This window comes from Paroedura picta, chromosome 1 (assembly GCF_049243985.1).
Source record: "Paroedura picta isolate Pp20150507F chromosome 1, Ppicta_v3.0, whole genome shotgun sequence".
Classification (NCBI taxonomy): domain Eukaryota; kingdom Metazoa; phylum Chordata; class Lepidosauria; order Squamata; family Gekkonidae; genus Paroedura; species Paroedura picta.
In genome coordinates, this window is record NC_135369.1 from 61,248,917 (window position 1) to 61,373,833 (window position 124,917).

Below are 124,917 nucleotides of genomic sequence, written 5' to 3' on the forward strand. Positions count from 1 at the left end.
AGCCTGTTTACCTTTCTACCTACCTGGAATTATCTAACACCATCTCAAGCATAGTGTCTGCAAATCACCAAATACCGGTAATAATTAGTATTTTATTTTTATAGTCCACCCTTCTGAGTAGGCTCGGGACGAAATAATTAATAGAAATAACATTACAACAACAGTTGATGAACAGTTTTTATTGTTTAAATCAAATTAAATTATGTTAATTACTAGATTTAAAGCCCATTTTACCCGGAGATAAAATGGGCGCTAGCGGGGGGAAAGTTAGGGGCGCGGGGAATTGTTGCCGGGCGTGGACGGTGTTGCCGCAGCCTCCGGTGCGTGCCGGGTAGACATACCTGGCAGAGGCTCTCCGGGATCGGCGGCGGCCATTGTCGGGCGTCTCTAGTGGGCTGGCCAGTCTAGGAGGCCAGCTGGGCGTCAGGGCGATGGCGGCGACGGAGAGTGGATGTCGGAGGTGAGCGGAGCTGTGGCGCAGGCGCGGCACGCCAAGCGCTGCAGGGCCATCGGGCCAGGCGCTGCAGGGCCGGTGGCGCGGGCCAGTGGCGGCGGCCCAGCAGCGGCAGGGCAGGCTCGGGGTTCGTGGTGGTGCGGCTCAGCGTTGTAGGGGCGGCCGCCTGGTGTTGGTCGGTGGTTCGCGGCGGCGGCGGCCTTGAAGGCCGGGGCTGGTGGCATTGGCGAGGTGTAAGTCGCGGGCGTGGGGGGAAGGATGGGGATGGGCGTTCGGGCGCAGGGTGGAAAGGGTGTGGTGTGGCCCAGCCAGGGACGTTGGTTGGGGGCGGGGGTGCAAAGGAGGCAGGCGGTGTTGGCCGTGGGGGGGGGGGTTCGCGGCGATGGCGGTAAGGGCAGTGGCTGGGCGGAGGGAAAGCATGTTTCCCGAAGTCCAGCCTTGTGGGGCGAGTCTCCTCCCCGGCAGCCATCTGGCAAGGATGGCAGCTCGGGAGGACTGCAGAGTCTGCGGCGAGGCCTCCGGGAGATGGGCCAAGTGGCCAATTGGCCCTGGATTGACACTCTGAGGAGCGAATCAGGAGCCGCTTCGCTCCTCAGAGTTTTTATCCTGGACAGGTCCCGCCCGAACTCCTCCCCAACAGCCCTTACTCCTTTATTTAATCCACTCCACAGGAGTGGATTAACGATATTGAATTGAATTCATAAACCACCTTGTAGGAGAAGTTCATTTTTTGTGGTTGGTCTGATGGTGTTTTTTTCTTTTCTGTTTTGTGCTTCCTTGATGTTAATTTTCATCAGTGCTTCCTTGATGTTAATTTTCTGGCCTCAGATGTAGGCCGGGTGGAACAGCTCTGCTTTGCAGGCCCTCCGGAACTCTTGAAGGTCTTGGAGGGCCCTGATCTCCTCAGGGAGAGTGTTCCACCAGGTTGGAGTGAGGACTGAGAAGGCCCTGACCCTGGACAAGGCCAGCTTTACTTCTTTTCAGTTTGGGATCCTGAGAAGTTGTTCCCAGGATCTCAGCATCCTTGGGGGGGGGGGGGGCGTACAGCGGAAGAAGCAGTACTGCAAATACAGGGGTTGCAGATTGTTTAGGGGCTTAAAGGTTAATATCAGAATCTTGATCCTGTCCTGCATATTCATATGTATAAGTATACAATAAGCAAATGGCCTAAGTATTTCAGTGTGAATGATGGCAGAGAGCTGATTTTTAATCATCTGAGTCCAAACTACCAAAGCTCACTCTTGGCTCAGTTTGTTGTACAGTGTGAAAACAGTCTTTAATGCAATAATGCTTTTGCTAATATCACAATGAATGGGATTCTAACATTACATGACTCTAAGAATAGGTTTACAAACCAAAATATATATTTAAAATAACCTTATATAGGCTTAAATTTAAAATGCAGAACATTTTCCACTGCTACTTGAAACAGCAATTTTGCAGTTGTGTTGGGGACATCACTATGAAACACACATAGAAAATTTGCCATCATTACTTTTATCTTGAAGTGGTTTCTGTGCAGTCACCTACAGTAGATTTAATACACAGGCAAACTATACTGAACTCCTCAGGAGTCCTTCAGTGCCTATAACTGAAGTGTCTACGCCCTTCTCTATTCCGTTTCAGGAAGAGAATGTCAGATTCCTACTGCCATGTCTTCATGGCAGTTTGGTATGCCCTAGCGCTCATACTGGATCGAGTCAGATTACCTGGTTCTGACACACAAACCATCAGGCTTAGATTTGTTTTCATGCTATTGTCAGGCACAGATAAAAAGCATGAATATGGAACAGTGGTCAAGCAGATACTCCAGCAGCATTGCAGGCAAGTGCCTTTCCCATTTGCCCTCAGTATCTGAAGTCAAAGGTATATTGCCAATGAACATGGAATGCATTTTATGCAACTAATGAGCCACAGCTACAAATCCTTACACACAGCAACTGTTAGGCACACTGCTGTATATGACAGTCTTTGTTACAATGTAGCTACAAGGCTATCAGCACAGGTGGACAAACCACAGAGTTTTTGCGAGCTCAACTGGAGATCTAGTCCTTGGATTACTTCATCTCTTTTTATCCTGTGGAAGCTCCCATCACTTTTGAAACCTTCAGGTTTTACTTTCCTAAAGTAAAAATAATTACACTAAAAATAATCCTGTTTAGAGAATGTCAGAATGATTCTGCGCCAAAAAATTCTACTCCAGAAAAAATACTGGTAATTCTGAACAACTTTATGCCTCTGCATAAAATCATAATGTAAAAAACAACATAATTAATGGGATTGCACATTACATGGCTTTACAGCTTTCTTTAAATAAGGTTCCCCACAAAGACAACAAGCTGTTGTTCATTCAAAATATGCCACTACTTCTAGTCTCCTTGTAGCCTAGTTTCTAAACAGCAAATGAGTCTTACAGTATGATTTCATATTGCAGAAGAGGGTTCCCATGACAGAATGATTTCCTCTAACAGTCCTCAATTCCTGTACACAGATAATAGCACATCAGGGAGAAGGGCTACTCAGCTATATCCCTTGTTCCAGAATCTGTTGTTTACATGCAGGAAATTGTTTTCCCCAAGAAGTAATATTGAATCATGTGTGTTAAATAGGTGCAATTTTGCACATCAATGTGTATGAGAACTATGTCTTATGACAGCAATTATGGGTGCTGCTATATTACAAAATACATGATAAAATGTGTGCAACTAAAGCATCTCAACAGACCACGATAAGTTACTGGCATGGAACAGGATGAATAAGGGATGACAGAACAATGGCTGACTAAAGATTAGTATGCAGGTGAAGTCCATCCACAGAAAGGCTGCAGAACGCACATCAATGGATACAATTGCACAGTGAGAACAATCACAGAATTCCTGGAAAATCCAGTTGTGAATTACAGCACAACAATAGGTTGCATCCAAAAATCACTAGGCATGGTGCTAATGATGAACAATCAAACCAAAGTTAAGCATTTCTATGTCCCAATGATCACAACACGCCAAAACAATTTGATAATTCGAGTCTCTCTTTCGACTACAACACACCTTCCGCTGGGATACTCCAGCTATACACAGCTGCCAGGTCTTCCTGCCCACTTTTCTGGAAGGAAATGGCAAGGTTGCTGTTCTCACAATACTATTTCCACTGCTTGACTTCTTGTTTCCCTCTTTATGTTGTAGAAGGTTAGGAGAGAGCCTTAAGTCAAATATATCTCTTCATGATTTGAGATACTCCTTTCTGCTCATTTCATAAGCAGAGCACTGATGGGATTTCTTAATATCTCACAAGATCAAAAGTCAAATGGTAAAACTGCCTGTAGTCAGATCATTTTGGAACAAGTGTAAAGAGGGGGGGGATCAAGTGGAACTGGGTCCAAGTACTTTACAAACAGGCTTCTAGGAAACTGCCAGGAGAGGTCTTTGTGGTAAGCAAAAGGAGTCACCCAGCTGTCACCTACTTAGTGAGTGACGCAGCTCTTCATACATCATTTGATCCTAATGGGAATGAAAAGGGGAGGGGGGAAAAACAGTTAACAATTTTTAGAATGAGATTTTGTACCACAGCAAAACTGCTAGAAGGCAAACCCTATGGCAGATATCTGGTTACAGTACTTACGAAAAGAGAAATCAAGGTAGAAGAAGCAAAGTACCTCATTTATTAGTTGAAGGCCTCAAGTCTCTAGGGCTATTTAATTATTAAGCAGGAAGTTGCACTGAGAGTCTTTATTCTCCCAGTAACAGCAACAGTTTCCTTTGAAGCACACAGGGTCGTGATGTTGTTGAGATACAATCTTGCCAGATCAGACAGAGCTGGATGGGACAGGTGAAACAGTACATACCTTTAAAAAGGTATGCTAAAAATTTTTATAATTCAACTTTTGAGAATCAAAGCTCCCTTTGTAGGATATCTGACAAAGGGAATTTTGACTGTCGAAAGCTCATATCCTGAAAATCTCGTTGGTCTCCAAGGTGCTGCTGGACAGGAATCTAGCTCTCCTACTCAAGACCATCGTGGCAGCTTAATTAAATATTCTGTTGTGTACAGATTCATAAAGCATTTCCAAGCACCAGTAATCTGCACAAAATTCAGTTTAAAAATGTCATTGTAACTTAAATTCTGTTACAGGCTATTTGTGTACAGAATTATATTGTCATTCCTATCAAAGAAGACAATGCAGTCTTGGATCCCACAGAAGATTATGAATGAGACAAGTTAATTTTGACTAGTATTTAAGACAGATTACAGGACAGTGCTCACTGTGGCTGAACACAATTTTACCAGACCAAATGTGCTTGCAGAAGAATACCAGGCATCTTCCCAGTTATATTTTCAGAGACCTGATCTAGCTTATAGTATTGCCTACTATGTCTAGCAGCAGCTCTCCAGACAGATGCTTTAAAGGACTGGAGAGGCCAGGAACTGAACTGAAATCTTCCACTGCTGACTGGTAACTCCCCTTCCTGCCAGACAATTTAAAGGGCTAGCATGCAAATAAAGCCTTCCAGAAGCTTTGGGTGGAAGACTTGAATGCAGTCATCATTTTGGGACAGTTTGAAGTAGGCTTGGCACATGCTCCATACAGAGGCATGGAAATGACAACCTTGTTTGGCCATCTACAGCATGTCCATTACAAGATAAGCACTTGGACACATTTATGCACAATGTATGTTTTGGTAATAAGACAACCAACTGCTTATAGACAAATTGGTGCCCAACATGGCTTCCATCTGATGTGTGATCATTTTGTGCAATCAACTTCCTCCATCAGAAGAAGTTAGTTCTCACTGTGGTGGTGAATTAATGTAGCGTACACATGAACAATTTTGCTTTGTTTGCGGTCTCGAACATACTAAAGACAAAATCTAAACCTGACAAAAGCAGTTTCCTTATTAATTGCTTAAAAAACCTGTCTCCTCCTCAGCTCAAGTCAACCAGCTGAAAAAACAGAGCATTCCATACCTTCCTTGAAATAGAAGATTTCACTTTCTTAAAAGCTTCTTCAAAGTGTTTTTTGTTAATTTTGATTTCACCTGTGGAGAAATAGCATAACAGAAGTAAAAAAATCATAAGATCTTCCTGTATCACATTAAGGAACTACTTGCACTTGTTAACAAAAGAATTCAAGGGAGGGATTTAATGCAAAATAATTTGCCACAGATTTGTTTTCACACTATGAATTTCTACCCATCTCTGAGGTGATTTATACTGAACCCAGTCACATGTTGCCATCCTGACAAACTGACATACTTGCCCAATCCTTATCCATGGTTCCTCTATATATTTGTGAAACAGCCTGGGCGGGGGGTGAAACGTGTCCAGCAGTTCAAGTTGGAATAGGACCAATCAGGGTGTTTGGCCCTGCCCCTGCCCGATTGGCCCTGCCCCTGCAGCTCCCGCCCTCTGTCCCTGGACTGTAGCCTCTTTGCTCTCAGATGCCCTCAGTGCCTGGAGCCAGTGGCAGGTAAGGGGAAAGGGCTCTGGTCAAAGCGTCATGGTGCCTGCTAACAAGGGCCTCTTTGCCTGCTAGGCTGGGCCTGCTAATTAGGGCCTCTTGGCCTGCTAGGCTGGCCCTGCTAACGTGGGCCTCCCCGGCCTGCTAAGCAGGGCCTGCTAAGGAGCTCTGTCCCGGGCCTGCTAATGAGCCCTGCCCCACTTGATCCGGCTGCGAGCAGCAGCCCAAAGCCACCTTAAGCTGCCAGGCCAGGGGAGGGGACCCTTTCAAGGCCAGTTCTTAGGAACGGGCTTTGAAGCTAGTGCTAATATAAGGTGACAACAACATACCATTTATGCATGCCTCACAAAGACCTTGTGACAAGGCAGTTATTGATGAAGATTTGGATTTCAAAATTAGCAAGGTTATGGCCAGAAGTCATACTCTCTGCTCTTTTTATTTCTTATCTAGGAAGGGTGGGATACAGAAATAAAGTTTATTATTATTATTACCGTGTTGGTCTGAAGTAGCACAATAAAATCAGAGTCCAGTAGCACCTTGAGTAAATCTTTGTTGGCCTTAAAGGTGCTATTGGACTCTGATTTTATTATTAAAGAAGAAGAAGAAGAAGAAGAAAAGAAGAAGAAGAAAAGAAGAAGAAGAAAAAGAAGAAGAAGAAGAAGAAGAAGAAGAAGAAGAAGAAGAGTTGGGTCTTATATGCTGCTTTTGTCTACCCGAAGGAGGCTCAAATCAGCTTACAGTCGCCTTCCCTTTCCTCTCCCCACAACAGACACCCTGTGAGGTGGGTGAGGCTGAGAGAGCTCTGACATCACTGCTCGGTCAGAACAGCTTTATCAGCGCTGTGGCAAGCCCAAGGTCACCCAGCTGGCTGCATGTGGGGGAGAGCAGAATCAAGCCCAGCTATCCAGATTAGAAGTCCACATTCCTATCCACTACACAAAACTGGCTCACTGGACAGTTTAGCATTTCAAATTGAACCCACTTAACTGGTATAAAATGAGTTCAAATCCTGAACTGTTCCCAGTTTGCTCTAGAACCAGTTAATTCCCTTGTTGAGGCCAGGTGGATTTCCCTAGGGCCAGGAACCACCAAAAGATTAGTACCTGCACAGTGAAGAGCTCTGCTGGGAGCATAAGGAGATAAGCAGTCCCTCAGATAAGTTGGGCCCAAGCCATAGATGGCCTTAAAGGTCTGGGCCAAAACTGGCAACCAATGCAGCTGCCTCAGCACAGGCTGGATATAGGTCCTCCATGGTGACCTGGTGAGGACCCAGACAGCTGCATTTTTGTACCAGCTGGAGTTTCAGGGCCAAGGAAAAGGGCAGACCTGTGTAGTCCAATCTAGAGATGACTGTTGCATGGATCACTATGGCCAAGCAGTGTGGGAACAAGTAGGGCTCTAGTAGATTTGCCTGGTGCAGATGAAAAAATGCCTTATGAGCTACCCCTGCGACCTGGCTCTCCATAGATAAGGAGGCATCCAGAATCACACCCGAGTTCCACGCTGAGGCCGAGATATTAAGCTGAGCCCCAGCTAAGGTGGGTAGGCGCACTTCCTGTCCTGCCACCTTCCTGCCCAGCCACAGGATCACCGTCTAGGAGGGGTTGAGTTTCAGGCAACTCTGCTCTAACCATCCAGCCACTACTTCCAAACATCTGGCAAATGTATCTGGGGAGGAATCTGGGCGTTAGAGCTGGGTGTCAGCTGTATACCGGTGACAACCCAGCCCATAGTTCTGGACCAGCTGTGCCAGAGGGTGCATAAAGATATTGAATAATGTGGGGGAGAGGACCTCTCCCTGTGGGACCCTGCAAGGCAGTCTATAGGGATGTGACAATTCCTCTCCCACCACTACCCTCTGTGCCTGGTTCCGGAAGAAGGAGCACAGCCATTGAAGGGCTGTTCCTCTTATTCTGGCAACGTGGTGGACCAACAACTCGTGCTCGACCACGTCAAATGTGGCTAACAGTTCAAGCATCATGAGGATGGCCGAACCACGCAGATCTAGCTGACACTGGAGATCATCCACCAAGACACTGGAGATCATCCACCAGCACCATCTCCACCCCATGGCCAGGACGGAAGCCAAACCGGTATGGGTTGAATGCTGAAGTTTTCTCCAAGAATGCCAGGAGCTAGTCTGCTGCTGCCCTTTCAACTACCTTACCTAAGAACGCAGGATGCAAAACCGGGCAATAGCTGGCCAGATCCCATGGGTCTAGTGATGGCTTCCTTCAGCACTTCTGGAACTCCCCAATAAATAGGGAGATATTGACAATCTCCCCTAGAGGAACCCCTGTCTGCTGGTCCCTTGATTTGAGCAACCAAGGTGGACAGGGACCAAAGGGGTGGATGGTTGCCCTCATTGATCCCAGCAACTTGTCCACTTCAGTTTCTGAGAGCCGCCTGTAGCTATCAAATGTACACTCCGCCCCCTGTGCTGGCCAATTATGTATTAAGGGTGGCAGAAAGGTCGTGGCAGAGCTACAAGACCTTATCTGTGAAAAAACTTGCTAATGCCTCACAGCCAAGTGTCAGTTGATTACTATTTTGGTGGTCAAAGATCAAACTACTCTAAATAATTGGACCGGGCAAGAGCTTGCAGACGTGATAGAGGAAGCATAAAACTCTCATTTTGCCACCCTAACCACCATCTCATACACCCTCATAAGCATGCAATAAGATGTTCTAGCTACTCGGTTATGAGTCTTTCTGCACACCCTCTCTAGCCGTCTCACTTCCCTCTTCCTCTCCCTTAGCTTCCTGGTATACGAAGGGACCAGTTTGAGGTGAGGGCGGAGAGGGCACCTGGGAGCGATCTCATCAATAGCGGCAGATATGCGGGACTGTCAGTCCTCCACTAGTACCACTAGTGAGTCACTAGGAGGCACTGGGTCCCACAGAACATTCAGGAAACCAGACGGATCCTTGAGTCTTCGCAGGCGGGTTAAAATACACCCGCTGCCCACACGGAGAGGGGTTGGTGTCTTCAGCCGGGCCTTCAGGATATAGTGGTCTGACCATGGGATGGGATCAACCGCCACCAGATCCACCTCTATCCCAACACCGAAGATCACATTGAGTGTGTGGCTGGGTATTGTAACAAATTGGGAGTACCCCAATGCTGCCATGGTCGACACCAGATCCGAACCAGACTCAGAGGCTGGTGAGTCAGCATGGACATTGAGGTCCCCAAGGATTACAAGCCTGGGGTCCAAGCCATCACCGCCTCCAAGAGGTTCAACAGGCTAGCTGGGGGAGCGTTGAGTGCTTGGTAAACCACCCAGATAGCCAAGTTCTCCACTAACCTCCACTCTGCTCTGACACACTCCACCCCAACGATCAACAGCACCCCACCACTACGATGTGCCAAGACTGGTGAACGACTGCAAACCCGGGCGGGGCTAGGTCTTTAAGGGCTACTGTCTTGCGCAGGTCTTGGTCACAAAATAATCTTGCAGAATGAAGGACTACTTGTTAATTGACCTGGAGTTACCACAACATTAGTGTTGGCTTCCCCCTAGCCTAAGGTGACCAGATTTTAACATTGGTAAAGCAGGACACCATTGACCGGGGGGGGGTTCTTGATTTAAAATTTGGTCTACATAGAGCAATAAAAAGTTTCATAGAATGCACAGAACGCAAAAATAGTATTGTAATATATATTTCAACATAAGTACAATTTGCCAGGTACCCCCAGATGTCCCTCCAAAAGTGGGACAATCTGGTCACCTTACCCTAGCCTCCACTATCTCCGAGATAATGTGTTAAACACTATGAACTAGAGTTTGCACCATATACACGCTAAAATGTAGAGTTTATTTCCTGTGTTTCATTTATATTGATATGATATATTAGGGGCCTCTTGTGGCGCAGGGTGGTAAGGCAGCTGACATGCTGTTTGAAGCTCTGATCATGAGGCTGGGAGTTCGATCCCAGTAGCTGGCTCAAGGTTGACTCAGCCTTCCGTCCTTCCGAGATCGGTAAAATGAGTACCTAGCTTGCTAGCTGGGGGGTAAAATGGTAACGACTGGGGAAGGGAATGGCAAACCACCCTGTACTGAGTCTGCCAAGAAAACGCTAGACGGCGTCACTCCAAGGGTCAGACATGACTTGGTGCTTGCACAGGGAACACCTTTACCTTTACCTTTATGATATATTACTTTCAATAACTGGATTTCAGAGGTATACACTCTGAAATGACTTATTTCTAAATAGCTGGACAACATTACTAAAAAGCATTCAAGCTAAAACATATACTAAGCAGCATCCAGAAATATCACATAACTACAAGTCACTGCATCATATTTTAAGGAAAGGAGAATCCCATTATCATTAATTCCCAATTCTGCAGGCTGAATTCTTTAAAGACAATGCAGGGGGAGAAAAAGCCCTATTGTAAGCAAAGCATCTGAATGAGAGTAATCCAGTTTCCATTCACTCTTGGATTTTCCACAAAGTCTCCAAACAAAGGAGGTAATTATATTACTGTGATATACATCTCAGGCTCATTTCACAACAACTCCAACACCAAGTAATTCTGTCATAGCTGTAATCATTATTGACAGTAGGGGGGAAACTGTAGGGGGGAAACTGCCCAGGTCACAGTAAGGAACTGGTTTCTTTCACACCCTTCTTGAGACCTTTGTGTCCATTATCTCAGTACTGCCTTTTAACTAGCTTTAATCAGTGCTAGGTAAGAAAGTGAGTACTTTCTTCCTCCATTAGATATTAGTGCTACTGTTCAGGAGTCTCTCCTCACATATGGCTGTTTTTTTGTGCAGTGGGTCTTTAGCGAGGTTCAGTGGCTCATATCATACCTTTTGCTCCTTCTCATAAGTTGAAGAATTATGCTGAATTAGACTAATTTACAATAGTTGTAGAACACTGGGCGATTCCTGCATATGTACCTGCACTTCAATGCATGTTGACTCCTGGAACTACAATGGAAATGTAATTTACTAGTATCAAAAGCCATTTTAAAACTTCATTAATCAGTGTGGAATTCACTGACATAGTGATGTCCACAAGTATGTGTGGTGAAACTGCCCCAGAAAAAAGTAGTGCTCTTGCCTATGTGATATTGGCACATACTCCTAAGTTAAATGTAATAACTATGATATTTTATTCAGATATTGTCTGGCAATCACTGAAGAAGATATAGAAAGTGGGATAAGAATACCTGGAACCCATTTTGGTTGCTGGAAATTATTGTATATTGATAAGGTGAAAAGTAGAAATATATTTATTTAAAAAGAAAAAAGACTAATATATTTGTGTCATTTTGATTTCAATTTTTGACTTCTTATAAGACAAACAATAAACATTTAAAAATATATCCAGAGCAAGAAACCAGTTGGAGAATCTGTGAGGCCTTTGGATGACAAAGGAATAAAAGAATTGCTAAAGGAAGATGGGAAGATGGAAGAGAAGCTCAATGTTCACTGTGGAAAGTGTGGAGCATGCACTCATGCCACAGCACCTATTTCAGGGTGGAACTGGGCAAAATTGAAGTGATTAGTGCTCATGTTCTAGACCAGGGATAGTCAAACTGCTGCCCTCCAGATGTCCATGGACTACAATTCCCACAAGCCCCTGCCAGCGAATGCTGGCAGGGGCTTCTGGGAATTGTAGTCCATGGACATCTGGAGGGCCGCAGTTTGACTACCCCTGGTCTAGACCTACAGGGGGAAATTAAAAACCAATGTATCTGGGACAAGAACAAGGCACTGCTTCTTTGAAAGATTCAGGTGGGTAGTTGTGTTGGTCTGAAGTAGCACAACAAAATTTGAGTCCAATAGCACTTTTAAGACATAAAGGTTTCTTCAAGGTGTGATCCTTATTCCATTGTCTGAGAAAGAGGGAATGCACTCGAAAGCTCACGCCTTGAACAAATCTTCGTTGACCTTAAAGGTGCTACTGGACTCAAATTTTGTTCTGCTTCTTTGAGAGTTCAATTTTTCACTCATAATTTAAAAAATATTTTATAACTAACCCCTCTTCAGTTCTTATTTGACCAATCCTTAAACAATATTTAAGGAAATCCTTTCCTTACCTGTTCTGCTCATGGTGTTCAGCCTCATTTCCTGCCTCAGGGCACAAACAGAAGCTTCTCGCACTAGAGCTGAAAGGTCTGCTCCCCTGTAAATATTGAAAAATGACAAGGCAATGAGAAATTTCAAGGTGCCGTTCCTCATTAAGATAAGGAGTTTCTAGTAGGCCCATATAAATAATTTACTTCCTTATTTTTTATTTACTTTCCATATATTTTTGGAGATATTCCTATTTATTCCTAGCTAAACTCTTTTTATTGTTGTGACTGAGAGATAGATATAGATATTTTACTACTTTCTATGGTGTGGATTTCTAGTAAAATTATACCCAACCAAATTTCTTCTAAACTAGGATATTAATCAAGGGTTGCATCCTCTTATCACCTTTTAAGATCTATATGGCCTTGACAGCTTATATAAAGTAACTGGATATGAAATTTAAATTAGAAAAGGAAGGGATTGTATTTAGAAACGATTGTGGTTGTAATCATTGCAGGCTGTCTTTCATGGTGTGGGTTGTGATTTAGTTATTGTGTTGATCAACCTGTTAGAACTAAAGGTTTTTACAAGAAGCTGATCAATCACTTCTCCAAGAAGACTCCTCTTTGTGCTAGAAGTCCTGCTGGTGGGTCAGGAGAACTTCACAAATAAAATGCACAACTGTAAAGGATGCTGCAAAGAGGATAAGGAATCAGGTAAAAATCAACTCTTTCTCCAGCTTCCCCTTGAGAGAAAAGGAAGCAATTGTACCTTATTTCCTTTATGCTGGTGCAGCGCCACATAGCGCTAAGCATTTTGTTCATAATGGTTTCCCATACAACCCTCCCCACATTGAGGATTTCCAGAACAAACAGCAGAAAACCTATTGGTGTTCTGGCTGGACCTTACTGCTGTGGCCCAGAGGCACCTCTCGTGCCCTCTGATGAGTGTGCAGTGAGCAAGTTCTCTCCCAGATGAATGACACTATCAGGGGGCATCAGCTCATGTCTGTTCTCCTGGACAGTTGAGCAGCTGGTCTTCCTGAAGGTCAACTTGCCACTGTTCAACTACTCAGTTCTGGACTTTGAGAGTAACTGAAGTGAGCATATGCTTGTGCCTGTCCCCTTTGTCAGTTAGTGTTGGGAAACTGGGGTGAAATGGTCTTCACAAAATTAAAGAAGTAGCACGGCAGTTACCCAATTTGATTGGCACAGAAACTCCACACCGATCCCCACTGCCATTTGTCATCCATCTGCACGCAATGCCTCAATAAAACCTTGGCAACAGTGCAGCACAGGGGGACATTGGAGGTGGTGCTCACAAGGCCACTCACTCAGCCACCAGTAACCGAAACTGCATGCTGGCAGTAAAACAAGAGCACATTGTTCTTCATCTTTATGGAGATCAAAGGGATAGAGTAAGATTGAGAGAGACATATGTGCCAAACAGAACCCAGCAGAACTCAGAGGAGCACCATAAATAAAGAAGTTTATTGTTTAAATAATGCAACATATTTGTATACCCCTAGTCTCTGATAAAGAAGATGCAAAATTATAAACTAAACATGAATAACTGCTATGGGAAGAAGAGGTTAAAAATAAAGACTCACGTGTAACAATTACAGCGAGGATCATGAGCTATTTCTCCAAGGTCCACATCAACATCAAATGGGGGGCGTGTTCCATCCTACAGAAGACGAGAAGCTGTTTAGATATAAGGAGCATCAAATGCTATTATTCGCTGAGGGCTTGCCTTTATTCCTTCTTCTAGAGGTGTTTCCTTCTTCTGCTCTCTGCTCTTCCTTTGAGACAGAGGCTTCAGAGCTTCCTGCAACACGTGCTAGCCTCGTGCTAGTCTCATTAAGGCAGGGAGGTGGGGAAGGTGGAGACTGCTCTTTCCCTCCCAGGCTTGTCTTTGCTGTTCCTGCCTCTGCTTGTTCAGGCAAGTATACTTGTCTCCCACCCCCACCCTCCAGTCTTGCCTGGAAGCTGTTTTTTTAAATATCCGCATATAAGCCGAGGGGACTTTTTCAGGCTTTAAAAAAGGGCTGAAAGACTTGGCTTATATGCGAGTATATATGGTATGTCAAATTGGATTCCATATACGTAGATCATGCTATGATTTTGTACTTTTTGTTTAAAACTATACATGCACGGGAAGAGGAGCTGTACAGACAAATACTAGTGACAGTGGATTTACAGGAGGAACATGCATGTGGTCATTCTCTCCTCCCTGATCCTGCAGCTTTGACAGACACAAAGCTCTCAGCAATTCCAAATGAAGATACACTGCAAATTGCCTAGTAGTTTGAAATGTTAGCTTGTTATGACTTCCTGAAAAACTCAATAGATTAAGTCATCATATTAGGGGGAAATATTTTTTCTCCAAATACCAAAATACAGTACTTACTTTAGTGATAGTCTTTAAAATGGCAAGGCGATCTAAAGGTGGTGGCAACCCTACATAGAGTGTTTTATCCAACCTTCCTGGGCGTAAAATAGCTGGGTCTATAATATCTGAAGGAGAAACAAAAATAAAATATCAGGCATTGAAAGAACTCCCATGCAGCATATTAGTGGAAGTTTTGGAGAGCAGAGCTTTGCATTTTCAGAAGAAAACACCTGACCTCTGGTAAGTAATAGGGACACTGCAGCTTATTAGGACTGCTTATTTACCTGTAAGCCTTCCTGATCCACTCTGATGGACCCTTCTCTGTGCCCTTTTGTCTCTGGAGCTTAACTGGAGGAGCACTCAAGCCTGTCCCATTGAGGTATCTAGACTGTGCAATCTGTTCCCCACGGATATTATTCTCCCAGGTGGGTGGGTTGTTAAAAATGACACATATGCTACAGTTTTCATTTACATTCTACGTACGTGTGGTGAAAAACAGGCACTCTTTCATGTGTAATCACTAAGATTAGCCAGGATGAGCTACTATTAATAAATTATTCTCACCTGGCCTGTTAGTGGCTGCCATAATGAAAACCTGACGACGGGATTCCAGGCCATCCATCTCTGTTAGCAACTGATTTACCACACGGACACTGGCTCCTGACTGTAAGAGAAAATATGCACATTCAGCAAAATAATAATGAGAGGAGGCAGGGAAGGAAATGGGAGAGAATCCATTGATGAAGTTCTCCTTTGTCTCGTTTTCATGAACAGTGAGTGCCCCATGGTCCTCCTGAGTTAGCAAGGAGAAAAGGAAGAGGTGTGGCTCCATTCTGGCCCCCTGGACCAAAACAGCAAGACAGCCACCTGGCTGATTCTGCTTTGAAAGAGCAGTATCATTCTTAGTAAGAATACTTGGGTTTAATTTCATTCTTAAGAGTACATCTATTAGGTTGGTTTAAAGACATTAATGTAGTTCTTCAGTAATTACAAAAAATGTAGTTCTTCAGTGTTAACAAATCATTAAGTTAAACTTTAAAGTAAGTGGTTTAATAAAAACAAAAGTGGAGGGAATGCTAAAGGAGGAAAAATGAAGTCTGCGTGAAGAACAAATTTTTACAAAAATAGAAAGTTAATAACAAAGTGAAAAAGAACTGAAGAAATTTTGAAAGTACTGACCAAAAGAGGTAAAGGGGAAAACTGATGAACTAGGAAAGAAAATTGAGTTATTAGAGACAAAAAACTATAACAAGCCATTGCAAAAAAAAAGGCTGAGAAATTAAATAAAAATAGAGGATTTCAATAACTAAAATAGGAAAAATGCATTAAAATTAGGTGTCTGCAAGAAAAATGTGAAGGGGACAATATAATGTGATTCTTAGAGTTTTTTTACTGGTATTTTAGAATCTGATTTCATCTTGACTGTGAAAACAGAAAAAGCCGTTAGAGTATGCAAGTGATAACAGGACTGGGGATCTCCTAAAATCACAACAGATCATCCAACTACAGAGATCAATTCCCCTTACAGGTGCCATTGGAGGATCAAAGAGACTGGTAAATGGGGATGGGTGCTTTGGTTTGGATAAGCCAAAAAGTACCTGAATCAATACTGATTTGGGTACTTCTCGGCTCTATATGAGCTGAATCAAAAACCCCATCAATTTTAATCAGCTGATTCAGAGTTGCCCAAATAGTTTGGGGCTTGATTCAGCTGATTTGCATTGAAAAGGAGCCTACCGAAGATAGATTGTTGGGGTCTTTAAATGCCTCTTGGGCAGGCCCTCCCATGCTGCAGAGAAAGTGTGTCTAGGGGAGCAGTTAAAGGGCATGTGAGGGGGACGGGACACAGAGCTCTCCACTGCCTTGAAGGTGGGGGGAGGAAAGACACACACAAAAAATTCAGACTGATTTGGTTTAGGCTGAATCAACCTGGCTGAATCTGTGCCATTGAGGGGCAAATTCAGAACATTTGTCCAATTTTTTTTTCTGTGCACATACTTACTGGTAAGTACCTGAGTTTCTGGTTCCATTCACCCTTCACACTTTTCTTGCTTTTATCCCCTAACCTTCTTCTTCCTGCCCCTTTAGGCTTTCCAGCATTTCTTTTTATTATTATTAAATTTTTTTTGTGACATAAGCAGTTAGGAATTTTTTACAGGAAAAAGTTCTAAAAACAGCAGGATCCCCCTAAAATAAAAGGCTTACTAGTACAGAAAGCCAGAGAGAAATGACCGGATTATCACTAATAGAGTATCACCAAACATTTGGTCATCCAGAGTAGAGCCCATTCTGACTTTGATAGGCCAGTTGTTTAAAGTTGCTTGATGTATAGAATCACAGAGTTGGAAGGGGCCATCTAGTCCAAACCCCTGCTCAATGCAGGATCAGCCTAAAGCATAAAGGATAAGTATCTATACAGCCGCTGCTTGAAGACTGTCAGTGAGCAGGAGTTCACCATCTCCTTAGGCAGTCGATTCCACTGCTGAACTACTCTGTGAATTCCCCACCCCCAAGCCCGGGATCTAGCTGGTACTGTTTTACATGTAGTTTAAACCCATTACTGTAGATCCTACCCTCTGCTGCAAACAAGAACCGCTCCCTGCCTGCCTGAAGAGACAACTATTCAAATACTTAAAGAGAGAGATCATGACCCCTCTCAACCTCCTCTTCTCCAGGCTGAACATTCCCAAGTCCCTCAGCCTTTCCTCATAGGGCTTGGTCATCCTCATCATTCTGCTTTGAACCCTCTCAATTTTGTTCGTTTCCTTTTTGAAGTAAGGCCTCTAGAACTGCGCACAGTACTCCAGGTGGGGAACTCACAGTTTTGACTCCAACAGGTCATGCCAGAGCAACCTGACTTCCTTCTTTGACCGAGTGATGGCTTATTAGATCATGGAAACTCAGGGGGTGGACAACGACAGCATGGAATTTGAGCCCTGATCCATGGTCCCCACTAACTGCTTTTGCAAAGTAGAGAGGAAACTGGGCTGTTGCATGAAGGGAGATAAGTGTTCAAGGATATAAGCTTATCCGCTCCTTCTGTAGGCTTGCTTGTCTTCACAGTAGCAAGACCATGTTTCCATCCAAAGTAGAGATGTTGACAGGCCAATTACCAGAGCCTGAATAAGCTCTGCCTCCTCTTGGAGCCAAATCTCCAGATTTTTGCATGCTCAAAAAGATTTGATACCCCTGGGCTAGAAGGATAGGTCTCAAAAGGCAGTGGCTTTTCTGCCCTTAAAATCTAGGCCAGGCTGGATTCTGGAGATTTTTGGTGGGGGGATCACTTGGGCATGAAACTGGAGTCACTGTGAATGGGCAGGTAGTTGTGAGTTCTTGCATTGTGTATGGGGGTTGGACTAGATGACCCTGGAGGTCACTTCCAACTCTATGATTCTATAGAAAAGTAAATTTCATCTATTTCAACTAAGATGTAAAAAACCTTGCTTGATTCATAGAATGAAGAAGGTTCTTCATGTTAGTTGAATAGCATGAGAACTTGCCTTATGTCCTTACAAAGGATTCCTAGACCCTCTTGAGTACTTTGGCAGACCCCTGAGGGATCACCAGATCCCAGTTTGAGAAATGCTGGACATATATCTTTTAGGAGGAGGCGACATGGAATAGTGTGTCATAGGAAAGTTTCTTAGGAATATGTTTTTAGGCTCACCTCACGGTCCGATCTCCGAGGACACAAAGCATCAAGTTCATCAAAGAATATAACACAAGGAGCAGAATTCCTTGCACGCTGGAAAACCTGACGTACAGCACGCTCACTTTCCCCCACATACTGAAACAAAGAAGAAAAAGTCAACAATAAAAGTCCATGAAACTGTGCTATTTCAACAGAACTTTAAGTCAGGAGCTACTATTGCTTCACTGACTTCCATGGCAGAAAGTTAAGCATTTGTTGTCCTTCTCATTGAAACTAATGGGACAAAGGGGTTTAAACTTTGGCTGAATTCTTCCCAAAGAAATAATTAATGGGCGAAAGGAGTTCCTTCCAGTAAATCCCAACATAACTGCTCTTGTTTTCAACATTAGTAAACAAATGGGAATAACCAATTCTTTTATTTCTTTTTGAATGAATGAAAGGTGTTGATACTCAGCATAGGAGCCTTCAGAGAAAGCAACATAGCAGCTTATTTTTCCCCAGCTAGGGTTGTCTGTGTTGTTACCTTTTCCTCAGTCCCACCTATTCCTTCTCTACTGGCCTCTTTGCATAGAGGCCAGCTAGCCAGAGGTGATCGCATGTTGTGTAAAGGCACCAACCCCCCCCCGCCCCCCTAGAAATCACTCTGTCAGCAGTAGATACATCTCTCAGAATTGTCTAGTTTCTTTTTTATACAGAACTGGGCTGGAACTGAATTATCAAATTCCCTTTCATGCAAACCAGGTCTAATGATGTTTGTCAGAAGGTATCTATAAGAAATGTAAATTTAATTGGGCGTTACCCATTTTGAATTAACCCCTAACACTTTTATTTTCCCCCAAACCCAATCACTGGCAAACCAGTGCCATAGGCAAAACTCACCATATTCAGCAGTTCAGGACCTTTCACAGAAATGAAATTCAGCCCAGACTCATTTGCAACAGCCTACGAAAAAGACAAAAACCTGTCTCATTCATATACTAATCATCACCTCCAACTTCCAAGCTGATACCCAGTCATTAATGTTACCCTGAAAATCTATTTAATTCACACAAATTCCTGAACACAAATTAACAGAAGAGATCAACAGTTGCGTTTCCCTGTAACTGTGGTTCACCAATGTCTTCTGTGCAGACACATGTTGGGACTGTGACTACACAGGCCAGCCCTTTTGGAGCTGGTGCATGTGCGGAATTCCCACCTAACATGTCATGTGCTCTGATGGAGGGTGCCCTCTTTCCTCAGCTTCTGCCAAGTTACTGCACACCTTCTTTATGGCACAATAGGTCCCGTGAAAGCTTACGGAAGAGCAGGAAGGAGGGAATGTGCATCTACATAACAAATGGTGATAAACAACAGTTACAGGTAAGTGCAAGAGTCTGCTATGGGGAGAGAAGGGGAAGACGATTGGAAAATGCTTTGAGACACCTGAGGCCTGCTGGGTCACTGTGGCCCATTCCCAGTTCTCTCAGATCTCTCACAACCCTACATACCTCACAGGTTGACTATTGTGGAGAGACAAATGGAAAAGGTGTTTGTAAACCGCTTTGAGACTCCTTTGGGTAGTAAGCAATAGGGTACAAAAATCCGTTCTTCTAAGGAGCAACCATGAAAGAAGCATGTGGGCACATAACATTTTACCAACAGTGAAAATATGGGAGACAGAAGGAACATGGTGGACACCTGTGTACTGTGACTACCTTATGTGTATTAGGGCAGAGGGGCATTTCGGTGAATGTGGCCTAATTCACACAAGAAGGGAAATGACGCAGAACTGGGGGGAATTGGTTGCCATGTAATCTTCCCCTAAGAAGAGTCTCCAGTCTGATTTTCCCTTCACATATCTGAGGACATGGCTCTAGAAAGCTCATCTGTAACCACTATGCCACAATTCCCAAAGGTCAGTCCTCTCCCACAATCAACGGACATTCCACACCACAGGTTCTTGACACCCATATCTCCACACCCATGGCCTCATTTGCCACCACAACCTCCCACACAACACACATGACAACCCCATGCCCTTACAGACTGGACAACTACTCCCCTTCCTCTTCCCACTGCCAAGCTCTAGCGCCCGTTGTATTCTTGGAGACAACGGGCTTTGCCCCTAGTTTAGAATATTTCTTGAACAGTGTCTTAGACACCACCGTGAGAGACCACAAACACGATAGACAGGAAAAGTCCATTTTACAATGGAACTTCCCTTCCATGAGACAGCTTCCCAAAAATATTAGAGACAATTCTTTGAAGGAGAAGGTGTCTTAATTCATCCATAATGACAAATATCAATGGAATGTGCTAGAAAGCTTCCTGCCCTTGCAGTGGCAAAAACCAAACTGAGGGAAGGGGGATGCCTGCTGTCAGAGAACGTGATCCCTTAGGTGGGAATCTCGCATGTGTGCAGGCTCCAAAAGGGGTGGGATGCCACCTCTTTGAAGTTTTTAAGCTAGAAAGAAAATGCCTGTGGCTGGCCTGTACATGTACAATTCCAATGTGGGGCTGGAAGAGAAGATGGAAGACGAACTTGGATTTTCCAGTTGGGTTGTTACTTATAAGCAGTAGCCTGTTTATAAATAAGGATGATGGCTTAGTAGAATACATGTTTTACTCTACTAGGTTGTATGAAGCTGCCTTATACTGAATCAGATTCTTGGTTCATTTGAAGTTGGTACTGTCTACTCCGACGAGCATCAGCTCTCCATGGTCTCAGTATGAAGCCTTTCCCGTCATCTCCTGCCTAGTCCTTTTAAAAGACTTTTCAAGAGAGCTAGCTTGGTGTAGTGGTTAGGAGTGTGGATTTATAATCTGGCGAGCCAGGTTTGATTCCCCAGTTCCCCACATGCAGCGAGCTGGGTGACCTTAGGTTCACCACAGCACTGCTAAAGCTGTTCTGACCGAGTAGTGATATCAGGGCTCTCTCAGCCTCAACCACCTCACAGGGTGTCTGTTGTGGGGAGAGGAAAGGGAAGGCGACTGTAAACTGCTTTGAGACTCCTTCTGGTAGAGAAAAGTGTCATATAAGCGTCATATAGGAACCAACTCTTCTTTTTAACTAAAGATGCTGGGAACCAAACCTAGAACTGTCAGCATGCCAAACAGATGTTCTACCAATGGTCATGGCACCTCTCCTAAGAAAATAGCAAGTGTGGTGTAGTTGTTAAGAGCAGCAGCTTCTAATCTGCTGAGCGGGGTTTGATTCCCCGGTCCTCCACATGTAGCCAGTTAGGTGACCTTGGGCTAGACACAATCCTGTTAGAGTTTTTCTCACACAGCAATTCTGGCAGAGCTGTCTCAGACTCACCTACCACACAGGGTGTCTGGTGTGGGGAGGGGAAGAAAAGGCACTTTGAAATTCCTTTGGGCAGTGAAGAGTGGTATATAAAAAGCAACTCTTCTTCGAAGAAAGTTCCAATCTATGGCTTTATCAATTTAAAAAATCTCAGCAGGGAAGATTCTGGAAAGCTACTGCCAGTCAGAGTAGGTATAACTCAGCTAGATTTGTCTGACACATTACAAGGCAGTTTAGCTTCTCTAAATGCAGTATCTTATATTTCAAGCTACATGACAAAAAAAAAGATTATTTCAGGATCAGCACATGCTTCCATTTTATGGCCATGCAGACACAGCTGGCTAAAAACTGTCAGGTATCACAACTGGTTTTTTTTAACTCCTTCCTTTCCCTCCTGCTCTCCCAATATTTCGCACAAAGCTAAATCCTTTTCGGCTCACTAGTTTGCATCTTGCAATTTTATTAGTCACAGAGAACAAGAAACAAAATGAAAAATGAGGTCCTCTTTAACTGAAAATAATCTACAGATTAGCAACACTGCCACCCCAGCTGCTTTATGTTAACAGTACAGCTGATGTTGGAGAGATGAGACGCATGCTCAAAATCAATACTCAAATAGTGCACCCGAGTCACAACTCAACAGTCACTGGTTTCTTTTTCTTTCTACATCCCGAACCCAGCACATACAGAGATCCTGTGCAGTGGATTACCTTTGCAAGTAGAGTTTTGCCACAACCAGGAGGCCCAGCAAGTAGGACACCGGCTGGTGCTGTCAGGCCCAAGGCTTTGAATTGCTCAGGATTCCGCACAGGCGCCTGTAACAGAATCAGTTGCCAGATAAAAGTTTTGTATGTAAAATTTTGGTAAAGATGAATAATTCTGAAATGAGCACAGCAGGATGCTGTTAACTCACTCTATGCAGGCCTGCCCTTATCCTTGATCTGGAAAATACAATTGGTCCAAAACGCAGCAGTCAGGATTCTCACCAATACACCGTGGAGATCTCACATCCGACCTGTACTTCAACAACTCAACTGGCTTCCAATTGAATTCCAGATCAGGCTTAAGGTTTTGGTTCTTACCTTCAAGGCCATATGCGTTCTGGGCCCAGTGTACCTAGCAGACTGTGTCTCTGCCTATACCCCCAAAAGAGCATTACGCTCTGCTCATGCCAACTGGCTAGTGATCCCTGGCCCCAAAGAAGCACATTGGTCTTCAACGAGGGCCAGAACTTTTTCTGTCCTGGCTGCCACCTGGTGGAACGAGCTCCCTGAAAAGATCAGGGCCCTGTCTGAACTCCCCAAATCCCACAGGGCCTGCAAAAGGGAGCTCCTCCACCAGGCATTTGCCTGAGACCGTCAACAGGTCCCCCCCTCAGACATCCCTCCATGGCCTGAACCAGTCTGTCCTCTCTGGGGACCTTGGCTGGGTTCCGTTCCTGTTGTATTGTTTATGATCACTGAAAATGTGTTATTGGATTGTTGTTGTTGTTGTATTTGTTTATGTAAGGTGAAAGATTTATGTGATCTGAAGAGAAACCAGAGTATGTTGTTATTTATGTTATGTATTAATTCGTTCCATGTATCCCCCATGTTGTATGTAAACTGCCCTGAGCCATATGGAAGGGCGGCATAGAAATCAAACAAACAAACAAACAAACAAACTAAAGGAAGACAAGATCCTGATTCAGCTGTTAAATGAAAATCAAACATAATTCTGGTGGGATCCTTCACTGCACTCAGGTATATGATGACTGCTCAAAGAAAAGGAAAGCCTCAAGACTCACAGAGGAGGTCATAATGACACACTCAAGGGAAAGATCACATGGGAATAAGAAAACTGAAGAAATCTACCCCTGCCATTCCCCCACTGGGACTCAACATACTCAACCAACATGAGAAGAACAGTCAGCATATGCAGCTGCATGTGAGGCAGCATATGACTGGCTACGAGGCCAGAATAATGTGACTACTAGAGATAGCAGAAAAGGAGAAGGCTAGGAACCCTGAAGGCTTGAGGGGTCTCCTGATTTCATGATGGCAAGAACATCTGTAGCATGCCATTTGTCAAGGGAGCCAAGGAAAGAGGGGACCTTCAGAGGAAAACACCTGGAATCTGCAGCTTTTCTGAGAGACTGACGTGAATATGTCTTCTTCTTCCACTGAATTGTTGGCTTTTGGAAGTCACTCTTGAAGCTAAAGGGGTCTTCAATCTCTCCCAGTGAAGTGGGAGAGAGAAAAGGCTATTCCTAGGGTTCTGTAGGAATATTTATACTAAACAAGGAGAAGGAAAATGCATGAAAAGCAAGAAGACATCTAGTAGTCCTCCGGTTGACAGAGAAGGCCATGCTATATGTGGTGCAAGTGTGCTAGTGGAATGAATTTGCTAGGGAATCGCTCTCTTTCTGGTCCATGCAAAAACAGACAGAAAAACTGGCTCATGAGACTAGTAGGCACCCTACCAGAACCTGCCTTGTTGTGAATGGCAGCTGCATAAACTGTTAAAAGATACAGGGCCCCAAACTGGTCAACAGTTGCAAAGACAAATCTCATTTCAGAGGGTAGCTGTTTTGGGAGTCAGGTTGCTCCTTAAAGACCAACAACAGTTTAAAGATCCCTTCATCAGATAGTAGAGCAGATAGTGTGGCCCTCAAGTACTGTGGCTCAAATCTCAATAAATATAAAGAGACTTTAGACAGATCTTCTAGTTTGTGAGTTTTTAAAAAATAAAACCCTTCCAAAAACTAAGCAACTAGTCATCAGAGCATGAGAAACAGTACGAAGATAACATCACACGTGCATTTAAGGACATTGACCATAATGGAATCTAATTAACAGGCTAATTTGTAAAGAATCCTGTATACGCCCTTCTGCTTTTCATGCATACAGTTAATAATAGCTTTGGCTATTGCTGTTACACTGAAACAACTTTAGACACTTTTAATATGCAATGGGTTGTCCATAACAAAATTGCAAAATATAATCTGTAACACATGTGGCAGTATCTCAGTCCCAATTCCAGAGTAGTTTGGTCTTTCCCATGGGGGCAGAAGTTAAATTAAAAATATTCACATTTATCATAAATCATGGGTAACTATGCTATAGAAGTAATGTGCCTACCATCTGTGATTTGTAAATCAGAGACAACCTTAGAACCCATCTCCTCCCTTGTTCTGATGTAAATTAATTGTGATTTAGAATCAGGTATATCCCAATACCCACTAACTGCCACTAGCCAGATTCCGTTATAAACATGGTTTACAAACCACTTCAAATTCTGGTTCAGAAGGGAATTGCTCTTAGTACTGCAATTCTGAACAAGGGTTAACACTGGCAGAAGGGAATGGAGCATTCACTCTGAATTGGAGGAGGGGGAAACCACAGAGCATGCAACCATGAGGCTGGCTCACAATCTACAAATTGTGGGTTAATGTTATTTTCAGCATCAGATCTATTGTGATAGGGAATCAATTTGTGTATTAAATCAGAACTCAAGACAAAAGAATCTTGGAGAAACTTTCTTCGTGTACTGCTTTGCTCCCAGTGTGTTTGCATCAAACTCCGCCTTGAAGTATTATATTTCCCAGAGGCACCTTTGTTCCCACCACCACTTGTAATTGCTCCTGGTGGCACAGATTTTCTGAGAACTTTCTAATTATCACACTGAACCAGTTAGTTGGAAATACCTCTTTTTATATGCTACTCCCCCCCCTTTTTTTAATTAAGCCCTGGTATTTCTCAAGTTACTTGCAGGTCTGACCAAAGCAAGGCCTTTGGCTAATTCACTATATTTCAGTTGATAAATCTCCACTTCAAAGGGGAAACAACTGAAACATTTCAATTTGCTGCACATTTCATAGACTAAATTACTAAGGAGTGCAGCCTTTTTCTTCATAAAATGTCACGCAAACAGTGCATAATGCCTTGTGTATACATTTCCCTTGCTGCTGAGATGACAAAAGATATCCAAGCTTTGTGTACCTTGGCAGGATTTGTAAAAAATGTCCAGCCCTACCAGTATTGCCATGGTGAGCTCTTCCCGAATGTCCTCCAGGGCTCCAATATCTGCCCACGTCACATCAGGGACTGTGACAAAGCCTTCTCTCTTGGCAGAGGGTTGCACAGAAGACAGCGCAACAATGAAATCATTCATCTCAATGCAGAATTTTTGTAGCTGAGCCTCCCCCAGGGGGTCTGAATTCTTTAGTAACCAAAGCAGTCTTTTCAATTCATCCTAAAGACAACAAACGAGAAATGGGAGGAAGACAACAGAGGAAATGGTCATGTAAAAAAAAAAAAAAGGAGGGGGGGGGGTAAAATTTACATATGGATCAACAGTCCTGGAAGATGGGTGTTCCAAGGTAATGCCCCAGATATGCTTCCCAGCAACTTGAAAATGTTTTTGGATGATGGAGAATTGTACTGTGTCAAATATGTCTCTTGAACTGCTCTCCTATTCAGTTTTTGGCTTTATCTGCTGATACTCCCAGTGTGCCTTTTGAAAGGCAGAAAGATGCAATATTTAAAGAAGCCATTCATCCCCTTGCATTTGATTCTGTCTTTCAGCAAGGGTAGTTCATACATTTGTTTCATATTCAGTCTGGCCCTTTCAAAACAGTTTTCTTTCTTTTTCTAAAAAGCGATTTTCTTGTAGCAGCACTGCTCCAACTTTTATTCTACTAGATCTTGCTATGAAATGCAATATGCATCATGATTTATTATCACTACCAATGATCTCCCTTACTCCCAAGAAGCAGGAAACGCAAGCAGGAACTTAAAATAATAGAAATGCATGACAGAAAAGGCCTTGAACTTTCCTCATAAATACATCCATCCACATGAACAAGGCCTTGTTTTGCCTATTTACTTCAGCAGTCATGAGTTAGGATTACTTCAAACACTCCTATTTAAGTACTATTTCAGCACTTAGAAACCATAAGGGCAGAATTATTACTCCGGGCGATCACTATGGGTTGTGTACTCTGTGGACCATCACAGTATTTCTGAGAAAACATAACTTCTGTTGGAGATCAGATAAATATCTAGAAGTGCTAAACCCATTTGATTCCTCTGCACTTGCCCAGGGTGTTTCATCACAGCTAAACCTGTCTGAAAGGCACCAACAATTTACACTTTAAACACAGGATTCAGAAACAGGCTAGGCAAGACCTCTAGAAAGAAGTGGGAAAAATCTCTAGATGGAATCTCATTCAGAAAATAATCTACTCTCAAACAGAAGATGTTTATTACAAGGTCCATTTGTGTTGGTTTGGGATAAATCTGGAAATTCGAAGAAAAATTGTCTCTAAAAGAGATTTGGGGCTGGCAATTCTCAGCATGCTCTAAAGACAGAAACTATGTGGCTGGCCAACTCTGCAGGAGTAAAACAATTAGGAGTTGCACAAGGAAATATTATTTCCTTAATTTGATTGAAGTATTGTTTGCTAATTAAGAGCTTTTGTGCGCTTACAGTCTCTGAAAAGACACCATGGCTCTTTAACTAAGCAATCCTGCAGATTGGGAGGTAGCACTGAAATTAATTACCCCTCGAGCAAACAGCCGCTAGGCACAATGCCACTACTACTCAGTGGAACAGCCCGCCAAACCCTGGATGTTGCACCATGAGAGTGAAAGAATTAGGAGATCTCTAGCTCAGCAGCCTACAGATAGAATTGAACTAAAATGCCAACAGTAAATAGTCACCTCAAACTGATCATTAATAAGAGCACTAGGTGAACTTATATTATAGGTATTAGCATTAAAACTTTAGCAGGACAATTCCACTTGAAATTCTCAGCAGGGCATTGCTTACTATGACTGGGGGGAAAAAAACTGGAATCTTTGAACATAGTAGCAAATGAAGCCTTGACTACAGGAAATTTAAAAATTCACTATTGAAGTTAAAATTGAAATGGAAACAAACACAATTACCCCCTCCCCCGCCCGAATTCCTCCATTTTCCCTCCAGCATCAGGATGGTATGCCACTACCAATATTTATGTTTTCAACACATCCTGGCTATAATTAGAAGGCCCGGAACAGTAATGCCATACAAATTAATGATGCCAACTGTCTCCCATAAACAAAGAATAATTATACACAAATAAAGTGACAGAGTCCTGCTTCCGTTTGAGCAACTGGCTATGACGGGTGGAGAGAAACTGTCTGAGCTCAAATACCAACATTGCTGCCATGAGATCATATCTAGATGATTGTCTGCTCAACTCAGCCCTCCTATTTTGGAAACAGAAAAATCTGCAGATAAAATCTGCTAAAGACTTTGAATTGGCATATGGATAATGTGTTGCCATAATTCTGCAAATTAAACATTGTAAACATTTCTTGCTCTGGAGACCAAGTCATCTAAAACAAGTCTCAAGATCTGGGGCACAGCCCATGAGAAATGCTCCTGTACAAACTCTGCTGAAATGAATGGGAGCTTGGTAACAGTGGTACTCTTGCATAGCCTCTTTAATTTCAGAGTGATTTACACAACTGGTCTTCTTGGTGGCTTTATTTCAGCGGGGCTTTTGCCATCTTAATACAGTCTGTGCTGTCTTAACATGACAACCACATGTATGCTGCACAAAGGTGTGTGTGTGGTAGAATGCTTAATGCAGCAGAAGAAGTGTTAGACTGCTGGACTAGGAGAAGGGAGGTCCAGGATCAAATCCTGTTTGCCATGAAAATTATTGGGTGGCTTAATCTGCCTCATGGGGTTGTGAAGATTACTCAGAACAGGGGTGGCCGGACTGTGTCTCTCCAGATGTTCATGGGCTACAGTTACCATGAGTCCCTGCCAGCACCAAAAAAAAAATTCATGCCCAATACCATGAGTTTCTAGGAGGAACAGTAGGAACATACATCAAACAAACAGACACAACATGCATACTGAAACCAACGAGGTAGGTAGCATAAATCAAGAACTATAATACCAGTGACATAAAATTACTCTATGGAAGTAACAAAAAAAATAATATGCACACAAAAACCAAACATGCCTCTTATTCAATTTTCCCAGTGCTAGAGAAGGTCCCAGGCTTGACCCAGTTAAAGGATTTCAAGTAGCAGGTGTTGGGACAATTCATTGTTAGGAAACACTTTGCTTTCCCTGTGACCCTCCAAGAAGTGTTACCAATCCAAACAGATAGCACTGAGATAGAAGAGTTGTTTTTATATCCTGTGTTTCACTACCCGAAGGAGTCTCAAGGCAGCTTACAATCACCTTCTCTTCCTCTCCCCACAACAGACACCCTGTAAGTTAGGTGGGACTGAGAACGCTCTGACAGCTCTGTGAGAACAGCTCTAACAGGCCTGTGACTAACCAAGGTCACCAAGCTGGCTGTATGTGGAGAACTGGAGAATCAAACCCAGCTCGCCAGATTACAGGCCACTGCTCTTAACCATTAAACCACTCTGGATCCCCTACGATAGATGGGCCAATGGCCTGACTTAGTATAAGGCAAAATGATTAGACTTCGATTTGAACGTAAACATTTCCCTTTACACATTGTAAAATATGGTGACTTACAGTATACAAGAGAGCCTCTTGTGGCGCAGAGTGGTAAGGCAGCAGACATGCTGTCTGAAGCTGTCTGCCCATGAGGCTGGGAGTTCAATCCCAGCTGCCGGCTCAAGGTTGACTCAGCCTTCCATCCTTCCGAGGTCGGTAAAATGAGTACCCAGCTCGCTGGGGGGTAAACGGTAATGACTGGGGAAGGCACTGGCAAACCACCCCGTATTGAGTCTGCCATGAAAACGCTAGAGGGCATCACCCCAAGGGTCAGACATGACCTGGTGCTTGCACAGGGGATACCTTTACCTTCACAGTATACAAGACTCAAAGAACTACTTACTTTAGTGGGAAGCTCTGTCACTTCCGTTTCCTTCCTTACGAGTCCATCTGGTTTTTTGTCTATGGCTTGTCCAGGTGCTTTTTCTTCACTACTCTGGGCTTCAGATTTTTCCTCTTCCAATATAACAAGAACCCTGGTTACAGTGGACATAGCTGCTTCACGGCAAAGCGCCATGAGATCAGCACCAACATAGCCTGGAGTCATACGAGCCAAGTGATGGAAGTCAAACAATTCTGGTAGTCTAAGCCTCCGACACAATGTCTTCAAAATTCTGTTGAAGAGAAAATTATTTTATTTATTTAGATTTTTATACTGTCCTTCCATATGGCTCTGGGCCATTTACATAAAACATTGTAGAATAGTTACATAGAACATGATAACAATATGATGGTAGAAGTAGCAGCTGTAACTTTTAAGGGATCAGACTATGTTTATGTACCAATATGAGATGCTGATTTTAAAAGTCCTGAACGCTCTGTGGTCCAGAATACTCTAAAACCTTTACTAGCAAGTGAATCTATTAAGATCTTCGCATGCCCTCTTTATGAACTTTTACATCACACTGGTGCTGAGACCACGGAATCCCAAAGGATGTCAACCTGGCTGCTAGGGCTTAGGTGCAAAGTGAATATGAACATATTCTTTAGGATGCCTTTTGTGGCCTTCAGATTTATTTATTGCCACCTTCTATTTCGATATTTCTGGTTCTCCAGCTAATCAGATTAGTTTCTTATCAGGGTTGCACAGTTACTTCTGCCCTTTGTGATTTATTTGCATGCTGTTCTGGAAATATCTTATCTTGTAGACATCCAGTACAGTTGGGTAACATGATTCCTAAACACAAAGGGTTGGATTCTAAGTCTCATGGTCATTAATTTTCTATTGATTCCTCAGTCTCCTGCAGGAACCCTTGGGAGCCTTATTTGGGTGGAATGGCAGCACATAAATGTTTTTCAAATAAGACCATACACTCTTTTTAGGAGCAGGACTTTAGGAAGCACAGCCTGCAGCAGGAAAAAAGAAGCAGGAAAGGTCCATTACATAATTACTGCTTAGAACGAGATCTTTAGGGTCCATAACACAGGTGTCATATTACCCTTATGCTCAGCAGAGTTGGGATGTAAAGAGGAACTTACATGTGAATATGTATACTTATGTCATTGCCAGCAAATTTGGAAAACTCAACAATGGCCACAGGATTGGAAAAGGTCAGTTTGCATTCCAATCCCAAAGAAGGGCAATGCCAAAGAATGTTCAAACTACCGCACCATTGCACTCATTTCTCATGCTAGCAAAGTTATGCGCAAAATCCTACAAGCTAGGCTCCAGCAATATGTGGACCGAGAACTTCCAGAAGTACAGGCAGGATTTCGAAGAGGCAGAGGAACTAGAGATCAAATTGCCAACATATGCTGGATCACGGAGAAAGCTAGGGAGTTCCAGAAGAACATCTACTTCTGCTTCATTTACTATGCTAAAGCCTTTGATTGTGTGGAGCACAACAAATTGTGGCAAGTTCTTAAGGAGATGGGAATACCAGCGCATCTTATCTGTATCTTGAGAAACCTATATGCAGGTCAAGAAGCAACAGCTCATAAAAGCAGTGACTCTGCCTGTCATATTTCCCATTAAATGCCACAGAGAAGGACCATTCAGAAGCTGCTAAAAGAAACCGTTAAAGCAAAATTTCAAACAAGGCTGTTTGAAATTTCAAATACTTTTCTCTGGCTGTTTCATCTGGAATGCCCAAGCAAATTTCACGATCAAATCTTCCTGCACGTCTCAGGGCTGGGTCCAGTGAGTCTGGTCTGTTGGTTGCTCCAATGACTAGAACCTGAGCTGTGGAAGCCAGAGTATTCAAGTCTGCAGAAGGGCAGGAAGAAGCAGAAGACAGTTATACAGATAAAGGAAGGAGACTGTGCTTTGCTATCAGGACATCATTGTTTTCTAAACTTCACTCTCAGAGGTCAAGCTTGAGCAACATTTAATCTTACACTATACACAGCCCTCTTTTAACCAAGTTACAGTCAACACCAACAATATTGGGTTAGGCCAGATAGTCACAATAAATTTTGTGATACTAAATCTCCTTAAACCAATGTATCCCATGTCCACTCCAAATGCAGCCAACAGAAAAGGATTACTACCACCAATCTAGTAAACGTTTACCATTATTATTCACAAGTCAGAACCTGCAAACTGTTGTGGGAGGCATAATTTTCCTCTTCCCATTATTTCCTCTTTTCTTTCTCTGAAAGTCCCCTTTCCTACTTCCTTCTTTGCAATTCAGCAGCCAGCCTACTTTTATCTGCCCTCCCTCTAGCCCCCGCCCAGTAGCCTATACCTAGAAAAATATTGGTATCTGAACATGACCCTTGAAGATCATATTGAACACATATTAGAGCATGTGTCCAAAATTTGGCACCAAGTTCTTGCTGCTTCTTTAAAACAGTATTTTTCGGAACAACAGTACTCAGTTGAATAACTAAAATTTTACTGAAACCTTTCTGAATTGGGTCTTCGTAAAAGGAACACGGAGTCCTTTACACTGTGAGGCTCAATTGATTTTTATCTTGGGACACCCTGGCAACTTGGGGTTTGAATAACAGTATAGATTAGTCCTATTTCCTGTAATTATGACATACTATAACCATACCCCTAGATTTTTGTTACTATTTTGTTGTTTCCATCACTGTCTTGTAGATTTCAATTTGGGTTTAAGTACCTTTGGCAGTTAGGGTTGTCACATTTTCCCATTTAACAAGCTTTGGCTAGCCAGGCATTAGAACAGTAGGTGAAGTTACCAAATTATTTACAAATACGAACACTGAGATGTTTGAACCATTTTGGCCTTCAGGATATTTGTAAGTAAGCATTAAGACATGGAGTTGTTTATTTTGCTAATATTGGTCTCTATTTCCTTTGATGGACTGATTCTTTTGTAAAATATGCTTTGATTTTCCATAAGAGGTGATATCATATTATGTACATTGGCATAAAATAGAATCTCAGAGATGGGTACTGTGGATTTGGATTATAGTATGTTTCGAGTACAAGCAACTAGGTCAAATGAAGTCATGCAAATCAGGTTGTATCATATCACACAGTGGTTGGTGCCAGGCCTAGGATGTCAATCTCCAGATGCAGCCTGGAGATTCTGGAACTACAACTGAAGTCCAGATGACAGAGAAGAAAATGGCTTCCTGAAAAAAAATTACTTTTGAGGATAAACTCTATGGTATTATATCTGGCTGAGGCCCTTCCCATCCCCAAACTATCTCCTCCCCAGACTCAATTCCAAAATCTCCAGGAATTTCCAAACTTGGAACTGGCAACCCTAGTCAGGCATGGCCCCAGCATGTTCTCCCACAAAGGCCAAAACAGCTCCCTCCCTCTGACTTTTTATTTACAGAAACTCATCCTGGAAAGCTGTTGTCACCTAGCAACAGCCACTGAGGCTCTCTGTTTCTTACAGCTACAGGTGTTCCTTCTATCATTTGGGCTGTAAAAATCCTCCAATATATACTTTCTAACATTTTAGATTTTACTGCAACCCTAGGGCATTGTTTTAGGTTTGCAGAAATATCAATCTTGTCCATTTACTGCTCCCATAATGGAATTTAATTATCTTCAGATTTGGCTGACTTCTGTTAGCACGCAGATGTGTAGGAGGCTCTATAGTGGATTTTTTTCTTCTTATCTTTATCCTATCTGTCATGTTAAACCTATGTTAAACCTATTAGTGCTTTTATTAAGCGTGTTGTTTCTTTAACTAGGTTCACCCAGTACAGTCATGAGGCAGCAATAAGGGAGTCACATGATTCCTTTCATAAGACACGTGATAACACTCTTCCAGTCAGTGACTGCCTATCCCAAGTCACAAGTTTTTGAATCTTCTAGCAGAGGGAAAAGTCAGCTTGGAAGCCAGGCTCCCACCAGAAAGGTTGGACATGTCTGAGGAAAAGCAGAGAAGAAAAAAAGGATTCCTTTCTCTGTGAGACAGAGCAGTTAATGAGTTATTACCAAAATTAGTCTTCCTGTAATTAGATTTTTTTCCCTCTGTGATATTTGTTGAAATGCTTACTCTTGTTGGAAACAGCTCTCTGTGCAATGTCTTCTGACTTGTGAGGCTGTAAAAAACTCTCTTCACCACAGAGTTAGTGAGATAGACAGGGACACTGACCGCTCACCTTTGATCTCACTGACCAGTTCCTAGAGGGTAATTTCCTGTTTCCCCAGTCTCTTCCCTCTTCTACTCCATCTCTCAAGCCCGCAACATGATGGAAGGGAGATACCTCAAGCATCTCTCTCCATCCAGCTACTTAGATTAGAATAGGAACTTTATCTTTACCTCTAAGTATGCGGTATTATGTTCTTTATTAAATAGTTCTTATATTAATTAAGTACTACATTTGTGAACGTGTCTTTCTTTGTGTGTTGTTTTCTGACCACATGCACTCTGCCTCACGCTGCATTACTTGACATACTAAGGCACTCTGCTAACTTTCTGGATATTAATACTTTACCAATGCTTAATATCCTTCAGGTTACGGGCCCAGGCTCATGCTTTGATTTTGATTTTTTTTTTTGCTAAAAGGCAAATGTGCTTGTTTGGAGTGGCAGAGAAATTTTTTGAGTAACTTGTGAACTCCATCCATCCAGCAACCCAGAAGCTTGGTTGTCAGGTTAGCACAAGGCAAAGAGAAAGATAGGTGTGCTTTCTAGTTCCTTTAAGAGCACAGCCTGATCTCTATTGTTATTTTAAAGATGGGTCTGGGAAATCTGAAATGAAAACGCTTAAGAAATTACCATGACTGGCAGGGATGCCTGATGATCGTTCTTAGAGGAGAAGGGACCTCCCCCCCCCCCCCGTTCTAGCTGCTGAACCCACAAAGCAGTGAAAAAGGAATATGTATAAAGGGAACAAAACAATGGGAAAGCTTTGATGCTACGGATCTCATCAGTAAGTATGATAGAATTTCCAGAATTACTAAATCTAAACTCAGCCCATGAAATGTTAATGTTTCTGGAATCACATCTATGCAAAAAGGGCTGGACATATTCCTCTGGGCTCATTAAGCTGTTTTCTGACCACATGCACTCCGCCTCATGCTGCATTACTTGCCATACTAAGGCACTCTGCTAACTTTCTGGATATTAATACTTTACTAATTGTCAGGATCACAGACTTGTAAACAAGAATTCTTCTGTTTAAAGTAAGAAAACTTTATTCAAGCTGTTTTCACACTGATACCCAAAAATAGTTCTGAATAGGCCAGGGCAAATGATACATTATAAGATCCAGAAAGGCCCTCCCACAATGGTACAGTTGGTAGCAATGGATTCAAAGCAAAGACAAAACAAGAAACAACCCCAGGTGCAGAGTCCGGGAACTCCACCAAGATAGATTTATTTATTTATTTATCATACTTATATACCGCCCTCCCCGGAGGCTCAGGGCGGTTTAGATAGAGGCCAACCTGAGAAACTGACCTTGTATGGACAGGCACCAATATAACTCTGGACAATTACAGAAGATAGAAGACAGGCAAAATGGCTGCAGTCAGGCTAATAAGTATAAAACATAAAAGGTCAAGCATGGCAGAACCAACAGGATTCTGACACCAATGCTTAATATCCTTCAACTCTGACCATTGCTTTAAAAAGTTAACTGTTCTGCTCAAGTTGTTGATTGCTCTTAATAAATCTTTCCAACTCTTTTTGTATATTTTTCCTTTTTTCCTATTGAAGTAGTCAGGGTGGTTTTGGTCAGTTACCTGATATAAGCCATCCCATAATTGACTGTGTTGCTAGGCTAAAGGAATTACAAGTACTTAATCCTTATCCATGGTTCCTCTATATCAGGGGTAGTCAAACTGCGGCCCTCCAGATGTCCATGGACTACAATTCCCATGAGCCCCTGCAAGCAAATGCTGGCAGGGGCTCATGGGAATTGTAGTCCACGGACACCTGGAGGGCCGCAGTTTGACTACCCCTGCTCTTTATATTTGTGAAACAGCCTGGGGGGTGGAACGTGTCCGACTGTCCAAGTTGGAATAGGGCCATCCTGATTGGCTCTGCCCCTACAGCTCCCACCTTCCCTCCCTGGACGCTAGCCACGCTCCTCTCAGCATTGTCAGAGACAGAGAGAGAGACACACACAGAGCCCTGCCAGGCCAAACATGAGCCTTCATTCTCTCCTATCGCTCCTGCTGCAAGGGAGGCAGAGAGAGACCGACCGAAAGAGCTGCCCCAAACTGCACACCAGTCCTCCTTCACTCCTACAAACCAGCCCTTATTACCTGCTCTGCCTCCTGCTGCGAGGCACACTGACAGACACGCAGGGAGAGGGAGGGAGGGACACAGAGAGAGCTGCACCTCATGGTGTCCTCTGGGTCCTAGCACCCATTGCATTCCTGTTTGCAATGGGCTTTCTTGCTAGTGTTCAAAATCTAAAGGGTTCAATTTCCCAGGAGTTGGTATAACTCTACCTGATTAAAAAAGAGGATCTTATTGGTGGCAGCAAAAATGTAATCACTGGAGTATGTGGAGTTGTGAATGATTGTTTAAGTATGGCAATCAGTTTGAAATAGTTTAAGGTCCTCCAATAACAGACTGCAAATACACCCCAGTTCACCATAAGCCAGCAAACTCACAGAGGAGAGGAAGAATCCCATCCCTCTTTCCGCCCCCTGCCCCTCTGCTGCTCAATATGACTCACCTTGAAGCCCGACCACAGTGGCAGCAATGTCTGGGATTTGCTCCCAGTGTCCATTATGGTTAGACCCAGAGCACCACCTAGTGTCTACTGCAGCTGGCATCTGCTGGCAAGCTCCAGGGCTCTGCCACCTGTTGTTAGGTGCGAAGTTGTGTCCGACCCACTGCGACCCCATGGACAATGATCCTCCAGGCCTTCCTGTCCTCTACCATTCCCCGGACTAGCCGTCTGCTCATCCCCAGTAGCATATTGGACACCTTCCGACTTGAGGGGCTCATCTTCCCGCATCATATCGTTTTGCCTTTTGGAACTGTCCATAGAGTTTTCATGGCAAAGATACTGGAGTGGTTTGCCATTTCCTTCTCGCCCCTCTCTAATTTTCCAACTGTAAGCTCATTGAATTTGAAGGGAATTTAAAACTCTCAATGATTTTTTTTTTTAGCTTTTCATATTTTTCTGCAAACCTAGGAGTCCCCCAACTTTGCTGAAAAATCTGTTTGGGGTAAGTGTTCTCTAAATTTGTGGATTTAGATATCTGCAGATGGGAGACACACTTGGGAAACATATACAGGTATGTATTTTCTATATAATTCTTATATTTTAAATTCAGTTTACACAAAGAGAGGGCTGAGAGTTCCTTGCTCAAGGCCAATTACTGGAATTATAGTGAAATTGTAGGCATAGTTACTAAATACATAGAAATCAATGGGCTTAGAATAACTATGTTCTATTAATATTGATGGCTCATTTTGGTGTCAACTGCACAAAAATGACATAAAATGGTGTAATGGCATGAAAAATCAACAACAATCAGAAATTTTGCAAAGAAAATTGGTGGTATAAAAATGACCTCCCCAGTCATACAAGGGAACTAAAACAGAAAAACACAGAAATATTCCTGTATCTCTAATCAAGTTTTAGAAAATACTTGATCATGTCTCAGTTTCAAGGGTTCTCATTTCCATCAAGCTCCTATTTTTCCAAATTGACATAGCACTCTGTATACTAACTATATTGATTTAGTTACAATAATAATACACACTCTGATGGGAAAGTCCTGGACTTTGATTTAATAAAAATTTTATAAGTTTTGATATATTTTGTTTATAATCTCTGTCGGGTGTACCATAAAATGTGGTGTAATTGTGTTCAAAACAGGCTCCAGTTTAGGTCAAGCCAGTCACTTAGTGACTCCCTGGTATCTGCTGATTTAGATCCTTAATACTGCTCAAAGATATTAGATAACTTCAATCCATTATTAACACTTGATTTACAGAATATAAACTTTTACCACCCTTGGAAATTTCTCAATCCACACAAACTTTCAGTGAAATTTTTGCTAGGTAGGGAACTGAATTCAACTTAGAATAAAGAGATAAGCCTTAGAACATTTTAAAAATAATTTCTGAAAACCCATTGTTATCATAGCCATCACAGCAAAATGAACTAGTGCTGAATGTCTGCAGTTACATTGCTTATCCACTTCTAATAATTTGACTACACACCAAAATAATTAAGAGATTTTTGTGATACTTAAAGACATATTTATACTGCAATCCTAAGCCGACTTACACCCTTCTAAGCCTGCAGATATCAGTGCACTCAGGAGAGGTCTGCCAGGTGTTCGGCTGAGGCCAGTGAGCTGACGGAACACCATCAAAAGGGCCCATCTCCATAATTCTCTCCCATCCTTGACTAAGAAGGGAGCAATTTAATCAATAACCTGGCAACTACAGTGACCTGATACATTTTAAAGGGTTTTAATGTTAAATGGTTTTGTCAACTATTGTATATGTACATTATATTTTGTAGTAAACCACCCTGAGGCCGCTGTGCTGACAATTAAAAAAATAAATAAATAGAAGAGTGTAACAATGCAATCTCATTATTGCAGCGTAAGCTTGTGCGGGCAGGGTCTACTTTGTTTACTGTGTGGTCATCAAATCTGCCGCTAACATAAAGGTAAAAGGTATCCCCTGTGCAAGCATTGGGTCATGTCTGACCCTTGGGGTGACGCCCTCTAACGTTTTCATGGCAAACTCAATACGGGGTGGTTTGTCAGTGCCTTCCCCAGTCATTACCATTTACCCCCCAGCAAGCTGGGTGCTCATTTTACTGACCTCAGAAGGATGGAAGGCTGAGTTAACCTTGAGCCGGCTGCTGGGATTGAACTCCCAGCCTCATGGGCAGAGCTTTCAGACTGCATGTCTGCTGCCTTACCACTCTGTGCCACAAGAGGCCAATGACATAAAGAGTTACAATTGTTTTCTGCAGCTACTCTCAAGAGTGCTACTATATGACCTATCCTGGGAACCACTAGCTTCCTATAGCTGTAGTAATAGCTGATCCTATTTCCTCCATCTAAAAAGGGGGCATCGGGATGGCGGTTAAATATTCTGTATTCATGAAAGTAAGATAATTAAAAAGTTTATAAACATATTGAGCTTACTATTATTCTTCAGTGACAGAACCCATACAAAACTTTAGGTAGATGCAGGCCAGAAGAACTCAGCTAGGGGGAAAGGGTTTTTAACCATATCTTTAATTTCTTTCTTAAAGTAGCTCCTAAAAGGAAATTCTAAAATAGAATATCTTCCCTGGTTACTGGGCCCTGCAAATAAATTAACAGTTTAAAGTCCTGGCCTTCGCTCTTTCTCTCTCTCTGGAAACCAGAAGAACTGAGGGGGTGGGGCTCATGCAGCTGCAAGTTTACCAACAGCCCATGCGCTATGACTTTTGCACCCTAGGCCCAAATTCTAATTCTTTAATAGAAATCAAACATGGGTTATATTAGCGTACAGGTTGTATTAGCATACAGGCAAAACAAGTATATACCTTTTATTAAAATGGGGACAAAATTGAAATTTGAGTTAAAAGTGGGGGGGATGGCAGCCAGGAAAAGTGAAAAAAGAGTACTGTGCCCTTCAAAATGGTCAACCTATATAGCAATTATTCTGCAGTTGCTGTTAACACTACTCATCTTGCGGTGCATACATCACACCAGAGGCTACTAGGCTGGATCACATCCTTTATTAGATCTTGAATTTACTTTACACATTATGTTGTCAGCATATGCTATGACACACCTGTTCTTTCATACACTGCTTGGACTTCTGGAATCATTCTGTTTAAAAGCTTTTTGCCCCTTCTTCACTCTGCATTTAGGATATATATATATCCTATAAACACACACACACACACACTTTTCTGACTACATCGTGCTTTGACAAACTGGGTTCTAGCTCATGGAATTTTCTGTCATGAAACTTGCATCTTTCAGGACCCACAAAATTCTCCATTGTTTATCCTGCAGCATATTCTTCTGAAATTTGCTGCTATCCATTTATTGCATGATTTAGATACTGCCCCTCTCAGTTGTCCTTCTCAGGGCAGTTTACATAGTCCAAAACTCAGTTCAGGCAGGGCTTGGGAGCTTGTTCCACCAGGCAGGAGCCAAAAAGGACTTGGCTCTGGTTGAGGCAGCCATATTTCTCCTTGGGGCCAGGGTCCTCAGCTGGTTGGTACTGCTCGATTGGAGAGCTCTCTGGGGAAAATGTCCAGAGAGGTGGTCCCTCAGATACGGAAGACCCACACTGCATAAAGCCTTGAAGGTAAAAACCAAAACTTTGAAACTGATCTGAAATTCAATTGGAAGCCAATGCAGCTGCTACAACACAGGTCTTACATGGGTTCTCCACAGCGTTCGAGTGAAAAGCCGGGCAGCTGAATTTTGCACCAAATATAGTTTCTGGAGCAGGTTCAAGAGTAGGCATGGATCACAGTGGCTAGGTGCTCCGAGGCCAGGTAGGGCACTAGTACTCTAGCTTGGTGAAGATGGGAAAATATTTACTGAACTAATATTGTGACTTGAGCCATCATTGTCAAGGAGGCATCAAAGATCACCCCCAGGTTTCTGGATAAATGTGCATTTGCAAGCTGCACTCAATCCACCTTGGGGAGGCATGCTTCCTTCCTACCCAGCCAGAGGACCTCCACCTTTGAAACGTTTAGTTTGAGACGGCTTGCTTTAAGCCATTCAATCACCACCCCCAAGAGCTGGACCAATGCAGTCAGAGGGGCATCAGGAGACAGAGCTGGGTGTCTTTTGCATACTGATGACCCACCCCATGCTCCAAACTAGCTGGGCAACAGGACACACAAAGTTGTTAAATAATGCTGAGGAGAGAACTGCACCCTGCAGAACACTTGCAGGGAAGTTGGTAATAGTATGACTGATCCTCTCTGACTGTAACCCTTTGACCTTGACCAGAGACAGGAAGTAACCCACTGAAGGGCCACCCCTGGGATTCCTGCACTGACAAGGTGGCAAGCAGCAAAGAGAACTGCTACTCAAAAATCTGTCGTTTGCACCCTGCCACAGTAATCCAGTTGAAATATTACTTGGAAGCAAATATATTAACATTAAAATTAGAGTTGACAATGTAATTTCACAAAGTTTTTGTTGAGAACTGACCATCCATGCAAGTCAGAAGCTGGGCTACAATCCTCCGTTCCATGTCCTTGGATGCAACTTCTCTCTTTGGTGTGATGGCATCTATTTCATCTATGAAGAGAATACATGGTGCACTGGTCTAGAAATTAAACAGAAATCCACATAAAACCAGAAACTAAGAAAAACTCCACATATTATGCTTTCATGGTACAACTGTCCAATTTCAAATAAATATTAAATATGGGACTGGTAGAAATTGAAACAATGCTTGTGTCCTCTCACATACCCCTTTGTAAATCCAGCCTCAAAGTATTCTGCCCAATGAGAGAGACACTCACAAAGGGAAACAGTCTTTACCAGTGATAGAAAAAGGACAGGAAGAATGCAGATGGCAGGGCAACAGAGAGTGGGAGTGGTTATGGGCCAGTGGGAGAATTCTGTACACAGGCTCCCTTTGAACTTCTGCCAAGTCTTTTCAATCCACCATGTACAAGCATGTATAGTGTCTATTCAGATTTTCACTTTAATATTCAACAATTAAGTTTAGAAACACTGGACAAATTCAATATTTCTCCCCCCCAAAAAAAGAAAAGAGGAAAACATCACCTAATGTTGTCATAATGGATATGGACTGTACCTGTTTATATACTAAGACATGCTTCTCCATTTCATAATCCTGACAAAGATTTTACTTCTGGTTTATAAGGAAAGTACAGAGATACACGTTTACCAAATGTAAGAATATAGAAATGGCTCCCATTCACACACAAAGAAAGAATAAAGAGCTGTGATAACATGATTAACCAGTCTATGTGATTGTAAGAGTGATCACCTGATGGTGAAAAAGTAAATGAAAGAATCAAGTTGCCAAAGTATTAATTTTTAGACACCTCAGAATTGGGAGGGGGGTGCATCTTCTTTCATTCCTCTTGTAAATGCTGGAGCTACATGAACAGCACTACTAATTCTACTGTAGCTGAGTAAGTGAAATATGCTCTGATGTGAACCCAAGGAGACAAGAGAGGAGTATGTCTTCCTATGAAAAGCTATTCCAGTTTAACATTTATAGACTTTGATTAGAGTAATACTGTGCAGGTCTAGTCAAATGACAACAGGCAGCACAGGAACCTTATCTGCAAGGAGGCAATTCCAGAGCTGTGGTATCACTACAGAAAAGGCCACATCCTCCATCACCACACTGGTCAGATCTCCTGATGATCTGCCTGTAGTTTCAAGTGTGCCATTGTTACCATCTAACTGGCCCAACTGGCATGCCATCGTAGCCAATCTTTGATCAGCTGAACTCTTCCAGTTACTTCAAAAGGAGACTTATTGTAGTATATTTCTTTTATCATTTTCATTACTTATTCCATGGGATCCCATAGACTCTGTATATCTAAGAACTGAGTGTAATGTTTGCCTTCTAATCCACACTGCTGATTCTCTGCTATAACAAACTATTCTATCTTTAATCATTAGCTACATAAATAAAAGGGAAATAGCCTCCAGAGTGCAGCCTATCCAGGTTTGTTCTGGGTCTGTCCAGGCCTCTCCAGGCCCTGGAATGCAGGCCAAAGCTGGGTGACGCCAGATTGGGCCAGCCCCCACCAGACAGCCACGCGTGGCTTGCCCACCCTCGCGGCCACACACACACACTGCCCACAGAGGGTGAAAGAACTACACCCGTCTGCCTGGTCCACTGCAGGATGGCTGAGGTGGCGAGGCAGTGGTGCTGGAGGTGGTGGCCCCATGATGGGGGTGGTGCCACCAGAGACAAAGGCCATGATGGGGGCCAGGCTGCCGCCTCCTGTGAGGCTCGGCGGCGCTGCCGAGGCGCCAGTGCTGGAGGCGGCGCAGACAGGGGCAGCATGCAGGGCCAGGCTGTTGCCTCCAGTGGGGAGGGCAGCAGAAAGGCCGATAGCTGTGCTGAGCCCCCGTTCCCCCAAGAGACCAGCTTGACACAGACAGAAGCAGGTGGGCCGGCGGGGCTAGGAAGCATGCATGCAGCGAGCTTCATGGCTAGTAAAAGAATAATGTAGAAAATACAGTAATTTTATTGGTATTCAGAGGGCCCATGTTGAGGCCCTAAACTGTAGTTTTTTATTATTATTATTATTATTATTATTATTATTATTATTATTATTATTATTATTATTATTATTATTATTATTATTATTAAATTTTTAGACCGCCCTTCTCCAAATAGGTCTCAGGGTGGTTTACAACATAAACTGTTAAAACACAATAAAATCCCCATAAAAACCCCAATTTATGTCAAACAACATGTCACATATAACATATAAGCGGCGGTGGTCACAATTCTAATCATATTTATCCAACTTTACTGGTGCATACTTCCAATCTCTGTCTGCAATGCAGAGCGGGAGTAGGGAACAGTGCCAATCAAGACTTTGGGGCTGCTTGGTATACAGCACTGCTTAAGAGACAGGGATGGAGTCCCAGACTGAGGCTCTAGGACCTTCTAGGGAGGCAGAATATATGATGAAGCATGTAACAAGTAGCTTAGCATAACCAACACCATGTTTAATGGCTTTGCAACTTGCAAGTGAGCCCCTGCTGTCAAACGCACAAAGATGGAATACGCTTGTACTGAGACCAGAGGCAATTTTATCTAGGGAAGTCAGCTAAAACCATCTGGCTACACAAATTCAGGAGACTGTAGCAGACACCAAGGACACAAATTTGCACACAGGCTCTATTAGAATGTATGGGGGTCTGGAATGGAAATTTACTCAGCCATTTTAAGTTTTGATTCTTCAGCTTTTGAGTATGAGCAATGCTAAGTAACCTGAGAGTATAACTGAAACTAACATTAATGGAAGGATATGATTTCTCCTTGCAGACTCATTTCTGTGACCACCACTTGCCTGGAAAATAAATCTTTAGGCTTGTTACCCAGTCATCTGCCTGTTTTGGAACCTATGTGCAAAAGAGGGCTGGTCGAATGGAAGTATCCAAAATGAAGATAATATCTATTGAATATTTATTATTGAAGTTATATATTTTTTCAATAAATCGGAACAGTTATAAACAAAAATAGAGTATTTTTTGATAGCCAACGGACCTAGTAAATTCTATCACAGTGGCTGGATATTCCTTAAATATATCAGGAGCAGTAAATTGCACATGAAAGTAGCTGGGCCTCTGAATGGTAAAGGCATGAAAAGATTGCTTAAGGAAGACAAGAAAACAATATTAAAATGGAATACTTTGTGTCTGTTTTCATTGTGGAAAAATATGGGGCATTCAGACCTGTTGGCACTGTAGTTTTCAGAAGAACAGAATCAAATGGAAGTGACACTAGGTACTCATCAATCTAGAAATTAAGAAGTCTCCAGACCCTGATGGCATATACCTAAAGATTGTTAAGGAACTCAAATATGAAACTGCTGATCTGATCAGCATACGTAAATTGTCACTAAAATCCATTTTTAGATGTGCTAAGAGATTCTCAGAATCTAGAGCATTAAAGATGGGGAGGAGGAATCAAAAGACAGGAATATGGTGGGGATGAGACGACTCTTTTTGCATATTCTCACTTAAAGTGAAATTTTAGTTAAGAATGAAACATTCACATTCATGTTAACTCAATTTCCTCAAATCTTTTTGGAAAAAAAATCACAAAATGCTCTTTCTGCTCTACTTACCACAGCCTGTTCAAAAAGCTCTCTTAACTTTTGTTCTGATTCACCAGATACTCCTGACACCATTTCAGTTGCTGCTACTTTGAGTATTGGTAGTTCAAGTTCCTACAGCAAAAAGAAAAGCAAGAATAATTCTGTTGTTATAAAGAAAACTTCATACTGAGATTCATAAATTGACAGAAGTCTCTCTCATCACGGCCAGATTAAGACATGCCGAGGGACTAAAGTAGGTCAAATTGAAGCCCCATTTTATTTTTTGTACAGAAGTCTAAAGGGGATCGAGGAAATTACAGGCCAGTTAGCCTAGCATCTGTGCAAGTTAAATCAGTAGAAGCTGTTACTAAAGTTGGACACGATGGAATGGCTGAAATCATCATCAAGCATAGAGGAGCAAAGCCCACTGAGGAAAAATCAGCATGGCGTCTGCAAAGGGAAGTCTTGCTTCACCATCCTTTTAGAGATCTCTGAGAAAGTTAACAAGTAGGAGGTTAAGGTTGACCTAATAGAACAATAAACATCAATGTCAGATTGGCCTCCCTCTTATATCACATCCTCACCCATGGTCTAGGTTTTATACCCATGGGTGGAACTTTTTAGAATTGTTTTTAGAATAGCTTTAACTGAGACTTTAAGTTGTACTGATGAGTTATGTTAGTCATCGCCCTGAGTCCGCTCTGGCAGAGAGGGTAGCTGATAAATTCAAAGAAATAAAAATAAGTATACTTGGACTTCCACAAGACTTCTGACAATCACAAAGATTATGGATTATAGTTCGGCAGGCACAGTTTGGCAGGCATGGGATAAGAGAATAGGTCCTCTTATGCATTATTAAATGGCAGGAAGCAGAGAAAAGGAATAATTTGAAATTTCTTGCAATGGATTGAAGTGAGCAGTGGGACCTCACAAGGATCAGTACTACTAATCTGTTCATAAATGATCTGGTAATGAGGATGAGCAGTAGAGTGGCCAAGTCTGTAGATGATCAAGGCGGACTATGCTCCAGCAGGATTCCTTTAAACTGGAATGAGAGGGCAACAACATGGAAAATTAAATTCCATATAATTTGTGTACACAGTTCCATATAAACTGTGTAAAGCACAGTTGGACAAAAGAAATCTAATGTCAAATATGGAGTCTGAACTCTGTGAAACTAAGAGGGAAAAAGACTGGTTACTCAATGAAAATGGCCAAGAGGAGACACGATCATCAAGATTATAAGGAGATAAACAGATCTCTTTGCATGTTTAAAATACTTCTCATGATAACTCCATTAGAGCTGGCACTCAAAATGTTATACAACATAGTGCATAGTGGTTTTAGATGTAGGCCTTCTCCTTATCCCGCAACTACTGGACCATTTATTCTATAATATCCAGAGTTTCAGATGGGAATCATTTTCAAAACACAAAGATGTCTGTGGGTTCAGATACTAACCTGCATATATGATTTAACATAATGAAAGCAAAGTACATGTCAATAGACTAACCCCAGCAACAGCCTGTGCTAACAAGGTCTTTCCACATCCTGGTGGACCATGCAAGAGAAATCCTCGAGGTGGAACAGCTCCTAAATGGTGGTAAACCTCAGGATGACGTATATGTACCAGCATCTTGCATACTTCCTGCAGTAAAAATTACAGGGTGGAAAAGGTAGACATTTTTCTAACAGTGACAATTTGCATATGAAAATAAGAGAAATAAATTAAACAGAACCTTTTTTAACCAGTATTAACAAGGCTGTGTGCCTTCAACACAAATGCAAGGAAAGCACTGGACTCTGAATACGGTTTTCATTTTAAAATAACTTCTTCAGGCTTTTGGAAAGGTTACTATAAGGGTTTTGAAAACGATAATAAAGTTTCTTGCCCATATATTTGAAGAACATCTGTGGCAACCCTGGAAACCACATCCCTGTCACTATCAGATTATGGATCACAAGAAGCAGGCCTTCAACACCCCTAACTAGCATTTGAAGGATGTAGTGGTAGTACCACTGGCTGGGGGTTGTGGCTCAGCGGAAGAACATCTGCTTGGCATGCAGAAAAGTCCAAGATCAATTCCCGGCATCTAACGGTAAAAGGATCAAGCAGTAGGTGATGTGGAAGACCTCAGCCTGAAACCTTGGGGAGCCAACTGCTGCCAGTCTCAGTACACAATATTGACCTGGATGGACCAAGGGACTGATTCAGTATACCAGAATGTATCTTCCTGATTCCCTGACTGATGTAGGGATGATAAACCCAATAGCTGAGTTAATGGGAGCAGAGAAAAATGTATGACGTGTGCCAGAACAATAGTCATGAAACTCTGGCAATAAGAGGGAGGGGCATGTTGGCTACATGAGATGAAGGGTAAAGATGGCTTTCTTAGTGAATGTATTGGTTCAAATGCCAGTCATTTCGATTGAATATGAATTTGCACACTTAGGTGTATATGTGAGCAATTTCCCCACCTCTCTCCCTCACCCTGAGTCCACAATATGACAGAATCCAGGACCACTTGGCTGCTGAGCCTGTGCTTTTCTACTGAGTTATAGCTCCATGCAGGGTGTTTTTAATACCACTATACAGCTAAATATCCTCAGCACAGATTTTAGATTTATTTTTAAGCACAGAGCATATACCACTACTTGTTTAAAAAAACCAAGGACTGCTTTAAAAATATCATGCCCACATAATTCCATAAGCAAGACAATAACACACATGAAGCTCCATTGGACAGTCCATTGGTCTGTCAAGGTCAATATTATCTATTGTGACTGGCAGCAGGTCTCCAGGGTATGATCCTTTTAACTGGAGATATCAGATATTAGTCTGGGCCTCAACAGCCCAGGCTAGTCCAATCTTGTCATGCCTTGGAAACTAAGCAGGGTAGGCTCTGCTTAGTCCTTGAATGGGAGATCACCAAGGAAATATAGGGTCGCTACAACTGTTGCCTTGAAAAGCCTAGGAGGGTTGCCATAAAATGCTGTGACCTGATGGCACTTTCCACCATCACTAAGGATTAAATTTGTAACAGGTGCTCTTCCAATGAGCCATGGCCCCTCTCCCATGGAAACTCTTAGGTGAGCCCTTTAGGTTAGTGATCCCCAACCTGTGGGCCGCGGACCACATGTGGTCCTTGGACTAATTGGAGGTGGGCCCCAAAGGACGCCTTCTCCAACCCCCCCCCCGGCCCTTTACTTCATCCCCCCCAGCCCTTTACAACACACTTCATTGTTGTGGCATGTCTGTATCTTATTTTGAAGGGATGTTTAAACATTACCATAGCGATCAGAGAGCGTTAGGGCAGTGGTTGAGAGTAGAGGAGTAAACTACTCCCCCCCACCGGGCCTCAGTAAAAGGCGTTGAGTGGTCCCCGGAGAGTGGTCCCCGGAGAGTGGTCCCCAGTGTTGAGTGGTCCCCGGTGATAAAAAGGTTGGGGACCACTGCTTTAGGTGATGGCCTCTTTCAGTGAACTCATGTTAACTTTTCTGCTCGAAGATCTTTATCCCATTAAGAGTATTTAGTTGCTATCTAACCTTCAAAGCCTCGTCATTGCCTCCTATGTCCTCAAATTTTACCGAAGAGGTCTGTAGCTCTATTCCTTTTGGTTTACCTGCCAGAAAAGAAGACGTCAGAGCACAGCTGCTGCATTGCCTTATTACAATTGAAAAGCACCGGCAAACTTATTATATTTACAGAACAGATACAGATACAGGAGTCGGTAATGTTGTTTTGCAGTTTAAGGGACATGTCTTTGTAGTGCACAGAAGGCTTCTCAGAGAACTGCTCTTACCTTTCTGATTCCACAAAATGGATTCTATTTCTTCATCTACATCTTGAGAGTCTTCTTTTCTCCTTTTAAATCTTTTGCTCTTGGGCTTCTTCCTTTCAATCTTCACAAAGGAAAGGTCTTTTGAATTCTAGAGTGCAAATGAGTCAAATGAAATATCTTGCTGGATCTGCCAAGACATTTTATACAGTAAACAATACCCAGAAAAGTAAAGTAAGTCAAAACTTAGGGTGTTTTATATGTTATTTGAATTTCCTGCTCGAAGGCAAAGTCACTCTATCTCTTGGAATACATTCAATACTATTAGACCCATCTCAGTTTTTCAAACTCAAGTATAACCCTGTGTAAATGCAAGAAAGTAAAGAAACTGCACTAACACGCAAGTTACAATAACAGTTTCTAGGTGCACTGATAGCAGCACTTTGCTTGCATCAACTTTCTTGCTGATCATGAATGTTTTCTAAGGCCTGTAGGTTCATGCACTCTTCAACTGTCAGTGAACTATGGTTGCTTAAGGCTACTTCATTTCTTTTATTTATAAAATTGTAATAAATCATATAGAAATTTAGATATAATAATAAACATACACATAAAGGACAGCATCAACCCTTTTCCTCTTACAATCTGAACTATAATCATAGCATGTCATATATTAGCATGGTGGACTGATACTACTTTTATAGACTAGACCTAATTATATGGTTAGTATCACACTTGACACGACCTGGTCAACTTCTGATAGATCTCTACTTTTCTGACAGGCTTTTATATATCTCTTTATCATGATCACATGATAAAGACAGAAGAGAATCAGAGTAAGATAAGACTGATATTTTTCTATAAAACTGCGCTGCTGTGATAAGCAAAGCAGATTTCTCTGAATGGAAGTCTCAGAAGATTCGGTGAGAATTCGGGCGGGGGGGGGGGAGGGACTCAGTTTTATTTGATAATCCATAGAAGCAGTGAGACAATAACCTGAAACATGGTTTGCTTTTAAAGTGTAACTTCCTATAAAGAAAAGTTTGGAACTCAATAATTTCCCCATGCCTGTATTCGCTAATGTTTTGTTTAATAAACATAATTATCCCCCCACTCCCTGAATGATTATCCCCCCACTCCCTGAACTTTGAAAGTTTTCAATCCGCTTTGCTGGTTTTAGTTCAAATAATTGAATAGATTAATTCCCTCCAGGCCAGGCTGAATTTTGGAGATTTTTGGTGTAGGGATCACTTGGGCATGATATTGGGGTCACTATGGGTAGGCAGGTAGTTGTGAGTTCTTGCACTGTGCAGGGGGTTGGACCCTGGAGATACCTTCCAACTCTATGATTTTATGACTAGAACTCACATCTAACATATTTGTATTATCAGATTTAAAGGTTGATAAACCATCTTTAATAGTAAATCCTGGATAAAACAGCTTCTAAATGATTTGAATACAGGGAGTCCCGTTAGAACTATTAATCTAGATTCTCTAAATGGATGGGGAAGTAAAACATCCTATTGCACACTGTTAGTCCTGTATAAAGAGGAGGATCAGTGAAATTCTCCACCAAAACATCTCCCCAAGCAGTGCTTGCATGGAGACTCCACAGCCCCTGAAATCAGCATTCTTGGAACGCCTTCATTTGGGCTTCAGAAGCCACTACATGTATTCATGCTAAGCCATGAAGCAGCCTGTCTAAATCAGCACTTAACATGGTAGAGATTCTACGACTACAAAAGAGATGCTTGTCCCGCTGAGGGCTTTAAAATAAAAGCAAATGAAGATTATCTTATTACCCTGGATGTTTCTGTCAAAAAATGTTACTGTAATTTAAAAGTTAACATTTCTGTTTGTGGGCTGGGGGGTGAGTTGCTATGTCAGATCCTGAATTATCAGAGTGAGTTGGCCTGCCTTGCTATGATAGAGGGCTTTCTGAAAACCCTTTTTAAAAGGACTAATGAACACTTCTGATTGTACATATTTTAAGCTAAAAATTGACCGACGTTCCCTTTCTGAGAAAAATAGTAATGATGTTTTTTTCCTGTTTGCAACAGAGGTTTGAAGGCATTTCAACTACTAAACCCATCTTTTGATTTGGACTGGCTTCTCATTACTGAAATCATGCAAGTTTAGGAGCTAAGTTTACATTTCTGTGACAGCTTAGTTAGACCACTGCTAAGGGCCAACCTGGCATTTCATGGGAGGATGACTTCTTGTGGGAAGAAGAAGAGGACAACTTGTCCAAAGCCCAGCCTTAGAAGACTCTTCCTGTGAGGCTGCGGTATCAGGATGTTCCTAGGGACCCGGAGCCAGCACCGATACCATCCCAAGCCAGCAGGCTCTCAAGCCTGGAGGCCCCAGCATGAACCCACACACAGCTAGACCCGCCAGTTTCCCAAAGCACCCCAGCCGGGTGTAGAGTGAGTTGCAGTAATCCAATACTAAATAGAATTACACTCTTCTAAGTCCAATGAGTTCAGTTAAACTCTGAGGAAGATTATAACTCTATTTAGGAATGTATTGCTAAGATACTTTATACTCCGTTTTCAGTATGTATTTTATAAATTACTATTTGCCTTGAGCTTTTGGAATGGGACAGACAAGAAATACCAGATAGGTCATATGAAAGAAGAATAAAGTGCACTACTGAAACCACGGTCACTAACCAAATAACAGTTAAGTAACTAGTTATAAAAATGATACCTCAGCTATCTGTTTACTACTGTCACTCTCTTCTTCTGCACATAAATCAATAAAAAAGTTATCCTCTTTTCTGGTTGGGGTTTTATCAATAAACCATCCACCTTCTGAAATTCTGGTGTCAGATATTACTTGAGGAGGAGTGCTGGATTTCGTTAGCACATCCATAGCAGTCTCAGGAAGGGAATCTGGATTTTCTTTCCGGTATAAGGTCAATAACGAAGTGTTCATGTAATTGGAGGACTGCAAAAATAAAGTCAACAGAAGGCACTGATGCAGTTTTGATCACTCCCATTAACATGACTCATTAAGTTATAACCATTTTCTAGGATATGCGCCAGATAATAAGTTATAAACAATATACAGAAAATACTTAACAGTACTGCTTTGATACCTTGAAAGCCACAGGGACTGCAAATCAGAACTATGACATTTTTTTCAAATCAATGACATTTTAAAAACTAAGGCTAAGAGATCTCCTTGCTCACAAAAAAGTATGAAATGGGGACTAAATTGACAACTAGCACCAAAATCCTCTTCATTTTCTCTGTCAACTTATCTGTTTCTCCAAAAGCTCATTTAATAATTCATTTGGAGAATAAAACTGCTCTGCTTCTCTACTGCTCCACATCTCCCCTAATGATTCTTCCCACCTTGTCATTTCTCATGCTGTGTCCCTTGTCCCCTACCATGGCAGTCTTTTGGTTCAAAACACTGCTACCCCTTTCTAAATGGAAGAGAGAGGGAGGACTGAATCCCTATACCACTCCACTATCTAAGTGCGTGACAAGGAACACCTGCCATTGGATGAAGGTGAGCAGGGAAGGGGCATGTTATTAAGCTGGCAGAAATCACATGAAAACTGACCGCATGGGTGGCCAACCTGCAGCACAACAACCAAAACTAACACAAGGAGCAGGAAGTGGAGGCAACTCTTGATGGGATCAGGAAAGTTATGATAGAATCAGGCCTACTCTCAAGTCTGCTTGCTGTCCTGGCTTGGTAGAGTAGAGCTCAAAACGGTCCAGAGTACTGAGTTATAGGATGTAACCAAAATGATATGCTCTATCTAGACTGGCACCATTCTTTGGACTTAATTTGAGGAATGCTTGCCAGGAAGATGGACAGTGACTGATTTAAAGCTATTTAGCCATACTTTCCCATAAATCCAACTTCAGAACTATTAGAGACTTCTGTATACATAGATAACACCAAATTTATTCTACTGTAATCATCATGTGCCAATACTTACTGGTTGCTCAGTATCAGTGTCCGAGGTATCCATGCAGCTTTCTGAATCTCTTTAGGATAGCAAGACAGGAAGTTTAGCAGAAATAAAAGTCCAATCATTTGTATAACTAGTAAAATATCTTACCTTAGATCACCCCCCCCCTGTGAACACAGTTTAAAGTTCCCCTGCTTCTTCCCTCCCCCAGCATCCCCCTCCCCCACACAAACACATACCATCAACTTTGGAATTAGACAATCCCTAAAGTCTAGCCAGACTTTTGCAACAGACTGCAAGAGGAGGGAGAAACTATAGCTCATGATATAGAGAAACTTACCCTACGAAACTGAATAACAGCAGATTCAAGGCAGAACAAAAGGAAGTCCTATACTACACAGCTAGGTTGACCTGATCTCCTCATATCTCAGAAGACAAGCAAGGTCAGCCTACATGTGAGACCTCCAAAGAATACCAGTGACACAGAGGCAGGCAATGGCAAACTACCTCTGAACATCTCTTGCTTTGAGAATCCTACTGGGATCAACATAAGTCAGCTGTGACTGATAGCTGACATGAGGAACTTACAGCAACAAGTTGTTGTAATGGACACTGAGCTAGATAAGTCTAAGACAAGGCTGGACAAATTTATGAAGGACAGTTTTTGCGTATGAGTCATGAGAGTTGACTGGGAATTCCAGATTCAGAGGCAGATGCCAAGGAGAAGACAGCAGGTGAAGGCTGCTGTTTGAGGGCCCTGCCAGTGGGTTGCATGAAGGTACATCTCTGGACTAGCACTGGTGTGATACAGCATGGCCACTCTTTTGTTCTCAACATAGGCTACCTGAGATAGCAAGTTTGTAGTTTAGATCCTTTCGGTCTTTACTTTGCTGCTGGATTTTAAGGTGTGGAATGTGTTTTACCAGTTTTAGCTACTATGTCAGTTGGAAGATAGACCACCTGGAAGATAGACCATTATCATGAATGTTTTAGATAAGACTGCCATAAAGGAGCTGCAGCTCTCCCACATTCATGTTTTTTTCCCTGCTGTATTTTTGTACTGTAAGCCACTTTGGATCCCCATTGAGAATAAAAGGGGGATATAAATAAACAAACAGGCAAAATGCCATTGTTTAATTAATGATGGTCACAAGATGGAATAGTCACAGTCAACTGGAATTGAACAACTGCAGTAATTAGCAGTATGCTTTTGGACCCAAAATGAAGTGCCAAGATGACCAATTAAGTCCCAAATGGTCTTGTGATCTGCTTCATATGAACCAGCCCAAAGTTCAAGTTCAGTAAGAGAACCTGTTCCGAATTACAATTTATTCAGAGGCCAGATCTGCAGGCTATTCACTCACAGTTCTGAGTTACAGTGTTTTCCAGAAAGCTGTAACTCTTGAAATAAAGTAATTTCAACTTACTCTTTGCCTCCTCTGTGCCTTGCTTTCTTTGCCAAGTGTTCATGTTCTGTAATCTCTAAATCCTCAGACTTCAGCTCTTTACTAATTATCCCAAAAACTGTAATAGAAAATAAAAATGTAGTTATCAGTCTCTGAGATACACAGCATGAACTCTACATTCCTCCTTTACAGCAAGCTGCAGAGGTTAGAGTATTGGGCTAGAATCTGGGAGACCCGTGTCTAAATCCATGCCTGAATTTACCCATGGAAACTTACTGCATGCCCTGACAACATATAGATTAATTACTACAATACACTCTTTGTGCTGCGATGAAAATGCTGGCTAGGGTGGGTTGCAGGGACTATTCTTCCAGCATTGTTCCATCTACACTGGCTCCCAATTTGCTTCTGGGAGGAGCCAATGGAGAGGAGTGCAGCAGATATATATATATATATATATAGTTATAGTCCCAGTTATGGTTATATATCCCCCCCCAACAAACTGGAATAACCCTTTCAGGCCCCTGGAGTAACTCTGGACTTACTAGTAACCCTGGTTGAGAATGATTGCTTTAGGGTAACGCCATCACATTAAAATGCAACATTCTTACCTTTTTCTACCTGTATTCTAAAGGCATTTCTTTTTCTTCTTCCATAATCTGCACTGAAAATCAATTTTATAAATTAGAATCTCACTGGAAGCTTTTCTTTGCGCATTCTGTGTGATCAAAAGGAATGTCAATATCATAATAAGCCTAATTCATAATGATCCAATTCTTTAACTTGAGCCCAAATGATATTTTTATAAATACATTTTATAAATACATAAGAGTAGTCCACAGTTGGATAGACATATGAAGGCCCGGGGGAAAACAACAACAGAACACTATGATTAAAAATATTCTCCTGCTCTTTCCTTTTAAACTGCAGTCCCAAAGGTTGCACTGAATATAATTCTTTTAAGTAAATGTAACTGTGTAGTATCACATAGACCGTTTATGCACTGAGAACTTCACTGCCCCATCTCACGTGCAGGAGCACAGATCGGGAGCGGATGAGATGCACCAGGCCAAATGCTCCCCCATGTGGGTGCAGGAAGAGGTGGGGCAACCTGCCACGACTAAAACTCCAGCCTGCAGCCTGGCATGAAACCTCCAGTGCATAAACGATCATAATTTAGTTCTGTTACACAACACTGTGAGATTAGGGATAATCAAATTAGTTTTCATTAAACCATCTTTTTTTCCCCTTCTTAACTTCTGAAAATGCTCATGGTCTGCATCGGACAATTCCTTGAATATAACAATGGTGTCATTATTTTCTGATATTTATGGTGTCTATCTCCAAGATAAATATTTGATTAAACCCTTTACTCACCTGTATGTTTTCTGTAGATCAGCTGCTAAAATTCCAATATCAACGTACTGGCCACATTTATTACTGCTCAAGTACTGTAAAATGAACACATTAAACATTAGTTATAAAGTGTTTGGCTTCTACAGGAGTGATATGTATGTAAAAGTTATTCATCAAAGGATAAACTGATATCCTTATTCCTGCAGGTTCTTGCACCAGTGTTTGAGCAGGTATAGGAAAATAAGTGGATCAGTTCCTCAGGAACAGCCAGGTAGGACACCCTGTAGATGCAATTAACAAAAAAATGTAACATTTATTTCAAATGTTCAAAGTGTCTCAATTTATGATAATCCATACATTACTGTAAATTAGTCCAGAATTATAGATTATAGATTAAAGGTTAAAACAAAATTTTAATTTAAAGTTTCTACACTCAAAACTTACACAGACAGTATATTATGCCGTTATTATTTATGGAAGCAATTTTTTTTTGCAATTCAGGTAATTCAGCAAATAGCAAAACAGCAAAGCACCTTCTTTTTTAGTTAGATCTATTTTAAAGTAGCAGAACATCACAGGAGTAACTACAATCCAATTTTACTGCAAAGATGCAAATTTCTTTGACCTGTGGATTTCTGTACACATCTATTTCACTTGAAATATCTGTATTCACCACTCCAAGACATCTAAGCCAACTTCAAATGTTGCATTTTGTACTGTAAGTAGGTTCCAACAACAAAAACAGAGAAATAAACATGCTTGTATGTAGAACAGATTCACATGCCCCCATATTCTCTCCTCTTCTTTAAAAAAGCACCATTTGTCAAAATCAGTTAGGTACATCCTAACCCATTAATTTCATATGATTTGCTTGTGAGATTTCCTGTGTACTTAAGTGGTACCTGAATTCATAAGTAATACTTAGCATTCATATAGTGCTTTTGGAACTCAATGCCATTTGTATGTATTATCAAGTAAATCCTTACAACACCTCTGTTACAGGCCAGTATTATCATTCCTATTTTACAGATGGGAGACTAAGGCCAAAAATAAGGGCTTGCTCAAACCTAGCTACTGATGAGATGAGCTTTATTGTGGCTGGATGAGATTTACAGTGCCATCCTAAACAGTGTTCCATATTTGTAAATCTTTTAGGACAGCACCATTAGCCTTCTTTGTAAGCCTGCAACGGTTGGACAGCTTGTGCCTGACTCCAAAGACATGAGTAGGGATGTATTTCTCAGCTAGAGAGCCAGCTCAGAGCAGTGGCTAAGAGAGCCTTGGAGGCCTAGGTCCCATCGCCTCTCGTGCCAGGGAAGCTCATGGGACCAGCCACACTCTCTCAGATTAATCCACCTCACAGGATTCTCGTGAGGATAAAATGGAGGCGAGGAGAACGATGCAAACTGCCGAGTCCCCACTGGGGACCAAAGCAGGGTACAAATGAATTAATGAAACAAACAAATCTCCAAGCCAACCTGGCGAAGACCAGGCCCTGAAAGTTATCCCACCCGCTCAGCCCAATGATGCAGCGGCTTTCCTGCAGGTTAGGCTACCTCTACCCCACCTCATACCAGACACCCGACTTGGAAGGGGGACCCCCACACGCAACCCCCGCCCCCGGCTCGGCTCTCGGCTCTCGGCTCGGCTCGGCTCCCGCGACCAGGACCCCCGCGGCTCTTTCAGGAGGCGGCACCTGCTTAACCCGCTGCTTCAGCCTCGGATCTCCCGCCGGCTGGCTTCCTCCCCGATTCCGCATGGCAGCTCCCCACGCTCCGGATTCCGCCCCTCAACCAAAAGGGAGGCTCCGCCTTCCTGCGCGGAAGCGGCCGGACCCGGGGCTGCCTGCGCAGCGCCTCGACACGCCGCGCGCTGTTGTGAATCCAGGGAGCCTCGAGACTTTTGAGTCTCCTCAGAAGGCAGCTTGGAACTCGCCCCTTCCGAGGAAACGGAAAAGCAGCAAAAAGAGAGCGGATTTGCCACTCCCGTGCAGGCATTTCTTTAGACACCTCACGAACGACCCAAGCCCGAGACGTCCCCCTGGGGCCTGTTTCTGAAGTCCTCTCTCCCGGCGCTGCCCTCTCCCCCCAATTTACTCTTCTTTATAGACCTGAGCAGAAGCGCTGGGTGCCCTCGATCCCTTTCAGCTTTTGCTGTAAGAGACGAACATCACGTATCTCGCTAAACTGAATGATTACAGACGGCATTTAGAAGACTACAAGTCCCAGCATGCAATGCAATTTAATGGTCTGCGGCACGGTGTGCGTGGATTCAAAACAGGAACCAAAACTAGAGGAGGGCGGTAGCGGTACGGTGGCCGTGAAGGAACGAGTAGGTGTGGTGGTGTACGGTGGCCGAGTAGGACGGCGGAGGCAGGATGGAGTCGGTGGTGTTCATTTTCTCGCTCATAGACTGCTGTGCTCTGATTTTCCTTTCCGTTTATTTCGTATCCTTCAGGTTGTTTCGTGGGAGGGGAGGGCTGGGCTGGGCTGGGCTGGGCTGGGCTGGGGTGGCGGGCGGGCGGGCAAATGGGAGAGGGGAAGAAGAAGAAGGGACGCTGGGGGAGCGAAATAGCCAGGGGCCCTTCGGGTGGACAAGTGTGATAGCATGGTTGCCCGGCCTCATTTGGGACTGCTGCGTACGCTTCCAGTCGCCGAGTCCCACAAAGGATGTTGGAGAGTTCGAAAAGGTGCAAAAGAGAGCAACCAAGAGGATCCGAAGGGTAGGAGCGCCTTTCCTATGATCCTGGGACAATTCAGCCTAGGGGGGGAAAGTTGGTAAACAGGGAACGTTGGCCCAGTACCTGGTCGGCCTCTGTGTGAAACAGGTTACTGTAGTGGTCCCCAACCTTTTTATCACCAGGGACCAGTCAACGCTTGTCAATTTTACTGAGGCCCGGGGGGGGGGTAGTCTTTTGCCGAGGGATGCCTCCGCCTGAGCCCCTGTTCCACTTGCTTTCCCACCGGTGCCCCTGACTTCCTGCCGCCCGATGGGGGGCACTGCCAGCAGCAGTTGCAGAGTGCCAAGCCGAGGGGGAGCCCCAGCCTTGGCGGCAGCTGGAGAACACCAAAGGTGAGCCGGCGGCAAAGTGGCAGGGCAGCCCCCGAGGCAGCAGCTGGGGAGGAGGACGAGGAGGAGCTGTGGCCCGGTACCGACTGATCCATGGACCGGTACTGGTCACCAGACCGGGGGTTGGAGACCACTGGGTTACTGGACTACATGTCTGCTGATTTGATCAAGCAGTATACTATGTTGACAAAACCAATATGAGCTTTGCTGTAGTTTTTCCTACATAACTTATAATTTTACCCACAATCCAAAATTATGTCAAAATTGTATTTAGGCATAGCTGTATATTGTAAATTCCAGAGTGGAACTTTTGTTTGGTCTGTTGTATAGTAAAAAATTAAAAAGGGTTGTTGTGGTATGTTAGAATAACAATGCAGCTCTGTGCTCCAATCTAAGATCACTGATTTCTGAAGGATTAGAATGGAGTAACTATGTTTAGGATTGTATTGTTTTCGCATTAGTCTGTTCCACGAAAGCTCTGTTGTCTTCAGGTGCTACGAGGCTCCTACTAGTTAAGCATTGTGTGTTAATTTTGGTATGAGGTTAGGGAAAAGCTCCCTGTTGTACAACACTGAGATTTTGTTTACTGTGAGGTTCACAGGGTTTTTTAAAGGTAGTGATAACTTTTTCATTTTAAATGTGAGATATGAGTGCTCTTACTTTCTATGGATCCGCTGATTCCTGAATTACAGTCTAAATATAGTGAGTATCTAACCATCTATTTGTGCATGAAAGTTTTTCCACTTTCCTTTCCATTCTGCCACTTTCTGAATCTCAGGAAGATTATTCCTGGGGTTATGGGATCTGTGCTGAGGAACAGCTGGGTAGATCGGTGAGCTGCTGCAGTTGTGGAACAGAAGGAGGAATAGTTTTTCCTTCTTGCCTTCCTTCCTTCCTCAGCTCCCTTCCATTTCTTATTCCTTTGTGTAGGCTTTGGAAATCACCTTTCTGGGTGCTGCAGGAGAGACATGGAGGGAAACTCTGCCCCGCACAAAGTGGTAGGCTATGAGACATTAGAACTGCCTATTGGAATTAAATCTCTAAACCTTACTTCCAAGTAAGCATACCAAGGGTTACAGCCTTAATCATGTACTTATTGTTCCTCCCTTTTACTGTTTGTATAGTGACTCAAGGCTGTTTTATGATTTAATAGGATACAAAGGGCACTTGTTAAAACATGGACTTTTAAGAGTAAAGTATTTCAAGTTTACCAACTGCTGAGATTCCTGTCTGGTTTTGTTTTATCATGCTTCTGTGAAGAGCTGAGGTCTAATTAGTCTAATATGTCCAGTCATTTTTGAAAAAAAATGTTGTACAAGTGTAAAGTAATGAAGCTGGCTATAATGCATAGTAAGCATACAAGTCAGTCTCATGGATTTCTATGGGATAACTCTGAAATAGTTTGTTATGAGTACTGATCTCCAGTGGTTGGTTGCATGAAAGGGTTGAATTGATACGTCTTCATACTGCTGCAGTGAAGTCTAAGACTGGATGTATCTGTTGTTGGCTCTGTTCAGTAAAACTAGCAAGCTTAAGAAGATATGTGGAACTGAAGATATGCTATTCTTCTGTTATGATGCAGTTATTCCCCAGGATTGACAACTAAGCTTTACCTTAGGGATCCCCACTGTTCATTCAATGACTGCTGATTGGAGCCTGTACAATAATGGTTCTCAAGTACTTGTGAGTTCCTACATTATGCAGGGGGTTGGATTAGATGGCCCTGGAGGGCCCAATTCTATGAATCTATTACTTGCACTCAGGGGCCTTTCAGGTTTGGAGCTTCTGCCCAGCATCCGGTGTGATTGCTCTTACTAGCCTCAGCAGGTTTAGTCAATTGTTGACATGCTGTGTAATGGAGTATTCAAGATTCTGTCATGAGCCTCCTGAGGCTTGGGTGCCTTCATTAGTTTCTTGGGTTTTTTTTTTTTGCTCAAACCAGTGTGTCCTCTGAAATGGGCTTCTGCTTGTGGAAGTCTTATTTTGTTTTTAGTCCACCTATCTCACTGAGACTGCAAATGATGTAATAGCCCTTAATAGAACACTGAATATTTTGTACAGTGCCATCTACTTCACCTCTCCTCAGTTCTGTGGAACAAAAATTGTTCTCATGAGTTTTAGTGGGTTTCTGTTTTTTATGTAAAATGCTCATATGGGTAGAGCAGTCAAGAGACAAGGCTTGGTAATTCCTTATCTTGATCATCAGATAATTACATTATCAGATTTGGAATGTGACTATATTAATGCTAGATCATGCTGCTCAAAATTAAACAAAGTAAGTTTTTTTCTTTATAAAACTGATAAAAGTTAATACTAGAGTGAGAAATGATAGATGTGATGTAGAAGTACAGAATGCTAGAATTGAGTCCTTTTCCTAGAGCTCTGCATGACTGTTTTGTGCACTTAATGGTGTGCATTTAGTATATCCTGGCTTGTTTCCCAGTTTTATGTGCCTGGATCCTATAGCCATGTTGGCCATGGTTAGTCCTGTTTAAATTCTCTCAGATGCCCTACTGTTTATTCTCGCAGAATGTAGCTACTGTGCTTCACTCATGCAGAATGCTCGAAGAAGCAAAACCACTAACGTTACTGATTCCCTTTTGGAGGCCAGTCTCAGAATTTGGGTTTTTTGTGTAGGGCTAAGGTTTAATCCTCATAATCAGCCCTGCCCTCATTCCTCCTTCTCACTACTGTATCTTTTTCTTGGAATGTCTCATAATTCATCAGATATGTCTTTGTTCTTCTTACTTCATGTCCCTTGCAGACTATTTCTTATTTATTCCCCCACCTATATAATTTCAAACTTTTACTTTGTTCTGTACAGCAAGCTTGTTCTTCAGTTTATTTCAATGATATGTTCACCCTCCCTTTGCATATTTTTAAATATCCTGATTATCCCCTCCAACTTCTGCCTATCTTGGCACACACCCCTTTCTGTACCTAGGGTTCTTTTTGTTCTCCTGAGCAAACTTTTAGTCAACTATTTTCCATTTGCCTAGGTCAGTAGTGTCAGAAATCTCTTTACTTGGAAGCATCTTCAGGATTAGCAAATTGGCTAATTAGAATTAACTCCAAGTAAGCGGCAAAATGTTGCAGTTTGGATTATCTTGGCTGAGAGTATTTTTGTTTTTGTAAAAAGCATTCATGCTGTTTTGTGAAGACATCTCCATTTTTGGAGCCCCACTGGAATCTAAGAACTGGACTGTAAGATTAAGGGCAAGCAGTTACCTTTTTCCTCAATAGGGGACACCTGCTGGCCATTCAAAAAGAGGATATAGTACAAATTATTGGTGTTTGAACTAAGTGTGAGATATATCTTGCCATCCTATTCACTCCCAGAAAGGATAAAATACCTTTATAAAAAGATTCAGAATGTTCAGTGACTATACTTTCAAATAATGCACACAACCATCGGCGTATAGAGGTTCCCAGATATCTTCTGCAAGCAGAGAGCCAGTTTGGTGTATTAGTTAGGAGTGCGGACTTCTAATCTGGTGAGCCGGGTTCGATTCTGCATTCCCCCACATGCAGCCAGCTGGGTGACCTTGGGCTCGCCACAGCACTGATAAAACTGTTCTGACCGGGCAGTGATATCAGGGCTCTCTCAGCCTCACCAACTTCACAGTGTCTGTTGTGGGGAGAGGAAAAGGAAGGTGACTGTAAGCCGCTTTGAGACTCCTTTGGGTAGAGAAAAGCGGCATATAAGAACTAACTGTTCTTCAACTGCATAAGTTCAAGACACCAATGCAGGACTTAATCTTGCAGAGTAGTCCAAGTAGTCCGGTACCTTGAAAGAGCAATCTCGCAAGCTTTCAGCAAGACAAATCTGAAATGTATAAGGATGATTCACAACTGGGGCATTTTGATGCCAGTTGCAGCATCAGTTGACATAGGTTATGAAGAACTGCTTATTCACAATTGACAATGTTGTTGTGCACCTTTTTCGTTGTGTTTTCAGGTAAAATGGAATCTCAGAATGCAATATAAAATGGTTTACTTTTCAAAAATGTTCTCTCTTCTAGTGGGTGATCCCTGAATTGATTGGCCATACCATTGTCACTGTATTAATGCTTATTTCACTGCACTGGTTCATCTTCCTTCTCAATTTACCTGTAGCAACCTGGAATATATATAGGTAAGGGGCACTGGGGACATGGGTTACTAAATCATTGCTAACTTTTTAAAGCATTTCAGAAGATGTTTGGTGTGGAGTGACTTGAAACTTTGCTTTTTTCCTGCTTATAGTTATAGAGCATCTGCCTTTTTAGAATGCTGTTCACTATCACTTAACGGTTGCTTGCCCTCATGCAGATAAAAGGATCCCTTTCTCTGTCTCTAGCTCAACTGTTCCTTTTTCATTCTCCTACTTGCTCTTTGTAGCATCAGCCATAATACTTTGTAAGAAGAGCTCCCAGCCATCAGACTGGTGCTGCAAGCCCATTAGATAACCTTCTCCCCTTCCCCCGCTCCTGGCCCCAATTGCCCATGCTCTTCTTTCAAGCCCTTTTGTTTTGTATCTTTTGTATGGTTTCATGGTCAAATGGCTAGCATGCTGAGTTTGAATTGTTGATTCTATATTTAAACTCACAACTAGGATCAAAATACTTTCTTGTCAATCTCTTAGGTACATTATGGTTCCCAGTGGAAATATGGGGGTATTTGACCCCACGGAGATTCATAATCGAGGACAGTTGAAATCTCATATGAAGGAGGCTATGATTAAGCTTGGATTCCATCTCCTTTGCTTCTTCATGTACCTTTACAGGTAAGTCTCATATCTTAGAACTTGGGAAGGTGATCAGAAAACTCATTAAAATGATTAGTGTCCTGACTCTTGTCTTCTGTGCTTTGCAGTTGGCATTAGTGGATAGTGGATTCTGTATGCTTCTTTAAAAAAAAAGTATTTTGCTTTTCTTCCTAAATTAAGTCATCTTTCAATTTCATTGTGTGTTCCTTCACTCATGCTTTGTGAATGAAAGGTTATAGATCTAGATTATTATGGAATGGTTCAGGAAAGTACCTTAGAGAACAGGAATGTAAATTATGCCAATGTGCGTAATATGTAGTATTATCTAATTATTTAAACTATTACTAAAACAACTTTACTGCTGATGCTAGTTTATTAAAGATGCAAGTTCAAGAAGATAGTTCTGTTTAAAATAATATTTGTGTAAGTCATGTGCTACTTTCATCCTATTTCTTGCAGTATGATCCTTGCTTTGATAAATGATTGAAGTTAAATTGGAGGTATTGTGGTTGCCGAATTCTTAATTCTCACTCCATCGAAACATTGTGGAACCAGGTGCAGCTTTCAAGTAAATCTCAACCAGTGTTGTCATGCAGTATATTTTTTCCTCTTTGAACAAAAATATTTTTGCTGTATTTTTTAACATATTAAAATATTTAAAAAATCATATTGTTTTTTGGACCAATTGATTTATCTGTAGTTCATTTTTCCTATTTACTGATTTCAAATCTGTAACTTATAAAAAGCACCAGTTCTGGGGGAACTTGCCTGCCCAATAAAGTTATGGACAATCAGCAGTTTTATTTCCTGAACAAGCTTGCTTTTACATCTGGAAGAATTTTTGTGTTTAACTGTTGGTGTTATTATTGCCATCGTCATGAACAGAGCCTCTTATGTTCACAGGAGAAATGTTCAGGTGACAATTCAGCTCTTTGTGCACCTCATTTGTGTAGTTCTGGTGCTAATGGAGCACCCACTTTCTCTCTGAAAAGTTCCACTTTATCTTTCACTGTCTTCAGCTGAAATCACATCAAGAACAGAAAGAGGCTTCAAATAGCCTTTGCCATATGAATGATACAGATTAGTGTTTTGAGTTGGTATAAGCTTTCATTCTGAATGTGCACACTTTGTTTTGTGCCTCAGCAAGGACAGGTTAGCAAATGTAAATGTGATTAGTGAGGTGTGCTTGGTAGCTGATAAACTAGTCAGAGAAGAATATGGAGCTGGACAGCATCTTGGGAAAAAGTAGCAATGAAATGGTAGAATGAGTCTTTATCTGTAACCGCTCCGCGGTATAAAATAAAAGGGTAAGGGGTAAGTGGGATGACAGTGGGCGGGCGCTGTCCGGAATAGAAACTCGGAGGAGCGAATCAGGAGCCGCTTCGCTTGGCCCGTCTCCCAAACAGCGCCCCGCAGACTCTCCAGTCCTCTGAAGCCACCATCCCCGCCGCTGCAGCCGCCAGACAGTGAATTGCGCGCCGACTTAGGCCGAGCTCCGGGATGGCCGCCAGGGAGGAGGGACGCCCCACGCCGCTGGACTGAGTGAAATCTGCTTTCCCTCTGCCCAGCGGCACCCCTTGCCCACCCAGGGACCTGGCCGCTACCTCCCTTGCGCCTCCCCACCCGCCTCCCCGCCTGCCGCCGCCCACCCCCTTCCCACCCCAGCCCCGCACGAACCTTTGGCTGCCCCCGAACCCTTCTCCCCACCAGGACTTACTGGGTGCCCATTTGGACGCTTTGCTGGCTGCTCCCTCGCTTCGCTGCCAGGCCATGCATGTGCGCACTCCCATGCACCGTCTCACTGCGGCCCGCGTCACCCTTGAGCCCTGGCCTCGCCACTGGACACAAGTGCAGGCCGTGGCCGCCAACACCAGTGACCCTCAGTGCCTCCACCGCCGCGCCCAGCCCTCGGAGGCCTCGCCTCTGCCCGCCCACCGTCGCCCCGCCACGCGCCCGCACCCCCTGGCCTGGCCGCGCCACTCGGCTGCACCCGGCGGACCGCTGCCCATGGCCAGCCAGCCTGCCCATCCCTCACTATGACTGGGAGAAATGCCCACAGGTCCCCAAAGGCACCGCCCGCTGCGGGGGCGACCATGACCAGGCCGACAGCCGCCTGGACCTCCGCCCTACAACAGCTAGCACCCGCTGTATTCACAGGACAGCGGGCTTAATTTCTAGTAAAATATAAATCTTACAGCCAGTGGGTAAGTGAACTATACATTATAGTCATGGGGAACATTTACCCAAAAGCTCAAAGATAGCCTTGTTCCAATGGATAAGGCTGTAAAGAAGTTGAACAACTGTAGGATAAATTATTTGTATGATGAGGAAAGTTCTTTAATATCTGCTAGATGTGAACTACTACTACTAATAGTTCATCTAGAATAAATTCTGAAACTCAAAAGATGAATTCATACTAGAACACGTTAAAGCTGTTAAAAACTGGTTTGGAATACTTTAAAGGGTTTAAGGGGAAACCACATTTTTTTCTCCCTCTAAAATGATCATTGTAGCTAATGGTAATCTTTAATGAATAGCTATGGACTGTTAATATCAGCTCATTTCTGTAGTGAGGCAATTACTTTAACCACTGATTAAGGGTTTTTCCTATTTGAAGTTCTGTGTTACTTACTTGGTAACCCAGTTTACAGTCCAATATATAGAACTAGTTGCAGTTTCTAAGGTAGTTTATCATGTGGCATGTGAAGTACAGCCAGGAATCCAGAGGATTGTCTGGCAGCCAGGCAGGGGGTGTTTAGAGGTGATTTGCCATTTCCTGCCTCTGCCTAGTGTTCTTTGGAGGAACAATTCTTGAAGGTCTCCCAGCCAAGGTTGGCCTAGCTTAGCTTCTGCTAGCTGATGGGATTGGGCTTGCCTGGGCCATCCAACTCAGAGCTGTGGGGGCCTTATTTGTACAAAGGATTTTTGCTTAGACGTTAGAACTGCATCTTTGCTTTCTCTTATGTATGGGGCATGTCAGCTCAATTGTTCAAGAAGATATAGCTATATTGGCCAATCCAGCAACTGAGACCAATAAAACCAAGATCAGCATATTAAATCTGTTCCAATTAATATTTCTGTTAAGGCCTTGGAGGCAGAGCATGTCTCATGGCTTAAGTGCCACTCACCCACTCAGGGCAGCTATCCCATCCATGAGTCCTTCCTCTAACCTGCTTGCCTGCCTGTCCAGCATCCAGCCCATTGCCTTCCATCCCCTATCTCTGACCATCCCCTCCTCCTTCCACTCCTCCAAACCGTTGAGGTTTGGAGGCTGCAGATCCCTGCCCTGTGAGCTGCCCCTGCCCGTGAGTTCCACAAGAGCTGCCTGCAGCCTTTCCAGATCTTGGGGGGCGGGCGGGGGCATCTGCAGAGTTCTTCTACTCCACTCCCCTAATCTTGCACCAGTTGTATTCCTGAATGCAATGGGCTTGGCCCCTAATAGTCATGTAAGTATGTGAGAGGGGTAAGCACTAAACAACCACTACTTGATTCAGTATGCATGCATTTGCCACTTATATCTATACCACAGGACAAATTGCTACATATGAGGGGAAAGACTCCCTTCCTGGCAGCAGTTCTACAGGCCAATTCAAACTCAAGTGTACTTTAATAGATTATGTAACTATAGCATTGAATCCCCTCTGCTTTGAGATGGTTTTGTTTCTAAAATCAGCTGTGCTACTTGTAGCATGTCAAACAGCTTGGAGCCCACTCATGGAATAGGTATGGTAAAAATATTCCGACCAATGCCTGTCCAGGATTGTAAAGGCTGAGTGGTGATGAACACAAGCTTATGTAGCCCTGGTTTCAGTCTCCAGCAAGTAGCACATGAAGCAGGCACACCAAGGAGATGAAACAAATGGGGTCAAACAAGTACAGTTGTCCAGGAATGATACAGAATAGATGTTTGCTACCCATCTGATAAAGGATACAAACCATTGTCCTGCCTTGGGACTACAACATGTGTTCCTTTTTACCCTTATGAAATAGAAATTCAGAGGGCAGCTATCGTACTGAAGCTCAAAAGTCTAAGAACTATTCAAGTCCAGTTATTCATTCTGTTTATTGAATTGGAAAGAAAGGGAATACAAATATTTGTTAAGTGCTATGCACCAACATGGAAAAGTGTAATTTTTTTTAAAAACCCAATAAAAACAAAAATCAGGAATTTTGTTTGAACTGAACATTTTAAAGATATGTTTAATATACTACATATTTATAAAATAAAAAAAGTTAAGGTGTTTTGTAAATAATTAGTAAAACAAGTGAAAATAAATATGGAGACCCAAATTTCTTATGTTTTAATGTTATATAGTAAAGAAAGTCTTAAACTACTTATAATCCAAGAGGAGAGTAACAAAAATCCAGAAAGTTTAAGAACGCAATCCTTTGAAACATTTAATATCAGTCCATAGCAAATAGTCATTACATACCAAAAGCTCTAAGTGTTAACTAGTTCCACCACAACTCCATATAAATCTTGACAATTTAGAAATTTGAGAACAACAAAAGTTCTTTTCTTGATCTCTACAGCTTGGTTTGTAAGTACACACATGCTTTGAGGATCTGCTTCTTCCTCATACATTTTGAAGGAGCCAATAAATTTTCCATCTGTGCCAAGAAGTGTTAAGAATTAAATCTAGTACATTTATCCTAACAATGAAACACTTAAAAGATGGGGCACACTAAATTTCAAATTTATAAAAATATATATTGGTATTAACCAAAATCTTAAAGTCAGGACACTTCACATACACACATGACTTAAAGTATGCAGTAAAACATGACATGTACCTAGAACAACTGGTTCCATGACTCTGTGTTTCACGCACACACGTTCATACCACGCACACGCACACATTTTGCCAAGTCCAGATAATCTGGATCAGCAAACAGGAAATGGGTTTCTACTTTGTGTTCCAGCAACTAGAGCAGCTACTGCAGACAACACTGCACAAATTAATTAAGTCCACCCTGTTCAAAAAGTGTCAAAGTGTTTCCAAAATTCTACTAAATTGTCAAATGAGCAATTTGTTCTATGGCAGCTGAAAATGGACTCGAGCCAATGTAATATACATTTTGATCATATACAGGATTTTAACTTTTTAAAACTGTTTGCTTGAAATGTATCAAATTGAGGCAACTTGTGTGCTTTGGGGTACTGACAAAGGGTGTCAAGTCTTATTTAAAATGGTTTCACTTTCCCTTTCTACCCCAAATTACAAACTAGACATTCTTCTGCTGTTAACTAAAAAATAAAACAAAACTTTGTAACTCCCCTTCCCCATATACATATGTATTGCCAGCACATAACTGGTTTATGAGAAAACATTTCAACTTAAAGCCTTCTTTATTGTTTGGGGTGGGAGGTTTTATTTAAGATGGCACTCAACATCTAGTATTAGATTAATTACATTCAACAATACCTGCTTGGAAGCCAGAACGTGCTTATTGGCAAAACTTGGGTAGTATTATATGACTTCACATTAAAATTTGTGTTTTGCGTTCTGTTTTGAACTAAACTTTAATAAGGAAACTTAATAAATTAAAGAATGGTGAAGGAACTAAGTCGCACATTTACAAGACTTGTTTAAGGGCAGCATAAAAATTAAACCCCATTTCCTCTTCTGTGCTCCTTAAAAAAAAACTTACCTGATCAGCCCTGAAGCACTGTGGGAAATATTTTGTAGCCAGTGTGCATACTTTGGAGTAGATGGGTGCAAAAACCTAAGGCAAAATGTGAACTATATTTATCGCCTTCACATAGAACACCTTCTCTGCCCAGGGTACGATATGGCCAACTATCAGTGATTGCTCCAGCCTTTACAGTGTACAGCAGCCTTTGCAGATACACCTATTCCTTATCTTCTCAACTACAACTTCCACTACTGTCTAGCTTTGGTTTACCTGAAATATGGTAGTGGTGCTTTTCATCAATCCATACATTAGTAATGCATCTGGAAGAATTTAAGCTGCTCATCTCTGCCTCAAAATACTAGCAGTTATTACAGCAAGAAAATGGTGTCTTGGTTTCATTTTATCTAGTATGTTGTCTTACACCACGGATGAGTGTCCATCTGGATCCTACCCCATCTGAAGCTCTTCCATTTAAAGTTGCATAGCCCATATTACACAACTAATTTTATAAGCGGATCTCTCAATACCCATGCTTCTCATTAAACTCAGTATTATGAAGTGCTTTCAATTCCTTTTTATTTCACAAATTCCATAATATGGGAGGAAAGCATGAGTCCATTGGTGCTCTCAAATAAGTTGTATCTGATGTTAACCATTTTGAAGAAAAAGAAAGCAAGAGGCTCAAAAGTGTGTAGATGGCCTACACAGAGCATAGCAACTACAAGCATCAGGCCAAAATGCCTAAAGAAATTAGTGAATGCAAATTAAACTGATTATTGGTACATACTTGATTTTGTCCCTGATCTGCTTTCTAAATTCCTAAAAATACTTGTGTGATAGTATGCGGTTCTAACACTATGTCAGAAACACAGGCATAGTCTTAGCGTACAGAACAGGAATATCTGCAAATATTTTCATACAGGCTGAAAAGTAGACTATAAAAGCCAATAATTTAAAAATCTCAATGTCAAATTAAGAGGTTACATGTGAATGGACAAATAAATTCTTTATAAAATAAGCTGAAATAGCTTAAAAGGAGCTCACAAATAGACATACAGTTCTTTGCTGCTCCCAAATCCATTCTAGGACACTAGAGGAAGGCATTGTTTTGTTTAAAGATCTCTCTGTAAACCTAGTATTCACATGCACTTTTAGGAACTGGGTTATAAAAAAAGTATTTTGTGTTTGTTCAAAGAGTCTTGGGGATAAAACAACTGCCTGTATTGTTACTAGAATACCACTTGTTCTGGTTAAAAGTCAATCAGAAATTTGTCATCAAAATCAAAACACTGAAGGAAAACTAAAGTAAATTGGAGTTCAGGGATACACTAAAACAATGGCCACGCTATTTCTCATCACAGAATCTGTGCATTTAAAATAAACATGCACAAATACCAGCAAATTCCCTTCCAAATCCTGGATCTTCCTTCTCCTGAAACCAAATACCTCTTGCCATCTTTCTTTATTATTTTATCTGGCCTCACTCAAAAGAACACCGACAGTTCTTTTCATTATGAGCTGCTTTCTTCCTGTTAGTTTTAAGGTTGAGCGTGGCCTTAAGTGCCATTTTCATCCTTCAACTAAGGGGGAAGTCAACAGACAGCAAACTAGGTTTCTTTTCTTTTACTATTACAGTTATGCACACAGAAAGTCAAGGAGCCATTCCTAGTGCCGGGCAATAGATGGCACTATCTCAGAAAAAGGCTCTGGCCAGTGGGCAATATGAAAAGCTTGTACAATGTATGCATTTTGTTTTTAAAAAGAGATGTTCATCTCACTAATTTTTAAGGATAATGTTATATGTACTGCCCTCATTCTAGAACTTTAAATAAGAATCATTGCACAAGTTAAGGCCAATTTGGAATTTTCATTTATTAACTTCAGAAAATACATTGTACTTCTTTAGTTGGTGATTATGAAAGCTCTCAATTTTTATGGTGGTAAACAAGGTTTCTTTTTTAAAATAATACTTCATATAATCTGTTAAACTCCTGCCAGCCGAATGGTCTTACACAACACTCCAGGGGAGCACCAGTTATACTGCATTTGCTTGTAGATGACACTTTTTAAGCTGGTTTAAGTTCCAAATGTACACAAATGAAATCATTTTAATGCTATAAATAATTTACTTTGTTAAAAAAATTGTGCTGTTAACCCATTTATGGGCAACAAGCTATGTGAAAAGTACAAAACCTTTTGTCAAGTGTGATACTGAGAGTGCTTTTCATGTCATTCACTGGTTTAACATCTGGGTGTAGATATACTGCGCAACGGGCAAGGCTAGAATCCATGAACCAAGCTGCAAAGATCTCAAGCTAAATAAGGCGGAGACTCAGAGAAACAAGAGAAGGAAATACTTTCCTATCCAACATGTACTCTTCAGACTAAAGCACTCTTTCTATCAAGCCTTCTAAACTGTTAAATAAAAAGGTTTTCCAAACAAGCATTTAAACTTCATTACACAGAAGAGCAACAAGAACAGTAATCTGCCTGACAAAATGGCAGAAGGGGAAAATGTATATACGGAGTTCAATGGTTAGCCTGAATGTAGCACAGTTCTTCACAACCGATGGGGGGTTACTTCAACATGGTGTCCAACAACGTTCTAACGACGTGCTTCATCTCAACTGTTTACTATGAAGCAAGGTGGTAAAATGTTTGGCCCCAGTCGGGCTTCAGAAATGGTTCTTTTTTTTTTCATGACGAGCATGTCTGTCCAGCTATCAATCATGTTTGTTTGCACCAAATCCCAAGCCATTTAAAATACGACTAAATTTTAAGTTATACAGAAGTCGTCTGCGCCAAGTTCACCATCAACTATCCATGCTACTGCATTCCTCTAAAGGGGGCAGGGCAGGGGGGGGGGGAGAAGATGGAATGTAAAGAGAAAAAACATTAAGGATTTAGTAATAAACTTTAACCTCAGCTAAAATGCAGAAATAAGTATTCATATTGATGTAAGGCATGCACTTTAAAAACAAATTAAGAAAACCATTTACAGTGAATTTACAGTCAACATATTATTGATTTGGTACATCCAACAGAAATTGCTTGCTTTACATATTGGTTTTGCAGCTCTTGAAGTAGGACAATGTGGGGACTGTGAGCAGGCAATAGTGTTTTGTACTTCACAAACTGTGAGGATAGAATTAATGAAACAATGCTCCCTAAGCAAGTTGTTTTTGTAAGCCAACAAACAATTTTATGCCTTAAGAGAAGCTTTTCCAAGAAGAAGTATATTGGCCGGTGAGAAAAGACAATCAATTCTCTCAAGTTTGGACTAGTTTCTCTGTTTCAGAACTGCCCACTAGGATTGATTTTGGAAGTACCAGAGGTAGTAAGGTTCCAGCTGAAATTTAAAAAGTAATTGAGAATTAAAGCTCTGGTTGGCTCTAGTTATTCACATTCACTTCTTCGCATGTAATTAATAGATACATCTGCAATTAACAAAATAAACAAAATACCCTTTCATTTTAGGTTACGTTTTAAAAGTTCCTTCCAGAACCAGAATTTAGATTTGTCATTTCAAGACTAAGACATCTCAGAGAACATATATGCTTTCTAATTATATAATAGGCATTATATTTTGTTCACATTTAATTGCTTGAACACATAAGCAGTATTTTCAGTTTGTGAAGTACAAAGCAGTTCTTCAAATAATGGAGGCCAACCTTATCCAGAAAACTTTACATCAGATTGCATCACTCTTTAAGATTAAGTTTTATTCTTTGTTATTTCTGCATTCCCCCTCCAACAAACTGATGGCTTTTCCATGCACAACAGTATGATCTTTTAAGAGTTTGGGGCTGTCTGTCAAAAGCAGTATCAGTTTGAGCCAGAAGGAGGCATCAGTCCCTCTCACATAAAGGATGTAGTAGCTCTTTCTTAGCTCATCAAATTATTCTCCCCATCCTACAGCCAAATCCTTTTTTATTGCAAACATACAGGGACAAGACTGAAACATCTCCACTTCTGAATACACAACTATCCGCTGGTCATGTAGCTTTGGCATAAAATCTTTATTCTACCTAAAATGGGAATACAACCCCTGATGGTTGTGCATTGGAAGTACTGTCCTACTGATTTCAACGATGGGAATTGCGAAAAAACTTCAGATTTCTCAAAATAAAGGTACTCTACAATGGGGGTCGTCAACCTCGGTACTGGGCCGCCAGCAGCCATGCCTGCCCCCCCTGCAGTGAGAAGCTCGCCAGGCTTCGCTGTGAAGGGAGGGGGGGAAGAGGCAGGCACAGCCGCTGGCATACTGTCGGACGCACATGCGCATGTGCGGAGCTGCTGCGCATGCGCGTTTGCGCCCCGGCAGTCCTCAACCAGGAAAATGTTGGGGATCGCTGCTCTACAAGAAAGCAACCTGAATTTCTACCCATACCAATTTATCGTATCATGAACATACATTAGCTGGGTTAAGTGAGGTATCAAAAACCAACAAAACATTCAGTGTTGGCTCAACTTCTACAAGTTACTTTTCACACATACATTGGACTGTTTACCTTCAATATCCTGGTTGTCTACAAAAGGTGCTGGTCCCCATATTCTAACAGTGCCATCATCAGAAGCGCTGGCCATCATGGATGGAATCTGCGGGTTCCAGCTCACGCAGTTGACTGTTCGTGTGTGCCCTGTCAGCTCCGCAATTGGCAGTTCACTACGTTTGTGCCAAATATATACTTTATGATCTATGACAGACAGATTTGAAGAAACATTCTAAAGCCATTCTAAAATTTAAATTTATCTACAGACAGTACAATATGGCACTGATCCAGGCATTCACTATTCTTGCATTAAAACTCCATTCACTTCAGAAAAGATTGCTGAATTGTACATCCAGCAGCTTCAATAAGTTTCCGCCCCCAAGGAATATCACATTTAAAACTGGCTGCAAGTACTGACCTCCTCTGCAAGCTGAAGAGATAGAACTTATTTAAACAGGCTCTATATGTTCCAAATAAGAATTGTTTGGTTGTTACTTTCTCTACCAGGACCTCTAGACCTTTCTCTACCAAGACCTCACTGAAAACATGATTAAGCCCTGGGCTAATGAATTTCTCTACCCTCCTCCTGGTCTTCTCTATACATGGTATGGGGGCCTCTCAAAACAGAAGGTCCTGATGTTCCTTGAATGGGGGATCTCTTTTGTTCTAGTGGTTTTACTATCCAGGGATATTAAAAATCTTGTGTTCAAAACATCGATGGGTTCTCTTGTCCTTTCCATGTACAACATGGATGAGGAGGAGGAAAGGAGAGGAAGTAGACAAACTAGGATTTAGACATGATCTCACAATATGTAGGACAAAGCAAGGAGGGAATGTAACATCTAAATAGGTCCATAGTTGCCGTTCAATGTATCATCCTATCAAAGCAATTTCTATCTATTCATAATGGGGACAATCATTACAAAGGCTTGAAGTGAGACTGATTTATACTGTATTTTTAAATATATATTATTTTAAGTGTACAAGTTCAGCTGTGTTGGTGCTGTTGCAGGGTAACTGTGCCAAATATCCATCTGAATATTAAATACAACAGGGGCAAATCTGTCATCATTGCTCCTTTCACTGTGTAAGCATCCACACTGATCACAGCACCCATCTGAATTGCAGATCACACAGGATTGACTGCATGTCAGATGTAGAACTAACTGACTGGGGTACTGAAAAACCACACATCACAGTGATTCGCGAAGTGAGGGTTTTACTAAATACTGAAAACTCTACAGTCATTTTAGGACACTTACACTTCCTCACACAACAGTAGCTAGCTGAAGAATGTCAAGGTGTTCTTTTAGTCAACATTCTCTCTCAAGAAATACTTTTGACAATGAATTAGGATCCAGGATATTAATGCTGGCTTCCCAAGGTAACCTGTCTCCCAACCCTTACAAATCATGCTGTGACCTACTTCCTAGAAGCATTTGACTGAAGAACTGCTTTCTAGCTAGATCAGATCACGGTTCATTTTTTAAAAGTTGGCCCAACATTGAACTTCCACTGAATACCCCTGCTTATATTTGCATTTTTATTCTCCCAACATAAGCACTCTGTGCAACTTCAAGTCACTGCAGTATTCACCTTAAGGCCGCGACATTCAGCACTTACTCTCAAAGACAAGGCCGCTATTGGTGCTACTTTATGTTCACACACACAGATTCAGAAGTCAACTTTATCCCAAGGGTGGAGGACCCTTTAATGTTTGGGGCTGGTAGGTGAAATGCCTACCTAGCTGAGAACATACCTTTACATTTAAGAGGTAATGACATTTAAATCTGTTACTTTTTTGTACATAGAGACTTTCACAGCAGCCACATTTGCAACAATTCAGTGCAAAGAGGCAAGAGCCTCAGGCAGTCCGAATCTAAATAAGGTGCCATCAGCTTCAACTACAGCTGGGTAGTTTTTAGACACTGAAAATGAAAAAAATAAAAAGCTGTTCTAAGTTGACCTGGATAAATTAATCTTTACATTCATGTCAAACAAACAGTAACTAAGTGACCTGTCCACACTGCCCTGTGGTGTACAAATAAACGCCAAGAGCCAATAGAGTTGGACAGACATCCCTGGGGTGGAAACTGTTTGGAAGGGTAAAGGTTAAGGCATGCATGAGAACTGACATAGCTATTTATAGTTGGCATTGTGTCGAAGATACAAGTTAGCTAGAAAAGTGCAGTTCTTAGGGAAAATCTAATCCACAATTATGGGCAGAGAAGTTCTGCTTGTAGATAATGATTTGGAGAGTCCACCAATAAGATTACCTTCCTGCTCAAATCAAAACCTGTTTTTCCTGAAATCTGCTCACACTGTATTAATCACTGTATTATTATCAATACAGAGCAAGTCAGCATCCTTATTGCCTAGAAAACCTGTCGAACAAGCCACTCAATGCAACTGAGGCGATGCTAGAAGAAGGCTATGTTTACTTCAGGTCACTCACTGTGAGCTCTAAGTATTCAACATGCAAATAATCAGGAATGCTAGATCTGTTACAGGATATGAGACTTGTTTCTCCCACCATAATTAACTATGCTTGAGATGACAGAACTCATCTGGAATGACATGACTGCACCTACCTTTGGAAAAACAAATCTACACCAAATAAAGATTGTTACTCACCAGAGTCACTTGACCAAAAGTATCTCTGTATACCACATTCATTCTACCAGAACTAAGTTATTGTTATGAACAGAATCACACATGCTAGTGCCCAACCCCAAACTATGATCATGCTTTTATTTCATTTGAGCAATTCATTATTTTTATAGGAACAGTCATTTCTTTAATTAAATGTGGGAATGACAGGACTATGACATTTGCTAAGGTAGGAAGTATATGCTTGAAATGTAGGTAGGTAAACACACATTTTTTTCAAAAAATATTACCTTCACTGCCACTAGCGATGAAGTCTTCATTATGGCCTCCAAAACATGAGTGAATCGTGTAAAACCCTTGTGTAACACCTTGGTACTTTCTCACTAAAACTCTGTCTTGCAAATCCCATAAATGAACTCCCTGAGAACAAAGAGTTTGTTGGAGATTAACAACATTCACAATAGCCTCCCCATTATTACATTTCACCACACAGTGGAATACCAAAGAGAAAATGATAAAAGTGAACACTGACAAACTGAAAAGAAAAAGTGTTGTTCAAGCTACTCTCATCACATATAGTGTTAAAGCACCATGTAGCTTTAACCTCATCAGCCCCATAAGCTACAAACAAGCTAAAAGAGGCTGATTTTGTCCTATCTGCAGCAATCAATCCCACTTCCAGGTTTGTAGGCTCAAAGGAATGGAACAGGGATGACTGAACTCTTCTCAGTTTTGCTCTGGCAAGATAAAAAGCAAGCATAGCTACAGATCACTTGTCCGCAAGCTTGAAATTGTAACAAAAGTGCCACATGTCCTTCTCCCTCAAACTAGCAATATTTTCTCCCCCCCTTTTCAAAATCTGTCCACTTACCTGAGTTGCTACATTTAACAACGCTAACCGGCCATTTTTTGAGATAGTGAAAGACATAATTGGATGATCTTCTTGTACTCTGAAAATAAAACACACAGCTCAGAATTAGAGCAACTAGATAATAGTGAAATGCAAGTCTGCAGTATCATCATTCCTTATTTCACCATAATTACCATGACCTTTCAGATACAAAACTACTAACTAGTATGCACCAATACCTAAAACATTACTTTTATACCCTTTTTTCTCTGCCCTGAGGAATCTCAGAATGGCTTGCAAACACATTCCCTTCCTCTCCCCATTCTGTGAGGTAGGTGGGGCTGAGAGATCTGTTACTGGCCCAAGATCACCAGCAGGCTTCATGTGGAGGAGTGTGAATGAAACCCAGATCTCCAGATTAGAGTACACGGATCTTAGCCACTGCACCACGCTGGCCCTCAGGTATGGCCTAACAGTTTTTAGAAAAGCCTATTTAGAAGTGGCATATGAACTACAAGACTGGTATTAAGTCATTAACACAGAATAAATATTTTGCAAAGCCATATGGTGAAATTCATTTATCTACCACATTAGATATATAGCTTTAAGAAGAGATAGTTACATGTTCCTGTCTGTAAGGTCCTCAAAGTTATATCCCCGGATTCGCTGGTGTGTATCTGATGCCAACACAGTCTTCCCATCACTCAAGCACCACAGGCATTGCACTCTCACTCCTTCCCAGGAGTCCAGGAGATTACCATCTAAATCCTGCACAAGAAATGCAGACAGTGAAGGAATCAGAAAAGCTAGTCAGCAAAACATGAAAAAAATATGTTTTGGCCTATGATCAGTGCAGAAAGATGTGTACATAGAGAAGAAGGAGTAATTCTGAGAAATAAAACACCTCCACAACCAACAGGGTTTATACGAATGCCCTTTAATGCGGAATGATTATCACCCACTAACTGGGGCACTCATCTTGGAATGTGATTTACATTATAGAAATTTTCAAGTATTCAAAATTAACTATCCTTAATAAACACTAATATAGAGGAACTCTAAATGTAGGATTCTGTAACTTGTAACTTGTCACCTCTATGAAGATGTTTATTTAGAAAATCCTTATGAAAGATAGTCTGGTATAGGCTACACTCTTCCTTATGGACAGCTGAGGAAGAAAAGCAGCACTTACACACTGATAGAACTGCCCACGCTGTCCTCCGGTGACAAAACGTTTCCCATCAGGATTCCAGGCCACACTTGTTAAGCTATCTTCATGAGACTGGCTCATCTTTGTCCTCAGCTCTCCTGTCTGTAATAATGTACAAAGAAATCATTGAGTGCCAGAATACGTGAACATATCTGTTCAGATATCCAGAGCTTATTGGGAGGGAGTTAATACCCAAACACAGTTTGACACAGAGGAAAGAAGATTAACAGCATCATAATCAGAGTCACACCATTCTATGGCCACTGTAATCAATGTACTGTCAATATACCCAATTTTGAATGAAAAAACCCAATGGGAATTTAGCCCTTTCATTGTTTGTTGATGTTTGTTTAGACTAGAGACTAAATGGCACTATATTATATTTCGAATTTAGGGCTTTAAAAAACCTTATGAAGAACGATTAATATAGTTCTTCCAAGTGTTATATGCTGAATCAAAGGGCTAGAATCCCCAGCAAAGGAACTGATTATATTATAATTGCATATAACACAGCAGCAAATAACCTATAGAGAAGTAAGTACGGGACTAACAACATTGATTGGTAGCACTGAATTTAACTAGCGGCAATATTTTAGTTCTACTTGTAATAAAAGAACAGTAATTATTCCTTTTGCATCAGAAGCTGAATGCAGTTGGAAAGCTTGCATCTCTGTACTACACATATAACGTAGCAAGAAATTCTGCTTCATAAAATACCCTCAAAACCCAATTATACTTCCTGTGACTCTACTAATGAATAGGATCTGACAATATTCTTTCAAATGATTACTGCTTACTTGTACATTCCAGAGCCAAAGCTCAGAACAGTCATCTGGGCCACAGGCAACCAGGTAGTTGTCATCTGGGCTCCAAGCGATGTAGGAAACACCATATGCATGGCCTTCCAATGTCTTGAGTAATTTTAACTGGTGTGTATCCTACAAAAAAAAACACTGTAATTAAGTATTTTTGCGCTTAGGTTCAAAAGTCTTTTAAGCAGTTACCTTTAAAGCCTAATTTTACTCCTATTTTAGTAGTCTACCTGAACACCACAAAAATGATTTGAATTCAGAAAAAAACTTATTGTTAGGTCCACTTTGCCTTAAAGTGGGCACATACACCTTTGTCTCCTTGATATTATACAGTTTAAGAAAAGATATAGCATGGCAAACAATGCATAAGAAAGTTGGACTACTATAAAAATGGTGACCCAATGTGGTCCTTGCATCTGTAAAACAATGTTATTATGCTGGATACTTATTTGCTGCTTATCCTCTACCTAGATATGTGTAACTGCTTAACCTCTAGCTATGATATGGCAACTTCTATTTCAACATATCTGAAGAAGCATGCATGTACATTAAAACTTGGATAAAAGGCTCCACTGAACTCAAAATTTGTTAAGAAAGCAAGAGGTAAGCAGAGAACATTTCCTCATTCAGATAAAATTAGTTTATGAAACTCAAGACGCTCTCATGTAGATAGAAACAGCATCATCTTAGAAAGGTATCTTTAATCAGCTAGAACCTGGCATAACAAAGATTCTAGGGTTTCTGCAAAATTATGAGAGGACACTTTTTAGAACCACAATATAATTTACCTGCATTAAAAGAACAACTAAAGTTTTCAAGGTATCACAGTCCTATTCAGATCAGAATGATCTATAATCAAAATTATGCTTGCAGAACAGATATTTCCTGCATGCCCTCTTGCCACACCTCCTATGTTCTTCAAGAAGGGGTTTCTAGAAGTCTGGGGACCTCTATGGTGGCAGAAGAAATCAACAAAAATCACCCTCTTTCTATGCATGCAGCAGTTCCATGTTGTTCATTGAAGAGGGACTTTGATCCCACCTGGTATCTATGAAAACTAAATGGTTTCCCAGCACACAATACAGTTCTACTAGAAACACAATCTTGCTTCAGCCGGAGAACAGTAAACCTGGTCAACACACGTGTAGTGGAAATGAGAATCTATAAACAAACTGGAGCATAAAAACTATTTTTTGCTTACTAACAACTCTGAAAATTCCCATTTCAAAGACAGGATATAACTGTCTCAAATTCATAATCAAAGTACAGCATCTCCTCAGGCCTACCCTTCCACTGCAGACAAGATGACTGTAGGGCGGAGAAAACCCTCCCACAACCCTGCCCAGGGCCTGCAAACTATTCCCAGTTGTGGGAAGCTGCATCTCCCTGGGCCCACACACCCTCTGAGGACAGACAGTATGATTGCAGAGCAGGGCTGACAGCTGGAAGAATGAGATGCATTGTTAATAAATATTCCTCTTACCAAAAAAATAAAATAAAATTAACAGTTGGGGGAGCTTGGTCAGTTTAGCCTAGAGAGGAGACGACTGAGAGGGGATCTGATAACCATCTTCAAGTATTTAAAAGGGTGCCATATGGAGGATGGAGCAGAATTGTTCTCTCGTTCCAAAGGGACAGACCAGAACGAATGGAATGAAATTAATTCAAAAGAAATTCCATCTAAACATCCAGAAGAAGTTCCTGACAGTTAGAGCGGTTTCTCAGTGGAACAGGCTTCCTCGGGAGGTGGTGGGTTCTCCATCTCTGGAAATTTTTAAACAGAGGCTAGATACCCATCTGACGGAGAGGCTGATTAGGTGAAGGCTCAAGTGGGTGGCAGGTTACAGTGGATGAGCGAGAGGGATGTGAGTGTCCTGCATAGTGCAGGGGGTTGGACTAGATGACTCAGTATGTCCTTTCCAACTCTATTATTATATAATTACATGATTCTATGTTACAGATTCAACTTGATCCCACTATCCCCACCTTTTGGAAGGGAAGCCCAGAGTGTTCTGATCGCATGTGGCCCTGTGTGTATGTCTATTGGTCCCTGGGTAGGGAGGGACGGATGCATCCCATCACACATAGAACCGCCACTGAACATCAAACAAAAGGGAATAAAGAGATGGAAAGGGAAAAAGGAAGAACACCCACAGTCTAGGACAAATCCCCTGAAGAGTATGGCCATGCAGCAGCAACAATAACCTTGATAGTGGGGCCAGCTGGACCCTTTCCCATAGTGCACAATTATACAAGCAAACATCCAAATCCCAGAGACAGGGAGGGAGAGAGAAATGTGTGGCACGTCATGCAACTAGTCATCCTTGCCAGCAGTGTTGGCAGAAGAGCTAAGGGCCCAGGGCCTGCAAGACAGAGCTCTTCTGCCAGGCGTATGGTTGAGTTCAGAGCAGTACTCGGTGTTACCACCTGAGGATCTCTAAGGTGAGGTCAATCAGGTTCCTTGCTCTCAGGGAGAGAGTTATTGACCCATGCTGAACAGGGGAGTGGTTTGGTATTTTATTGTTCACCATCTTGCCATGCTATTATTTTGAATTAAGAGGTATTTCAAGGGATTTTATTGTATTTTATTGATCTTGTAAACCACCGTGAGACATTCAAAATCGACGGTATATAAATATAAACATCTTTACCACTGACTCTTAAATAAGGTTGAAAGAGCCATCTGGGTAGCGCTGTCCGGGTCTACGCTCTGCTGTCCAGCCCTCAGAATCCACAGGCAGCGGGCCAATCTGGAAGCGCCCAGAAAAGCTGGCCGCTTCCAGATGGGGACCACCCCTACAGCGCCCACCTCCCCCAGCCATGTGGCGCCGCTCGCCAAGCCTTGCTGCCACATACCTCCTGACCGCCGAGGGCTTCGCTTGGCCAACTTGCCTCCTTCCAGGCTGTGGGACACCACACGGCCCTCAGCCCCCCTCCCCGCCACAGAGCCATCTGCTCCACACACACCTTCTCGCCGGGGATGCCCTGCTGCCCGGTGCCCGGCCGCCACGAGGCCTCTGGCTCGACAGAGCCCTTCCCGCCTGCGGAGCCAAGCCGCCCTCTGCCCGCCCGCGGACCAGGTCCTCCCGATGGCCCTTACCACCAGCACCATGCTCCCTGGCTGCTCGCTGTGTGGCGAGGACGCACCGCAACCCCTACAACTGCCCGGCCACCGCTCGCCCACCTTTCCGCCAGCCTGCCTGCCAATGACCTCGTTGCTGCCAACATCACCTCCAGTACTGCCCACCCTTAGCTCGCTCTGCCTGCCACTGCCCGCTAGCGCCCATTGCATTCCTGAATGCAATGGGCTTTTCGGCTAGTAAATAAATAAGAGAATAGATGTGAGAGAAATCGTGGCCTAGGTGGGGGAAAGCAGTCATTAAAAGAATGACAAATTGCTCTCAGAATTTGGACTCTATTGGCTGGCTGTACCCTGTCCCTGATATCACAGAATTATAGAGTTGGAAAGGATCTCCAGAGTCAGCAACCCTTTGCAGAATACAGGAAATTCATAACTACATTCAACCTGCCTACAATGTTGCTGAAGAGGGATAGTTCACAATCTTTGACAAATAGGGACACATCATGGATCTTTGATAGTCAGAGTTGTAGCAAAACAGCATCCTGCTATGTAAACCCAATCCCAACTCTATGGCTCACCAGCCATAGGTTTCTCCTCCCACCCCCACCCCCACCATTGGATCCTGAATGACATCAGTGACCAAAACCAACTGCTACCCACATTCTATGCTCAGGAAGGATCTGCCAAACATAAACAGTGGGGCAACTGATGCAGGCTCTGTGGAAATCTCCCAGGTCACTTAAACCTTGTGTGACAATGAACTGGAACTATGGCCTGAGAAGGAAAGCAAATTGCCCTGGAAACTAGGAGGATGTCATTGGCCTACTGTGCCTGGGTCTCACTGAATCAACCTCTCAGCACTGACAAAGGAAGTGGGTAGCTCTGCAACAAACTTGGCCACTGCCTCTGTGTCACCCCCCGCCCCCCCCAAAAAAAAATCCCAAGAACTACACAACAGCATTTGCTGTCTCAGGGACTGCAACTAGCTGCCAACAATCCATGCCTGGAAAAAGATCTGCCTACCAGCTGTGGGTTACATGAGGTGGTTTACACAGGCAGCTTCCAGTGCCTGGGATCAATGGAAGTCCCTAAATTAGGTTGAACAAATGAACCATGGATCAAATCCAACAAATACTATGAGCTTGTGCTATGAGGAGGATGTTGCTCCAGGATCTTATAGGGTTCTTTTTTTAAAATTATTTTTTATTTTTATTGTATACTAGTAAAAAAGCCCATTGTATCCTAAATACAATGGGCGCTAGGAGGCAGTGGGAGAGTAAAAGATGTCTTACCCGGCGCTGGGTTTTCTGACTGGCGGCCATTTTTTGAGGCGGCTTGATGGCGGCGGCGGCGGCTTAACGGCGGAGGCGAGGGCTTGAGCGGCGGCGGCAGAGGCTTGAGGGCGGAGGCGGCTTTACAGCGAAGGCTTGAGCGGCGGCTTGACGCGGGGAGAGGCGCTTCGCGCCTCTCGCCGCGTCAAGCCGCCGGCAAGGAAGCAACTGCGATCCACGCTTCGCGCAGCTCGCAGTTGCTTCCTTAAGCGGCGGCTTGACGCGGCGAGAGGCGCTTCGCGCCTCTCGCCGCACCAAGCCGCCGGGCAGGGAGCCCCCGGCAGCCGCGCTTCGCGCGGCTCGCAGTTGCTTCCTTGTGAGTGGGGTGGGAATCGACCGAGCCAATCGGCAGGTGCTTCGCACCTGCCGATTGGCTCGGCCGATGGTCCGTCAAGAGGAAGGGGCCAATCGAAGATACATGTAAAAGTATAGTCTGTTATTATCTTAAAGAAGAAAAAAAACATATTCAGTTCCCATCGCAAGTTAGTCCTAATCTAAAAGTTACTGTTGTCTTTCTTAGCCAAGTAATTGTTAATACTTATAAGGATACAATCTATTATTATCCCAAATAATATATAGTCAGTTCCCATCGTATATTGGCCCTAACCTAAAGGTTACTGCTGCCTTTCCTGAGAGAGACCAAGTAATTGCTCCACTGTTCATCCCATTCTTCAGGTGGTCGCAAAAGATGGAATTGTGCTCTTTTCCATGATGTATCTGCTGGCAGGTATTGAAGTATTTGTGCTACTTCCTTGTTGTCAGGTTGCACAAAGATATCTCTTGATTGCTTCCTGCGTGCGGTCGCCTTTGAGTAGACTCTGTTTATTTTGTCAATCCGAGTCTCTTCCTCCTCTAAATAGTCTTCCAGGCTTTCGGTGCTTCCTTCCTTGAATCTGTTTTCCCAGATTCTTCCAAGATGCTTTTGATTTTTACGTTCCTAGCTTTCTCCCACTCCTGTTGATTAACTTCCAGACACTGAATTCTCGTTTGGTGTATTGCTGGCTGAGTTGTGTTTTCATCAGCTGTTTTTTCCAGACCGTCGATTCTGTCTGAGAGCTCTTTCTTGGTGTCCTGAATTTCCTTTTCAACCTTTTTGATTGCTTTCAGTATCTCTGAGTTCCCTTCGCATAACAAATGAAGGAACTGTGTCTTAGTTAATTTTTCCATAGTTCTAAGCAGTCACAGATTATAAACAGAAAGTCTCGCGAAGTCTCACAGGACATTGAGCGATCAAAAATTATCAATTTGTCAATCTCCGTGTCAAGTCAGCGTCCCCCACTGAACTCTCTCCAACAAATCTTTAAACTCTCTCTTTTCTTTAAGCTCTTTCTTTGTTTGTTTAACGAGTGTATTTAGCTGGCTTGCCTCCCGTCCGAAAAAAGGATTCCCTTGTAAATTGGTTAGGCGGGAAGGAGGGGGGCTGGTGCCTGGCTCCAAAGAATAAGAAAACAAACAGAGAACTCGCAGTCTTTACACCGCCGACCTTCCCAGACTTCGGCTCCTGTCAGTCTGGTCATTTCAAGAGATAATCTGGGAAGAATGTAGGATCAGCTGGTCGTTTCAAGCTTAGAAAGTTGTTTACGACAAGGACGCCATCGTGACCTTGAGCACAGGCAGCGATGATCAGGAGAACTCAGTCTCTGTGGATCTGTAGGACCCTCAGGATGCCGTTCCTGGGGTGACCGAGATTTGCATATCTGCTCAGGTCTGCCAGGTGCATTTGTTCCTGATCCTCTGCTTGGCTCAAGAGCTTGTCACGGACAAAGCTAGCACGGCACCATCTTCAGTCGTTCTCCCAGGAGCTAATAGGGTTCTTGTGGGTGAAGTTGATGTTGTTTGGGGCAACTGTGGAACAAGGCCAACCCCAAGGCAAAGGCAGCCATCCTCCCACCCGAGTGCCAGGGGCATGAACAGTGGGCCACATCCTGGAATCACCCAGAAAGGAAAATTAATGGGGGGGGGGGGGAGAAATGGAAGGAACTGGAAGTCGTGATCTTACTCCACCAAGTCCAGAGGAGGGTGGTCCAGCAGTGATTGACCTTCAGAGCCAACTTGGTATAGTGGAAGTGTCGACTTCCAATCTGGTCCTCTGGGTTTGATTCCCTGTTCTTCCACATGCAGCCAGTTAGGTGACCTTGGGCTAGACACAGTCCTGTTAGAGCTGTTCTCACAGAACAGCTTTGTCAGAGCTCTCAGGCGCACCTACTTCATAGGTTGTCTGTTGTGGGAAGAGGAAGGGAAGGTGATTGCAAGCCACTTTGAAACTCGTTAGGGTAGTGAAAAGCAGGGTATAAAAACTAACTCTTCTTCTCATCTTCCTTGGCCAGGTCCAGGTGAGATCTGTGGGGGCCGAGGATGTCTCCCAGATGAAAGAACACTTGCACACTCTACACATTGGTGGGAGGGCAGGAAAGGAGGACAATGGCCAAGGTCTGGCTATATGACATTCTTGTGCAACCAGGACTCAAGGAAGCCAGAATTGGCAGGCAGAGGAGACTCAGCAAAGTACTCCCTGACCATCACATATCTAGCTACCCCAGTGCTGCTCTTGACCTCCCACTTCACACCCGCAACCAGAACAGGGGGTTCTGACCCACCTCTCTCATCAGACCACGTGCCTTTCCTTCTCCTTCCCAGCTCCTTCCAACTGCTGCGGCCCCTGGCTATGTCCATGGCATTGGAACCCACTAAATAAGCTGCACATTACAGAAAGCAATGCTGCCTTTGATGCAGGGGTTTGTACTCACTCCTTAGAGGATGTAACCTGTCTGCCAAGGCCATGACGGCCAGCACTTTTTTCAACCCACAAATGATGAGGATGACTTGTCCCAGGTTGGCCATGGGGGTTTAGAGCACATTGGTGGTGTCTTGGAATGGTTTTAGGACATAATCCATTTGGGAAAGTCAGCCAATTGTTTAGGCTGATGTTGAGTTCCTCTTGCCCATGCTGAATGGTCACAGAGGACATGTCATCCTGTACCACGCTCCTCTGATTCATCAAACACACAATTCTGCCACAGGTGGAGTTCCACTGGGTGACCACATGCTGTGCAAGTTCGTGCTTGTTCTCCTCCCTCTCTTGCAGGGGACACGAGGCCTTGATGTTGGAGGAAAAATAGTCAGCCAGGCACTGGCAACTCTCCAGCAGTCCTACTCTCAAGGGTGGGAGCGTCCCATCCCTTTTTAGCAGTGCTCCCTAGACCCAGGGCATCCTTTACCAACTGGTGCAGCCTATCTGCCAAGCAAATGAATGAGGTTCCTGAGATGTGCACCCCTTGCTGCCACATGCATGGTGGTGCCGGTATCCATGGCCAGGTCTCCACTCCTCAGGCTACTCTATCATCGTGGTAGTGTTTGCCTCCCATGTAGTCTGCATTCACCCCCTATGCATGGAGGAGAACCATCTTGTAGTCAGGTGGCAGACGGTTTCTCCCCTCCTGGGGTTGGAGCTTTTCCAGTTGCCACCAGTGGGTGACGAGGGAGAGGTAGCTGTGGCGCCAGACACTCAAGAGGTTTGCCATCAGGTGGGCAGTTCAGCCTCATGCTTTGGAGAGTTTAACTTTGACTAGCTCTACTGCAGAGTGATGCATGGAGGGCAACACTTGCTGGTTCCTTGTCTTCCTGGAGGGGATAGTGTACCAAGCAGCCACATGCTGCATGAGATGACAAAAAGTAACATCTTCCACAAAAGAGACTGGTTGCTCATCACAGCAATCGTATTGTTGAAGAGGTGAGTGATTGTTTCCTGAGCCCTCCCTCTTGCTCTTTTTCCCCAGCACTGATGGTATGTATGTGAGCTTGGACAGTGGCTTGCCTTGTAGTCCAAACTACACATCCAGAGCTCCTCTTTGAGTAGACTGCTCCCCCACCCCCTCTTCCTGTTGAGTGGAACTGGGTCAGTCCTCGGGGTGCACAAGTATTAACTTGTGGCAGAGTGGAATCAAGGTTGGAGCAGTTGGGAGGTATTGGGCTGGGAAGTGCTAGATGAGGTTGTACTGATGGAAGCAGGAGCAGCAGGGAGTTGGGAATCTTGGGATATGGAAGAAGAGGATGCCACTACTACCAACCACTTACTTCAAATCATTGCCATCACTATCTTTCCTTCCAAAATGTTTCATGCGGCAGTTTAGGCAGCAACACCAAAGACTCTTGAGCAGTCATTGAGAGCCCTGTGGACAGAGCAGGGGATGTAGGAGCAGAGACCCCTGATGTTCTGGAGGTGTCCTCCCCTGGAGCGGGGATAGGCTGTGCTCATTATGCACAATCAGCATCCTCCTGTGAACACAAACATGAACTCTTCCACCCGCCCTTATGGCACCAAGCACCTGACCAAGCAAGCACCCAAACCAACCACAACCCAGTGGGTCAGCTGCCAGAGAGTGAAATAGGCAGGCAGGCTGGGAAGCAGTCTGACAGGCACAAATCAATGGTCCACCAAAGGAGAAGCAAGACTGTTGTAGGGGGAGGTTTCCAACTCAGTGTGGATGGCTGGGTATCAAAATCACTCCAAGTCATTCCCCGAGACTCAAACAAATTCACCAAGGTAGGCTGGGTAACACAGAGATCTCTTCCCCCAAGGAGAAGCAGGTTAACAAAGATTGCAGAGATGGGAGTAAAAAGAAATCACTCAGTAACTCTAGAACAAGCCCTTCAAGGCAGGCTGACAAACACAGATCACTACCAAACCCCAGGAGAAGCAGATCAGTATGGGGGCTTCAAATACAGAATAGTGGGCACTAAAGTCAAATCAATGAGCAAGAAAGACAAATTACTCCAAACCAAAAAGCAGCCGTGTGCGTGCGTGCTTGGCATGAGTTCTGGTTCATGCTCATTCCTTTTCTTTAAAGAGCGCATTTCTACACAGATATTTACATACTTACTGGATCGACCTGCCATATAATAACAGTTGTATCCTTTGATCCTGTTGCTAGTTTAGTGCCATCATTGGAGAATTTACAGAACCACACTTCATTACAGTGTTCTGTTAGTATCTGTTGCGTGTAGCATGGGAACTGTTTCCTGAAAAATATGGAAAGAGAAATAATAATTCTATAATATAATTACAGTTCTACTTGAGCTAGTACAGACAGCTAAACTGAGCTAAACCTTGGCCACAATACCATAATGCATGTCATGCTGAATGTTACCTATAAAGGGAGAGTAAATGTAGAAATATACTATGCTTCTCAACTCTGTAAGATGAAGATATCTCTGCTCTCTCACTTGTATATGTGAACTGAACTATCCTTAAGATTTGTCAAAATCCAAAGGATACTGCAAAAAGTTCCATGTCCTTAAAAGCCTTTTGCGTGTGCTGTTCTTCAGTAACACTCTACAATGCTGCAATGGTAACTGTTTTTGAAACGGAGAGGACTCTGAAAAGTGGTTTGTGATTTACTATGGAGTTCTTCTCTTCAAAATCATAATTCTTTCTCCTTTATCCACTTAAAATAGGTCTTTATATCTTGGTCACTGAAAATATGGAAATAAACAAGCCTCCAGCTTTCACCAGCCTCTCCTGCTTTAACAAGCTGTAATTTTGTACCAGTTTATAAAGTTTCTTTATGCTGAACTGTTGACAGCATTTGTTATCTTAATGTTTGTACTCTACTCCTGCATTATTTTTATGATACCGAGTCTGTATTATTACAATAAACAACTCTGAGCATTTTTGTAGAATGCAGCTGGAAACATCTAAAAACAAGCATTTTTAAACATGTTTGTATTTTTAGTGCTGGAGGAAAGAATCAAGTACCTATAAACAGCAATGTCAATTTTAAAAATGCAATCCTTTGTACCTGCAAATTACAGCTACCATCTTTCTCTTGTCACAAGTTTCAATATCAGCACCAAATTACACTCAAGAAATCATAATCACCAAAAGTATATTCTGGAGCTAGAAAAATATCTAAATTAATTTGGTCCAAACCTGCAAGTTGTATTATTGGGTAACATCTAACATTAATGTAGAACAAGACCAATAGGATTAATTCCCAGCTGGTGGACAGAATAGGCTGTGAATAAGAGAAAGTTCTACTATAAATTCTCTTACTAAAAGAATATAAAAACCTATTTCCCAAGTCCTTAGGGGATATGAAGGATGAAGAACCTCAGAGTCTACAGAGCATCTGAGGTAAGCAACTGATGAAGATAGATGTGGAAAGTCAGAGATGTGTGGGACAGCATGAAAGGGATTACAGGAATGAGAAACATTTCAAGTTTTGAGGGGCCAGAATTTGTTTCTGAATTTGTCTATTTGATATTAATTATGCAGTAAGATTACAGTGTGTACAACAGAAATCATGGTTTGCAAACAAAACTTGGAGATGCTTCAGGCTTGCTCATGCAAATCCTGCTCCCTCTTGCTTCCCTCAAGCACAGTAATTAACTCAAGAAACTATGGTTAGTACTTCTCCTGTAAATCGGGATTTTAGAAGTCTGATTATGGTTGCTAGCCAAGTTTACTGAAATAGATCCTATAGCAAGCTATAGTTTAGTATGCAAATAATACTAACTTAGCTTAGTGAACCCAAAAAGTAAAGGGTTTGTGCAAACAAGACTGAAGTTCCTCAAAAACTTTTTCATGTAGCAGCAAACCTGTTGTGGCATCTAAACTATGCCTGTATAGTATATACGAAACAGGTTATCAATTTTGCAGCATGAAGTTGCAGGTCAAAGAATTTGCTCAAGGCATTTGTAGGGGCCATCTCTGGACCTTGCCTCTGCAGGAAAGCTTCTGGACTACATCAGTAACTAGAAGTCCTTCTACCATAGGAAAATTCATGTGAATGCAATTTGTGAAATTGCAGCTGCCTTTTCCCAGCCTCAACAATCAATTCACAGAGGCCGTATGAATAGCTCCAGTTCTAACAAATTGACTTCAGTCAATACTGTTGGATGACAAGCCAAACAGCAGCCACCATCAATTCCGGAATGCATATGTGGTGGGCTACTGTTAGTGGGAAATACTCTAAGAAGAAATAACTTAGTTCAGGGCCTCTGGCTGAAGACAGGTTTTCAAACGTAGCTCACTGTGCTGAGATTTCAAAAAACTTAACATTTCAACATGATGCAGCATCATATAAACAGTGCAGAGATACTATGTATTCCATATTACATTTACATATTTTAAAGCACTAGTTTCTAAGTGGAACTCTGGCTTAACAAGCATGGAAAGTGCATCTCTAATTACAGGAAGTAGCTGCCATACTTTTATTCTTACAATTTTTCATGTTTAGAATTTTAACTGCTAGTTATTTAAATTTAAAATAATACATCAAGTCCTCCACAAAGGAGTAAACACTTTAAAAGAAACATTACTGTACTAGAAGACACTGTTGCTGTCTTTAAAAATTAAGTGGATCTCTCACCTACTGCAAACATGGTCTATAAGCAGCGATACAGAATCTAGATTGTTATCTAGTTTGGTATTGTGATAGAGGCACCGGTCCCGTTGTAGCTCCACAGCTTGACGCAGCAGGTTCTGCAGACGCCTCGGGGGGAGCATCACTGATGGTGGCAGGTAAGCTTCAATACATTAAGAAAGTAAGTTCAGTGCAATTAGTTATTGTTCGAATCAATTTAATACTTTATACCTATTTCTTCTTTGGGACTACATTGATTCTAACTTATGCTAACTAATAAACTTGGGTACTTAAGATCTTCTTACATAATGCTGAACTCATTCTTCATTTTTACCTGATTTTAATGCCATCTCATAACCATGGAAATGCCCAGTTTTCACCAATTATGCCCCCCAAACAGTTCCAAATTCCTAGCAAGGCCAGTGCCACTGGCATTCTGCTGACGTGTTCTTCTAATACAAGGTGTCTTCTGCTGGAATAACAGACTCACAAGATATATAAACACATTGAACTGCCTTATACTAGTTAACAATACCAACAACCACACATATTCACTGAACATGTGGGGAAGGAGCATGCTGGCCTTATCCCCCACCTCCATATCATCTGCCGGTTGTCCTTCAGGGTATGACAGTATGGAGCAAGTGGCCATGCATATGCCCCCCCCATCAATGACACTACCCTCTGAATGTTGCTTATCACAAAGAAAGTTTATACAGCTACTCCATCTATGTGGTTGCCCCTGAGGAAGACCAAGTGATCTCATGGGGTTGGGGGCAGGACCAGTACTGTCACACCTGCTCTTCCTTCCCACACATTCAGTGAACATGTGGGGCTATTGTCTATTTCAGATTTCTGGCCAATCATTGTTCTCAGATTCAAGGTTTTTCACCTCATAAACTGTCTAATCCTTAAACTAAAGATACAGAGACAGAACCTGGGATCTTCTACATAAAAAGCCAAGCTACCACTGGTGGGCAGTCCCCTCCCCTTGGATCTATCCAAAGTTACATGGAGGCAAAAATTACAAACATTCTACCTTGTCTTTATGAGGCACTGCTAATAACCATTATCCAGAATTACATTGCCACTGTTACAGAAAATATACACATTTTCCTGAATTTTCCAAAATTTCTCTTTAGAGTGAGATATACTGGTGATTTAGACAGGCAATGGAAAGTAAAGGTTTTCTTACTCTGCAGTTTGTCCAAAAGCTTAGATCTGGAAGTTGTTCCTTTTCCTTCCCATTCTGCTTTTGCCCGCAGATCTTCTGCATGACTACACATCAGATATCTGCACAGTGAAAAGAAGTACACACTTGACATGTTTTAGAACTACAAATCTTTCCAAAGTTTGAACAGCCAGATTCTTTTGTCCCCCTCAGACCCATTATGCACGGGGGTTTTAGCGCACATTCGGGGTGGAATGGCGGCGACTAAAATCACGGATAACGCACGGAGCCGGCTGCAACTGGCTGCAGCTTCGGTGCATGCCGCCGAAAAAGCCGCGTCAGTGAAACGCGGAAGAAAGCGCAGCTTCCGGGTGAGCGGGGCGCAACCAGAAGCGGCGCCCGGATCGGCGCGTGCATAATCGGTTACTCTGGGTTTTGCCGCCGTCGCGCCCCGCCCCGTGCATAACCGGTATGCGTCGCGTCTTCCCCCTCCGCGTTTTCCATGTGACCCGAAATCGCCGTTTCGGCAGCCGTGCATAATGGGCCTCACTGACACAATGAAGGGGCAGGGCAGAACCTAACACAACAGGATCTCAAGTTTTAAACACTGTTAAGGTCTAAACCTCCAATTTTGTCATTTAGAATGACAGCTTGCTCCATTATATATACCTGTCTCCTCTTTAAGAACATCCCCCAAAGTCCTGCTCCAGGTGCTCAAATTTTTGTATGGATAGCCTACCTGTGGTATTTCCTTCCCCAAGGTATTTGATTCTTTATTTTCCTAATCCTAGTGCCCTAACTTGGGTGGCTCAGGCTAGCCTCATCTTTTCAGATTTCAAAAACTAGGTAGTGTCAGACCTGGTTAGTACATGGATAGGAAACCACCAAACAGAGGCAAACAATGGCAAACCACATTTTTGTCTCCTGCCTTGAAAACCCCATGGGGTTGCCATAAGTTACCTGTGATTTGATATGTTTTGATATGTTTTATCACGAGTCATTTGGTGATTGAATTGTTTTAATATTGCTTAAAATGCTTTTGATTTGTTGCCCTGAAGATATTTCAAACAGCAAAGCAGGTAAAATGTTTTAAATGGATACAATTCAATTGTTCTGATTTTTCAACAACTTAGTATGTCTATGTTAGGATGATCCTCTAGTATGAAACTTATAAGGAATCAAGGAAACATGAAGATTAAAGGCATGTTGAAATCCAATGTAATAACATAATTGTTAAAATCACATATTTTAAGGTTAAGATTAATATGAATGCTTTGATAGAAGAAAGGAGGGCATGCTCTTCTACCAGTTCTGCAACATCAACTCCTAACAGGAAAAGCACAGCTCAACTGAGGTAAGCATGTTCAAGATGTATGTTCACTTTTAAAAAGCCAGACTTTGTGAAACTATCAAAATCCTGAGAAAGTACTAAGAAAGAACAGTTTTGGGCACCACAACAGAAAAAAGATGTAGAGAAACTGGAGCATGTCCAGAGGAGGGCTACAAAGATGGTGAGGGGTTTGGAGATCAAGACATATGAGGAAAGAGTGAAGGAGCTTGTTCTGTTTAGCCTGAAGAGAAGATGACTAAGAGGTGATACGATAAACCATCTTCTAATACTTGAAGGGCTGTCACATAGAGCAGCGGTCCCCAACCTTTCTGAGGTCAGGGACCGCCTCCGGGGGTGAGTGGAGAGCCGACGGCCCGGGTGGTGCGTACATGTGTGGCAGCTGCACGTTTTCGCCACCAGGGCGCGCCTCTTCCCTTCCTTCTTGCTGTGGGCGGGGGGGGGGGGGAAGGAGGCAGGCGCGGCTGCCGGCAGCCCGGTACCGTGGCCTTTGCGGACCGGGGGTTGATGACCCCCGAAATAGATAGAGCAGAATTGTTTTCTGTTGCCCCAGAGGGCAGGACCAGAACCAATGCGTTGAAATTAATTCAAAAGAATTTTCAGCTAAACATCTGGAGGACGTTCCTGACAATTAAGAGTGGTTCCTCAATGGAACAGACTTCCATGGGAGGTGGTGAGTTTTCCTCCTTTGGAAGTTTTTAAGCAGAAATTAGATCGCGATCTGACAGAAATACTGATTTTATGAACTTAGGCAGATTGTAAGTGGGTAGGCAGGAAGGAATGTCTCAGTGTTTATCTCTTGTGGCCCTTCCTTGCATAGCCAGGGAACTGCTGATCACCATTGTGGGATGGAAGGCGAATTTTCCCCAGACCAGGCTGCATTCTAGAGTTTTTTGGTGGGGGGACATGAAATTGGGGTCACTGTAGGTGGGCAGGTAGTTCTGAGTTCCTGCATTGTGCAGGGGGTTGGACTAGATGACCCTGGAGATCCCTTCCAACTCTATGATTCTATGATTAAATTATAGTTGATAGCTAACCAAAGCACTTACCCACTAAGTATATGAATGCGCTCTGTGTTGTACTTCAGTGGTGTCAGTTCGCAACGTAGAACCTGAAGCGCCTCGAGAACCTTACCATCTTCCAGATATTCTAGATATTTTTGCTGCAGCAGCAAAAACTTCATCCTCTGACATGACAGAAAGCAGCAGTCAGGTAGGGGGAAAAGGCTGACTGAAATTTCAGAAAATATTTGAGCCTAAACAAGAGAGCACAGACCATTCTACTCCCCCCCTTAAAACCAGAAATATGCATGCTTTATTGACACAGTGATATTCTGAACAGCCTTCTGGTATCACCAAGAAACTATTTTTTTTTAAGAACAAGAAGTCATCAGAACATATCAAGATGTATTATACAGAGAAAGACCACTGGACCATCTAGCTCAGTAATGTCTTCTTCAATTGGAAAAATGGCATACTAGAGTATCAAACAGAGAAAGCTCTTTCTCAACACTTGTTCACACAGATCCTTTAAGTATAGATGCCAGGGGTTGAACCAGCATCCTTCAGCCTGCAAAGCAGGCATTTCATCAGTGAGACATTACTACTCTTCCTTGATTTTCTATTTTGAAGCATATGCTTTTACAAATATAGGACTATACACAAGCACAATGGAACCCCGTTACCTTCTCAGCCTTCTCTGATTTCTTCTATGGGGATAATTATTAACCTAGGGATGGAATCCCCTGAATAACATACATCATACTCAACTATTTTAGGTACAAAGCCAGCACTCAGAACTCATGCTAAACTGGCAGGGTTAGTCCAGAACTAAATTTGTTTATGTGTGGGGCCTAGGGATTAAATATACAATGTTTATTATATACAGTGTATAAAAGCATACACTGCAAATTAGCCAAACAAGATTTGGGAACTGGCTCACCTTGAAGTGTTAATTTTCCAACTTGGTCTCCAAAGGAAAGCAAAAAAAAATCCTGCTCTCAACAGCTAGAAGCCTATATTAAAATTTTATGATTTTTATCAGTGGCAATATGGCCTCCACACATTCCAAACTCTATTTCTCTTATAACTATGACGATTAACATTCATTAATACAACTTAAGGGGGAGAGGGAGGGTCTCCTATCTCCTTCTCTCCATCCCACTGACATTCAGAATGGGCAAATGTAGATGAAATTGTTTAAAATGTTTTAGACATTTAATTTATTGTATACATTTATTATGTTGTATGTTATTATGATGTACACCAGTGGTCCCCAACCTGTGGGCCGCAGCCCGGCGCCGGGCCGCGGCTCCCTCTCCCCGCCCCCCCCCCGCAGTAAAAAACTTCCCAGGCCGCAAGCTTGCGGCCCGGGAAGCTTCTTACTGCGGGAGGGCGGGGAGAGGGAATCGGGGCCGGGGCGCGCCCGTGCGACCCGATGTGCGGGCGCGGCTCGATGCGTGGGCGTGGCCCGCGCGGGCCGCGGGCCGCGCCCCAATGCCCTGCCGGTCCCCAACCTCAGAAAGGTTGGGGACCACTGATGTACACCACCCCGAGTCCAACGAGAAAGAGTGGATAACAAATACAATAAATAGATATTTGGCACTGGTATAGAAAAGCTCAAATAGCAGTACTATTGTTAATACGCTATTAATAGCATACTTGGTGCTTTAAAGAAGAGCTGGGTTTTGTACCTCTCTTTTTACTACCCAAAGGGCTCTCAACGCAAAGGAGACAAAGCAAAGGAGACAGGAAGACAATAGGGAGGGGGAGTGGCTAGAGAAAAAGAGAGTGAGTGATAACAGTAGATGAACATTTACAAATTCATTGATGTGGATTTCACTTTATTTATACTACCAGGGATGAGCAATGATTTCTGACTATGTTAAAGGTCCATTTCTCTAATGGTTGGAAAAAAACTATTTACAAAGGTATTTTAAAAAGCATAAAGGAACAACAGGTACTATGTCATTGTCACCTGTCTGTGTCAGGCCAAAGTCATATAAGACAAGAGGAAAATTAGCATAAAGCAAAACAGAATTGAATTAGAAATCCCATAGTATAATTTGTTAATACACAGCGTTGCTAAAGCTGCTTAGTTCCAGCTAATGAGATAGTGACCTCAGTCTGAGTTTCAACAACTCACAATACCAACAAGACTCTAAACACATACATTTCAGGAAAGGTTATTACCACCACACCTGATTGGTGGCCTATACACCATTACCATAAGTCCATCGACTCATGATGATTTTACATTACACTAAATACTGTGGCATCTTAAAGTCCAGTGAATTCACTGTGGAATAATACTGTGAACTAAAGTAGAGAATCACACAATGTGGGCTATGGTACACAGGAGTTATCATCATCTCAATAAATGTGTTAAGGTTGGATCCAACATCATCCTTCCATTAACTTTGCATTTGTACTGCAGAGCAAAACAGTCCTATCTTAGCAGAAGGAAGTCTCATGATCCACCCCCTTAACTTCCAGACACTTAATGCTGAATCCTATTCTCCCCCACTTATTAAACTGTTTATTTATTTGACACTGGAAGAATTATTTCAGCCACAAGGACAAAATAAAGGTTTGATTTGAGCTGGAACCCATCAGAATTTAATTTGAAAATTTTTAACTGTGGTGACAGTTTTATCCCAGAAATATAAAAAAAAACTATGACCATGGACTAAGCACAGTCAACTTTCATGTACTGATTATATTACAACTCACTTTTCAACAACAAAAAACTGACTCCCAGTGGGGCTTACAACTAAAAATAAATATCCTTTAAACAAAACCTTGACACATTCTGTGGCTTTAGGAGTTAGCCTTAAAAAAATTAGAAGACATTTTTCAGCCTTCAGGATTTTAGAGTTTAATGACCATATTTTCTAATTACTGCTACCATAAAACCTAATCCTAAACAGAGGAATACTAATTTTAAATGATATGCTTCTTCTCTTTAGACTATAGCTAGGTAAGATATTCTTCCCACACAATGAATTGGGGATGGATTCAGCAGGTCTATTTTCTCTTGTGTTTGTTTTTGCAGGGAGATGGGGAAGAGCTAGGAGATGCTAGCAACAGGCAGTCAAGGATTCTAGCTCCAGAATCGGGCTGGGAAAAGGTTAAATTCATTAGACACATTACAGTTTAAATCCATTAGATTAACAACAATTAAAACAAAATGGTACAATGAAAGTGGCCGAAAATGTATTCATGCCAGATTTCAAACATTCAAAATATTACTGAATCCATGAAACTGTCACACTGAGCTAAAGTCTGCTTTTCTAACTAAAGGAATAAATCACAAGTTAAAAAAATGGTATTTGAAGTCAAACACTGAAAATATTACTCAATAGGTCATGTATACCGCTTATCACTTAAACTATGAACTTTTAGATTGGTCAGCCAAAGGACATAGGCATTTATTTTTTTCTGAAACACACTACTAGTCATTGTTCCAGAAATTTCTAGACACGTACTTTTCAAATGCTTAGAGCTCCCATAGGTGCATACAAACCCTAAGAGTTTCAGAATCATTCTCCGCTCTCAGCAGATTTAAATTAACTGGAAAAGACCATAATGCTAGGAGAAGTGGAAGGCAGCAGAAAAGCGGAAGAGCCAACATGAGATGGATTGACTCAATAAAGGAAGTCACAGCCCTTAGTGTGCAAGACCTGAGCAAGGCTGTTAACAGCAGGGTGTTTTGGAGATCATTAATTCATAGTGTTGCCATAAGTCAGAATGGCACTTAACACATACACAAAGTGCACAAGACATGATGGCTTTATTACCAGGGGGCTTTAGTTAGAGATCTAAAGCGAAACAAGCTGATACAGTTTTTCTAAAATAAATTTCTTTCTCCTCTTTGATGAGAAGGATTCTGTCCTTTGAAGCAGGAGTCCCCGATGTGGTGCCCAGGGGCATCATGGTGCTGCCAATGTTTTCCTGGTCCCTTCCTATGACTTTTAGAAAGTGTGCAGGACCAGAAAGGGCCTTTTTCCTGCAGAAAAAATAAACCTCTGACTGGCTGTGCAGGGGGGTGGTTTTTTAGATGTTTCAGCAGCAGCTGGCACCACATCAAAGTATTTTGATTGTGCTACTGTACATGTATGCAAGAAAAGTTTTTTAATATGTTAATTTTAAAAGGCATCCTGTTTTACAGAACTTCTCCATGAAATGTTCGTGAGACCCTGACATTTCGTAGTTGGCTTCACCTCCTTCAGCAATCATTCCATAGTAGCTCCCACCACCCTGTGTCAGAATACCATAGGTGCCTAGAAGCTCAAAAAGGTTAGGCCAACACTTTAACTCACCAGTAAAGGTGCCCCTGCTCAATTATCAAAACTCTTTGTGATCTAGATCTAAATACATTAAAAATAAGCCTTCCATATCAGACTGAATATCTGCAGATTCCACCATCCTGTTTTCAACATCAGCTAATTCCCACAAGAAGCAAACAAACAGTATGATGGCAAAGACTGTTCTATGCACAGGAACTAGTACTTATATGCCTCTATTTCACTAACAGCAATTAAGGAAAAGTATAAATTTAAGAAAGCCAGTTCTGCTTCAGTGGACACAGCATTCTCAGATTACTCTACTGAGCAGGACACTCTCAAGTATCTGCTCCAGAATATCTACCACGGAACCGCTAAGTTATCTAACTTGTATTTTACTGTCTGGAAAGAGTCCCAGAAACCCAAATCAAACAGTCAATAATTCATTTTGATGTACCAAGTGGCATGCTCAAGAACCCCAAAGGCCTATAGCCTCCCAGGATCTATGTTGGATATCATATCATCATCTTTAACCGCTCCTCTCAGAGTGGAAATAAAACAGTAAGGGCCCCGAGGGCGGGCCCTGTCCGGGATGAGGAAGGGTGCCGATAGGCCCCTTCCCCTGGACTGACAAGCGGAGGGCCCAATTGGGAGGCGCAAAGCGCCTCCCAACCCGCCCCACCCCCCACGAGAGCGAACCTTCACTCCACCGCGGGCATTACTCAGCTGGCCGCCGAGAGCGAAGGTAGGCCCACTGGCCCCTGCCCTCTAACCCAGAACGGCTCCCCAGGCCCCGGGGAGCACGATCCGCGCCTCACCGAGCCGCGGAGCGCCCTCCGTGGGGCCTGGGGAGCCTTTTTGCAAGTACAGCCGCCTGTTAAAAGGCTCCCCAGGCCCCGGGGAAGGCGATCCACGACTCGCAGAGGCGCAGATCGCCCTCCCCGGGGCCTGTCCAGCCGCCTGTAAAAAGGCTCCCCAGGCTCCGGGGAAGGCGAGCCGCCCTCCCCGGGGCCTGGGGAGTGTTTTTGCAAGTCGCTGGGGGGGGAAAGCTCCCCGGGCCCCGGGAAGGTGTCCTCTCTGGAGCTTGGGGAGCAACTCCGGACTCAGCCTGGAGCTGCCTTTTCCCCAACCCTCCTCATGCCCATTTTTTAAAATGGGCTTTGTTCCTAGTCTGCTTTATAAAACAGAAAAATGATTTTAGTCATGTATTCAAGTATAATAATTTCTTATAAAATTACTTTTCCCCAAAATGGCTGAATGTATAAAATAGGTCAGAAAACAAACTAGAGCTTTTACATTGAGAGCTATTTTTACAGAAGATTTGAAAGAGAAGAATAATTAAGTTAAAAGGAGGGGAAGGCTGGAAACAAACAAAAACAACAATTAAAAAGCCACACCTACAAACTGATTGATGAGCACAAGTATCTAGGCCCAATGCATAAATCAGGGGTGGCCAAACTGTCTTTCCAGGTGTCCTTACTAGAAGAGGCTCAGGGCAATTGTAGTCCATGGGCATCTGAAAAGCAACAGTTTGGCCACCCCTGGCCTAAATAATTAAGTGTTAAGACCCAACTGGACCATGAAATAATTTTTAGCTTGTCTCTGCCAGCATGTATACAGGGAGACACCATATGCTTGCCAGATAATTAAATCACCGATTATAGACAATATTATTTATTTATATCCAACCTTACTCCCCATTGAGGAACCAAAGAGGCTTACATCATTTTCTTCTTCTCTTTATCCTCACACCACTTGGGTTCAATCCTTAGCTTCAGCTATATTCAGATGCAATGCCTATGATTTACAGCCTCAGTGCCGACAGTGTTTTCAAAGTAAACTACCTATCTGCCTAGGAGTACTAATTTAATACTGAGAGACAGCTTGTTGTTGTGGTTAGGAGTGCAGACTTTTAATCTGGTGACCTGGGTTTGATTCCCCACTTCTCCCCTACATGCAACTAGCTGGGTGGCCTTGGGCTCACCACAGCACTGATAAAGCTGTTCTGACCGAGCAGTAATATCAGGGCTCTCAGCCTCACCTCCCCCACAGGGTGTCTGTTGTGGGGAAAGGAAAGAGACGGCGATTGTAAGCTGCTTTGAGACTCCTTCGGGTAGAGAAAAGCAGCATATAAGGACCAAATCTTTCTTCTTCCTGAAGGACTTAAGAGCATGCTTTCTCACGCAGGGTTTCATAAAACCCAGGGATTTCTTGATGGTCTTGGGTTTCCCAAATGGGTGAGAATTATATGTGTGTGTGTGTGTGTGTGTGTGTGTGTGTATAAATTGTTAAATATTTATTCATTTACATATCACCCTCCCCAAAGGCTCAGGGTGGTTTACATATAACAGAAACAATACAGGTAACTAAGTTTATGAAAATAACACAGTGATAATGGCAAGCAACACAACAGAATGATAGAGTAGTAAAGAACATTAACTCAACATGTACTGATAGCCCAGTGGATTGGAAGGATCTGAAGTGGTTGCCATAGGAGGGAGGCTCGGGGGGGGGGGGGGAAATGGGAAGTGATGTTTCAGGTCCTGTGGAACTGTTCAAGTAGTTGATCCGCGACAACTAAGAGTGAAGCAGAGAACCCCACATACCCCCTTCCCAGGCCACGCAGAAGACAGAAACAGGGAAATCCCCATTGACTTTTCTGAGCCTTTATCAATATCACGTCTAAAAAGCTCTATTACAATTTAAATAATGAGCAACCATTTGAAATGGGTTAATCCCCCAAATCCTTCAACATTAGACAACTTTAATGATACTGCTCATGTGGCCTACAGGCCTTGAGCAATATCACACTAGATACACCAACAATAATTTTAAGTTTCCAACCAGCTACAGCACTTGAGGTCCTTTAAATCAGGGATAGTCAACCTTTGGTCCTCCAGATGTTCATGGACTACAAATGCTGGCAGGGGCTCATGGGAATTGTAGTCCATGAACATCTGGAGGACCACAGGTTGACTATCTCTGCTTTAAATTTAATTACATGAGCAAAAAAAATTGACTACAGTAAATGTAACTCCTACATCCATACTTGTCAAAAGTTTTTTAACCTTATCTGATGTTAACAACTCCTCATTATGACAGGGTGATGATGTCAGGCAGTCAGTCAAGTCTGACTCTTGGTGATTCTATGGCACAACTGCCACAATCTTTGATCCCGCACTGCTTCTTTTAGCTGTGTAATGTTCTGGCCAGTATCCATCTTGATCGCATACAACTACCGCTCTTTGTTGGCCCGGTTTCCTTTTTCCACTGAGTTGGATCACATGATATGGCCAAAGTAAGTGAACCTACCAGTGATATAATGGGTTTTATGCACTGTAGTATTTCCTTGTTCGTGGCTTTTGCTAGTCACGGAGCCTGCAGAAGCCTTCTCCAACAACAGAGTTCAAATAAATCGATTCTTCTCGTCTGATCTTTTCACCGTCCAACTTTCACAACTGTAAGTGGCTATTGGAAATATGATAGGTCTAACTAATCTACATGTGGTAGTCAGGCTTTTTTCCATGTTTGGTTCAAGCTTGTCATTGCTAAATGACCCAGAGCAATTTCCATACTGCAATCACCAGTCTCATCAATTTGTGAACCAAGAAAAATGAATTCTTGAATGCATTTGATCTCATCATCATCAATTGTTATTGTGACATCTGTTTTTTGTAGTGGTAATTTAGTGTTTTAAAAAAGGCTGAATTTCTTGCTTACTTCATTGACCTTTGTAATCACCTTTTCTAGGCCTTCCTTAGTTTCTGATACGTGGGTAGCGTCATCAACATACCAAAGATTATTTATATTCTTTCCAATTCCAATGTTTGATTCCTTGAGTTCAGTCTCTCTCATAATGATCTCAGCATACAAGTTAACAGAAAGGGGGAAAGAATATAACCTTGGCACACTCCTTTCTGTATTTTGAACCAGTCAGTGTCAACGAATGGTGTGCGTACAGTGACTTCTTGATTTGCGTAGAGTGATTGCATCAGCTTGATCAAATGCACTGGCATCCCCAAATTTTGCAGGGCTCCCACAATTTCTTGTGATCCACACAATCAATAGCTTTCTTGTAGTCATCACAGGAATGACCCACAACTCCATCATACTGCAAAAAGTACTGCAGTCCAATAAGCAATGCTCCAAAATTTCTATTTGTCCAGAAGTAGTCGGTTTATCGGAGTATGAGGTCTTCTGCCTTTAATGCCCCTAGTTATTTGTATAATGGAGGTAAAACCAAGGCTAGAATGGAAATCCTAAGTATGCTTTTCTGGAAATAAGCCCTACTTAACAGACTTCAGCAGGAATATAAATAAGTCTACTCAGGATTGCTTTCTAAAACCAAAACACACACCCACATGCTCCAGTTGTGGTGGCTAGGTGCTTTCTCAGCTCCTTACTGACCTCATCACACCTTCCAGTAGCAGTGACCAGGTTGTAATATGTCAGTAAGGCAGTGGCCAGCAACCTTTTCCTGGTTGCCGACCGCTGGGAGGGGTGGGAGGAGAGGGTGGCCCGGGGCGCAGCACATGAGCAAAACGTGCACGCGTGGAGCTTCCGCGCCCGCCGGCATGCCGGCGAGCGCCTCCCTCTTCCCCCTGCTCCTGCAGCAAGAGGCTCCCAAGGCCGCAAGCTAATTGGCCACTTTGGTGACTAATTTGCTTGCAGCTTGGCGACCTTCTTGCTGTGGAGGGGGGGGGGGAGGGAGGCGTGGCTCCTGCTGCCTGCTGCCAATGCTTTCGCAACCCGGCAGCGGCCCGCGGGCGGGCAGTTGATGACCCCCGCAGTAAGGGATAGTAGAGTTGTATCTATTTATTATTATTTTATTTTTATACCGCCGCTCTTAGAAAGACTTGCAGTGGTTTACAAATATAAAACAAGTTTCCATAAAAAAAACCATAGAAACAGCCCTTATCACAAACCAAGCAGACTGTGATCACTGCCCTATAAGATTTTAAACACCCCACCCCCTATCCCCAATTCAGCCAGAGGGCCAGGTTTTCTTCCAATGGGAGCGGGGAACCAGATCTAACCTATCTGCAGGATCTCTGATGGTAACGCCAAGACCCAGCCCTGGCCTCAACCATATGCCTTGGCAGAAGAGCTCCATCTTGCAGGCCCTGTGGAAAGCTGGTAACTCTGGCTTTAAAATAGTTACAATTTCTCATACAAACAGCTTTACTGAACAAGGGTTTCGTTCAGAAAGAAAAAAATTATGATTTCACATGGAACTCCTCTTTAAGCCCAAGAATCTCAGCCTATTGAAATAGGGTTAGGTTCTATAAGTTACAAAAGTAGATATGAACATCTGAACAACATACTATTTGTTACTGTTCTTTAAGTAGGGCTTAATTATTTAACTCGGAGTGAAACGTAACAGATACTAGTGCTCTTTTATCCCTCCAATCATCCCAGGGATCCCCTTTTAATATAGGGAAACTTTGTGATACATAATTCTATTACACCCCCAGGCTCAGTGAGCTTGTTCTTTCAGGGTCTCAACACAACAGATGGGAGAACAAGCAGTCACAAATATTCTCCTTGCAAGATCTGGATTCACTCCTGCTATCCCTTAATTACATCCATCAGCTTAAGGGACAAAAAATCTGTATAGAAATAAGGGGATAGTCCTTTGGGAATCCTGGCACTCTTACAGTATGCCATAACAACTAGCAGGAAGAGCTTGTGACTTAAATTAAGGCTTTAACTTTTTAAACTGAGGCTTTCAACAGAGACTTTCCACTTATAATCCCATCACAGCTACATAGTAGCCCATGTTCACATGTTACAGTGAACACACGTACACTTACAGACATCCATTTGCGAGAAAGAGCAATGTGTATTCAATTTACAAACAGAATCAGATATATGGGGAGTTTTGATAATCTTTTTCTCTCTGTTCAGCTATACATGCACTGAATGTAATATGAGAATGCATTTAAAGAAAAATCAAGTGTACACTGTAACTTGTGAACAGAGCGAGAGTAGCTGTGTAAACAACTAATAGCACATAAGCACAAATAGGCACAAAACATTACTAGAATGTAGATGGGGTTTGAATCTTGTTCCCAGCTCCCGTCAAACTTTCTATGCGTCTGAAATAATCTGGTAACATGCATAGGAGCTGCTCAATATAAAAGCTTGTGCGTTTTTGTATAAAAATAATTACAGTATCTGCCAAATAATTTTTTAGTTGTCCAGCATGAAAACCATTACATCTAAAAGATGCATGTTGGATTTAAAATAGCCTCTCAAGTTACACAGATGTTACTTATGTAATGTACAGAAGTATCTGAACTATACGCAACACTGGACTCCCCTCCACCTCAAGTCCTATACTCTTCCTGCTCTCTGAATCTAATCACAAATGGAAACAGAGTCGTAGCAATATACCTCTGAACACCAGTTGCTGGGGACGTACAACTGGGGAGAGCTCTGACTTTCATGCCTTGCTTGTAGGCTGCTCAGAGGAATCCATCTGGTAGCGGCTGGAAACAGGATGCTGGATTGGATGGACCCTAAATCCAATCTTGCAGGGGTCTTTCATGAAACCGTGGTTGCAAAAAAAAAACTTAAAATGTATCTGTATAACACCATAATAATAATGGCTTGCAGATTTCAGAAAGAGGGAAGACTGATACTGCATTCAACTTTTCTTAAGTCGCCTAGGATCACGGGCTATAGGAGCTTTCGGAACATCATTGTGTGGTACACAAGAGTCTACGTTTTTAGAATTTAGATCCCATCTCATCACTGAGATTTTCAACGATTGCATGGGATCAGCTTACAGTTCTTTTCAATGGTGTGAAGTAGACTCTAGTGACTTTCAGTACAATTTAAGAGGCAGGTTTCAACATTTAATGTTGCAAACTCCGCACATACAGAAATGCGAGCTTAGCGGGACTTGCTCCCAAGTAACTGGCTAATCAATCTTAGTCTGCCTGAGCCCAACATACTTTTTCTTTCTATAATGACTACAGAAATCAACCAAGCATAATCTCTTAACAGTATCTTTTTGTGGCTATCTCCCAACTGTGAAACTGCCTTCCCTTCAAGATTATAAGCTACAGCCTAGCCTAAGCATCTTTTGAAAATATTGTGAAGATTTTTTATCTGATCTACCCTGACATAATGTGTGAGTCAGGATGCTGGATTAGATGGACCACTGGTCTGATCCAGCAGGGTTCTGCATCTTATTTATTAGGGGGGTTATTAGTTACATTATGCGTTTCTTCCTAACAGGTGAGTAGCTTACAACATTATTCTCCCCTCTCCTGTTTTAATATTTTAAGTCTAATACTGCATGTGTTTCAAGTTACAAAAGACATTTTATTTATCGTCACATTTATAGATCACCCCTATTCTACTGTCAAAAATGATTCCTCTCAAATGTCTTTGTAGGGCAGGATAAACTTTTAAGGATACCTTATAGCTTATTCTTTAAAAATATCTAGTACTCATAAAGGTATCAACTTAGACTCTAATGCATTAACTGCTGTTCTATATGTATCACTTGTACAATACATACAGGGAATTCAGACCGTTAAAACCAACATAAAATATGAAGGAATCAATTTAGCACCATTTCCATACATATTTGCTCTGGTTTGAATGCTTTTTGAAGCAGCCTCCCCCATAGCAGCATGGAGTATTCATGCATATCCTGGGGATTTCACTCAGCTTTTCTCTGATACTCTCCAACCTGATCAGCACTAGAATATAATCAATATATATCAGAATGTGTACCAGGTTCTCTGAATTCCAATTGCGCATACCTCTGCAACAGAAGGGGTTAGAGAGGTACTTTAATTAAGGCTGGAAATTCAGAGAACCCAATATATTGCTGGATATATTGTTACAAAGATATCCAAGTGTTCATCCTTTAGAAAAAAGCTTACAAAAGCCCTGGCTGGGGGAGTATGTCTATTGCTAGGGAATCAGTGGGGAAACCTATGCTGTGGAATCTCCTTTACCGCTGCACTTTATCAGCAGTTGCACCAGCAACAGGGAAACAGCACAAGTCCATCCTCATGTGGAAACCCCTTATGATTTCAAGGATTTTGACACTTCCATCTTAATAGAACTTTTCAGATACTCTCTGTAACATATGCTTTTAGAGCTGTCAGGTTTTTTTTGCCACAACATACTCTAGAAAAGTCTTTGGAATCTTTTTCTCCCGATGGCAGAAGCTTATCTGAAAACAGCCATTTCAGGTGTCTCCAATTCTTGATAGCTAACTTTTAAATAATAATAATAAATATTTTATTTTTATATCACCCTATCCTGGTTGGCTCAGGGCAGTTATCAATAGATTTAAAAAAACAATACAAACTATTTAACATCAATATAAAACACCTTCCTCATTATAATTAAACCCTATGAGGATTTAACAGATTTCGGAGAGGTTTTCTGTCTGAGGATCAATTTTCAAGTAGGGAGGCCAGTATCCCAAGGTGTTATTTCCTGGCCTCAACCACAGTTCTGGTGGAACAGCTTTGTTTTGCAGGCCCTCCAGAATTGTTCAAGATGCTAGAAGACCCTGATCTCCTCAGGTGTAATGTTCCAACAGACTGGGGCTGAAAAAACCCAGGCTCTGGTTGAGACCAGTTTTATCTCTTTTGGAACAGAGCCCAAAGCAGATTTTGACTGCCTGATCTTAATGCTCTTTGGGGGGGGGGGTTATAGGGGAAAAGGCAATCCCAAAGATATAGGGGTCCCAGACAATTTCTCAGCTTTTCTACCATTGAGAAACCCCGGAAACATTCTTCAATTCAAGAAATCCTAGAGTGTCATGATCATGCAGAATACGGTTCGGAAACATAGCTGTGTAAACATCCACCCAGGCCCCCTCTTCTTCCAACCCTCTCCAGGCCCATCACTTGCTATTTTGGGAGGAGGTGGGTGGGTTGACATAACCATATATGGTCATATCACCTAATAAAAGTTTAACAAATAAAAAAAATTAACTCCCATCCATTTGGGAAACCCTCCCAGGACTGTCAAGAAACCCCAGGGTTTCACAAAACCCTGGTTGAGAAGGCCTGGTTTAGGGCTTTTATGTAAAAATCAAAACCTTGAACCTGATCTCAGTGGAACAGGCTTTCTCAGGAGGGTGGTGGGTTCTCCATCTTTGGAGATTTTTAAACAGAGGCTAGATAGTCATCTGACAGTAAAGCTGATTCTGTGAAGGTTCAAGGAGGTGGCAGGTTATAGTGGATGAGTGATAGGGTTGAGTGTGTCCTGCATAGTGTAGGGGGTTAGACTAGATGACCCAGGAGGTCCCTTCCAACTCTATTATTCTATGATCTGGTCTCCAATCTGGAGCCAGTGCAGCTGGGAGAGCTGAGATATAATATGTGCTCTCCAAAGGGACCAGAGCTGATGTGTTAGGATTGTTTGGATTTTCTGGAGCAACTTCAAGGGCAGCCCTGTATAGAGCAAGTTACATAAATCTAATCTGGAGGTGACTGTTGCATGGGTTATAGTGGCTAGGTTGGTCATGGGACATATAAGGTGCAAGCTGTCATGCCTGGCATAGATGGTAAAATGCCCAGCAAGCAACATGTGTGACCTGGGCCTCCATAGATAAGGAGGTGTCCAGGATCTTACCCAGATTCTTGACAGTGGTCAACGGTGTTAAATGGACCCCGTCAAGAGCAAAGAGTTGCACTATGCTAGCCTTGGCATGTTGACCCAACCACAGAACTCCATCTTAGGTGGGTTTAACTTCAACCGACTCTACTTGAGCCACTCAACCATGGTCTCCAGGTACCTGGCCAAAGAATCAGGGGAGGTGTTGATGGTTGGCCATCCAAATAGATGGGTGCCATCAGCACACTGACGGCAACTCAGCTTGAAACCCCGAACCAGCTAGTGAGGGGGCGTATGTAGATGTTAAATAACATCAGGGAGAAAATAGTTTCCTGTTGGACCCCACATATCAGGCCTGCTACTAGGAGATTCTCTCCCCAGGTACCACCCTCTGCCCCTGACCTTGGAGGAAAGACTGAAGCCATGTTTAGGATATGAAGATAATCTTCTTTCCAATTATTTTTTGCAGTTTCAGAAATACAGCAAGGATGCATCCAGCACCTGCCCCCAACAGTTTATTTAGAACTGCCTCCTTGGTTTCCAGATTATACGCCTAAATTTCAGTTCCAGATATATAGATAGCTCTCACAAATCTCAAAAATCTTAACAGGAATTATTTCCTAGTATAATAATGTGACTGTCTTTTGAAATCCTCTACGTAATGAATTTGATCTTAATTACAAATTCACAAATGAGGGTTTTAAAAAATCTATTTTAACAGGGCAATAAATAAAATTTAAATTAACAACACGGCAATACTACCCTCACACAACTTACCTTAATACAGTTTCCAAAACTGGCATCTATGAGGGTTTTTTTTTTAGTATTCACCTATGTAGGCATCTTGTTCTTTTCCTCTTACAAATTAAACACTTAAGTAGAATGCCAATCCATACTGAACTAGTTTATGACAACTTTTACAAAAATCAAATAGAAATGGCATTAAAAGATGATGGAACATCAGTTTCAAAATATTAAGAGCTGAATTGTAAAACTTCAGAGACACACATGTATCTGATTCCTACACTTTTAAAGTATTTCTATCCTATTCAAGATGTAAGATAACTGCTTAGTGTCATTCTATTAACTGCCTACTTATATCACTTTGCTAAGAAGGTAAAAAAATTGCTTGTTCTAAAAGGAAAGGTTTCTGACAAGTTCAGGCTTTGACCTGGTTAAAAGAACAAAACATAACTACTTTTAGGCAGCAACTGAAGTTTAGGGTAACATCTGTTTTCCAGATTTCACTTCCTGCCTGACAGGGAAGGGAAGAAAGAAAAGGAAAATACCCTTTTGACAACAGATGAAGCAACCAGAAGAATTCTAAGCAGACATCAGCTGATCCCAGTTTTTACAACCACCAGCAATAGTACTACTATATCTTTCACTTGAAGAGAAGAAATGTCCCCACTGTAAAAACAGTGCCCTATATGTATGCAAAGAACTATTGTAATGAAAAAAAATAGAGTTGCATTAAGTACTTCATGCCCCTTCCACTCCTATACTGGAGAAATTAAGACTAATTAACAGGACAAAATAGTTCAAACATACAGAATGAGACACAAGTTTTAAATGAAAAGATCACAAGACTAGTCTGTTTTAATTAAACAGAATACAAATCATAAAGCCCTGAGTTCTAGATGGTCATACAAATGCAGAACAAAAGGCAGTAGAACTGTCTGCTTGGAAACACTGTATGTCAATGAAACTTTATTCATACATGCCATACCTTCACAGTGAATATGATTTCCCAGAGACAATATACAGAGAAATGTTACAGTCCAGAATTTATTTACGAAAAACTTCTAGAATTAACTCCCAAATTATGTGTAAACTACAAGTTAAACAGACCAAAAAATGGTCTAGTCTCTGCAACAACATTATATCTATGGGGTGATCATATGCACTCTCCACCTCCATCCTCCATGGCATCCCAAAATAATCCATCAACAGCATGGGGGGAGTCTGCTGTGAGAGAGGAGTAATTCGCAAAAATTCCTTCTCAGTGGAAATTAACTCATAGTACTAAGCAAATGTCTTAATATTTTTAGACTTATGTAAAATACATTAGCAATAAGCAGGGAATGGCAGCTGGCACATATAGAACAGCTGACATGTATACCTATGCCAATTCCAACCAAGAAAAATTTAGTCAACAATTGAAACAGTTCAAGAATGTGTCTTACCACAATTGCATGAGGAGAGTGCACTAAAGGCTTGAGTTCATTCAGGTCGTTCTCAGCCTACAAAAAGCAATTTTTTAAGAGAGAAAGAAAAGGGTAAGCCAAGAATCATGCAACATTCTCTCCAAGTCTGTAGCCCAATTCTATGTATATTTACTCATAAGCAAGTCCCACAGTGTTCAGTGGTGCTTATTTCCTAGTAAGTGTTCATATAATTGCAGTCTCATGTGTAGTTAGATGGCCCCATTACCTTATCCCACTCTCCTTCCATGACATGATTGCGGAACTTGGTAGCAGAAGGATGCTCTAAACGACATCCTGATTCTTGCATTAGAAGATCAACAGTCTGGCTGCAGGAGACATACAGTATTAAAAAAGATATAGCTGACCAATAATACAATGAACCCATCCATTGACCCTACAGTCCAGAATACTCAGTAAAAAAACTGTTTCACTTGGACATTATAGTAATATTGTAAAATGGGATACAACTATGTCTAAACTGTGTACTCTCACAGCTATGTATGGATTGTTAACATCCCAGAATATCCATAAAGGATTTTTTTCCTGATTACAGTAGGAAAAAGAGGATTCAATTAAAACAGTGTTTTAGCAGCAAGCTGTCCAGATGAAAACAGAGCTATCATTAAACCTATCTTTAAGAGTTAGTTGAAGCCCTGATCTGCGCACTATTCATTAACGTATTTCTGCCTATTTCATGTCAGTTGCCTACTAGATTAGATTAGTTTATTTTATTAAGTATTCAACTGGTAAACCTAAAACCCTCCCCCAGCACTTTTAAAACTAAAAATAGCACATTTACTATGGTGTAGACTATGAACAGTCACGAGTTGTTGCCTGCTGTTGTAAACTTGCCTTATGTCAGTGTTGTGCTTATTTTGTGTACTAAGTTAATTAAAATCAATCCATTTCTACAGTGACACTTACATTCATGACATATACAAAGCCTTAGTTTTCCAAGGATGCATATTAAGAAAGAGAGACTTTTCTTGAAGCCTCAGCAAATACCTAGGTACCATTATGTTGCACTTTACAAGCTGGATTAACCAACTGCTTATGCCCTGTATTTATTTGCTTCTTACCCTCCCCCACCCCAGCTCCATGTCTATTATTCAGCTCAAAGTACTCCAAGCTACAGAAGAGTCAACACATTTGACATTATTTTTTAAGTAAACAGAGTATATTCAAAGGCTCCATCAAACCAAGTTGTACACGATAAAATCATGCCCATCCAAACAACTAGCCCAATATAGATATTTTCGAATTAAACCTGGCTACACATATTCATTTTATTATTTTCATTACATATGTTCACTTGCCAGAATCACATAAACAAATATCTCTGTACTTCATTGTGTTTATATTATTTCATCACTACCATCCTTGTAGTGATTTGTCTTAATGATCTGCCAGGCTCCTATACTACCACAGATGACAGAAGATCTACCTGTTCTCTCAATAGGAAGTTAAAACTGGACTAGGCCAGAAAAATAGGCCCTTGATTTCATTGCCTCCATTACTTCATTTGCTAGATCTACCTCCTCCCCCACATTTCCTTCTCTTCCATATTAAACTGCGACAGGATAATCTGTGGCAGAAACTGCTTTACCCAGGAGAAATATGGACCAACACACACAAAGTGCTGGCTTCTTTCCCTTGGGCATACAATGTATCCTAAAATAAACAAGTCTACCAGGGCTACTATTCCCATCAGCACAACCCTAGATCCCCTCAGCATCCTAATCCCCCACTAAAAGATTTTATCCGACTTCACTGCAGCTGTGATAATAGGCAAGCATTAATAACAGTGTCATCAACCCCCGCCAAATCAGGGTTTCTCCCAACAAACAGATTTTACCCCCCCCCCGCCGCCTCCAAAGAAAGCAGAATTACTGCAGGCAGAGAAAAGAATGCCTCATCGTGCGTCATCGAGCGCCCCCCAACACGTCCGAGGAAGACTTAAGCCCAAATATTGTGAGGGGTTTTTTTTTGGGGGGGGGGTCGCTGTCCTCGGCTCGGCGACTTACTTGAGGCCCAGCCCGTGAAGGTGCTGCCCGATGAGCCGGATCACGTCCTCGTCGGACTGGGAGAGCCGCTTCTTTTTCTTCAGGGCGCTGCCGCCGATGCCGCCGCCGCCGCCTCCCCCCATCTCGGCCACGGACCCCCCGGGGGCCGAGACCCCGTTGTTGACACTCGGCCCGCCGCCGCCCCCGCCGTTGTTAGCAGAAGGCAGCAGCCCGTTGGCATGAGCCAGCTGCTCCCCGGCGGCCGAGCCCGACGAGGCCTCGCCGTTTTGGGCGCTGAGGCAGCCCAGCTCGGGACCCTGCGACGACGGCGGCTGTTGCTGCTGCTGCCCCCCTCCTGCCCCATTGGCCTGCATGGCGCTGCTGCTGCTGCTGCTGCTGCTGCTGCTGCTCGTGCTGGCGCTGCCGGCGCTCCCGCTGGCTCTGAGGGGGTTGGCAGCTGGGGGGGCGAGCCCGGCGGAGAGCGAGGGGGACGGGGACGCGGTGAGGCCTGCTCTGCCCGTAGAAGCCCCGGGCTCTCCTGCTCCCTCCGCCGCCGCCGCCGCCGCCGCCGGGGAGGCCCGCGCTTTCTTCCGCGGTGGCGGGGAGGCTCCGCCGGTGTCCGAGTCGGAGGAGGAGGAAGCGGAGGCCAGAGTTTCCTCGCCGAGAGCGGCCGTGGTGGGAAGCCTGGGGGGGGGGGGGAGCAAGGAAGGGAGGCAGGGGCAGGGTGGGATGGGGGAGGTGGCGGGGGTAAGGAGCGGGGGGGGCCCTGTCCCTCTCCCCGGGGTCTCTCAGGAAGCAGCGGCAGCCGCCGGCTCTAGGGTCCCTCCAGCTACCGCTGCCCGAACCCCCCTGGCCTGGCAGCCCCGGGCACCCGGCCCGCTCCTCTCCACTAGCCGCTGGGTTTGTGGCTTCCCTGCCTAGCTGCAGCCTAATGGAGTCCGGGCCGGGACGTCACAGGAAATTCCTATACTGCCCCCTACACTCACTTCCGCTGCCTCCTGGGGTAGGCTAGGAGCGTGGAGGAGGAGGAGGCTGTGGGGCAACCTGGAGCAAGCGGCCACGGCCTCTTCGGCCCCTCTCTACAGCACCCCCAGCCGGGCGGGCATGCACCTCGACGCGGGAGGGGCGCGCTTTTGTCATAGCACCTGTCTCTGTGTGTCGCTGGGCTGACTATTATTCCACCTTGCTTATCTCATATGCCCATGTAGGGAGAGGCTACGGGCGTGTATCTTTTTCTGTCTCGCTCTCATTTGCGCTGGATCTTCAAAGCTGTACATAAACAGGAACTAAACTGTTGTTGGCCAGCGGTTCCGTATTTGCATAACTTTAGTGGTTCCAGATTCTGCTGTTGCTAGCTGTTTAGGGCGAAAAGTTTTCGTTCTGAAGATTTCTGCTTTATGGTTGTAGAGATAAAAATTATTTTGATAATCAAACTCTGTACACACAAAATGTGTTAAAGCAACGCACACAGACGCGAGCAGTCTTGTTCATTGTTGCAAAATCAAAACATTTTCCAGCTTTATAAATAAAGTGAATCACCAAAAACAAATCACAGTTTTTGTGCTTGAGAAAACAGAACTGCACACATAAAGAACAAAATATAGTAGATGAAATACAGAATAAGAATAAATGTACGGGCAGGAAATGGCTATAGGGTAGGGTTGCCAGCTCTGGGAGAGGCAATACCTGGAGATTTTGGAGGTGGAACCAGGAGAGGGCAGGGACCTTAGAATACAATGCTATAAAGTCCACCCTCCAACACATCGATTTTCTCCAGGTGAACTGATCCCTGTTGTCTGGAGAGCAGTTTCAATCCCTGGAGATTTCCATCCACCACCTGGAGGATGACTTGTTGTAGAAGTATTTAAATGTACCAGCGTCTGATGAATTCTGAAGAATTCTGAGAAACTGCTGAAGAAGTCCTAATGGGGCCACATGAGCAGTTCAAATGCAGACACTCTTTTCAAAGTTTTTTGCTTTTTCACTTCAACTAATTTACATGACTTGCAAAACCCTCTTTCAAATATTTACAACATAAAAGTGTGGATCCCAAGGCAGTGTGGCAAAAACTGGGACTTAAAATCAATTCATTTATTGATATATGATGTATGAAAAATAAGTTTTTTTGTAATGCAATTATTGCTGTGCTATAGTGTATAATAGGATATACCTTCCAGTGCATTCTGTAAACTCAGACATTGTTTAAATAAGGTCTGTATTATTTTTCATAAGCGTTTTTTATACTGTGCTCATATAGTTTTTTGGGTGTTCCTTACACTGTGATCCACATCTTTTGATTACCAACTAGATGTTGGCAACCATAATACAGGGTAAAAGATAGAACTGGCTTGCCACATGTTAAACATGAGTATTTTCATGCTAGGAAAATGCAGTAGTTGGGCATGCAGTCATGGGACAGCTCCAGTTTCCTGGATAAGACATCAGTTTTTGACCCATTCCAATCTGGCTTCTGACCTGGTCATGGGGTGGAGATGGGTCTGACCGCCCTAACAAACAATTTCCAGAGGCAATTGGATCTAGGTGGATAGGCGCTGTTCTTGCTGGACAGGGGTGGACACGGTTGGGCCACTAACCTAGCTGATATGGGAATTCAAGGCACAGCCTTAAAATGTCTGCAATATTTCCTCCAAGGTCACAATATAGGGTGACAAGGAGAACCTTCCAGTGGCAGACCCATGTATGTAGGATTCCACAGGGAGCTATTTTCTCCCTAATATTATTTAACATGTACATGCACCCTCTTGCCCAGCTGGTCCGGAACTTTGAGCTGGGTTGGCATCACTATGCTGGTGACACCCAGCTATTTCTGTTGATGGGTGGCCATCTGTATATACCCCCAGATTCTTTGGCCATGTGTCTCAAGCCTGCACTGTTGTAAAGTTAGCTGAAGTTAAATTCAACTAAGATGGAGGTCCTCTGGCTGGGTCACCGGACACAGAGGATGGCAGTAGGGGAGGATTTATCACGTCCCTTTCAACTCTCTTGTGCTGTTCTGCAGGGAGCGATACTCTCTCCTACTTCGTTTAACATCTTTATGTGCCCTCTGGCCCAGCTGGTCCAGAGTTATGGATGTGTTGTCACCAGTATGTGGATAACATCTGGCTCTGTCTCCTCATGGACAGCTGCCCGGAAACCCTGGATTCATTTGCAAGATGTTTGGAAGCCATGGCAACCCAGCACCTGCATGCAGGCGCAGAGCTCTGACTGGCGCGCTTGTGCCACCCCTCCCACCTGCACCGCGGCACTGGCTGCTTTGGGTGCGAAAGGCCGCTTTGGCAGTTGAAGTGCCCAACCCTAGACTTCAGTTGAGGACAGGGCAAGTAAGATCATGGGCCACTCCCCAGGCTAAGCTGGGACATTGGGCTATTCCTCATAACCCCAAGGTAGGGTGCTGTCTGGATTGGGTAGAGGGGGGATTTTTATCACCACTTGGGCATGTTGAATTTAATTGTATTGGGTTTTTTAAAAATCGGGCTTTATTGGGGGACAATGTTGTTACCTACCATGAGCCGCTTGTGGGAGGGGCTAGAAATTAAATAATAAATAAATAAATGGTTTTTAAATTAATTTTAAAACTTAAATTTAAATTTATTGATGTTGTTATGCATGTAATTTATTTTTGTAATTTTTTAAAATCTGCTATCTGCCCGGAGGCAACCAGGATATAAAAATTATTATTATGACAATTATTTAAGTGTGGGTAGGATAGTGTGAGCATTGAGAGGGGGAGAAGTAATTTGATATGACTATGACATTGTCCATGCTATTCCATAGATGTTTGTGACATTCACACAAACCCATCAGTACAGCTATAATTATCACTCCACATGCACATTAATAACTTTATTTATGACATGAAAAATTGGTTCTTTGGAAAGGACTAAACTGTTCAGAAAGAGAATCACCATCTGTTTTTAACTGTACTGGTTTTAATGTTTTAAGGGAAGTTTTATGGGCACTTTGTATTCTGTTTTTATATTGTAAGCCGCTATAAGATGACATTGTTGAGAGTGGCGATGCATAAATCAAAGCATAAATAAATAAATCTTTACTTAAGCCAAGAATGGAAGCAACAGGGAGCCAGTAGAACTGAGCAATTATTGTATTCTCCCAGTGACTCACCCCAAACAAGGAGTCAGCTTACCACATTCTCCTTTATCTGAAGTTTCTGAACTATTTTCAATATAGAGTCTCAAAACAGATCCCATGCAACATACTGCTAATAAATTGTTCATGTTTATAGCAAAAAATGAGATTCAGAAAACCTAGTTGTGTAGAACAGAAGAGTGTTATAGTCCGTGAGGTTCTTCAGAATAATAGTGCAATCCTAAAGAGAGTTCATAGAATCATAGAATCATAGAGTTGGAAGGGGCCATACAGGCCATCTAGTCCAACCCCCTGCTCAACGCAGGATTAGCCCTAAGCATCCTAAAGCATCCAAGAAAAGTGTGTATCCAATCTTTGCTTGAAGACTTCCAGTGAGGGGGAGCTCACCACCTCCTTAGGCAGCCTATTCCACTGCTGAACTACTCTGACTGTGAAAAACTTTTTCCTGATATCTAGCCTATATCGTTGTACTTGAAGTTTAAACCCATTACTGCGTGTCCTTTCCTCTGCAGCCAGCAGAAACAGCATCCTGCCCTCCTCCAAGTGACAACCTTTCAAATACTTAAAGAGGGCTATCATGTCCCCTCTCAACCTCCTTTTCTCCAGGCTGAACATTCCCAAGTCCCTCAACCTATCTTCATAGGGCTTGGTCCCTTGGCCCCAGATCATCTTCGTCGCTCTCCTCTGTACCCTTTCAATTTTATCTACGTCCTTCTTGAAGTGAGGCCTCCAGAACTGCACACAGTACTCCAGGTGTGGTCTGACCAGTGCCGTATACAATGGGACTATGACATCTTGTGATTTTGATGTGATGCCCCTGTTGATACAGCCCAAAATGGCATTTGCCTTTTTTACCGCTGCATCACACTGCCTGCTCATGTTTAGTTTACAATCCACAAGTACCCCAAGGTCTCGTTCACACACAGTGCTACCTAGAAGCGTATCCCCCATCCAGTAGGCATGCTTTTCATTTTTCTGACCCAGATGCAGAACTTTACACTTATCTTTATTAAATTGCATCTTGTTCTCATTTGCCCATTTTCCCATTGTGTTCAGATCTCGTTGAACTCTGTCTCTATCTACCGGAGTATTTGCCAGTCCTCCCAATTTGGTGTCATCTGCAAACTTGATGAGTAGTCCCTCCACCCCCTCATCTAGATCATTAATAAATATGTTAAAAAGTACCGGGCCGAGCACCGAGCCCTGAGGTACCCCGCTACTCACCTCTCTCCAGTCTGATGAAACACCATTGACAACAACTCTTTGAGTGCGGTTCTCTAACCAATTCCCTATCCACCTAAGTATCTGAAAATCCAGATTGCAGTCCTTCAACTTATCCATCAGAACATCATGGGGAACCTTGTCAAAAGCTTTACTAAAATCCAAGTAAATGACATCAACTGAATTTCCCCGATCCAGCAAACCTGTTACTTGGTCAAAAAAGGAAACTAGGTTGGTCTGGCAGGACCTGCTGAAGACAAATCCATGCTGACTTCCTTGGATCACCAAATTGTCCTCCAGATGTTTGCAGATCGCTCCCTTTAATATCTGCTCCATTATCTTCCCCACAACAGAGGTCAGACTCACTGGTCTGTAGTTTCCTGGGTCATCCTTCCTCCCTTTTTTGAAGATCGGAATAACGTTTGCTCTTTTCCAGTCCTCCGGGACATCTCCAGTCCTTAAAGAGGTTCCGAAGATGATGGACAAGGGCTGTGCAAGTTCTCTGGAAAGTTCTTTGAGTACTCTCGGGTACATTTCATCCGGACCAGGGGATTTGAACTCATCCAGTGCAGCTAAATGCCTCTCGACAACCTCTCTATCCATGTTAACCTGCCACCCAGACACTATCCTTTGGCTACGGCCATCTCTAGATGTGCCTAAACACTTTGACCTGTGGGAAAAAACAGATGTAAAATAGGCACTAAGCCTTTCTGCTTTCTCTGCATCTTTCGTTAGAGTTTGTCCATCCGCACCCAACAGTGGGCCTATTGCCTCCTTTACTTTACGTTTGCTCCTCACATAACTGAAAAATCTTTTCTTGTTACAATGGGCTTCCCTGGCCAATCTTAGCTCACTCTCAGTTGTACCCTCCTAAGTCCATGGAAGTCAACAGGTACAACTCTGTTTAGGATGGCTCTATATGAAACACAAGGTGATCGTAAGAGTCCTGCTGGATTATATAAATAATTGTCTAGTCCTGTATCCTGTCCCTCACATTAGCCAACCAGATGCCTTCAAGAAGCTCACAAAAGTACATGTAAATGATAGTTTCCCCCTCCTATTCTCAACCTCCTTTATAATTGGCATTAGTGTCATATTGTCCCTTAGCACAACGTTTCCATTTAATCATTAAGACAAATAGTCATTGATAGACCTATCCTACATGGATTTGCCTAATCCTCTTTTTGAGAAGTCATCACCAAACTAGTGGCCATCACCAAGTTTGTGGCAGTGACTTCCATAAATTCAATTGTTTATTATAAGAAGAAATACTTCCATTTTTCAGTCTTAATTCACCATTAGACTATCTCAATAAATGATTGTGAGTTCTAGCATTCTGGAAAACAGAAATTTTTGTCTCAATCCACTTTCTCAACACTGTACTTATTTTCAACTTTTAGCTTGTCCCTACCCCGAGCAGGGTGGCCATCTCAATGGCAAATCCCTTGAGATTTGGAAGCAGTACCTTTGGAGGGGAAAATCTAATATACCAGTTTGCCCTCCAAAGATGCCATTGACTCCAAGGGAACTGATCTCTAGTTATGGGGATTGGTTGTAATTCCAATTCACCTAACAATTAGTCGTCTTTTTATTTCATACACATGCAAGTATTTAAAGCTAAAAGGTAGTATTTCTACTTCTACAATCAGGATCTATTTTCTGTTCATGTATTCATTCATTTTCTTGATTTGTTGTTTAGTGTATCTCAGTGTACATTTTTGTATGTATGCATACCATCCTTTTGGTCATCATCATGGATCTGATAATGGGGACAATGGGACAGATTATCTATGTGGGAAGCTCCACAGCATGGAATAGGTCTCCTGACAACATTAACTGAGCCTTGTTCACTTATCTTTTTTTAAGGGCTCAAAACATGATTATATTTATTTCCAATAAATGTTCAATGATTTTTACAAGACATGGATCTTATGCTTCATACTCTACCTAATCAATTTTGTAAAATGTAACCACCCTAGCAACCTACCTAACTAATACTACCAGCTTCAAATAAATACAATATTCTTTCTCACATCCTGCCATTATAATGTTTTGTGATGTCGTGGAGTGGCAGTAAACAGCCGTCACATACTATCTGCATGATTAAAGATGATTGTTTTCAAAATACCTCTGGCCTGTCATCATAAATAATGCAAGGCAGCAGCTCCTTTCCCACTTCTTCAGGATACATGTAGTCATTTTAGAAGGGACACAATGACCGGGGGGGGGGGGGGTTGTAAGGAGCTAGATGGCATCTTCCCAGAGGTTTCAGGAAAGGATTATTTTACCCACAAGGGAGGTGGGGAAACAGAAAAGACATACGCCTTTGGTAAAGACAGGAAAGAGACCATTTTTGGTGGATTCCATCAGGAGCAAGGTGCTCCCACTGCTGAGCTCCAGCTAGAGGGCCACCATTGCTATGTGGAGCAGACAAAGGGCTGTGTCAAAACAAAGACTCCAAGGTAATAGGAAGCTTTTTGAACACTGTGACTTCCAAGTATAAATAATCTATCTTAGAATAAGACCAACTAGGTCATGTATTGAGTTGAGGGACATATGCTTCTTTTCTTTGTCTTCCTTGCTCAATCTGTTAGCTGGACTTTCTCCTTTAGATCAATTCTTTACTATTTTAAACACTTGTGGATGTTCCCCACACCACATAGACCTCCACCATTCAAGCACACTATTGAAAACAGATCATAGGGACAGGGAGGCAGTTGGCAACCAATCACTGGGGAGCAGGAAATATGGGTGCTAGGTTGAGCCTTGGAAAAGAAAGCTTTCCTCTTGGCAATTAATTCCTCAAACAACCATCTGGTGGCAGTGTATTAGAGGAGCATCCACAGTTAAACCCCCTCTGAAGGTTTGGTAGGTTAGGAGAGCAACATGGCACTGGGTTGAGACTTAAGGTGATGGTTTGTGCCTAGATGCCTTAGAGGCCCAGAGAAGAGGAGCATTCACAGGTCAATGGGATTGTTCCACCACAGAGTATTATGGAGTTTTGCTATATCCCATAATAATATGTAATACATTTCTGATGCCCAGGGCTAACTATGTGTACCCTTCAATAACACCCTATATAGACAACCATAACTTAACGCATGTATTAGATACATGCAGATAGGACATGTTGATAACAGCTGAGACAAAGATGTTTCCATATCTGTTTCAATAGGAAGGACATTTTTATCATTTGAATGTGTATAACATGACCACTCACTTTTGACAAATCAGAGTAAATTCAGCCAGCAATTTTTAAAATTAGAAAATCATAGTTTGTGTTTTAAATTTATACTACTTTAAACAAAATGCTTAGTATTTCTCTAGGTCTTTCACAGTGTGGTCCCAAACAGAGTTACACTCTTCTAAGCCCCTTGACTTCAAAGGACTTAGAAGGGTTTACTTCATATTAGAACTGCAATGTCAGTGTTCAAAGCACTTCAGATCCTGGCTCTGTAAAGTAGTCCAGCATTATTATCCCCATATTACAGTCTTTGAGGTGGAGAGATAGCAGCTTATGTAAGGCCACCTACTGTGAAACCTTTAGAAGTACCACACCCTTTTAAGCCCATTGATTTTAATGAACTTAGAAGAATGTATGCACATTGAGTTTGTAGCATAGTCAAAAACTGAACCAAGAACCTCCCAGATTTCAGCTCATTTAGTGAATCATAGAGTTGGAGGAAATCTCCAGGGTCATCTAGTCCAACCCCTTGGAGAATGCAGGCAATTCACAGCTATCTGCCTACCAGAGTCAGAGCAGGATTTAGTTGAAGAGAGGTCCTAGCCTATTTCATTTGTGGAAGAGTCAGAACGGGCCGCCCAGCACACCCGCCGCCTCGCTGGGCCGCTGGGTATGCTGGGCGGCTGCGGCGGGAGGGGGGGGCCTTTCAAAGCCCTTTCTGACGAACAGTCTTTGAACCTAGTATGCAATAAAGTAACAGCACTTTTAAACACGCAGGGCATAAAATAAAAGTATGAAGAAATTATGTCCTCTTTCCCTACACTTCCTTGCTCAAGAAGGAGAGAGGTTCACTTTTCCATTCACAACCCAGTCTCACCATCTGTTTACTGCACTTTATGAGGTGAGGCTCCTCACTGGCTGTTCTTCCAGCATATCCCAATTTCACTTGTGGCCAGGCAGGACCTGCCATTCTGCCTAGGGCAACCAGGGCCTTCTCTGCAGAAGGGGGTCTTGCAACCTTCCCCCTTGGAGGTTCCAGGAGAGACTGTCTTTCTGGCTGCTCCTCTGGCCTTTCACAATTGTGCTTGTGGCCAAGTCAGGCCAGGCTCTGCCGTTCTGCCTAGGCAACTAGGGCCTTCTCTGGAGAGACTCACCCTCCCTAGAGGGCTGGAGCCTCTATACCATTAGCTCCTCCCCCCGGTGGAACCTGTTTCCTCCATCCACATTGAGGCATGTGATCTTTTCCCTTCCCTAAGTCCCCTAGGAACCCTAGGCAATTTCAGCCTCTCTATCACCTGGAAGCCATTTAAGAATATAGGCCCAGGGCAGCCATTTTAAGAACCCAGACCAGCTGTGTTGCTAATAAAGAGACCTGTTTTTGAAGAATGTTTGAGTCTGTATTCACCAGACTGGCAGACTTAACAGGTTGTGTAGAGAGTGCATTATGTTAGCATGTCCAAGGAAGGACCCAAATGAAGAGGCACGCCTACCCAACCTGGATGGAGTGCAGCTATCAGTGGCTTGCTCTGCCAGAAACCTGGGAGTTTCTCGGTGCCCTCTTCTCAATGGAGACTCAAGTCATGAAAGTAGCGCGGCTGGCCAAGCCAAACTAATAGTGCCCTACTTGGCCACGGAGCACCTAGCCACAGTGATCCATGTAACGGTCACCTCTAGACTGAAGTTCTTTAACTCGCTCTATGCAGGTCTGCCCTTAACCTTGATCTGGAAACCACAGCTGGTCCAGAATGCAGCAGCCAGGATCCTCACAGCAACTCCATGGAGGTCCCACATTCAGCCCATTGTTCAACAACTGCTCTGGCTTCTAGTCGAATTCCAGATCAGAATTAAGGTTCTGGTAATCACCTTTAAGGCCATACGTGGTCTGAGCCCAGTGTACCTGAGGGACTGTCTTTCTGCCTACACTCCTCAAAGATCTTTACACTCTTCTACTTCCATCTGCCTGGTGATCTCTGACCCCAAGGATGCTCACTTGACCTCAACCAGGGCCAGAGCTTTCTCCATCCTTGCCCCCACCTGGTGGAATGAGTTCCCAGAGGAGATTAGGGCCTTAATGGAACAATCCCACAGGGCCTGCAAAAGGGAGCTTTTCTGCCAGGCATTTGGGTGAGGTTGACCAGAACCAATTACCTTCCATTGGCCCCCGAGCCTCTCTCCCATGAAAACCACCACCAATTCATCCAACCCACAGGGCTGTCAGTATGCTGTAGTTTTTAATTACTGTTCTTACCATTGTTCTAGTATTCTCTCATATTGTTCTGTTTGTTATCACTATATTGTTACTGTTTATAACTACTGAGTTATCTGTACTGTTCCCTGTTCTTCTCCTGAGCCTCAAGGGAGGCAGTATATAAACATAAATATAAATATAATAAATAAATAAATGTGTCAAAATATTATACACCATGGTTGGAGGCCCCCTAGATTTTGAGGCCCAAGGCTTCAGCCTAGTTAGCCTAATGGTAAATCCAGCCCTGACCACAGTGGCCCCAATTCCATGCCCAGATGATGCCGCCCCCCCCCCCCCCGCGCAAAAAAACACCAGAATCCATGTCCACTCTGGCCTAGAGGAAATTTGCCTCCCCACCTTAAAGTGGCAAGTGGCATTTCCCTGGGCAAGCAAGAAAGGGCCACAAGAGCCAAGCATGGACACAATCCTTTCTGTCCAGCTACACACTATTCACAGAATCAGTATTTTTGTGAGGTAGCAAGGAGGGGCAGCAGTGGTGCACCAGTTGGCAGCCGCACACAGGCGCAGAGCTCTGTGCCTGTGTGCCGCCGCCACCACCCTTCTTCTCCACGCCTCGGCACTGGTCTCCTACATGCTACTTCGAGCTTCAGTGATGGCCAAGATGGCTGAACTGAGCTGAAGCACATAACCCTATAAATGGCTATCTAGCCTCTGCTTAGCAACTTCCAAGGAAGAACCCACCACCTTTCACATGCAACCTACCACCTTCCACCACCCACCTCTGCTTAGCAACTTCCAAGGAAGGAGAACCCACCACCTTCCACCACTGAGGAACCATTCTGTCAGGAACTTTTTCTGGATTTTTAGTCAAAAATACTTTTGAATTAATTTAATCTTATTAGTTCTGGTCCTACCCTCTGGGGTGACAGAAATAACTCTGCTCCATCCTCTATGTGACAGCCCTTCAAGTGACAGTCCCTGTGATGAAATCAGTCCTCTGTACCTGTAATCACAAATTTTAAAGTGGAATGAAATGCCTTACACTGATTTCAGTCACTGGGACCATCATTCCACTCTGGGTTCTGGCATTTCAGTCCCAGAGCACTTCTGCTCCTTCCAGGGGCTGTCATTCCACTGAGTCCATTTAAGTTTGCACCGACTGCTTCAGTGACTCCATCCAGCCACCTCATTCTCTGTCATCCCCTTCTTCTTTTGCCCTCAATCGCTCCCAGCATCAGGCTCTTCTCCTGGGAGTCCTTCCTTCTCGTGAGGTGGCCAAAGTATTCATCTTCAGGATCTGGCCTTCTAAGGAGCAGTCCGGGCTGATCTCCTCTAGGACTGACCAGTTTGTTCGCCTTGCAGTCCAAGGGACTCGCGAGAGTCTTCTCCAGCACCACAGTTCAAGAGACTCATCTCAAGTACACAACAGCAAATGCTGTGTACAGACAGCAGACTGAGAGAAAAACTGGGGTGTAAGGACAGGTAGGGGGAGTTGGGAAGGAGGCAACCTTCCCCAGCATTCAGATGATTCCTCTACATTCCTTCTTTCACATGCAAGAAACCACCACCAGTTCTCACTGGTTGGCGAGTGACCACTTAAGCCTACCTATGATGCTAGCTGAACAAATTTAGAGTCCAGTGGCACCTTTAAGACCAACAAAATTTTATTCAAGTTATGAGCTTTCATATACATGCACGTAATGCTGGCTTTCATGATGCTGGTTTTGATTCCACATTTCCTGTTATGTGTCCTTTTTTCCTGCATACCCAGTTCGGTACATAGTTAGAGGAGTGGTCTGTGTTTGTTGTGTGTCCTTCATGTGTATGTGTGTGGGAAGGATTCAACCCCTGCATTCCAATTTCCCTATAAATATATTTTTTCCATGAGCTAGTGGTGAGATAAAAGGACGTCCTTATGGCAATGCTGTGTTTTATGTTCCCTTTTTGCTGTTCAAATGTCTGTGTTCCCACTGCCTTGCCAAAAGTTATTAATTGGGAAATTGTTACCCTGTTAACATGAACTATTATGCGGAAGAGACCATAGGTTTTATTGGGGGGTTTCCTCTGCCTAACAAACAGTCTTTGCAATATAGATGAATTCTCCATGCTTCCTTCCTTGAGAGCCAGCTTGGTATAGTGGTTAATCTGGGGAGCGTTTGATTCATCACTCCTCCTCATGCAGCCAGCTGGGTGACCCTGGGCTAAGCACAGTTCTTTTAGGACTGTTTTAACAGCAGTATTCTTACAATACTCTCAGCCCTGCCTACCTTACAGGGTGTTTTTTGTGGGGAGAGGAAGGGATGGCAAGTGTGAACAGCTTTGAGACTCCTTCTGGTAGTGAAATGTGTGGTATAAAAACCAACTCTTCTTCTGTGTGCACCTTCAAACAGAATGTTTAAAGGAACAGCTCCTAGTGTTTGTGCAATACTTCCCCACAGAGCACAGGGTGCTGTATTACCTTCGTTTCTTCCCTTTTCCCATTCTGTATATGGTTGGGGAGAAGGTGATGGCCAGGAGGTATGATGGCATCACCATGCCTTGGTTGGCTGCTTCCTTGTACTGCTGACATGGGGTGTTGTCAGCATGCCATTCTATGACTGATGGGTGTGGCAGTGTTGCTTTAGATTCCAGTGCAGTTCCTGCATTCTTAACACCTTAAACGGGATTCTTTTTGGATTTTTTCTTTCTCGGCTGAGTGGGCATAGGATACAGATTAATTATTCCAGTGGCCTATGTGGGGCTTGCCTGAAATCATTTTGAGGGGTAAGATTTTCAAGTTTTAAGCAAAATTCTTTGTGTCTCTCCCACCCCTTTTAAGTCTCCAAATATTGTGGATTTCTCAGTGGAACTAGAGATAGGTTTTTCTTTTAAAGCTAGTTTCTGTGAATATGTCTTATGATTCACTGAATCATAGCATTTGTTTGGAAAGACAATTCTTAAAATTACTTTGTAAG

The 124,917-nt window shown here is 42.7% G+C and overlaps 3 protein-coding genes across 9 annotated transcripts; 1 reads left to right on the forward strand and 2 right to left on the reverse strand.

The window, feature by feature from the left end:
- Positions 1 to 1,704: 1,704 nt before the first annotated feature.
- On the reverse strand, positions 1,705 to 56,648 carry NVL (nuclear VCP like). 4 transcript variants are annotated; one of them, XM_077340504.1, is made up of 23 exons: positions 56,520 to 56,648; positions 54,431 to 54,504; positions 53,665 to 53,712; positions 53,075 to 53,171; positions 51,675 to 51,723; positions 50,426 to 50,665; positions 47,741 to 47,867; positions 47,484 to 47,560; positions 45,451 to 45,585; positions 43,968 to 44,069; positions 40,321 to 40,438; positions 30,847 to 30,991; positions 29,129 to 29,399; positions 25,288 to 25,506; positions 21,984 to 22,088; positions 18,864 to 18,926; positions 18,000 to 18,119; positions 14,897 to 14,996; positions 14,351 to 14,457; positions 13,551 to 13,627; positions 11,965 to 12,050; positions 5,417 to 5,487; positions 1,705 to 3,951 (listed from the first exon to the last, which is right to left on the reverse strand). In XM_077340504.1, exons 5-23 carry the CDS (start codon positions 51,705 to 51,707, stop codon positions 3,907 to 3,909), a joined length of 2,241 nt encoding a protein of 746 aa, XP_077196619.1. In that variant the 5' UTR covers positions 51,708 to 51,723; positions 53,075 to 53,171; positions 53,665 to 53,712; positions 54,431 to 54,504; positions 56,520 to 56,648; the 3' UTR covers positions 1,705 to 3,906. The 4 variants fall into 4 exon arrangements, with proteins under 4 accessions (XP_077196619.1, XP_077196599.1, XP_077196592.1 ...); XM_077340484.1 differs by having other exon boundaries at positions 53,665 to 53,717; XM_077340477.1 differs by lacking the exon at positions 56,520 to 56,648 and adding an exon at positions 56,106 to 56,380 and having other exon boundaries at positions 53,665 to 53,717.
- On the forward strand, positions 56,525 to 62,892 carry CNIH4 (cornichon family member 4). 2 transcript variants are annotated; one of them, XM_077340517.1, is made up of 5 exons: positions 56,525 to 56,855; positions 59,685 to 59,753; positions 61,501 to 61,613; positions 62,103 to 62,243; positions 62,685 to 62,892. In XM_077340517.1, the coding sequence occupies exons 1-5, from the start codon at positions 56,787 to 56,789 to the stop codon at positions 62,710 to 62,712; spliced, it is 420 nt and encodes a 139-aa protein (XP_077196632.1). In that variant the 5' UTR covers positions 56,525 to 56,786; the 3' UTR covers positions 62,713 to 62,892. The 2 variants fall into 2 exon arrangements, with proteins under 2 accessions (XP_077196632.1, XP_077196641.1); XM_077340526.1 differs by lacking the exons at positions 56,525 to 56,855; positions 59,685 to 59,753 and adding an exon at positions 57,185 to 58,535.
- A 3,377-nt stretch (positions 62,893 to 66,269) lies between these two features.
- Positions 66,270 to 111,821, reverse strand: WDR26 (WD repeat domain 26). Of its 3 annotated transcripts, XM_077340538.1 has the most exons (15): positions 111,243 to 111,821; positions 109,445 to 109,544; positions 109,198 to 109,254; positions 103,814 to 103,960; positions 93,183 to 93,319; positions 90,810 to 90,907; positions 89,621 to 89,777; positions 87,131 to 87,269; positions 77,823 to 77,963; positions 77,008 to 77,127; positions 76,438 to 76,583; positions 75,837 to 75,915; positions 75,256 to 75,385; positions 72,374 to 72,559; positions 66,270 to 70,701 (listed from the first exon to the last, which is right to left on the reverse strand). In XM_077340538.1, the coding sequence occupies exons 1-15, from the start codon at positions 111,593 to 111,595 to the stop codon at positions 70,676 to 70,678; spliced, it is 2,016 nt and encodes a 671-aa protein (XP_077196653.1). In that variant the 5' UTR covers positions 111,596 to 111,821; the 3' UTR covers positions 66,270 to 70,675. The 3 variants fall into 3 exon arrangements, with proteins under 3 accessions (XP_077196653.1, XP_077196672.1, XP_077196663.1); XM_077340557.1 differs by lacking the exon at positions 103,814 to 103,960; XM_077340548.1 differs by lacking the exons at positions 66,270 to 70,701; positions 72,374 to 72,559 and adding an exon at positions 72,586 to 74,283.
- Between the last annotated feature and the right edge of the window lie 13,096 nt (positions 111,822 to 124,917).

Coding starts and splice junctions, on each gene's coding strand:
- NVL (XM_077340477.1), bottom strand. CDS start 56,168: ATGCGGAATCGGGGAGGAAGCCAGCCGGCGGGAGATCCGAGGCTGAAG. Junction 53,172..53,664: donor TAGAATACAGGTAGAAAAAG/GTAAGAATGTTG, acceptor TTTCTATTACAG/TTTTTGGGATAATTAGTAAA. Junction 50,666..51,674: donor ACACTGATACTGAGCAACCA/GTAAGTATTGGC, acceptor TTATTTTTGCAG/TCCTCCAATTACATGAACAC.
- CNIH4 (XM_077340517.1), top strand. CDS start 56,787: ATGGAGTCGGTGGTGTTCATTTTCTCGCTCATAGACTGCTGTGCTCTG. Junction 61,614..62,102: donor GCAACCTGGAATATATATAG/GTAAGGGGCACT, acceptor TCAATCTCTTAG/GTACATTATGGTTCCCAGTG. Junction 62,244..62,684: donor TTCTTCATGTACCTTTACAG/GTAAGTCTCATA, acceptor TATTTCTTGCAG/TATGATCCTTGCTTTGATAA.
- WDR26 (XM_077340538.1), bottom strand. CDS start 111,595: ATGCAGGCCAATGGGGCAGGAGGGGGGCAGCAGCAGCAACAGCCGCCG. Junction 109,545..111,242: donor CTTCACGGGCTGGGCCTCAA/GTAAGTCGCCGA, acceptor TGTCTCCTGCAG/CCAGACTGTTGATCTTCTAA. Junction 70,702..72,373: donor AGACAACCAGGATATTGAAG/GTAAACAGTCCA, acceptor TGCCCCCTTTAG/AGGAATGCAGTAGCATGGAT.